Here is a 144179-nt window from a genome sequence, read left to right as displayed (position 1 = left end):
TCCGAGCGAATTTTCTGCATTTTCCGGCGATTTCCTCATTGCTCCGGCGTTCTCACGTGACCCTCCCGCTCCAGGTTTTACCGTCCATCTTTTTCTGGCCTAGGTAACTCGCGCATCCTCTTCCCTGCAATTTTGTGTTTATTCATAGCGTAGTGGTATAACTGTTGGTGCTCTGATTGAGCGTGCTAGAAACCCTAGGGTTGGCATCTCCCATCATGGCCTGCACCTCCGCCCCTCAACCCTCTCGCTCGCCCTCTCCTTCTGCCCAAGACCCTTCATCTTCCTCCCCATCACGGCAAGATCCTGAAAATCTTCCTTCCCCCTCTATTTCTGACGAATCTCAAACTGCACCCCCTCCTTCTCCACCTAGGAAAAAAGGGAAAAAGCCCCGCCAACCCCCCAAACGTATTCCTCCATCCCGCCTTAGTGTCGCGGAGGTGGAAAAATTGAAAAGCAAATGTAGGCGTCCTGCAGGTTTGCAGTTCGAGGCCTTCTCTAAGGATTCAACGCCTCCCGAGAGCCTTCACCACCACAAGTTAATAGTTGTTTGGAAAGCCCAGATAGAGGCTGGTTTAAGGCTCCCTCCCCCTACCTTGCTGGTTGATGTTTGTAATTACTTTCACATCCCCTTTTTTCAAGTCGCTCCTTCTGCTATCCGGAGGTTATATGCCTTCCATGTTTTGTGCCGGGCTAACGGTGTTGGGGACACCGCCAAGCTATTTTGTCAAACCCAGACCCTTCGCATGCAAGGCAATCCCTTGTACAGTTTTGCCTCTCACCCTAAATATCCTACTACTTTTCTTTCCTCCCTGAATTCCTTGGATAAGGGCTTCCTGGAATATTATTGTTATGTGCGCACCCCTTTCGGCAACTGGCGCGATTATGGTGCTTCGGAGCTGGAATGGCATACAAGTCGCACTACTTATAAACCAGCCTCTCCCGAAGTCCCTTCTACCCGTGACCAGAGTATTATAACTCACCTTAATGCTATGAATAAGACCCAGACTCTAGACTGTAAGTACCTGGCCGAGAACAATTCCTCTCTGGCATATAATGGTCTGTTTCCCCTGTATCCAGCGAGATCAATAGGTAAAAAAAAAAATATATACATTAGAAAACACATTAGCTTTTGTTACCCTGCTTTTAATGATGTGAACTTTTGGTTTGCAGACATGTCTTGGAGATCGAAATGTGGGGACAATTTGCCTGACACCCCTTCTCTTGCTGGCAGCGGAGCACATGGCCCAAGCGGTTCTGCTTCCAGAACAAGTCCCTCGGAGCAGCCTGCTGGTTCCGAGCTGATCCCCGTTCCCCCTGTAGTTGAAATCCCAGAGGGGAATGTGGAAGCCTCGCACTCCTTTGATGCGGAGAAAGTTGATGTGGGGGCTCTTGTTCACAGAAGTAGGCGCTCCAGTGCTGGTGACGCCACTGGCACCCGTGAAGAAGATATCCAAGTCGTGGATATTATCGATGAGGTTCCTTCACCTGATTCGGCTCCCGATGCCACCCTTGCCGATCTTACGAAGAAGAGGAAGAGAGGTTCCCTGATCTCTGTGGGTGAGAAGGAGAGACAGGAGGGCCTAAAAAAGGCTGGCAAGTCCTCAGAGCCAGCGAGGAGGTCTGCTGGTGGTGTGAAGATTCTCACTCCTGCTGGGGACAAGGGCAAAGGGCCAGCGAAGAAGTCAGCTGGTGGTTCCAAGGTTCTCCCCTCTGCCGGTGGAAAGGGTAAGGGCAAAGCTGTGGTGCCCTCGGCTACTGAGTCAGAGGATCTTGTTCCTGGGCCCATTTCGAGTTTATCGGGTAAGGCATTAATTAATGCGCTGCTAGCTCGTGTCCACTCGGAGGACCGGGAGAAAGTGGAGAATTTGTCTCGGGCGTCTCTGGCTACTCAGCTATGCCAACTGGCTCTTCAGGTACCCTGCATATTATATCTTTGCCATAAAAAATTCGAGTTACTAACCTCTCTATTGTTCTGTTGGGCCCCCCTTCTGTTTGCTTGCAGGCGGAATCACGGTTATGGGGTGCTGTTAAGTGCATCCATGACTATGATATGGCAGAGAAGGAAAGAGAAAAAGAGCAGGCAGAGGTCGCCCAGCGCGATGATGCTGTTGCTGGAGTTGTGGAGCACTTGAGCAAGGCTGAAGCGGAGATTGTTGAGTTGAAAGCTAAATTAGCTCAGGTGGAGGTGGAGAGAGCTTCCTTGGCCTCCGAATTGTCGAGGGCCACGAAAGAGAGCCATGAATGCCTGGCCAGGTTCAAAGCTGGTTATGAAAGAGACTACGAGGAAGCCAGGCGGGGCTGGAAAAGGATACTTGTGGAAGCTCAGAACCGTGCGTTTGTCCTGGGGGCTCGAGATCAACGCCTGGAGTATTTCTTGTCTCCGCGGGGTCAACATTTCCTGGGGTTGATGCTGGAAGGCACTCTGGAGGCTTTCAAAAAGACTCCGGAATACTTGGAGGATTTTGGACCCCTCTTTGCTTATGTGATAGAGCAAACAGCTTCCAAAGCATTAGAGATGGCTGGGGCCACCCCAGAGCAACTTGCCACTTTGAATTTCAGAGCCCTGATGGATAACCTCCAGGATGAGGAGATAAATAAGCGGATGGGGATCCCTGCGCATTCTCCAGCGAAGCCAGAGTGGTGGTACCCAGTACTAGAGAAAGCCATTCCCTATTTTTCTCTTGGGATTGGATCTGACTCGCTGCCGTCTACTCCCGCGTATGCTCCTGCGTTCTGTGCTTCCCTGGCGCGCTTTGTGAACCGGCTGCGGGATCCTTCTGGCGAGAGCTCCCGAACATTTTCCCAATTCGGCCTGGAGCCTCCCCTGCTCTCTGACATAGCGGCTTCTGTCTTCACCGACTCTGCCTCTTCCCCTGCTGCGGTGGAACAGCTGTTCGGCCTATACCAAAATGAGGATCTGTATGTGCAGGAGGCTGCAAAGTTGTTGGATTTGGGAGTTCGTCTTCCTCAAGTGAAGGAAACTGGCCTGTTGCCCGTGTTCACAGAGAAAGCCGTTTCTGGCCATGCTTCTGCCAGTGGTGTTCCTCCCCCAATTTCATCTGTCTCTGCTCCTGTCTCCTCTGCTGCTGCTCAAGCTGCTTCTGTTCCTCCCTCTTGATGTTCCCCCTTTTTCTCCTGACTTTATCAAAAGGAAAATTTTGTAACTCTTTAATTTGTATCAACTGAACACTTACCGCCGGTTTTTGATGTACATCTTGGCTTCCTGGGCATGCTTTTAATGAAATTTCATTCCCATGTCCGCTTCTTTTATCTCTGTTATTTGTGTTGTTTTCGCTGCCTGTTGAGGTGGGACTTATATTTCCGTCTTTCCCCTGTTGATTTGAATTGACTTGTTATGATTGTTGTTGATGTTTCTCTGATCCCCTCCCTTGGAGTTGCTTCAATTTCTGCTATGAGGATTCCATTGATTCTTCTATCGAGAATTTTGATGACCCCTCTGGTGAGGATTGTGATGACTCCTCTGTCGAGGATGGTGATGACTCCTCGGGCGAGGATTGTGATGACTCCTCTGTCGAGGATGGTGATGACTCCTCTGGCGAGGATTTGGTTGACTCTTCTGGGAAGGATTTCACCGCTTCCTCTGACGAGGATTTGATAGATTCCTCTGGAAAGGATCTCCCCGCCTCCTCTGACGAGGATTTGGTTGATTCCTCTGGAAAGGATTTCACCGCCTCCTCTGACGAGGATTTGGTTGATTTCTTTGCTGGCGATTTCGTGCTTCCCATCCGAGCTGCTTCCCATCCGCGCTGCTTCCCATCCAAGCTGCTTCCCATTCAAGCTTGAGCACTCTGCGCGGAGCATGGAGGACCCGGAGGGTGCAGCCAACTTTCGCGGCTTACGATTAAATAGTAACCCTCTGCGTGGAGCATGGAAGGCCCGGGTGGCACGACCAACTTTCACGGCTTACGATTAAATAGTAACCCTCTGCGTGGAGCATGGAAGGCCCGGGTGGCACGACCAACTTTCACGGCTTACGATTAAATGCTATCTCTGCGCGGAGCATGGAGGGCCCGGGCGGCACAACCAACTTTCGCGGCTTACGATTGACAGGGACACCCTGCACGGAGCTTGGCAGACCCGGGGGGTGCACACCACCTTCCATGGCTTACGGTTAAATGCAACCTCTGCGCGGAGCATGGAGGACCCGGGGGGTGTAACCAACTTTCGCGGCTTATGATTAAGTGCAATCTCTGCGCGGAGCATGGAGGGCCCGGATGGCGCAACCAACTTTCGCGGCTTACGATTGAATAGTAACTGTGACAGCCCGAAACCAAATAATTCATTTAAATTTTTGTTTTAAATTATTTCATATTTAAATTATTTTGAAGCATTTTATATTTAAATTGTGAGGTTATTCAAATTTTAGTCTATGTCATGAATTATCTAATCGCGCCCCTAGTTAGATGTATGATTTCGAACTATAGATTATATCTATGGAAATGGAAGATTATATTCAATTAATTTTACTTTAATTTGGGCTTAAATACTATTATTTGCAATTTAATATATGTTGGACCATGTTTAATTTTTAATCTAAGCTTATATACATTATACCGGCCCATTTACTTATCATACATTCCAAGCCCATATATATATATATATATATATATATATATAATTATTGTGTAATTAACTTTTTATTGAAATGAAAATGAGATTAACGTGTATCTTTCTTTCAGCTAACCAAATTTGATTTCTTTCCGTAATATTTGATAAACACAGCAGCACGTAAGATTTGATCAACACAGCAACAAACTTTGATTTCAAACTTTGATTTCTACCGCAGCAAAACTTTGATTTCAAATCTTGATTTTAATTCCACAGCAGGATTTCTTTTACACTTGAAATCTTTGACGAATCCTCAAATTCACAAATTCGATTTTTACTCCTCAACCACGATATTTCAATCCAGTATATATATGTATATCTAATCTTCTTCATCGCAAATACCCAGCAAATCCAACAGGAAAAAGTCTTTTATAATTCATCCTGTTTCCTTCCCACTGCCGAATCTCCATCGGTAATTCTCAAAAACTTGTATAGTTTATTTTCATATGCAAAGATTTCTGTTTTCTTTCAATTTATAGAAAACAACCAAACTCCCACAAAATTCTTGTTTTTATAAATTTAAACATGCATATACAGATATTAAATTGATCGAAATCATATTCACTGTTTTACAAAAAGAAAAGAAAATAGAAATAGAAGGGATGGGAATTGTTGGTGAGCGGATGCTGGACAGCCGGTGAAGCGCGACATCGACAACCCCTATGTTGATGGCCGCCGGACTGAGGGCGCGAAGCAGGAGACAGGGGCGGCGGCGCTGTAGTCTCGGGTCGCCGGAGAAGGCGCGGCCGCGGTTGCAGCTGGTGCGGCGAGGACAGGGGCAGGAGGAGAGTGAGGGAGAGACTAGAGGTGAGGACAAGGAGAGAGGGCGGCGGCGGCAGTACTGGAAGGGGAGGCGGCTGGGCGCGTCTCTGTCGACACTGGGACGGCGGTGGTGGCGTTGCGCTCGGCCAGGAGAGAGGAAGGAGGAGGAGTCGCCGGCCTCCGGCCGCGGCTTGGCGCGACGAGGAGAGGCAGAGGGAGACCGAGGAAGAGAGGAAGAGAAGGAGAAGAGGAAATGGAGGCTGCGTGAAGTGGTGTTTTGGAATTGTGTGGGTATGATTAAATTAGGGTGAAGGAAAATGGGCTTGGGCTTTGGGTTTTAAGTTGGATTAAATTGGTGGGCTCGATTTAATTAAGTAATTGGGCTTAATTTTAATTATTTTGAACTGCATATTTCTTTTAATTAAGTTGGACTTGTCCTTAAATTATTTTACTAATCAAAATTTTCATACGAAATTATATCTTATTTTTTAAATTATTAAATCAATAATTTTAATGGTTATATATAAAATTCTTATAGTTTAAATTATTTTAAAGTTCAAACAGGCCCTTATGTTTTATTATTTGAAATTATCTGGCTAGGTGCGGCGCGATTAGGACGTGAACTTTAAATTATCGCAGTTAACTTTCAAAGCTCAAGTTTCAGGTGTGGGATTTATTTCAGTACATGCACGTGGTTAATATTTGTCCATTTTAATATTATGTGTTTACCGTATGTGTTGTAAAAATATTTATCGCTAGGGGCCAGCATAATTGGTCCAGGACTTCACCGTCCTTGGTATGCCACAATGCGATTTCATGTTACAGGGTTGCAACCATTATATTGTCGCCAGGGATCCATATATAGGGTCCGGGACATTAAAGTCCTTGGAGTTGCCACAGTGCGTATGGAAGTTATGTTACGTTATGACAATATGTGTTACCATTTTATTAACATGGACAATTATTGCATGTTCCCACACTGAGTGTACCCTGTATGCTCATCCCATATTCAACAGTTTCAGGTGATTGATATCGGAGGCGCGTGGAGAGTCGAATGGGCGCGTCGAATCTATTTAAAGATAAATGTTTCCTAAAACATATTATGTTATTTCATGTGATATCTCTTGATTATGTAAACTCTGAAATTCTATACTATTTGAGATTTGTGTGTGATTTGTTTAAATAAATGTTATTATATTATTTTAATGTCATGACTTGTTTAATTCATATTTAAATTCATTTCAAATATTTATTTAAGAATTTATATCTTTACGAAAATATATACATGGATACATACATAATTTTTAATTATATAAAGATTTTAGTTTGTTATATTTTCCGCTGCTAAAAAGATATTATTTTATACTTAGAGTTTTTCCTTAGTAAAAGTTTTATTAATTAGTTAATTATTTTTCCGACATCTTCATGTCGTGCTTTGAAAATAAAGTTGTTAAATTTATGATTTCAAAATCAAGATTTATATTTGAATACATTATTGAAAATTTTTGATATCTTATAAATCGTTTTAAAAGTGCTTTAAAAACCAATTTTATTTAAAGATTTCTTTTTCTTAAAATTATTTTCAAAAATATTTATTTTAAAAGTGAGTTTAAATTATTTTAAAAGACTTCCGCATTAAATATTTATTTAAATTTTATATTTAACTCCTTAATTAGATTAGGGTGTTACAGCATGGTATCAGAGCAGGTCTACTTTCCTGTAGACTCTGCAAAAATATTTTATTTAAAATTTTTAAAAGTCATGTGTGAGAAATCCATTCGACCTCTACGTGCTCCGACTTCAAGGTAAATGTATTTCAAAGTATTTTTTTTTTTATGGGGATGAGTATAAATTGTTTACGTTGAAAGTATGTTGAAATTTGCTGCAATAATTGAAGTTATTATCAGAAAGTTCAAGTTCATTATGCAAGTTATTATGAGAAAGTTCAGTATACAAGTTATTATGTTGAAGATTAATTGCAGCAATGAATTCATTTCAGAAATTATTTCAGTTCATGATGTTAAAGTATGATTCACGAAAAATTTATTTATTTATTTATTTATTTTTTTTGAACATAGTCCTCGAATTACGAATAACCTAGAATTTTCTTTTAGTATCATTCTCTGAAGCGAGTGTAGAATAGAAACTGATAGTGCCTTTGAATATAGAACAATGAGGAATACACGCGCACAGTCCCAAAACGCCGAGAGTTCAAATACTAATCACGAAGCAGAAGCAGGACGAACTCATCCAACAAATGGAGGAGACTTCATGGGTCAATTCTTGAGCGCTTTACAGGGTTTTGTCCAACAGCAGGCCCAAACTCAGGCTACCCAAACCGACCTAAACCGAACCTCTAACACGATAGATCAAGCTGTAGAGCGATTTCGAAACTATAATCCACCACGATTCAATGGACGTGATGGACCGCTAGCAGCCGAAGAGTGGTTGGAAGAGCTTGAACGTATCTTCACTCACATCAACTGTAGTGATGAGCAGAAAGTTTCATGCGCTGTTTTTCAACTCAAAGAGGACGCTCGACAATGGTGGAAACATTTCTATCGTCTGTTGGGGGAGGAAGATCGCAATGTTCTAAATTGGAAAATTTTCAAGGAGGTGGTAATGAATAAATACTTTCCTCTCTCATTCAGAGAAAAGAAGGAGACCGAGTTCTTTGAGTTGAAACAAGGGAATATGACTATAGAGGAGTATGAAAGGAAATTCAATGAGTTGGCCCGTTTTGCTCCACACCTAGTTGATACAGAAGATAAGATGATCGCTAGGTTCAGAAAAGGGTTAAGAATTGACATCAAAGGAATTATGGCTGCACATGTGATTGACGATTTCAGCGACCTGGTTAAGCGAGCAGAAGAAGTGGGCACGGCTCTTGGAACAAACCATCCTACATCAAAATTGACAAATCAACCAATGAAGAGGAAATGGGAAAATCCTAACCAAAGTGGAGGAAACTTCCAAGATAAGAGGTCGAGATTTGGCGGTAACACCAGTGCAAACACACAAGTAACCAAACCACAATGTCAGAAGTGTGGAAAGTTCCACAATGGAGAGTGTCTGTGGGGAAAAGGAGTTTGCTTCTTTTGCCATGAACCGGGACATACAGTGAGTACTTGTTCTAAGAACAAGCGGAATGTGCCAGAAGGGAGAATGAACGTTGGGCTAAACAAAGGAAGTGGCAAAGAGCCAGAAAGAAAATGAAATGCTCGTTTCTTTTCCTTAAAACAACAAGAAGAAGTTGAGGATGACAACACAATGACGGGTACGTTAATTATATCAGGAACACCTGCTGTTGTTCTATTTGATTCTGGAGCTTCACACTCATTTATTTCCCTTAAGTTTTGTCAAAAGAATAAGATCATTTGGGAGGTAGAGAACTTAGACTTGAACATAAGTATTCCCTCTGGAGAATCCATTAAGACTAATAGGATTGCTAGAAAAATTTCCTTGAATTTTAGGAATAGAAAGCTTGAAGCTGACTTATACCTTATCGAAATGCACGATTTCGATGTGATTCTGGGGATGGATTGGTTAAGTCGAAACCATGCAACAATTAAGTGCCGCGAAAGAGAAGTCGTGTTCAAAATACCAGGGGAGAAAGAAGTTGCTATTCAAGGATCAAAGTTAAGGAAAATGCCCATGGTGATATCTGCTATGAAGGCGATGAAGATATTGAATAAAGGAGGCTGCAACGCTTATTTGGTGAGCATAGTAGGCAAGGAAAATGATGAACTCACCCTTGAAAATGTTCCAGTAGTATGCGAATTCCCCGATGTTTTCCCCGAAAATCTACCTGGAATACCACCTGATAGGCAAGTAGAGTTTACGATCGATTTGTTACCTGGAGTAGCACCTGTTTCGAAAGCACCGTATAGAATGGCACCAAAGGAATTGGAAGAATTGAAGACACAATTGCAAGAACTTTTGGACCTAGGGTTTATTCGACCAAGTGTATCACCCTGGGGAGCGCCAGTCTTGTTTGTCAAGAAGAAAGACGGAACAATGCGGATGTGTATCGACTATCGAGAACTCAATCAACTCACCATCAAGAACAAGTATCCTCTGCCAAGGATAGAGGATTTATTCGATCAGTTGAAAGGAGCAGGAGTGTTTTCAAAAATCGATTTGAGGTCGGGTTATCACCAACTCAAAATAAAGGAAGGTGATATACCAAAGACGGCTTTTCGAACGAGATATGGCCATTACGAATTCGTAGTCATGCCTTTTGGTTTAACAAACGCCCCTGCGGTATTTATGGATTTGATGAACCGCGTTTTCCACCCTTATTTGGATAAATTTGTCATAGTATTCATTGATGACATACTGATATATTCTAAGGACAAAGCGCAACACGAAGAACATCTCAGAATCACTTTGGAAACCTTACGAAATGAGAAACTTTACGCCAAATTTAAGAAGTGTGAATTTTGGCTAGATCAAGTTGTCTTTCTCGGTCATGTGGTGAGTGCTAAAGGAATTAAGGTGGACCCAGCGAAGGTGGAAGCTGTAAATAACTGGAAGGCACCTACCAACGCCAGTGAAGTGAGAAGTTTCTTAGGACTCGCTGGTTATTATAGAAGATTCATCGAGGGATTTTCAAAGATAGCAGGCTCAATGACACAATTAACCAGAAAAGGAGTCGTGTTCAAGTGGACTGATCAATGCGAGCAGAGTTTTCAGGAATTGAAAAGAAGGTTAACAACAGCACCAGTGTTAACCATACCCGATGAATCAGGAAATTTCGTCATCTATACCGACGCCTCGAAGCAAGGTCTGGGATGTGTTTTAATGCAGAAAGGAAAGGTTATCGCTTACGCGTCAAGGCAGTTGAAGACGCACGAACATAACTACCCTACGCATGATTTGGAGCTAGCAGCTGTAGTGCACGCGCTAAAGATTTGGAGACATTACTTGTATGGGGGAAAATGTGAGATCTTCACAGATCATAAGAGTTTGAAATATTTCTTCACGCAAAAGGAGTTGAATATGAGGCAAAGAAGGTGGCTAGAACTCGTGAAGGATTATGATTGTACCATACAGTATCACCCTGGAAAGGCTAATGTGGTGGCCGATGCACTTAGCAGAAAAGGAGAAGGACAACTAGCCTCAATGATAACTCAACAAGAAACCTTGATAAAAGAATTTGAAAGGATGAATCTCGAGGTGGTTAGTCCAAATACCCCAGAGGCTACGCTTGCAGCACTAGTTGTTAAACCTACATTGCGTGATCGTATTAGAAAAGCGCAGGAGACCAACAGCTTCCTCCAGAAAATGAAAAGTAAGGGGTTAAAAGACAATAATACAAGTTTCTCATTGGCAAGTGATGGAACACTTACATATGCAGGGAGAATTTGCGTCCCTAAGGATAAAGAATTGATAAGAGAAATTTTGGATGAGGCGCACTGCACGACTTACACAGCACACCCAGGAAGCACTAAGATGTACAAAGATCTTCGAAATATATTTTGGTGGAGAGGAATGAAGAGGTCAATAGCTGAGTATGTTGGAAGATGTATGACATGTCAACAAGTGAAAGCTGAACATCAACGACCGTCGGGATTGCTAAATCCATTGGAGATACCCGAATGGAAATGGGAACACATTACGATGGACTTCGTGGTGAGACTTCCAAGAACAATACGTGGACACGATGCAGTTTGGGTAGTTGTAGATCGACTCACTAAGTCCGCACACTTCATTCCAGTAAAAATGACATACTCAATGGACCAATTGGCGAGACTGTATGTTCAAGAGGTGGTTAGACTACATGGAGTGCCAGTATCTATTGTCTCTGATCGAGATCCAAGATTTACATCCAGATTCTGGAAAAGCTTACACGCAGCTATGGGAACTAAACTTAACTTTTCAACAGCATATCATCCTCAAACAGACGGACAATCCGAAAGGACTATACAAATTTTGGAAGATATGTTGCGGACTAGTATCATGGATATTGGAGGCACTTGGGAAACTCATCTACCATTAATCGAGTTTGCATACAACAACAGTTTTCAAACAACTCTTAGAATGGCTCCGTATGAGGCATTATATGGGAGAAAGTGTAGATCGCCATTATATTGGGACGAAGTTGGTGAACGAAAAGTGTTAGGTCCGGAAATCATTGAGAAGACGGTTGAGGTCATTGAGAAGATAAAGGAGAGGATTAAAATGGCGCAGGATCGACAGAAATCTTATGCAGATCGCAGAAGAAAGGAGTTATATTTCGAGGTTGGTGAAAAAGTATTTATCAAAGTAGCACCAATGAAAGGAGTTCTACGATTCGGAAAGAAAGGAAAATTGAGACCTCGATTTATTGGACCGTTTGAAATCCTAGAACGCATAGGTGATGTTGCCTATCGTCTAGCTTTAACACCAGAATTGTCAGCAGTGCACAATGTGTTTCACGTTTCCATGTTGCGAAAGTATCTGCACGATCCTAGTCACATCGTCCATTATGAAAATCTCCAAATCAACAAGGACCTTACATACGAAGAAGAGCCAAGTGTTATATTAGATCGAAAAGTAAAGGTCTTGCGAGGTAAAGAAATACCCTTAGTCAAAATTCAATGGACTAGGCACGGACCTGATGAAGCTACTTGGGAACGTGAAGAAGAAATTCTAGCTCGATATCCCCAGTTAGAACCAAGTAAGTTAAATTTCGAGGACGAAATTTTATTTAAGTGGGTAGGGTTGTGACAGCCCGAAACCAAATAATTCATTTAAATTTTTGTTTTAAATTATTTCATATTTAAATTATTTTGAAGCATTTTATATTTAAATTGTGAGGTTATTCAAATTTTAGTCTATGTCATGAATTATCTAATCGCGCCCCTAGTTAGATGTATGATTTCGAACTATAGATTATATCTATGGAAATGGAAGATTATATTCAATTAATTTTACTTTAATTTGGGCTTAAATACTATTATTTGCAATTTAATATATGTTGGACCTTGTTTAATTTTTAATCTAAGCTTATATACATTATACCGGCCCATTTACTTATCATACATTCCAAGCCCATATATATATATATATATATATATAATTATTGTGTAATTAACTTTTTATTGAAATGAAAATGAGATTAACGTGTATCTTTCTTTCAGCTAACCAAATTTGATTTCTTTCCGTAATATTTGATAAACACAGCAGCACGTAAGATTTGATCAACACAGCAACAAACTTTGATTTCAAACTTTGATTTCTACCGCAGCAAAACTTTGATTTCAAATCTTGATTTTAATTCCACAGCAGGATTTCTTTTACACTTGAAATCTTTGACGAATCCTCAAATTCACAAATTCGATTTTTACTCCTCAACCACGATATTTCAATCCAGTATATATATGTATATCTAATCTTCTTCATCGCAAATACCCAGCAAATCCAACAGGAAAAAGTCTTTTATAATTCATCCTGTTTCCTTCCCACTGCCGAATCTCCATCGGTAATTCTCAAAACTTGTATAGTTTATTTTCATATGCAAAGATTTCTGTTTTCTTTCAATTTATAGAAAACAACCAAACTCCCACAAAATTCTTGTTTTTATAAATTTAAACATGCATATACAGATATTAAATTGATCGAAATCATATTCACTGTTTTACAAAAAGAAAAGAAAATAGAAATAGAAGGGATGGGAATTGTTGGTGAGCGGATGCTGGACAGCCGGTGAAGCGCGACATCGACAACCCCTATGTTGATGGCCGCCGGACTGAGGGCGCGAAGCAGGAGACAGGGGCGGCGGCGCTGTAGTCTCGGGTCGCCGGAGAAGGCGCGGCCGCGGTTGCAGCTGGTGCGGCGAGGACAGGGGCAGGAGGAGAGTGAGGGAGAGACTAGAGGTGAGGACAAGGAGAGAGGGCGGCGGCGGCAGTACTGGAAGGGGAGGCGGCTGGGCGCGTCTCTGTCGACACTGGGACGGCGGTGGTGGCGTTGCGTTCGGCCAGGAGAGAGGAAGGAGGAGGAGTCGCCGGCCTCCGGCCGCGGCTTGGCGCGACGAGGAGAGGCAGAGGGAGACCGAGGAAGAGAGGAAGAGAAGGAGAAGAGGAAATGGAGGCTGCGTGAAGTGGTGTTTTGGAATTGTGTGGGTATGATTAAATTAGGGTGAAGGAAAATGGGCTTGGGCTTTGGGTTTTAAGTTGGATTAAATTGGTGGGCTCGATTTAATTAAGTAATTGGGCTTAATTTTAATTATTTTGAACTGCATATTTCTTTTAATTAAGTTGGACTTGTCCTTAAATTATTTTACTAATCAAAATTTTCATACGAAATTATATCTTATTTTTTAAATTATTAAATCAATAATTTTAATGGTTATATATAAAATTCTTATAGTTTAAATTATTTTAAAGTTCAAACAGGCCCTTATGTTTTATTATTTGAAATTATCTGGCTAGGTGCGGCGCGATTAGGACGTGAACTTTAAATTATCGCAGTTAACTTTCAAAGCTCAAGTTTCAGGTGTGGGATTTATTTCAGTACATGCACGTGGTTAATATTTGTCCATTTTAATATTATGTGTTTACCGTATGTGTTGTAAAAATATTTATCGCTAGGGGCCAGCATAATTGGTCCAGGACTTCACCGTCCTTGGTATGCCACAATGCGATTTCATGTTACAGGGTTGCAACCATTATATTGTCGCCAGGGATCCATATATAGGGTCCGGGACATTAAAGTCCTTGGAGTTGCCACAGTGCGTATGGAAGTTATGTTACGTTATGACAATATGTGTTACCATTTTATTAACATGGACAATTATTGCATGTTCCCACACTGAGTGTACCCTGTATGCTCATCCCATATTCAACAGTTTCAGGTGATTGATATCGGAGGCGCGTGGAGAGTCGAATGGGCGCGTCGAATCTATTTAAAGATAAATGTTTCCTAAAACATATTATGTTATTTCATGTGATATCTCTTGATTATGTAAACTCTGAAATTCTATACTATTTGAGATTTGTGTGTGATTTGTTTAAATAAATGTTATTATATTATTTTAATGTCATGACTTGTTTAATTCATATTTAAATTCATTTCAAATATTTATTTAAGAATTTATATCTTTACGAAAATATATACATGGATACATACATAATTTTTAATTATATAAAGATTTTAGTTTGTTATATTTTCCGCTGCTAAAAAGATATTATTTTATACTTAGAGTTTTTCCTTAGTAAAAGTTTTATTAATTAGTTAATTATTTTTCCGACATCTTCATGTCGTGCTTTGAAAATAAAGTTGTTAAATTTATGATTTCAAAATCAAGATTTATATTTGAATACATTATTGAAAATTTTTGATATCTTATAAATCGTTTTAAAAGTGCTTTAAAAACCAATTTTATTTAAAGATTTCTTTTTCTTAAAATTATTTTCAAAAATATTTATTTTAAAAGTGAGTTTAAATTATTTTAAAAGACTTCCGCATTAAATATTTATTTAAATTTTATATTTAACTCCTTAATTAGATTAGGGTGTTACAGTAACCCCCTGCACGGAGCATGGAAGACCCGGGGGGTGCGACCAACTTTCGTGGCTTATGGTTAAAGGATCACCCTGCACGGAGTTTGGCAGACCCGGGGGGTGCACGCCTCCTTCCGTGGCTTATGGTTAAGCGATCACCCTGCACGGAGCTTGGCAGACCCGGGGGGTGCACACCACCTTCCATGACTTACGGTTAAATGCAACCTCTGCGCGGAGCATGGAGGACCCGGGGGGTGTAACCAACTTTCGCGGCTTATGATTAAGTGCAATCTCTGCGCGGAGCATGGAGGGCCCGGGTGGCGCAACCAACTTTCGCGGCTTACGATTGAAAGAACACCCTGCACGGAGCATGGAAAACCCGGGGGGTGTGACCAACTTTCGTGGCTTACGGTTAAAGGATCACCCTGCACGGAGTTTGGCAAACCCGGGGGGTGCATGCCTCCTTCCGTGGCTTATGGTTAAGCGATCACCCTGCACGGAGCTTGGCAGACCCGGGGGGTGCACACCACCTTCCATGGCTTACGGTTAAATGCAACCTCTGCGCGGAGCATGGAGGACCCGGGGGGTGTAACCAACTTTCGCGGCTTATGATTAAGTGCGATCTCTGCGCGGAGCATGGAGGGCCCGGGTGGCGCAACCAACTTTCGCGGCTTACGATTGAAAGAACACCCTGCACGGAGCATGGAAAACCCGGGGGGTGTGACCAACTTTCGTGGCTTACGGTTAAAGCAACCTCTGCGCGGAGCATGGAAAACCCGGGGGGTGCAACCAACTTTCGCGGCTTATGATTAAGTGCTATCTCTGCGCGGAGCATGGAAGGCCCGAATGGCACGACCAACTTTCGCGGCTTACGATTGTCAGGAACCTCTGCGCGGAGCATGGAGGGCCCGGGTGGCACAACCAACTTTCGCGGCTTACGATTGTCAGCAACCTCTGTTCTGGTTGAGCATGACCCCTCTGCTCTGGTGGAGCGTAATTCCTCTGGTTTGCCCTAGTCTTGCTGAGAAGCAATTTTTGAATTTAAAAATTGGGACCTACGGGTATACACCCTACTCCCCCCTCTGGTTACATGTGCAATACTCTGTTATGAACATGTTGGCCCAATTATTTCTTACTCCCTTCTCCGGCCCATAAGCTCATGCGGGCCCATTACCCCTTAGCCCATTTCTTAAGCCCGGTATTGCCTCTATATATATCCTCTTCCGGTCCTTTAAACCCTGGATCTGCTGATGTTTTGCCTCCCTAGATCGGTTGTAAGGCACTCAAGTAAGGGAATTTCCCCTCTAAACACTCACATCCCTGAGGGCTCCGCCTTTTCCCCTGTGCTTCTGGTGTAGATCTCTAACTTTGTGGTTGTAACGAGTGGAGTTCCCTTGCTTGAGTGTTTTATAACCAGGCTCCTCAGATCTAGACGTTGATTTCCCAGATCTGGGCGTTGGGTTTCCGGATCTGAGCGTTGGTTCCTCAGATCTGGCCTTTGGTTTGTTCCTCCTCTGTATTCTTTCTTTTTGGCATTTTGACTTGTTGTTTTTCTTGGTATTCTGCAGACACAAAGTGGAGTTGAAGTAGATCTGAGAGGTGAGCGTGTCCCAGCCACGAAGAAGAACTTGGAGTGTTGGATCATGGAAGAAGAGACGTCCATCCCTGATGCTTGTTTTCCCTTTGACCTGCTAAGAAGCAGTTTTTGTATTTGTTTCTCCCTTGTCCTGCTAAGAAGCAGTTTGCATTTTGAATTTAAAAATTGAGGATTATGGGTATACACCCTACTCCCCCCTCTGGTGACATGTGCAGTGCTCTGCACGAACATGTTAAGTAGCATATGTAGTGTAAGAAAACAAGAATTGAAATAAACAAACACAACACCAGGGAATTCCCTAGAACCACATATCTGTTTTATTGATATTATGGCCCCGGACCTCGTTAAAACCCCTGTGGGGAAAAAGAGTATCCGGTCTACAAGTGATTACTCCTGCTAAGAAGCAGTTATACATAGAACTTTTTGAGTGTGTTTATATTCCATGGTCTGGGTAGAGCTCTGCCGTCTGAATCCGACAATATGTACGCACCACCTCCCAAAACCTCTGTGACGATGTATGGCCCTTCCCAATTGGCTTCGAACTTACCCACCGCCTTTAATGCATCAGCTCGCTTGAGAACCAAATCTCCCTTCGACAATTTCCTCACTCTGACCCGTTTGTCATATCCCGCTTTGATGATGCCTTTGTACTTGGCCGCTCTGATACGGGCTTCCTCCCTCTGTGCTTCCACCAAGTCCAGCTCTGCTCGGCGGAGCTCCTCATTGTGCTCAGTGTCATATCTGGTAATCCGGTATGATTCTAGTCGTGCCTCTGCTGGTATCACCGCATTGGATCCATACACCAGCGTGAATGGTGCCTCCCCTGTCGCCGTTTTTGGACTGGTTCGATGAGCCCAGAGGACAGTGTCCAGCTCTTCTACCCACTTCCCTCTGCTCTGAGTTAGCCTCTTCTTGATTCCCTCACATATGGACCTGTTAGCTAATTCCACTTGTCCATTTGCCTGTGGATGAGCCACCGAGACAAACCTCTGTGTAATATCCATTCGGTCGCAGAAATCCGCAATCCTTTGCCCCGTGAACTGAGTCCCGTTATCAGACACGATGATGCGTGGCACTCCGAATCTGCAACAGATATTCCTCCAGATAAAACGTTCCACTGTAACTTCATCGATCTTGCTCACGGCCTCAGCTTCGACCCATTTGGAAAAATAGTCCACTGCCACAATGAGAAAGCATTTCCCTCCAGGTGCTGTAGGCAGCTTCCCAACTATATCAATGCCCCATTTATCAAACGGACAAGCAGCGTACATTACACCCATGGGCTCCCCTGGTATGTTGATTTTCCCGGCATGCCGCTGGCAAGCTTCACACTTGCGGACAAACTCTCTGGCTTCCTGGTTGATGTGAGGCCAATAAAAACCTGCCCGAATTATCTTGCGTACAAGGTCTCGAAATCCGGTATGCCCGCCGCAGCAACCTGCATGAATCTCTTTCAGAGCAAAGTTAGCTTCCTCTGGCGATAAACATTTTAGCAGAGGTTGAGTAAAAGATCTTTTGAAGAGTTGATCATTGATTAGGCAGTAATTTTCATAGCGGGCCCTCTGGTTGGACTCTCTGCTTAGCCGCTCCCCTGTCTTTAAGAAGTGTATGATCGGAGCCCGCCAATCATCCCTGATCTCTACCGAGAACACCTGCGAAGTCTCCATCTCTCTGGTATCACAGAGTAAAATAATCTCGTCGCTCCAAGTTTGCTCTACTGCGCTAGCCATTCGCGCCAGTAGATCCGCTTTTGTATTCTCCTCCCGTGAAATCTGCTCGAGCTTGAATTCCATGAACTTTTCTTTCATTCCATTAATTTTGGTGTGGTACGCTTTCATCCTCTGATCTTTGATATTGTATCCTCCTGAGAACTGTTGAGCTACCAATTCAGAATCCGTCCTGATGATAACACACTCGGCTTTAAGCTCTGACAAGATATGTGCCCCTCTGACCACTGCCTCATATTCTGCTTCATTGTTAGATAACCGGCAGGTGAATTTAATAGCGAACTGATATGTTCCGTATCCTGGAGAAGTGATATGTACGCCAATTCCGCACCCCTCTTTTGTCACTGACCCATCCACATAAGCCACCCAGAACTCTGGTATGGGACGACGAGTTGTTTCTTGTATGAAGTCTGCCAATGCCTGCGCCTTGATCGCCGTTCGTGGCTCGTACTCTACATCATATTCCCCTAGTTCCACAGCCCATTTGACCATTCTTCCCGACAAATCCGCGCGCCCCAAAACTTGTTTAAAAGGTAAAGACGTGCGTACCACCACTCGATGTGAAAGGAAATAAGGCCTCAGCTTTCTTGCCGTGATCATGACCGCCAGAGCCGCCTTCTCGATCTCTGTGTAGTTGAGCTCAGGGCCCTGAATAATTCTGCTGACAAAATAGATAGGTCTCTGATGACTTCCCTCCTCTCTGATTAGCACAGAGCTGATTGATTCTTCCCCCATAGCTATGTATAGATACAACGTTTCTCCCGGAATTGGCTTGGTCAGAGTTGGGAGTTTTGCTAGGTATACTTTAAGATCCTCAAATGCCGCTCGGCATTCCTCTGTCCATAGAAACTTGGCTCCCTTCCTCAACACTTTGAAAAATGGCATGCTTCGCTCTGCCGATCGCGATATAAACCTGCTCAAAGCAGTGATACGCCCATTCAGAGTCTGCACCTCCTTGATTCCTCTGGGCGGTGTCATTTCTAGAATAGCTTTGACCTTGTCGGCGTTGACCTCAATCCCTGCTGGCGTGACTTTATACCCCAAGAATTTCCCTGTGGTGACCCCAAAAGTGCACTTGGCTGGGTTTAACATGAGTCTGTGATCTCTGACTACTGTGAAGATTTCTTCCAGATCCGACACGTGGTCCTCTGCCCTGTTACTCCGTACGAGCATATCATCTACGTATACTAAGATATTCTTAGCAAGCTGTTCTTTGAAAATTTTCTCCATCATCCGCTGATATGTGGCTCCTGCATTCTTCAGACCGAACGGCATACTCTTCCACCCATATACGCCACAGCAGACAGCAAAGGCCGTTTTGGCGATGTCTCCCCTGTTCATCTTTACCTGATGATACCCTTGGTACGCATCCATCATGGATAATAAGGCACATCCTGAAGTGGAGTCCACCAATTGGTCAATCCTCGGCAGAGGATAGTGGTCCTTCGGACAAGCAGCGTTTAAATCTCTGAAATCCACACACATCCTCCAGGTGTTTGTTTTCTTGGGTACCATTACTGCGTTTGAGATCCACTCTGGGTATTGCACTTCCACAATATGCCCAGCTTTTAATAGTTCATAAACCTGCTCTCTGATGGCAGCGTCTTTTTCAGCCCCAAAATTCCTTGTCCGTTGCTTTACCGGCTTGACCTTAGGGTCCACGTTGAGGCAATGCTCCGCCAACCCTCTATCGATTCCCTTCAAATCTGAGGTACTAAAAGCGAACACATCCGCATTTCGTCGAAGACAACCAATGAGCTCTTCTCTGACTTGATCACTCATGGCCGATCCAATCTTAGTCTGGAAACCCTCTTTCCCTGGAAATAACTCTATCATATTGCAAACATCGCTAGTGGATACCAGCGCGGTTTTCTCTGTGGAGTCTCTGTCTTTTAATAAATCCGCCAACTCTTGGCGCTCCTCTGCTGGGGCATGCACCTCGCCCACTTTCCCTCTCTTCCGGGCGTTCGACCCCTCTGTCCATCTTTCCCTTTTCTGCCCCGCTGATTGTGTGAGCATTTGCACGTGGCATGCTTTTGATGTCGTCTGATCGCCACAAACTTCTCCCACTCTTCCACCCTCGATTGGAAACTTCATTTTTAGGTGGAACAAAGAGATAACCGCCTTGAACGCCGTCAAGGCGGGCCGGCCGAGTATGACATTGTACGAGGGTTTAGGCATATCCACCACTAAGAAACGTACCATCCTTGTTTTGTTACCCGCCGCTGTACTGCCAAGAATCAACGGCAGCTCTACATACCCTAGGGGCATGACCATCTCTCCTCCAAACCCAAACAGAGGAGCATTTGTCGGCTCAACATGAGCGTTAATTCCCATATTTTGAAGACACTCCTTGTACAAGATGTTTACAGCACTGCCCGAATCCACGAAAATACGGTGAATAATGCAGCCGGCAATGTCCGCCGTGATGACCAGCGCATCATCATGCGGATACATTAATGTGCGTACATCCTCTGCTCCAAAAGTGATTGCCGGCTCCTCTGCCGCGCTGGTGACTTCCATGACCCTTTTAGGATAATATCCTGTTTTGACTGCTCTGACGACTTGCTTTTTAGCCCTATTTGATGTGGGCATCCCGTTTTCCCCACAAATCATGTGAACTTCCCTTCTATATGGGGGGGGAGGAAGAGCTTGTCTGTCTGCCCCCTCTCTGCGATTATCCTGGTTGTCATCAAGCCTGCGATCTCTGTTGTTGTTCCCCTGTTCTCGTCGCTGATCCCGGTTATTTCTTTGATCCCTCTGATCTCGCTGATCTCTCTGATCCCTCTGATCCCGCTGATCTCTCTGATCAGTCCTCCTCTGACCTTCATTTCCCCTGTCAATGAAGTGGTCGAGACATCCCTGGCGCACCAATAACTCCAATTGGTGCTTAAGGTGTCCACAATATTTCGTGTAATGCCCGAAGGAATTGTGATATTCACACAACTTATTGTTAGGACCTTCCTGCGGTGGCCCAGTCCGGTAGGTCCCCGGTGCCCTAAAGAACGGCTGATCCTTTATCAGATGAAAAATTTCTTCTTGTGGTTTGATCAAGGGCGTGTATTCGGTAAACCGTGTTACTTCATTCACTGTGCGCTGTTGATTAGATGGCATTCCTCCCTGGGGTGGGAGTACCCTAGGAGGCAACCCTCTGAATGGGGCCCTATCTTGCTGTCTCTGTCTTTCGGGTGCTTCCTCAGCTTTCTTGACTCTGTGTTTCTCATTTTCCACCTTCCTCGCCATTTTGGCGTCCTCCAACTGTAGATAACCCGGCAGCCTTGCCATGATGTCATCAAAATCCCTTGCTGGTCGAATTTGTAATTCGTCAAAAAAGATCCCTGGCCTGAGTCCTCTGACATAGGCACAGTTTTTAATTTGTGATTCTGCCTCTGGCACCTCCAGAGCGGCAAGGTTAAACCTTGCTGTGTATTCCCGAAGCGTTTCTCCCTGCTCCTGCTTAATATCCATCAGCGAAAGGGCTGACTTCCCTACCCTCCGCGAACTTGCGAACTGACGCAAAAAACGAGTCTGTAATTCTTCGAAGGAGTGAATGGAATTTGGGGGCAGCGTCCCAAACCACAACTGAGCTGGTCCAGTGAGCGTAGTTGAAAAGATGCGGCACTTGATGCCCTCCGTGTACATGTGCAGCGTAACCAACCCTTCAAACCGATTGAGGTGTACCTCCGGATCGGTAGTGCCATCGTAATCCAGTGAGATGGGTTTGTAGCTTCTAGGTAAGGTATCTGCCAAAATATCGTCCGAGAAAGGACTACGGTTGCTGATCGGGTGGAACCTCGATGTCTTAGCTCTCTTGTCCCCCTTATGCCTCCCTTGTTCCCTTCTGTCTCTGGGTACTTCATGAGCGTGGCGCTTGTGGACTCTATATTCATGTCTGCCAGAGGAGTACTCCGGCTCTCTTTCCTCTGACCGCTCTGTGTAGCGCGATTTTTCCGATCGATGGGACTTCTCCACCCGGTGCGATTTTTCTGACCTTTGTTCCCTGTCCTCCCTTCGGGATTTCTCCCTCAGTGACTCCTCCAGATCCTGGAGTTGATGCTTCAGCTGAGACACTTGGTTTTTTAGCCGAGCCTTCCCCCTCGGTCTCTCTTCCTCGAACACCAAAGAGACGGATTGACTATCAGACTCGTCAACCCTCTTCTTTCTCACAACACTGTTGAGTCTGACCCGGCTCCCCTCTGGTCTTCTTTCCACTTCCCTGTCAGCAGGGTCCCCTTGCACTTCCAGAGGCATCGCAGCCTGTTTGTTGATTGCTAAAGTGTTTACCTCCTGAGCAGCAGGAGGTGGGGCCGCAGTGCCCTGCAAAGTAGCCGTTCTCACCAGTGGAGCTACAGTGGGAACACTGGACAACATGGGAGTTCCTAGTGCCTGACGCACAGCGGAGTAGTGAAGCAGCGCCATCATCTGTTCCATCGACCCAAACGTGATCTGTCCCGCTCCAGACGCGGGAGTTAAGCATGGCATGTCAGATCCTGGAGTCACCAGAGCAGATCTCTGGAGATTTGCATTCAACCCTGTCAACGGAGTGGCGGGGATAGCCTGAAATCCTGGTGGGGCAGTGAAGGTAGCATTGCCCTGTAGGCCAGGGAACAGTGAAGGTGGCACCTCAGTGGTGAGAGCAGCGGAGTCGAACTCCCTTTCTAGGTTGCGGTGAGCATCTGATGATCCCATGGTACCTATACATAAACAAAGTGAGAAACCATTCTAACGACGAAAGAATAAACCCCTTATTATCGATTGGAGTCCCAATGTAAGAAATCCAATAAGAAATCCCGGCTTCCGGTGCAGAGACCGTTAAAAAATTCCCTTCCAAATAATTCTACACTCGGGGAAATAAACCCAGAGTATAGATTGAGAAAACAGAGCCCTCAATAAAACTTCAACAGACGCAAGATACCCAGAGATAAATACAAACAGAGCTATCACCAGAAGATATGTTAGCACGATTGCATTAAACATGATAAGAAAAGAAATTATGTAAGAGACCAAGCTAATAATACGAAGGTTAGTCAAGGAAAACATGGAGAATCATGAATAATCGTTTCCCATAAGTGAAGATCATTCACAAAACAACAATATGGATCTCACCATAACTAAGACAAAGTGTTAATCATCATATTATTGAGGTAAAACTCTTGCATCAACGACAATAAATACTCTTCGCCATCGACGATTAACCACAAAAACCCACAGATCCGCAACAAAAAACCCCAATACACCAGGATCAGAGCATAACTTCCCAATTCAATCATCGAAATCGAAGATTAACCACGAAAATCATGGAAAACGTCCATAAACCCCTTCCCTTAAACGAAAAACGTCTATAAACCCCCGGCACAGAACCAACATAACAAAAACAGGACATCAACGATATAGAACGAAGATTTGTCATCCAGGCAAAGGAAGTAACGGTAATTATCAACCTCAAACGAAGAAGACCCACAGATTTAACCACACGAGCCCAAGCACAACGAAGACTAACCATAGAAACCATGGAAACACTGATAAACATCCTTCTTAAATGAAAAATACCAGTAAATTAACAGTAACAGCCTCATCATAACGGAAACAAAGCACTATTCCCCGATCCACCAATAAAGCACGAGGATTAACCATAAAAACATGGAAAATACTGATAAGCACCCTCCGCGAACAAAAAACACTTACAGATCAACCACGCAAGCCCAATCATAACCAAAATGGAGTGCTAACTAACATACTATCGCTGCAAACCCACAAATCCCCAACACAGAGCCAATCATTAAGCAAAAAACAGAACCAAAATTCCACAATTCACCGATAAAACCATTAGATCTACGAATAAACTCTCCATTCTCCAAAGGAAACTCATGTTTACCCATAATTACCCCGACCCACAGTGAAGAAACGTAAATTTTCCCTAATTCATAATTTATAACCGTCACCACCTTTTCCCCATGCACAAAAACACAATTGAACGTAGATTTCCCGAACTTGTAAGTAAATTTGCACGAAAACATAAAAACTGATCTACAATAACTTGAAACCTCCGAATGATGGCGTAATTGGGACCTACGCATGCAAATCCGGCGACGATTCCGGATCTGCATACGCAGGGGGTGGAATTCTCACGCCTTAGCCCATTGTTTCCCACAGACGGCGCCAGTTGGTGTTTACGGAACCAACACCTAAATCTATAAACGGAAACATAAAATTCTACCTAGTCGAGAAGGCTGGAAAGAGTAAAAGTAGCTGATCGGAAACCTTGCACGAGAGAAAACAACTATTGTATTCGAAAATATGAGAGAGCGTAAAAAATAATACACGAGCTCGGGCCCTATTTATAGATTTACAAGCGGAGGGGTAAAATAGTAAAAACATCTTCGGTGCATGCGTCCGGCGTGGTGGAAGGGTACGCTGGTAATTTCGATAATACGCGGGAGACCTTCCCGCGCGTTTATTGGCTCCTCTGATGGAAATGTCTTCTCTGGCGAAGGCGTCTTCTCTGATGATTTTGACATCTCTGGCGTGAAGGACTCCTCTGATAAACACGTCTTCTCTGTCATGAAGAACTCCTCTGGTAAACACGTCTTCTCTGGCAAGGGCGTCTCCTCTGGTGGTAATGACTTCTCTGATGGAATTGACTTTTCTGATGACGATGACTTCCCTGACGATGATGACTTTTCCGGCGCGGATGATTCCTCTGGAGAAGAGGGCTCCTCTGTCAAGAATGACTTCTCTGGTGCGGATGACTCCTCTGACTAGAGTCATTCCTCTGATGGATGAAATCCTTCTGGTATAAATGGTTCTTCTGACCCATACGGCTCCTCTGATGAGAGTGGTTCCTCTGATTTGTACTCTCTCCCTACTCTGCATATATTGCTCCTCACCACTACATGTGTGATTCGAACTTGGGACCATGAATTCATTCAACAAGGTGCATGATGAATCAACCGTAGATCTTGATGATTTAATAGCTGAAAATGGTTCCTATTTTATATTCTAAAACGTGTTTTTATTTTAGCTCACCCCTATAATCATATATATCTATATATATATATATATATATATATATATATATATATAGGATTGAGTTCCGGTAGTATCCAAGCTTATAATAGATCCGTAGATCCAAATCTAGACCACACATTTATGACATGTGGCGCATCAAGATGGTGACACGTGGCAAGGCATTTCAAGGCAAAATCTGGAGAGGGGTAAAATTGGAATCTAATTTTCGAAATTAAAAAAAAAAATTAGATTTTCTCAAAATAGGTATATTTTAGATGCATAAAGTTTCATACGAGAATGCATGAACTTTCATATAAAAATGCATAAAGTTTCATATAAAAATGCATAAGATTTCACCTCACCCCCCACACCCCTGAACCCCACCCCACCTGTGAACCCCACCCCCACCCACCCTCCCCCCCAAATTAAAAAAAAAAAAAAAAAAAAAAAAAAAAAAAAAAAAAACTGATTTTCTGACCACTGACCCACCCCCCGCCAAATTTTTTTTTCTCAAAAACTGATTTTCTGACCACTGACCCACCACCCACCCCACCCCCCCAAAAAAAAAATTGAAAAATTGATTTTTACATGCATAAAAAATTACATGTTTTACATGCATATACTTTCACACAAAAATGTATTACATTTTTTGAAAAAAAATAATTTTTTTGGGCTAGAGGGTGGGTGGGGGGTCAGCGGTCCAAAAATCAGTTTTTGATAAAAAAAAAAATTGGGGGAGGGTGGGTGGGGGGTGCGGGGGGTGGGTAGGTCAGCGACTCAACAATCAGAAAATCAGTTTTGAAAAAAAAAATTGAGGGGGGAGGGGGGTGGGGGGTCAGTGGTCAGAAAATCAGTTTAAAAAAAAATTGGGTGGGGGGGTGGGGTGGGGTGGCGAAAATACCAGATTTATTAAAATGAAATGCATTTTTTTTTATAATTTATTGCATTTTTATGTAAAATCTTTATGCACTTTTGTTTGATTTTATATGCATGTGAAACATGACTATTTTGGGGGTGGTAATGGGGAGGGTTGGGGGTGGTGTGGGGTGGGGTGGTGAAAATACCAAAACTGTAAAAATTAAATGCATTTTTCTGTTCAAAGTTATGCATTTCATGTGAAAACTTTATGCATCTTTGTGTGAAACTATATGCACCTAAAATATATCTATTTTAAGAAAATCTAAAAAAAAAATATTTTTTTAATTATTAAATCCGAAAATTACATTCCAATTTTACCCCTCTCCAGATTTTGCCTTGAAATGCTTGGAAACTCCTTGCCACGTGTCACCATCTTGATGCGCCACATGTCATAAATGTGTGGTCTAGATTTGGATCTACGGATCTATTATAAGCATTGGATACTACATGTTCTCATTCCTATATATATATATATATATATACACACACACACACACTATTTGTACTTGTGTTATACTAAGAAGTTCAAAAATTAAATAATTTTTTTATAAAATTTGATTAATTACAAAAAAAACCTATCAGTATACGACTAAATTATACTATTAGACTATCTTTCTCAATAACCTACATCAATTTAATTTTTTAATAAAAAACATTTCTCTCTCTATGGAACATATACAACCTATAATTCAACCCAATAGTACAACTTATATATATTTTATCGATGACCTACTTCAATCTTAATATTATATACTACTCCCTCTGTCCACTAATTCAAGGCCTACTTTCCTTTTTGGTCCGTCCACCAACTCAAGGCCTATCTATTTTTAGTAAGTTTTTATTCATATTTTAATTGGTGGGTCTCAATAAACAATACACTTTTTCTCCACTCAACTAATAAATAATATACTTTGTGGGTCCCTTTCTCCACTCAATCAATAAACAATACATTTTGTGGGTCCCTTTCTCCACCCAACTAATAAAAGTATATTTTTTCTTAAAACCCGTGTTTTGCCTCCTAGGTCTTAAATTAGTGGACGGATGGAGTAATATTTAATTGTTATTTAAACAATTATATGACCAATAAAATGTTGACAAGTGTCAAAAGGCATGGATAATGGAATGGTTGTCATGGATGACAGGCATTGGCGGAGCCACGCTATGAGGTGGTGGGGCAATTGCCCCCTTCCCCCCAATTTTTTTTTTTAGTATACTTGTTATATTAATATGTGTATAATTATTATAAAAAAAAATGCCCCACCAAAATTTTGAGAAAAAAATGGCATAATGTGGAGATTGAAAAAAAGTTACTTTGATAAACTACATTCTTTTTCTTTTGTCTAACATGGAGATCGGAAAGAAGATAAAGAAGTTAAATTTGCACCAATTAGGAAGTCTTGCAATGGATATGGTGAAGACAAAAAGAGATATTGTGTATTTAGTAGTGTATAATCTTATTAAACTTACACTTGTTTTACATGTGACAACTACAACTGTGAAAAGAGCTTTTTCTGTGATGAAGATTGTCAAAAGTAAGCTTCGAAATAGAACGGGTGATCGTTGGACGAATGATTGTTTAGTTACTTATATTGTGAAAGAAATTTTTGAGACAGTTGGTATTACGTCGCTTTCAAAATATGAGTGATCGTAGAAAATTATTATAAAAATATTTTATTATATAATTTTTATAGAAATTATTTTTAAAAAAATTTATCATGTTTTGCCCCCCTTGTCTTTAGGGGCCTAGCTCCGCCCCTGATGACAGGCATATATCATAACCGGTTGAAGTAAAATATTAAATTTTTATTTTCTTTTCTCTTTAATTAGTTTGTTTTTTGGTAGGACCGATCGATTTGTACAAGTCACGAACAATCATAGTCTTAATAATAACTCATGTTTTAAGTCGTCACTAGAAAATCGGTGGACTCCGGATAGTGATTTTAGACATTCAATTCAATCACTATCTCAAGAACGGACATTCAACAACCACATGCTATATTGTGTGGACTTGAGATTAGTTTAGTACGTAGATATTTTATTGATTTGATAAAAATAAGTTATAACTAATTAATTAAGAAACGTGTCTTGTAAAAATAATGTCTCAATTACGAAACCATATTTGATCTTTTAGTCGACAATTTGTATGATCGCAATTTATGGTTGATTTTTTGTTTTTTAATACAACGAGAAAGGAATCATGCATATATACGATTACTATAATAATAAATAAAAAAAATGGATCGAGCCGAATATCAAATGCGTGAGTAAAGGAATTTCATCTCATTTTGAGAGGAGCGGGTCCCATTAATGCTTCATCATATAGTGCTTTTTTAACGTGTAAAAAAGAGTGAAGAATAGTTTTCGTATAGATAAATGATTACAACTGTCTCATATATATGCATCATCACCACATTCCATTCCATATCGCATGTTCCATAATGGCTCCGTCATGTTTCTCTCCCAAAAACCGATCCATTTTCACACATTTCTTTCTTTTAATTTTATTTTCATCGCAAACCAAACTCGCTGCTTCTCTTCCTCCTTCTTCTTCTTGTTTCAAATCCATAATTGGCTTCGGCGATTCACTAACAGATACCGGAAACCTACTCCACTTGTATCCATCGGAACCTCCCTTGTTTTTCGCGGTGCCGCCGTACGGAGAAACTTTCTTCAATCGTCCCACCGGAAGATGCTCCGACGGCCGCCTCATCATCGACTTCATTGGTACCTTTACAAGTTTTTTTTTATATTTATTATTTCTTTAATTATATTTAATTCATGGCTGGTTTGCAGCTGAATATTTGGGGCTTCCTTTGGTGCCGCCGTTTTACGGTGGAAAGAATTTGAGCGGCGGAAATAGTGTGAATTTTGCGGCGGCGTCGGCAAATGCGCTGCCGGACTCCTTTTTTATGAGTAAAGGAATCGAAGTTCGTCATGCAAATATTTCTTTGACAGATCAATTGCGATGGTTTAAGGAACTTTTTTTGCCAAAATTTTATCGCAAACCTTCAGGTCAGAAAGGATGCATTTTATTCTTTTTTCTCGTTCTTTTTTTAGTTTTTTTATTTGATCAAATTTCTTAGGTTAATATTAATTATAACTGCAAAATAGAAAATTAAATGTGAAAAATAGTTACAAAATGAGTCCTAAGTAGAATTTAAAAGAATTCAAACTAAAGCATCCGAAAAGCTTGAAACTACAAAATTGTGACAACAAATCTAATTAAAGAAAATGATAGAGGATTGTAAAGTTATCCGTAGCACTAACACTTGTCGCAATCACATTTAGGGTGGTTACTTTGGGAACGAGATTCAGTGTACTACATTTTATGTCTCACTTTGTGTTCTATTTTCAATTTTATTTTATTTTTTATATATATTTTCGTCAATTTCAACTTTATATGTTTTAGTTTAATTTTTTGATTATAAACTAGGGGTTATTCCATCAATTTAGGGTATATAATTATTTTTTATCATTTATTTTCATTTTTATTAGCTAATAATAGGTTGATAAATTCAAAGTCATGATATATACTTTCTAAAAAATTTAATCTTTTGAAATAAAAATTAAATATAATTCCTAGTATTATAATAAATTTTATTTTTATAAAAAAATATTTTTAAAATAATAGATATAAGAATGGGACATAGTGACACACATGAGATTGTGGGACACCGGATCTCTTCCCGGTTACTTTGCATGATTGATTATACGTAGGATTGAGTATTTTTATCCTTAAGAGTAAAATATCTTCAATTCCACTATTTTCATGGGATAAGAATCAAGCAAAAATGAGCTTAAATGATAAAAATAATCAAGATTCAAGGGCCTTGGGATATCTCAAAGTTACAATCCATCAAAGAAAATACGAGATTAACCTATTACTTTTATCTATCAAGCCTAATCCTTCAGAGTAAACGCTCCCTTAAGATAGTAACTTTTTTTGTATAAGAAAAATATATAAACATAAAATTTTAGTAGATTATGAAACATGCAACTTTGCTACACTAAAAAAGCTAAATAAAGTGTGTGTTCATCTAACAGTAGAGTGATTAATGCTTAACGTAAAAAAAATTTAATTCGAGTTCATCATGATATAATCTTTAAATTTATTTATTTTAATTATTAATTTATCTATATCTAAAAAAAATTATTAATTTATCCAAAAAAACCAAATGAAGAGAATCCGCTGATACCCTAACTTCTTAATATCGAAAGAAAGAAAACACGAAAGAAGCATTGATCAAAATCTTTAACTCTAAAATCTCTTTCGTTCTAAATTTTATCACCTAATTAAGGGCGTGTTTACTTTGATGGAAAAAGAGAGAAAAAATACATTTTCACTCATTTTTCACTATTTTCATATGTTTACTATGATGAAAATTTTTCTCGAAGTAGGATGAAATATTTTCTCGAGCAGATCATTTTCACTCATTTTTTCTTCAATATTGGATAATATTATCCTATGGTAATTAGAGTGTGAAAATATTTTCCAATATTTTTACATCTTTTCATTTATAGTAAACATAGGATAAAAAAAAATTAATACTTTTTTTTTATTTTCTCTTATCCATTTTTTTTCAATGAAAATTTTATCATTAAAGTACACGCACCCTAAAAGTTCAAATATGCAAAAACATTTGTTTCAAAAGAAAAATAATACCAAACTAAAATAATTGGGCGGGAGCTTCATGTGAAATTTTTGGCAACATCTCTCACGCTTAATACCTACTTTAATCATTTGTCCCACTATTTTATGTGTACCACTGTGTACCACTTTTAATTTATCTATTTTATAATTATTTTTTATAGAAATAAAAAAATATTATTATATTATGAACTCTAATTAGTATTTATAACTAAAAATTAAAATTTTAAAAAATTATATACCCGAACTTTGAATTAATGAACCCAAATAATTAATTATAATCTAAATAAATATAAAAAAATAATTATAAACCCTAATGGGATGAGTGAACCCTTGTTAATTATCTTTTTATAATATTAAAGCATAATAACTTAAAATTGAAGAAAATATAATTAAAAATTATACTAATAAATTAATAGTAGTACACGGTGGTACACACAAAATAGTGGTGGGATCCGACGTGACTTTCGCTCCCCAGGTATAAAAATAATCCCACGTGGTTTCAAAATTTGGAGAAAGATGTTGACGTGGCAAACGACTGTCCAAGAAGCAAAAGTGCTTCCCATCAATCACGCACTCTTCAATAATGCATGCAGCACGCGTGATCCCACGCTTTGATCATCCGGCCGGCCAGCCCTGGCGCGTGCAACACACGCGTGAAAGAGCGAGTGGAATTGCATCAATATTAAAAAGGTTAAAAATAAGGCAGTCGATCCGATCCGATCCGATCCTATCCGATCCGAAAACTAATACTCCCTCTGTCCCAATAAAAATGGCCACATTTCCTTTTTGGGTGTCCCATTAAAAGTGGCTACTTTCTAAAAATGACAAAAGTTTACTTTAATTAAGTAAACAATTACTCACTAATTTGGTCAACAATTGTAGGCCACTTTCTAAAAATGTCAAAATTACTCACTAATTTGGTCAACAATTGTAGGCCACTTTCTAAAAATTACTCACTAATTTTGGTGGGTCACACTCAATTAAAACATAACAATTCCCTTCTTAATCTCCGTGCCCAAAAAAAAGTGGCCACTTTTATTGGGACGGAGGGAGTAATATCAAATTCGGCTTGTTTAAATATTAAGGTGTTCAAGTTTAGCCTGACCTTGACTTAAGCTTTTGTCTTGTTGATCGCGTTTGGTTCGTCATTCACTTATCGGGCTTGAGTTCGATTCGAACTCGAGTTCGGCTCGTGTGATATTCAATGATATCGAGTTCGAGTTTGAACTCAAGCTCGACTCGTTAGATGTTCTAATAAATGATATTTGAATTCGAACTCGTTAAAAACTCATAAAAGGTTTGAAAAATATTTAAAATGTGCTCTTGATCTTTAAATATATTACTTAAGTTCGGGCTTAACTCGATAAAATTATTGAGCTTAGAATTAGGCTCAAACTCGAAATCAAGCTTTAGCTTGCCTCTTTTGCTATCGAATTGAAATTGCTCTTCGATTGCAAGAATTGCTATATGATTATTTGTTGCACAACAAGTATTATGACTATTGTATACTTAATATCTATGGATCCAGATCCATGTTTAAGGATATGGGCAATCAAAATTTTGATTCGATGGATCTGAACAGGATTTAGACCATTTCCTTAATTAGTCGTGCCCTCGCGCTATATGTGGATATGCATATTTAGCGTTATTTGTTATATAAATTTAAAAATAATTTAATTTTTGTTATAATTTATATTTATACCAATGTACATTTTTTATTTTTCTATATTTTTTTGATAAAATAAATATTAAATTAAAAAATAAATTTTGTCGTATACAAATTATAAAATAGAATCATGATTGAAAATTTGCATTATGCATTAATGTAGTGTTATTTAAAAAGGTCTACATATATTCTTTATATATACACTCAATTTCTTTTATATTTTCAAGGTATAAATTTTATATTATAGTGAAAATTTTAAATTTTATCCTTAAGTTCAGATGTCTAATAATTATATAACAAAAATATAATATAAAAGTGCTACCTGTCTAAATACACATACGCCACAGACCGAGCTAGTACATATAGTAGTGCACCAACATCAAGTGTAACAAATAATGCAACAACCGAAAGACATCAGAATTGATAATCCAGTTCAGTAATAGGATTGCATGTTAGTATGGTGCTACTTAGGCAACTTCAATTTCAACTATCAATCACTCAATTCCTTATAAAATTGATATAATAAGAACATTAAAAACCATACAAAAGTGAGTATTATCAGTTACCATGTAACATAGGGGTGAATATTTTCTTGAGGGAAATATTCTAAACGAATTAGTACTAAAAGAAGGCAAGAAGATCTGGCTAAACTGCTTCCCACGCCACATAAATGCATGATGATCTTCATCCTGGATTCTTACCATAAACATCTGCTTCGCATAAGGAAAGTATAAAACACAACAAAAGAAAACTATGAGGCACTGGTACTGTCATTCAGGCTAAAAGGGGTAATTTTGAGATGTTTCTACATAATGACAAATTATGTGTAAAAACACATGTGTTGGGTATCTTCGCCTAGCCGGTGGTTCACCACTTGTTTCCCGAGCCGTCCTGCCGCCTCCACTAGTGCTCAAGCACTTTAGATCCTCGAACTTGTCCTTCTTCTTCTTCAGGCCTATACCTGCAATACCAGAGAGAGAGCAAGTAAAAGAGAAAGAAAAAAGGAAACAAAAGGAAGAAGAAAAGAGATAAGAGGTGGGAAAAAGGTGTCCTCGGGACACAGGTGGCTCAGATTTTTCCCACGGTGGCGACGCACTCCCGGCAGCTCAAAGACCAAGGCACAAAGGGACGGGAAAGATAGATCGGAGCTCAGATCTGACAGGTTTAGCCACCAAGAGTCAGGAATCCGGTGGTCAGGATTTCGGCGGCTCAGAGATCCTCACTTTATCACCAAGCAAGAAACCTAAGGTCAGGAATCCGGTGACAAGGCTCACGACTGGAGGAAGCTCTCACCCTACGGCCACAACTCCGGAAATCAGTCACAAAGACCAGAGAAACAGAAGGAATAGCAGAGCCTTCAGCGTAGAGATCGTATATACAGAACTTCCCTCAATCGATAGCTTTATACCCAAGATAGGGAATGGACGAGAAGGTGTAAAGGACTTTGGGAAGGAGGAGGAAGCCATTAATGAGGGTGGAGCTCGAGGGAGAGGAAGACCAGAGGTCAGGAGAACTTAGAGTTTGGGAGGTGATCTGAGATGGAGCGGCGGAGTGAGGAAAGGGGATTAGGGTTTGGCTGAAGGGGTTGGGGTATTTAAGGGAAGGGGTTTTGGGCTTAAGAGGTCTAGGCCCGAAAAGAAATAAAGAGCATTGGGCTAACATTCCACAACATGTGCTTACAGATTCCAAGACCATTAAATTGCAGATAGTTTATAGGTTATGTGCAGTTATTTTATAGGTTTAATGTAAGGGGTTTGTAGTTTGTATATTAATAGAAGTTTTTAATTGATTCAATCTATATACATATATATATACACACACATATGTGATTGTTTCACTGCATGTACTTGAATTGGTATATTATATCGTTATCCAGATCGTAAGAGATTTCTTGAGGCGTCGTTGATGATAGTGGGAGAGATAGGAGGCAACGACTATAATCACGCATTGCTTAAAGGGAAAAGCATGGAATTGGTTCAAACATTCGTTCCTCAAGTTGTCAAAGCCACCACTTCAACAATCAGTGTAATTATTAAGCAATGTTAATTAAATCCTTAATTTATTTTAGTTAATTATACACGTGGACAGAAAATCAAATATAGTCACGATATATTTTGATGTGGATGTTTGATTAATACATGCAGGAACTGATTAAACTAGGAGCAGTGACACTAATGGTTCCAGGCAACTTCCCCATTGGATGTTTGGCCACTTATCTCACACAGTTCAGAAGCTCAAATCAAAATGATTACGACCCTAAAACCGGTTGTATTATTTGGCTAAATAAGTTTGCCATTTACCACAATAAGCTGCTTCAATCAGAAATCAGTCGCATTCAACACGAGAATCCTAACACCACAATAATCTACGCCGACTATTACAATGCTGCAATGCGCTTCTATCGTTCCCCACAAAAATACGGTATGTTAATGATCATGCACATATATAGAATATCGAGTCGATTTTATTTTAATGAGAAATATATATATAGAGTGATAAATTTTGTGGCAGGATTTACAAAAGGAGGGCTCGCAGTTTGTTGCGGAGGGTGTGGGCCATATATCGTGGACCAGTCGCTCCATGGGAATCATGTGTGTAAGAATTCGTCTGAATACGTCGGTTGGGATGGCCTGCATTTGACGGAAGCAGCTTACAGAGTTATAGCAAGGGCTTTAATGCAAGAATCCTATACTATTCCTAAACTCAACTCTCTTTGTGCTTTGTCTCCCAATATTGCCAGCATTTCCGACCACTAGTTATAATTTTTTTAAGGTTACTAGCAAAAATAACGCGTGTTTGCATGTTTAACTAATGTCATTTTGTGTTATGGAAGATAAATATATAATATTATTATATAGTTTGAATATTGTATAACTAATGTAATTTTGTATGATGAAAATTAAATATATGAAATTATTATATAGTTTGAAATGATTTTATTAATTAAATTTAGGAAATTGACTTACTTAATGCCTATTAAAATTTGAAACATGAATCAATAAAACTATTATTGAATAGTAACAAACTTATATTCATAATATACGTGTTCGCTATTTATTTTCATTACGCCACAAGTGCACGGATAGTTGCAATATAAGAAAGCAAGGTCGTATCCCATAAGGAATAGTAGTTAAATTTTAGTGTTGTAGTTAAATTTTAGTGATTACTCCAATTCATTGAGTTAAGGCTATTTAGACTATGTGGTAAAGTGAGTGGTTTGGTTATCTAGGTGATTACTTAACAAATTTAAAGAGAATTAAAACTCAAACAAGTAATATGGATTAATTAAAAGATAAAGGTGATTTCGGGACTAGACATCAATGGAGTAGTAATGGACTTCAACTAAATCAATATTTATTTTGATAAGGCCTGATCATGATTATCTATAGTGATCTCCTCACTAGCTCTAGCCCCCCTTCCGGACGACTAAAAACAGTAGATTAAGAGTTGATAATTGCCGTCCCCGGTCAATTTCTAACCTTATAACTCCTAAAAGCACAAAAGACCAACAAACTCTTACCCAACACTCAATCTCCCGATTTATTGAGTCGATATGTTTCAAGCTCCTAATCTATTACAGTTATCCTCTCCTAATTTAATCCATTGCAATATCCATCTAGTCTAATCCCCAAATCAAAGGGGGTTTAGCCTAACATGCTTCAAGTAAGTTACCTAAATCAAAAGAAACATAATCAAAAGAGAAAGAAATAGAGAGGACAAATCCTATTCAATGATGCTTTCTTCAATTTTTTTCCTTCTCGCTTCTTCAATGCCTTCAACTTAGGTTGTTGAATGTAGTAATGGAGACTAGGGTTTGGTTTGGAAGATTTGAGGGTGAATTGAATGTGTGTAGGTGGTGAATGATAATGAAAAAATGAAGGTAAATGGTGGGTTTTTTTGGCTAAAAATCATGTCTAGGGCCCACTTTAGGGGAAATTCCACCTTTTTCCTGCGGTCACATTAATGGCCGCGGCTAGGGAACGTGGGTGAAGAGGGGGAGCCCGCGGTCGAGCCCACGACCGTGGCTCGGATCACGGGGACGTCCTGACTCAACTACATAGTTAGCCGTGGTCTCATCCACGGGCGTGAGTGGTGACTGCAAGTCTTTGTCTTCCCACGGCCGCTGGGCCGCGGTCATGGGCCTCTATAATATATTGAAAGGCCAACTTTCAATTTGAAATCAATTTCATTGAGTGGTGAATTTATAATTACAATAAAATTAAAGGTTTATTTATAAATTATTTTTTTTTCTTTTTTATTTTTTTCTTTATCTTCCTATTTTTTGTTTTATTTTTTAAAATTGTGAAGTTCGACTAATTATAAAATATTTAATACGCATATTAAATTAAAGATCACGATAAAAGCTTTATCTTCCTCTCTCATTTTTTTGAAAAATTCTATTTTTTTAATTCCTTAATTCCTTCTTATTTTTATTCAATTTTCTTATCTTATCTTTTTGCCTTTTCATAATATCAATTTTTATTATTGTGAGTTTTTTTTCAATATTCAGCTTAAATATATTTAGTTAAAATTATATTTTTTTTATTATATTTATAAATATGATAATTGAGTTAGTATCAATTTTATATAAGTATAAATATATAAAAATATTTTCCCGTCCATTGCATAGGGTGCAAATGCTAGTTATATATTAAAACGACTACTTTTAGTTTGAAATTAATTTTAAAATTGAATGGTAATTTGTGATTATTATAAAATTGAGAGTTTATTTGCAGATTATATATTTTCTTTTATTTTATTTTTCTTTTCTTTATCTTCTTGTTTTTTCTTTTATTTATTTTCTAAAACTATAAAATTTGGCTAATTATAAAATATTTTATATGCATATCAAATTAAAGATCACGATAAGAACTGTAATTTGATATAAATTTTATATAAGTATTGGATTAAAATATAAATATATATTTATTTAAATATTACTCTCTCCGTCCCACGAATCTTGACACGTTTGGTTTTTGCACGGAAATTAAGGAGTTGTAGATTATTGTTTTAAGTGTGTAGTTAATAAAGTATAAAAGTGATAAAGTAGGAGAGAGAATGAAATAAAAGTGATAAAGTAAGAGACGGAAGATAATAAAAGTGATAAAGTAGGAGAGAGAATGTAATAATTATTACCTTATTTAAAAATGTATCAAGATTCGTGGGACGACCCAAAAAGGAATACGTGTCAATTCATGAGACGGGGGGAGTACAATTTAACAAAATTCTCACTCATATCTCATCTTTTTTTGAATAATCTATTTTTCAATGCACTTTTATTTCATTTTTTTCTTTAATTTATATATATATATATATATATATATATATATATATATATATTTGCTTTTTCATGATATCAATTTTTATTATCGTGAATTCTTATTCTTTATTTTTTAAAATTATGTTAAAAGTATATTTTTATTATATTTATGAATATGATAATTAAGTTTGTATTAAATTTATATATAAAGAAAAATAAAAACTTTTTCCATACATATTGTACTGGTGCAAATGCTAGTATATATTTACATTTTTTTTTAAGAATTCAACATTAGTTTTCGGTGAAACATGTGTATCCAATTAATTGAACAACATAAATAAGTGCATGTTATATTTGTAATATTTATAAATTTAAAATAAAAAGTGAATATGAATTCGAATGTTGAATTATTTTTTTACTAATATTCGTTTTTCTAAATACATAGGTTTCATTTGATTGCATCAGACTCATATGTTGACTACTTTTAATTGTTTTTCTGCCCCTCGGCAGTTTCTTGTTATGGTTAGGATGGATCAGCTTGGTGATCTTAACTTTAGATTCAGTTCTCATGTTAATAGCTAGTTTGTTTTGACCTATTTTCTTTCTAATTTTGTTTCCTTTGTTCTCTGGATCTAGTTATTTTTGGGTTACATCTATTGATGTCTTTTTGTTTTTCCTTGTTGTTTCTGATGGACGTTGCCAGTTTTGGGGAGCGTCATGTATGGAATACTGGTTGATGTTTTATCTATAGGTTGAGGGTCTGCTAACTCTCATTCCTAAATAAATAAATACATAAATAAATAAACATAGGTTTCATTTGTACAACCTTATTGTCGATTCAAAGTTTATATTATCCAATTAACTTCAGAGGAATCAGTTTGAACCTTTTTTTTTTTTTTTTTTCTTAAATGACTTTTACAATCTTGGTATACTACTATACCGTCTCGGGTCGATTTTAAAGTTTATATTATCCAATTAACTTAAGAGGAATCAATATTAACGTCTCGTCGATTTTAATCCGAATTGCTAACTGACCAATATTTTGTTATTTAATTTCATGATTCAAATCGTTAAACCCGGTGATCATTAGAACCTCTATAACTTAATTTGCGCATCCACTATCAATTGTAAAACACAAAGAAATAATGTAGCGTTAAATTATTGGATTTGAAATCCTTGATTTCCGACGGTAATTAATTTTGATATGTAATTAGAAAATTAATTCACATCAAGAAATTTCGGCTAGCTATATAATTTTGATATAACGTAGAAATCCAACCAACAAATTTCAACTAAGCATATAATATGGTAGTTAATTATTTGCACAGCCAAACATATATAATTGTGTCATATATAAAATTATTTTCAACTAAACATATAATTATTTGCATAGGCCCACAATTAGTATTCCTCCGATCCCGTGTATTAATGCACGAGTAACTTATTTTAAATTTTCAAAAAAAAAAAACTTATTTTAAATTTTATAATATTGAGTAATTTATATGCAAAAATATAAAATTTCAAAAGGTACAAATATAGAAATATTTCTTTGTGTGTGCATGAAGACCAAATCTTAATTAAAATAATTTATTGTATATAAATTATAAATTTTTTTTTCTTGTCAGACATGTAAATCTAATTTTTATCGAGATAAAATAAATAATAAAATTTATTAACTTAGATTATATGTAATGTTAATATTATATATATATATATATATATATATACACATCTACAATTAATTATATTTATTAAGATTAATAAATCTTTATATGGAATGTAATAGTTAATTAATTAATAAATAATGAAGAATATATATGGTAAGTTTTTGAAATTGAGCAATTCTAAGCATGGCATGTAGGTTAAGGCCTAATGGTATTATAAAGAAGATTTATTTTTTAAAATTAAATTAATTAAATTATGTATTTAATTAAATAAATTTGGTCAAACTGAATTGACAAAGCAATTCAAATTCTATTAATCTCAATCATACCACTAATTAAATGTTAATTTTAATTTGGAGAGCAAGAGCTTCTTCATGTATAGGATTTATTTTGGTGAAATCTTATTAAAAAAAATCAATGTGAAATGAGGTGGTTTATATGAATTCTTCATCCGATTGAGATTATTATAAATTTGATAGAGGATTAAAGATTTCAAATACTATATTTTAACATCATATCATTTATTGTTCTTTATCTAAATTCTTTATTTATGCATTACTAATTTCATAATTTATTTATAGTTATTATTATTATTATTATTATTATTATTATTATTATTATTATTATTATTATTATTGTTATGGACGATACAAAAACAAAATAAAGTTTTTAGATATGAAAAATATATTTTTATTCACGATACAGATAAAATGTATGGATATATTTTGTAAAAAATTAAAAATAAAATTTTAATTATTTTGATAGACGTAAAATATGATTTTATTAACTTAGATTATATGTAATGTTAATATTATATATATATATATATATATATATATATATATACACATCTACAATTAATTATATTTATTAAGATTAATGAATCTTTATATGGAATGTGATAGTTAATTAATTAATAAATAATGAAGATTATATATGGTAAGCTTTTGAAATAGAACAATTCTAAGCATGCCATGTAGGTTAAGGTCTAATGGTATTATAAAGAAGATACTACAAATTAAGGGAAACAAATCTGGACAAATTACAATGATTTTCATCCCCCACTTTTTTATAGTTTTCCTATAAAAAGCGTCATTTTGTCTCATACACGTACGGATCCATATAAGATATTGCGTTGCTGCATTAATCCAATGGCTTCATCGTCTTCCTATTCAACAATTCACCATATCACATTTTTCTTATTTCTCTTTTTAATATTATCATATCAAACCAAACGCGCTTGCGCTTCTTCTTCATGCTTCAAATCCATAATTGGCTTCGGCGATTCACTAGCAGATACCGGCAACCTACCACACCTGTATCCATCGGAGCCTCCACTCTTTTTCGAGATGCCGCCCTACGGAGAAACCTTCTTCCATCATCCCACCGGAAGATGCTCCGACGGCCGCCTCATTATCGATTTCATTGGTATATATACCTTTCACACATTCATTATTATTTAAAATTTAATAATAATTCAACTGGCCTGGCTTGCAGCTCAATACATGGGGCTTCCTTTGGTGCCGCCGTTTTACGATGGAAAGAATTCGAGCGGCGGAGGCAGCGTGAATTTTGCGGTGGCGGGAGCAACTGCGCTGCCGGACTCATTTTTTGTGAGCAGAGGGGTCGAAGTTCGTCATGCAAATATTTCTCTGGTGGATCAGTTGCGTTGGTTTAAGGATAAATTCTTGCCCAAATTTTATCATAAACCTTCAGGTCAGAAAAACATGTGGTTTTTTCTTTTCTTTTCTTTCTTTTTTCAATTTGATTTCTTCTGCTGATAAGTTTTCTTAATGTAATTCTCAAGTAACAGAATGTGAAACTTTTAGGGAGGAGAGCTGAGCCTTAATCTATACTAATAGAAAAAGAGCGAATGACAATTTAAGGGACAACTTGTGGATTGCCTATTTTACCCCTAAAATATAAATTTGTTAGTATAGATTAATAATTATCAACATCACGATTTTTCAATTAATTTTGACTCCTTTCTTTTTTGCCTTTTTAAAGAGAATGACTCACGACTTTTCAATCCATTGACTTCATAATTATCTTAATAAATTTGTTAGTATATAGATTAATAGACTCCTTTCTTTTTTGCCTTTTTAAAGAGAATGACTCACGATTTTTCAATCCATTGACTTCATAATTATCTTAATTAAGGGATATAGTATAATTATCTATGGAAGAAGTTCACTATAATTCCGTATATATTTATATATATCAAAATCTTTATCTTATGTACTAACTAAACTAAACTCTAAATATAAATAAAAATTAATTAAAGTTCTAATTCTTCTCCAACTCAATCAATTATCTCCTCGCAACTAACCTCAAAGCCGTCCTTCCGCACCATCGCATACAACCTCGCCGCCGCTGTGAGCCTCCGGTCCGCCGCGCTTCACCGTTGCTCTTAGTCTTTTTTCCGGTCGCCGCCTCCCCTCTTCGAAGGCCGGTTGAGGTTAGTTTTGATTCTCGCTTTGTATGTCGTCTATACCAGCGCCACTATGAGAAGCAAGCAACTTGTCTTTGTTGAATTGAGATCCAAGTAAATTCTTGCGTATCCTTATAAAATATCATAGGTGTTAATAAAGCTTGTTATTATGGTTCTACTGATTGTTCTTTGCGTATCCTTATAAAATATCATAGGTGTTAATAAAGCTTGTTATTATGGTTCTACTGATTGTTCTCAAAGATATCAGGCTAATTGGGATGTTAAAAAAATAAGTATTTGTGTTCAAGTTATCATAATATCTAAAAAGATATCAGCTTTTAGAATTTGTTTGAGAATTGAGCATGCATGTCCTCACTACGGAAGCAAGCGTCGTGCATTCGTAAGCCCTCAAACTACAAACTGCAACGACGTCATTTATTGTTTCGATCAAACCCTTCTCCGAGGTTGCCTCTCTCTCTACATCTTCCATTCTATTCCCGTGAGTATATTCCGAGACCCGATGCATGCTAGACTTGGATAGTTATTTTTTCTGGGTATTCTGTTTCACACTTTTGCTCAGCTTTCCCCAATCTGCTTTTTTTTCTGTAGTATTACGCCAAGTTTCTAGCTTTGTGGAATCTTTAGAATTCAAGTGTTTATTTTTAAAGATAAGTTTAGATTTTAAGTGTTAATGCGTCAGAATTTTTAGCAATATTGTTTCATATATTATGGTTTTATTTTTGGCTAAAATATCTATCATGGTACTCTGTATCTTCTGCTATTGGCTTCTGCTATGCTTCATATATCAATGGATGTGCATTTATGGAACTTGATTTACTTGGAATTAGTAAGCTATATAGTTTTAACCATCTTTCACGGATTATTTCAGCAACATTCAACATAACCTTCGTTTATTTTTTTACTGAGCGTGGAATATTTGGTTTGTTCTTCTCCCGTAGCCACTGAACCCTCTGAAGCTCTTGCTATCATATCGTTATTCTCTACTGCAGTTGCTAATGCAGTGACCATACCCACTCTGCTGCTATTTCTCTCCCGCCTCTTGGTTATGTCAAAATTTTGAGTTCGGATATTTTATTCTGTGAATAAAATATTGGTTTGAATTGTTGGGAAAGTTTTTATATATGTATTAAAGTTGTAGTTAATTTAGTTGATGTTATAGCTTTTATAAAACAAAAGGCTGAGTTAAACCAGATGAGATCCTCTGTCCCACAATATTGTGTGTACCACTCTTCATTTCTTTGTTTTATAAATTGTTTTTTATAAAAATAAAAATTTATTATTATATTATAAACTCTAATTAGTATTTATCATTGAAAAATTAAAATTTAAAAAATTATATACCCTAACTTTGAATTAATGAACCCAAATAATCTATTATTAATTCAAATAAATATAAAAAAATAATTATAAACCCTAAATGGATGAGTGAACCCTTGTTAATTATCTTTATATTATATAAAAGCATAATAAATTTTTATTTTTATAAAAAACAATTTATAAAATAAAGAAATGAAGAGTGGTACACGTGGTACACACAATATTGTGGGACAGAGGATCCCATCTGGAGTTAAACCAATAGCATCGCATTATTTCTCACTGTCATTACCAAGATAATAAGACTGACTTAAAGAGTTTTAGGCTTTCTAACCATATGCTGGCATATGGACTCCTCATAAGTTTCCAGCGAGCTTATAATGTTGCTCGCCCTTTGAATACTTTTCTGGTTATAATATGTCCAGGTCACCCGACAAGTTAAACACTTCGAAGAGAACCATTCCGTTCGATTTCTCGCTTAATTAGTCGGACAGAGAAGCTTGAAGGTGATCTATCAAGGTAAGGATATCCATGTTTTGGTCATGGAAGGATATATGCAAATAAGATTGACATTATTATGGATTAAAGAAGCAATATTTTGTTTGCCATATATATATATATATATATATATATATATATATATATATATATATGATTGAGTTTTGTAATCGCAGTTGCATTTCATTTTTATCAACACTTACATATATGACACATTCAAATGATCGAGCATTATATATTTATGAAATTTGGTGTGCCTATTATTGTATATGGTTGTGGGGTGGATTTAGGCTTTCATGAGGAATCAAAAAATGAGATTCATACCAAGAATTTCTATTAGTAGAAGAAAATTGATCTCATGTAGTATATTTCACCTCTCATAAATTTCATAATTTTAATTGTCTTTATTGTTTTTGGAAATAGCAATATGCATTTTTAATTTTTAAAATATTTGTTGATTTTAATATACATTTTTAGTATAGATTGCTAATTTGTTATTACATTTGACAAGAAGTAGAAAATATTTCATTTTCATGATAGAAAACCAAAAAAATAAACTTTATTATACCATATTTGCAGGACACATGTATCCAAATGTTATAAATGTTCAGTTATGTCCTCAAATTTTTGTTTTGGTCATTTAGGCTGATTTAAAAGTTATGCAAATTTTTGAGTTTGTAGAATGACCTTTATTTAATTGTGGAAGTTAGGCTTTGATAAAATATAATGATATAGTAATTGTTTTGCTGCCATATCAATATGTTTATATTTATTTGATTAGAGTTATACTTATAATTATTATTAACATTCCTTTTTGTTGTTATTTGTTTATTATTATTTATTATTTTTGTGTTACAGAATAAATATTTTTTTGCAGGATTTTAAAATTTATATACACTAACTATGAACATGGAAGTTACATTGCGCAAAACAAGCTCATCTTCAGGTATTTTCTATAGCATGAGCGCACAAGCTTTTAATTAATTGTCTATGTTATAATCACCACATATCACACAACATGAGCACAAATCAAATTATTTTTTTAATTAATATATTTATATTTATATATTGCAGCTAATGAGGTATATAGACAAAGAAAAAATCTACAAAGACAAAAGAAACGTAAACGAATTGCAAGTGATTTGAATTGTAAGTATTACATTCTTTTAAGATAAAAATACGTTTAATACATTATGATAAATTATTAAAGTTTTTTTAATTATACTGTTTATCTATTTAGGTTCATTGCTACATGAATTGAAAAATGTGCCTGATTGCATTCATTGTGGTGCAAGAAGATTTGAATATGAACCTCCTACTTTTTGTTGTGATAATGGAAAAGTTAAACTTGCATTTTCTGAAGTTCCTCCGGAGTTGGATGAATTGTTTACAGCTCAGTCAGAAGAAGCTATTAATTTCAGAAGGAATATTCGTGCTTATAATAGTATATTCTCATTTACTTCGTTTGGTGTAAAATTGGACAAAGAATTGGCATCTGCAAGACGGGGAGTTTATTCTTTTCGAGCACAAGGCATGGTTTATCATGATCTTCCTGGATTGATCCCACAATATACGTCTCCAACATTTTTTCAGCTATACTTTTATGACACACAAAGTGAGTTTGAGAACAGAATAAACATAATGCAAAATCAAGTTTTGTCAGAAGCAGTTGTACAGATGCTCATGAAAATTTTAGAGATCAACCCGTATGCAAAATTCTTTCGAAGATTGAAAGATTATCCTTCAATGGACAATGTTCAGCTTCATATTTCTAAAGATGTCAACTTAGATCAACGAGTATATAATTCTCCACATGCAGATCAAGTTGCAGTTATATGGGTTGAGGGAAATAATGAAAATATTCCATTGGAGCGGGATATTGTAGTTCATGCTCATTCCGGCGACAGACATAGAATAAAGCATTATTATGGATGTTATGATCCTTTGCAATATCCGCTTCTTTTTCCAAAGGGCGAAACAGGTTGGCATCAAAACATTAGAAAGATTGATCCAACATCTTTGGTTCGTAACACAAATTCTGTTTCTACTTCTACTTCATTAGCAAGAACCATAACTGCAGGCGATATTATCTCCAATGAAGAACAAGGTATCTCTATTAACTTTTTATAAATTGATTGATGTAATGTTTATAATTGATTTTACTAATTTGATAAATTGTAGTATTAAACTTTTGGATAATTTTATTCTTCTAAAGTTATATTATTCCAATTATGAGATTATAATTTAAAATACGTACATTCATTCAATAACACGTGTAAAAGTTTTCGTCTTGGAATTTCTTTATTTTTAGCCATCCAAACTACGAAGGGATTCAACCCATTACTGCCATTGATCACTAATTAACACCAATTAATGAGTTAAGCCTCATAGAGTAAATATAATATAGTAAGCGGGTTTAGAAAAAGTTGAAGTTGTCGAAAACTTTGATAAATAATCTAGAGTAGGCTATTTTATTTCGGGCGACGTGGGCGAAATGCTTTTACATTAATTATCTACAGATTCAATTTTGCTTCTTTAATTTTTCTGACTTTTCAGCATGATACTGAATCCTAATTCTCCTTGGTGTAGTTAATTTATAATTATAGTTAATCGGATAATTTCCATAATTTGTGATATCATTCCCACCCATTAACTGTAGCATACTAATCATATAAACAATAATATAAATTTATTTTCAGAATTTTACAATTACAAATTGCAAATATTTATGCTCCACCTTAGCTTAAGGCTATTTACTTTTCTCATTATGCATATGTCTTAATGAAATCCCTACTTAATCATAATTTATAAATCCTATCTATGAATGACCTGAATCGATAAAGTGTTGATTTGTATTTAGAGCGTTTAGGTGATAATGAATATATTTTAAGCAATTGTTGACATATATATTTATTTTGTATATTGTTATGTTTATTTTATTTTACTAATCACTTAATATAACTTTTTTTATTTTTATATTGTATTTTTCTATGTTTTTAGGTGTTAGAAGAGAAAGCGTTAAGAATGTATCATGCCGAGAATATATTTGCTATAAGATACAGATTAGAAATCCAAGACAATCCATACTCTTATTAGCTGGAAGATTATTACAGCAATATATAGTGGATATGTACATAAAATTGGAGACAACAAGACTGGATTATTTTCGTCAAAACCAATCAACTATGAGAGCAGAATTGTATCAAGGAATTGTGGATAGTGTCTTTAATGGAGAATTAAGAGGGAATGAAGTTGGCAAAAGAATTGTTCTACCAGCAACATTTATAGGAGGACCAAGAGATATGCGTCGTAGATATCTTGATGCATTGACATTAGTACAAAGATTTGGAAAACCAGATCTATTCATTACAATGACTTGCAATCCAGAGTGGAAAGAAATACAGCAAGCATTATATGATGGTCAAACAGCTCAAGAACGTCCAGACTTAACTACACGAGTATTTCGAGCAAAACTGCAAGACCTGAAATATCAATTATTCAAGAGGAAAATTTTTGGACATGTAGCTGCACATGTTGATGTGGTTGAATTTCAAAAAAGAGGGTTACCACATGTCCACATGCTGATAATTTTCAAGTCTGGGCATAAGTTGAATACGACAAGTGAAATAGATAACATATGATCTTCCCACAATTCCTTCTTATGATGCTAATATAGAAAATAATTGTTCCAGAGAGATACAAGATGAGATGTCGATACAAATTCCTGACGAAGATCAAGATGCAGAGTTAAAGTTGAATGATGATCAACGGAAAGCATTTTCTATGATTTTGAGTTCCATACAGAAAGCAGAAGGTGGGATTTTTTTCATAGATGGACCAGGTGGAACTGGAAAGACTTTCTTATATCGTGCACTATTAGCTCATCTTAGATTAAGAAAACACATAGCTCTTGCAACTGCTACATCTGGAGTTGCTGCAGGGATCATGCCAGGAGGAAGAACAGCACATTCACGCTTTAAAATTCCTATAAATTCTGATGAAACAAGTGAATGTTCAATTTCAAAACAAAGTGCAGCTGCCGAGTTATTGCGGAGAGCACAACTGATTATATGGGATGAAGCACCGATGGCAAAAAAATGGGCAATTGAAAATGTAGATAAGTTGTTAAAAGATGTCATGGGGAATGATAAAGATTTTGGTGGAAAAGTCATCGTTTTTGGAGGAGATTTCAGACAAGTATTGCCGGTTGTTCCTAAAGCTACAGTCTACCAGACTATATTAGCAAGTTTGGTTAATTCTTATTTATGGGGCAGAATGAAAAAGATCACTTTGTCCATAAATATGAGATCAAAGAATGATCCACAATTCAGCAAATTCTTACTAAGTGTTGGAAATGGTGAAGAACCGATGGATGATGAAGGTAATATCAAAATTCCAGATGATATGGTAATTGAGTATGACAATGAAGAAAATTCTTTGAAAAGACTTATCGCAGCCATTTTTCCGAGTTTAGCAAGGAATGCATATTCGGCGGAGTACATGACGAATCGAGCAATATTAACGCCAAAAAATGAGCATGTGGATAAGCTGAATGATAAGTTGATATCCGTGTTTCCTGGAGAAGAACAAATTTTCAACAGTTTTGATGAAGCTATTGACCAGACAAACATAAACTATGACGTCGATTTTTTGAACTCTTTGACTCCAAATGGATTACCTCCACATAAGTTGGTCTTGAAGAAAAATTGTCCAATAATTCTTTTAAGGAATTTAGATCCATCAAATGGTCTGTGTAATGGCACGAGAATGGTGTGCAGAGACTTTAAGGGCAACGTCATAAACGCAGAGATAATGCTTGGCCAACATATGGGAAAGCATGTCTTCATTCCAAGAATTCCTCTTTCGCCAACTGAAAATGAAGGATATCCTTTTCAGTTTAGACGAAAACAATTTCCAATCAGACTTTGTTTTGCAATGACAATAAACAAAGCTCAAGGACAAACTATACCAAATGTTGGTGTATATTTGCCTTCTCCGGTATTTTCTCACGGACAATTATATGTTGCTCTATCACGAGGAACTTCAATGTCTACTACTAAAGTGTTGATTAAGCCAAACACAACAGATCCAAGACAAAAAATGTTGACGAAAAATGTTGTCTACACTCAAGTTTTGATCGCAGGTAATTATTTAATTTAAAATTTAATTTATATGATGTTATTTTGCATTGATAATATTATATTTACGTGTTTAACAGGACAACAAAATCATGAAGAATCAGAAAGATGTAATTGATGATTCGCATTGTGTTCAAGACACTCGGTACGCAACTGGAATTTCATCATTTTAATTGTCTATGTTGTTTTCGAGATAGCAATATGCATTGTTAATTTTTTAAATATTTGTTGCTTTTAATATACATTTTTTTAATATGAGGAAATTATTTTGACTCATTGAAATTCTAATATGATGGTGCAATATTTAAAAAAAAACAAAAAACAAAAATAAAGGGGTCATGGTGTATAACCAGAGTTGATTAAGAATTGCAATTTTCACCCAAAAGTTAGTAGTATAACCGAGTTAGACAGTAATTCAAATATGGTTAGGATAAGGATAAAAATAATTTAATAGATCAAAGACTTGTTATAGAAATCTACAATATTAGAATTAGAATTGTAATAGGAATCAAACTTTCGAATCCACATTATATAATGGTGTATAATTTTTTTGTACACAATCAAATTATAACATATCCGCCTCTAATTTTCTTTCTCTGCTGCGTTTTTGTTTATCTTCTGCGATTGAACGAATTCTTGGTAAGTTCTATCATTCATAGTTGTAGAAAAAATAGTTTCTTCCTTCTGACTCTTACGTGTTCGACGAATTTACTGAGAGAAAATTTTTCCCTATCTTGAAGTTTTTTCTTTGATTTTATTCATGCTTAATATTTGATCGAATTTTAGAGGTCTATGAATGTGTGCATTTATTTATCCGTAATGAATTCGTGCTTACCTGCATATCTAAGCATTGATTTCTTTATCTTTATAATTTAAGATTAGCATGAATACGTGTGAATTGTAATTTAGGCTAAAACATAAGCCAAACCCTAAGTTAATTATTAGTTTTTACGTTCATATATAGAACACTAAAATAAATAAATACGTAAATACACTGATAAAATAAAATACAGATTAAAAGTGAATAAATAATTGGTGATAGATAGTTAGGCTTTGATAAAATACAATGATATAATTGTTTTGCTACCATATCAATATGTTTATATTTATTTGATTAGAGTTATACTTATAATTATTATTAACATTCCTTTTTGTTGTTGTTTGTTTATTATTATTTATTATTGTCGAGTTATATTACGTTAAATGAGATGTTATATATACATAATTTTATTATTTTTATTGTAGGATATATAATATTCAACAATGACGACAATTGAAACTCTGCAAGTAAATGAAAGATCATTTACAATTGCATTGAAGGCTTTGAGAATAGGTTGTGGACCTAATTTAAGCACAAAAATCTGGAAATTGATAATGGTTGACAAAGAGGTAAGTCACAAATTTAATTATAACTTTAATTTTTACAATTTATCTATTTATCACTATCACTCAATTTGCAGGGTGTCCAAATTGGAGTGACAATGTTCAATAATGAAATAAGCAAATTTGGAAAAAAGTTTGAATCCAACAAAACGTATTTAATCTCTAATGGAGAGGTTAGAAACGTTAATACTATGTAATCAAGCATCCATAGAGAAAAAGAGATCATACTCAATAGATACTCTGATATAAAGGAAGCATTCGACGAGATAGAGTATAAAATACCATATAATTTTGTGGAGTTCAACGATGTGGAACAAAAGCTTGACAAGGAAGAAGAGTTTGGTAAGTGAAATTAGTTTAAAATATTCCTTCAAATAAAACATACATTAAACTCTAAATATATAATTATATAAATAAAAACAAAAAAATTGTCACAGATATTTCTGGAATGTTAGTACAAGTACAAAAAAGTCAACAGATTCCTATCAAAGGAGTGAACAAGGCTGTGAGAAACATAACTCTCATGAACAAAAAGTAAGTTCTTTATTTATTATTTGCATCCATCTTTCAATTTCCAATGCATATATATATATATATATATATATATATATATATATATATAGGCATATGTTATTTTTATTTAATGTTTCATGCATTTACTATAATTTGTTCATAACCTTAGAAAAATAACTATATTTGAATTTACTCAATATTTCTCGTAGATCTGAACTTGTAGAGATATCTTTATGGGAAGATATGGCGAAAAATGAAGGACATGACCTTGAACAAATAACTGGAGGCAAGCCAACTGTTGCAATTTCCTATGTCGTGGCAAAAAGGGAATTTGGTAACAAACATATTATATATATTTTATTAAAATAATACTTCATTTTTTTAATTTGTAATCTACTTATATATATATTATTTAGGTGGTATACTCTTGCAAAATACAATGAGATCCGTCTTGCAAATTACACCAACATGCAAAGAGATCCAGCTGATCCAATCGTACGTATCCAAAAATAAATAAATTATATAGTTTTAAAATAAAATCAAACATATCATTTAATATTATATGCAGGTGTTCTGATGTTGATGATGATGCATTAGCAATTGCTAAATTAGCAATGGCACAAAAAATAAAACAAGCAAAGGAAATCACTCTTAAAGATCTCAGAGACAATCAACATTTATTATCAGAGGTACGATATTTAAATAATTAATGATGCATTTCAAAAGTACATAATCGACTATTTCTATAATATTATTATTTTTTTATCATATATTAGGGTGTTTCGTATTGTTTTACGGGAATTATCGACAAAGTTGAAAATAAAGCAACAATATGGTATGATTCTTGTAAAAATTGCAACACATCTTTCTCCAAAATTGATGAGAGTGCAATATGCAAAAAATGCAATGAAGAAGTTCTTGAGACGTCGCCCAGGTACATATCAAATTTAAAATTACTACCAATTCAAAATTAGTTAATGACACAATAACAAAAAAATACTAACTTTTATCGTTTTATATAATTGTAGATACAGAATCACAATAAATGTTATACAAGGCGACTGCAATGCACGTATTACACTATTCGGTCAAGTGGCAGAGGTATATGTAGGATGCTCTGTGGATGAATATCTTTCTTCAATCAAAGAGGTAAATTATGATTTCTTACTTAATCACTTACTATAATTTAAATTGTTAATATTACAAAATTCGATATTACATAATTATAACAATTATATATTTTCACAGGGTGAAACAGAATCCACATACTATAGACGACTAAGCACACAAGCGTACACAGAAATGCGCTTCATGACGATGCTAAAGTCTATAAAATTTGATCAACGAGGAAATCTCAATATCGTAGCAAATGCAATCGAAAAAATGGAACCAATGGAAAGCATCGATGTTGGAGATATTGAAGAAGAGTTGACTGAAGTGGAGGAAAAGAAACATTCACCCGAGAAAACAAAAAAGAAAATTCCGTCTAGAAAAAAACAAACTACGATGGAGTTGCAGCCCACAGAATCGCAAAAGAAAAAAAGAAGGATAACCAAGAAAAAGTTTGATGACTACATTGACATTACAAGTGACGACGATCTGCCGCTGAACAGCATTTTGCAAACCAAAAATAACAAGAAGAGATCCCCAATCGTCAAAATCAAACAAGAAAAGATTTAAAATTCGTCTTACTCCTTACTTAGATAATTTAGGATGTTTTTCATAGATTTTTTTTGCATTTTTATTTAGAAGTATGAATATTACTTTATTACTTTTAAATTTAATCATTAATAGTTGCATTGGTTCCTTTTTTTATTTAAATAGTAAAAATCAAACGTGTTCAACGTGCATCGCACGTTCTTCCTGCTAGTTAGGCTTAAAATTAAAGTGGAGTAGCTTTTAGTAACACATCTGTGAACCGATAATATCGGAATTAATCATGCAAAATATATTAATTTAAAAGTTTTTTATTAATTGCTAGGCTGATTTATAGGCGGATCTGGCAAATAATAATTAATGATTTAGGCAACCCAATAAATCTATATGATGACTTCCATGTAGAAATGTTTTTAGCCATTTTATATTCAAATTTAGGAAATCCTATTACAAAATTAAGATAATACGATACTTAATATATACAGTCTCTTACTGTCTACCATATTTGCATGCTAAAAATTAATAAAAGAAGTTGACATGTCGAAGCTTTATAATTCTAGTTTTTGATTAAATTATGAAAAAGGTTATTACACTAATTAAGAAATATTAAACAGGAATTCAACTGATATTCATACCGTATGTCTACGATCAGCTGGACTTATCTGTTGAGATGGAACTCAAAATATAATCTAGCATTTTGCATCAACCCTTTGTAATTAATCTTTCGTTTTTCATGATTCAGATCGTCAAAACTTTCTTAAGGCCTCTATGGTCCTAGTGGGAGAGATAGGAGGCAATGACTATAATCACGCATTACTTGGAGGGAAAAGCAAGGAATTGGTCGGAACATTTGTGCCTAAGGTTGTCGGAGTCATCAGTTCGGCTATTAGGGTAAAAATTTAGCATACTCCTTTACTACATACATTCTATGCAGGGCCGGTCCTGTATCTCACAGGGCCCTAAGCAAAAATTAAAAAATGGGCTCTTATAAAAAATATTATATTGACGAAACAACAATAATATATTAACGTAAATTTTTTCAACCAATCATTCAAAAGAGTTTTCAATCAAAAGAGAAGAAAATATAAGTTACTAAAGAATTCAACATTAACAATATGATCTAAATGAAGAAAAGAACTTTCATAAGACGAAGTTATGTAAATAAATACCTTATAATATGGTTCACCATAGCAGCAATATTGAATGCAATCTGTCCCCACAATATCTAACCAAAACACAATTTAATTTCTTGTATATCTAGCAAGGATAAAAAGGACAAAAATATTAGGATTTGAGAAAAAATAAATAATATGAAATATTAATAGAACATACAACAAAAATTAGTTCAAAATAGGGATAAGTTTCTTACTTTATCTAAATATAACACGTCTTGCATTTTTAGAGACAGATGTATTTATCAAGTTTGTGTAATCTAACTGATCAACCAATTTTCTTTCAATTGATAACATAGCCAACCCATTCAACATGTCTTGCGACATAGTTGATCGTAGATAAATTTTTTGATTCACTTTTTTTTAGAATGTCTTTTCAGTTACTGCATTTATTTTTGAAATACTATTTAACAAAAATAATTTTTATATATACTATATAAAAAAAAAATTGGGCCCCCAAAAATTTGGGGCCCTATGCGGCAGCATGTTGAGCATGCCCTCAGGTACGGGCCTGATTCTATGTAAATTCAGGACACGATAATATATAATTAAAATGTCAAAAAAATCGATAAATGCATGCAGGATCTGATAAAACTAGGAGCAGCGACACTAGTGGTTCCAGGCAACTTACCCATAGGGTGCTCAGCCACTTATCTCACACAGTTCAAAAGCTCAAATCAAAGTGATTACGACCCTAAAACAGGTTGCCTCAATTGGTTGAACAAATTTGCCCGCTACCACAATAACATGCTTCGTGCAGAAGTTGATCGCATTCAAAAGAAGCACCCTCACACCAAAATAATCTACGCGGATTACTACAACGCTGCAATGCGTTTCTATCTCTCCCCACACAAATATGGTACGTACGCAACTGATGATATATATATCATATATATATGGATCAATTAATTGATAATATATTTGTTCTAGGGTTTGCGAAAGGAGCACTCGCAGCTTGTTGCCCAAAATGTGGGCCCTACAAAGTCGATACTCGTGTGTTGGAGGGTGGAGCCAAAGCGTGCAAGGATCCATCGCAGTATGTGAGTTGGGATGGTTTGCATTTGACAGAAGCAGCTTACAGAGTTATAGCAAAGGGTTTAATCAAACAATCTTATACGATTCCTCCAATCAATTCCTCATGTGCTTAATTAATTAATTTGTCTTCCAACAATTTATGGTCATGAACGCCTATTCAACATATCTGAACTTTTGGTTTTTAGCAATAAATAATCTAAGGTCAATTGGGTTGTATTTTTTTCTAGAAAATGAAATATTGGTGGGCTTTTGAAATCATCATTTTATTTTATGTCTACTATATATCTCTATATATCTTAGTGAAAATCATAAAAGTGTTGGAGTGAGCTAGCGTCGACCTAATTAATAATATGGCTTGGACAAGTCCCCACAAAAACAAATTTACACATCCTGGCCCTTTCCGAATTGTATAGAATCACTTTATGTATATAATTCAATTACCTGAAAAATTGATCATCTCTTGCTTTTGTTAATTAATCAAATTAATTAAATGATTTGTTTTGCCATGTGTCTTCGTTTTATTAAAACTCGTGTTGTTTCGTTCTAGAATTACCTGGAATGGGGATCTCGTGTTTCTGCTGCTAATAGTCGACCTCCCAATCCGCAGTAGATCATGGGACTTCACTCTCTATCATGTGCTCGATCAAAACTATATAATTTCTATTGCTTTTCTGTAATTAATTTCTCATATGTGTCTCGTTTTTTTGCTTCTTAATTAAGTTTTCAACTAGTTTTGAAAATACTATAATTTGCATCTTGTACCAACTTTTTTCACCCTAATCTCGATGTGTTAAAGTGCCAAAGAAGCATCAGATGTTATTCAAAACACGTATGAAGGGAATGGACGTGTTAAAAGCTCAAGAATTCAACAACATACTACTCAACTTGAGCTGCTGAAGATTGAGGATAATGGGAGTATCACTGACTATCACGATGAGAAGATTCTCGAGAACAAACTCGTTTGAAAGATCATAGATCTTTGATCGAAAAATATGATGTCAAGACCACTGTCTTTGAGGAAGCCAGAAGACTCTCTGACATGTCTCTCCATGAACTAATTGGGCCCCTTCGTACCTTTGAGATGGGAATGCGTCCCAACAAATTGGAGAAGAATAAGAGTATTGCCTTCATTGCTGAGTCCTCGTCAGGAAACACAGAGAAAGGTTATGGCCCAATGACTAATTTTGAGTTGTTGTGTTAATTAATTTAGGCTGCAATATGCATATGTCGTTGGGTAATAATTTGATTTTTCGCTCTATCTTTACAAAATCCTAGTTGATCTAATTATATACATATGGTTTCTTATAAAAATCCTCAAAAACCTCAGTGAATTTGCATATAAAATTGTATTATTGCATGAGTCCAACCTAAAACAATGATAAAGAATTAGCTTCAGTTGCAGAGTTGCTATCACACTTGTTTTTGTTTGTAGAATTGCTCAATTGGTCCTCCTAATTTAACAACTCCATTGTATAATTCTGTTTTATACAAATAGCTTGCCTTGTTACTTTTGACTTTTATTATGACATGGGAACGGGTCATGCTTGACCAAATAAAAGGCATTGGTGTAGCAAAAAAAATTTACTGTAACATTTTTATATTCTGATAGTTGAACTAATCTCGAAATATTTGACTTTCCAGAGTGTTGTATTTCGCCCATGTCCATTATTCGAGCATGCGTTTGTTATTTGTGATGACTGTTGTAAATAAAATTAAAAAAAAAAAAACTCCCAGAGTGATGACTGTGGTTGTTTGAATGCTTGAATCATGATATATACTCGGTTAAAAAAGACTATTGTAGTACTTTCACCGTAAAATCAAAATAAATTAATACAGTAGTACAAATTAACCTAGGAAGTAGGAACTAAAATTCAACTCACGAGGTCTTTATTTAATTTTCTTCGCTCTTAATTACTCACACAAGATATCTACTTCTGATTGTATATATATATATAAAAAAAGAGTGATGCTAACAACACATTGTGGCCACCCACAATTTATCTAAATAGAAAATAATTTTATTTATTTAACTTATTTTTTAAAATAAAAAATAAAATTTAATTATTTTATTATATTCTCTACATTGTAGTTATTTTTGTGCAATTTTTTGATAACTTTTCTATTTTTATTAAAAAATAAATTAAAATTAAAAATGCCCAAAAAAATTAAAAAAATAGTACAATATAGAGAATATAATAAAATAACTAAATTTTATTTTTATTTAAAAAATAAATTAAATAAATCAAGATTTTTCTTAATATACTAGTTCGTGGGTGCATAGATTTATTGTAAAAAAAATTAGCCATTTTATCAGTGTCCAACTAAAATTCACGGCAGAGCAGTTGGAGTGATAGCTATATATTTAAGGCTAGCTGCTCGCAGTATTAATTGATGAGTGGCCCAAAGGCAGCACTTGTTTTGTTTCCTAGTTGAAAATTCTCTTGTATCGATTGGAAACTTGGTAGCATGAAAATCATTTTCTTCTTCGTATTAACCTTTTCAATCACAGTTTTAAGCAGCCCTCCTCCAAAGTATGACTCAATTTTCAGCTTCGGAGATTCGCTCGCCGATACCGGAAACCTCCTGCTCTCCGGAGCTATCAAGTTTCCGGTGATCGGAGAACTCCCCTACGGCCAAACATTCTTCCGCCATGCCACCGGCCGTTGCTCCGACGGCCGCCTCATTGTCGACTTTATAGGTACATTAATTCTGTTTTATTTCGCTAAGTGCAGTGATCGTGTTCACACGTGGCATGTTGTGATGTAATGAGACATATATATATGGTTTGTGACATTGCAGCGGAGGCATATGGTTTACCGTATTTACCGCCGTATTTATCTCATGGTAAAGATGAAAAGTTTGAGCATGGGGTGAATTTCGCAGTAGCAGGAGCTACTGCTCTTGACCCAAAATTCTTCTACGATCGCAAGATCGGGCAGATTCTTTGGACAAATGATTCATTAAGTGTTCAACTTGGCTGGTTCAGCAACCTCAAGTCCACTCTTTGTTCCCACAAACAAGGTAACTTTTACAACTACTATATATGTACATCTAAATCAAAGCATATCATTATGTAAGACCAAAATTTTGTTGTTACGAATATTGAAGTCGAAGATAAAACACTGATGGAAATCATACTCTTTATAATAATTTCACCTCCAATTAACACTAGAACTGACATGTGATGGTTAAGGTGGTTCCACTGCATGATACCGTTTCAAATATTATGGGCTTATAGTTCAAGTTGAAGTACGATTTAGATAGTGTATTTGTCCAATTTCAAAATATTTGAAATGATTTAAATATATAATCCCTAAAAAAATGATTTTAATAAGCTAGCTAGTCTGTCTATGTCTTATTTTAACTGTTTATTATATAAGATTGCGTTTACTTTGATCGATGGATAAATTTATCCATAGAAAAAAGATGGATAACAAAAATTTATGTCTTTAAATGTTTCATTTTTTTTTTCTCACATTTTACACAAAAGAAAAGTTCACAATTTTTCATTTTTGAATTATTTTCACTTCAAGGATGGATAATATTATCCCTCTATCCATCCTTGAAGTGAAAATAAAGAAGGAAAATTGCTTTTGTGTCAAATGTTGGAAAAGAAAGGAGACATTTAAAGGCATAAATTTTTGTTATCCATCTTTTCCTATGGATAAATGTATCCATCAAAATAAACGCAACCTAAACACTAAAGTTCCCTAAATTATTTTCACTACAACGCATGCATATGTGTAGTTGCAATAAGTGGAAGTAACATCATATCACATAGATAATTAAAGTTCAAGAGTTCTTTGATTAATTAAAATAAACTAATTAAACAAACTTAAAAGCAAATTAATAATTAAACTTAGTTAGTAAATTGGGGAATGACTTGAATGAAAATTATCATAGGAACTAGATTACAGTGTATTTTTGTTTGATTTTCGGGACACATTGTCCAGCATCAGGAAATATAGCGCGGTTCAGTCGCAGAGAGTGACTTGCGGGGCCTATGTAGCTCCTTGCAGTATACATGTTACGGTCATAGCTCCTTTGTTTAAAGTGTGATTTTCGATTTGTTTTTGCCTATAAAGACCATTATTCCTAATTTTGACTCATGTTTTCTGAAATTGCACCAAAACGTACAATCCAACGAGTATACTCATTAACAACATAAGAAAATTAAGCTTCAAGCTTGTTTTGCACATGATTTTCTTTCACAATTAACATCAAATGCGCCCTAAAATAATGTAAAAAACATGTTTGTCAACTAATATGTTGAGAGGTTGTTACAGATTGTGCAAAGTATTTCAAAAGAAGTCTGTTTCTGGTGGGGGAGATTGGTGGCAATGACTACAACTACCCATTCTTTGTCGGTGGAACCATTACTCAACTTAAGGCAACGGTACCTGCGGTTGTTGGAGCCATTTCTGCAGCTACTGCTGTAAGGCTAAGCTACTCCATTATTATATACGTAGCTGCTCATATGTTTTCAAATTTCAGTTATATCAATCAAGATCGATGGTCCAATAATGACAAAGCTATTAATTAATGTTAGATCTCCCTTTTCTTTAACAGATGCTTATAGAGGAAGGCGCAGTAGAACTGATAGTGCCTGGGAATCTGCCTATTGGCTGCAACTCGGTGTATCTAACCTTGTTCAGGACAAGTGATGCAACAGCCTACGACAAAAACGGGTGTCTGAAAGCTTATAACGCTTTCTCAAAGTACCACAATTCTCAACTCAAAATTGCTTTGGACAAGTTGAGGCATAAATATCCTCATGCAAAAATCAGCTATGCTGATTACTATGGTGCTGCTAAGAGATTCTTCCATGCTCCCAAGCATTACGGTGAGTGGAATATATATATATTTTTCATTATAAATTTAACTGTATCAGCTAATTTAATGGTGGGAACTGCAGCTTTTACGGAGACGTTAGTGACCTGCTGTGGAGGAGGTGGGCCATACAATTTCAATAATTCAGCGAGATGCGGTCATGTTGGATCGAAGGCCTGTTCGGATCCGAAAGGTTATGCGAATTGGGATGGGGCCCATTTAACGGAGGCCGCTTACCGTTACATCGCTTTGGGCTTGCTTAATGGGTCCTTCACTACTCCTCCGCCCACATTCTCCCCTATTCATGCATTTTGAATCTCTTATCATTTTAAATTGTCAATGCGAGAATTGGCTTAGTTGTGGATTGATTTCCTCAAATTTTTAAGGTGACAAATCGTAAGGTTATGTATTTCAAAAGTTATGTAATAATTCATAATTGGGTTCAAAGTTTGTGTACATTATTTTTTAGAAGAAGAGGATTCAAGGAAAATACACTCATTTAGTAAACCATAAATTGACTTAGCGAGGATTTTGCCCAAACTTTACTCGATATATTATTCAAGCCTTCTAAAAAAATCAAAAGAAAAAGAAAAAATGACGCCATTTTGATTATGTGAAATATCTAATATTTCACATCATTAAGTTTATATTGTTAGAAAGGCCACACATAGACATAGTAATTGTTAATTGGACTTTTCAAAGATGAAAATCACTAAATAACAATAACTTGTTTATTTAAATTCATTTTTAAATATTATATATCAAATTAAATTCGTATTACGATCTTGAATTCATCAAGGTGTATATTGCATAAACTTTCATGAATGAAATAATACAATTTTAAAAAATAATGAAATTACAGAAAATAAGTTAAAGAATTGATTTTTTTTTTTTTTTGCTGCATAATCTTATTTACCGTTTGCACTTTTTTAAAATTCAGATACAGTTTTTAAACATGTTGCACGAAGAAAGCAGTTTTTATGGCATATTGCATTTCTTTTCAATGTGCAATTTGTAATTTTAATTTAATCAATTTTGTGTATATATATAATAAATTATTATTTTTGAAAAAAATCATAAAATTACTACTATTAAAATCAATTTGAAACTATTATTAAAACAAACTTTAACTTTCACCTAAAAAAAACTCTAACTTTTTAATGTATAATATAGATATACCATATTATATACACCTTCTGTCTCAATTCAATAGGCCATATTTTCTTATTTGGACGTCACATTTCAATAGGTCACTTTTTAAAATAAAAAGTCAATACATAACAAATATCCATACATAACTCATTATTTACCATAAATATCATTGTACCTCACACATGATTATCTCTTCTTTATTTCTCTCTCATACAGTCACACTTTTTGAACAAACATATCCTCATAAAAAGTTCTGCTATTTTATTTTAAACTGTTCATTTTTTAACATCCATTTTCTTTCTGCTGTTTTACTGAATTGGGATGAAGGGATAGGGTGAGATTTTCTGCAGTAACCTATCTTTTTTTATTGAAAATGATAGTCGTGCTAGATTTTGAGAGGATTTATGGTTTACTGAGGGCGTCTGTCTCAAAGATAAATTCCCTTGGTTATATTAGTTATCTTCTCAAAAATATTGGTTAGTTAGAGATGTCGGATATGTTATTGGTCTTTCTCTGTCTTGGTCTTTTAGATGGAGGCATGATTTTAATGCTAACGATATGTGTGAGTATTTGAAATTTTGGAATTGTGTTTATAGGTTCAAAATTTCAACTTTTGAAGTCGACTCTTGGCATTAGAAAGGATCTACAGACAACCTATTCTCAACTCGTACAACTCTCTATTTCAGATGCCTCGACTAAAGTTCCAACCTCATTACTTCCAAAGGTGTTGTGGAAACACATCCCAACAAAGGTGTTTGCTTTTTGTTGGAAACTTCTTTAAGATAGGATTCCTACAAAAGATAACTTCATCAAAATTAACATTGTGGTTGGTTTCAATGATTCATCTTGCATCCTCTGCTATAGTCTTGAAACAACCCTCCATTTGATGCTTGAGTGTCAATTTGCCACTCAAATCTGGAAATTAATGTGTACATGGTTGAGCTGTGATCTAATCATATCTCCGAATTTGTGCAATCATTTTGACTACTTTATTATGAAAGGACATGGAGATGGAGAAAAAGGTATACAACTGAATTTGGCAATGCAAAGTTTGGATGATATGGAAGACGAGAAATGAACTTATTTTCAAGGAAGTTAATTCGAATATCAACAAGATTGTGGAAGGTGTAAAGATTAATTTTTGAAGATGACTTCGTGACCCTTTTGTTATTCAGTTACATATTGATGTTTTTATCCGAAAGCTTGTATTTTTTTTAATCTGTAATGCTTTTGTTATTTTGCTTTATGTAAGGGATGAGTACCCCTGCCCTGTGTACTCTTGAAATCTTGATTTATACTATAATTTCCTACGTTGATCTTTCAAAAAAAAGAAAAAGATATAGACTTGAGGGAACTTTATCGATGCAAAGTCTGTTAATGCCCAAAGGAGTTGCTATCAGTATACTACTATCACATTCAGAGCACCTAAATTAGTGTCTCCCATCTCAATTTCGTTCTCTCCAAATCGCTGCTTAGAAATGGCGCCAAAGAAGGATCATCAAAAGCGTAAGGCATCGTCATCGAAGGGGAAGGCCTCCTCCTCCACCGGTCCCAAGCTCCAATTATCGGCCGAGAATGAGAACCGCCTCCGCCGCCTTCTTCTCAGCTCTGGAAGACCGGGTGCTTCTCTGGCGCCATCCGAAGACATTCTTTCTCTCTCTAAAGAGCAGAGAGCAAAAAGGCTCCGCTCGGTCTATGAGAAGCTGTCTTGCGAGGGGTTCAAAGATGACCAAATTGAACTCGTTCTCTCCATTCTGAAGGTTTGCCCAACGTTTTGCTGTATTACCTAGTTGAAATTTGGTGCCGATAATTAGGTTTATCTATTTCGTGTCATATAGAAGAGCTTTATAAACTCAACCAAACCCCCTTCAGGTCACCATGCGATTTTTTGATTCAGTTGGAATAATAGATAATGATAATGGTGAATATGGAAAATTGTTTTTGAGCTGGATTGATTCTGACCTATTTTTTTGTTGTGTTGGTCGTGTTTAATAGGAGAGTGCAACATATGAGGCTGCTTTAGACTGGTTGTGCCTAAATATACCGGGGAATGAGCTTCCGCCGAAGTTTTCAAGTGGGGGTTCACTGAGTACAAGCATTGGTATGCTATATAAACTCTCTCTTTGATTGCAATATAGGAAGCTAATTTAGCTGCTACAATTTTAAGATAAGCATTTTATTAATTTTTTATGACAGAGCATAATCACAGTCTTGATGAATATTCTGGGCAGGTTCCGTGGGCGTCATATCAACTGCTCGTGAGGATTGGGTCCCATCGAAGGATTCACTTCCAGATCCAGTTGGGGAAAAGGAACAAGGTTCACTTAAGATTAAGGAGCTGAGAGATGATGCAATTCTAGATTCTGCTCAGCGTTCCCAAGCAGACTGGATTCGTCAATACATGGAACGGCAGGAAGAGGTGTGTCTCAAGTTTGTTAAGCTAGGATATGAAAAACAAAATTGCTTCAAGTTTGTTTGACCATGCGTACTGAAGTTTCTCTCTTCAACCTGGTTATGATTTTTTGTTCGAACTACAGGAAATAGGCAATAAGATGATTTGTATGCTGGTCCATTTAGGTTAACTTCTGTGCATGGAGTTAATTGGTGTTCTACCCGTGGGATTTTAGTCAACTTACTCTTTTATTTTTATATCACTCTGTGCTATGAAAGGAAGCAAGTTTCACTTTATGTTTTCATTGCTTGGTTATGAATTGCTTGTACAAAAGAGGGATGGTTCACAATGTAGGACATGCTAGGAGATAGGCTTTAGGTTAGTTTGGTGGTTTTTCTTGCAAATAATTTATTTTGTTCTTCTTTTGGATATGTTTACCTTTTCCACATTATCCGAACTATCCAGAAGTCACCTGTACCTAAGACAGTTCAGCTTTTCTTGTGGCAGTTTATATTGGGCAAGATCCCTACTTTTTACAAGTAATTGTACTCATAGTATGTTGGTCCCCATTGTTAGAATGGAATAAGAGGATTTTTGAAAATTCAGACGAATCCATCAATGAGGTATGCGTTAGAGTAAAGATTAGGGCCACTTGTGTCAGACCATAAAGACTCTAAAATTCTCCTTAGTCCTTACCTGTTTGACACTGTCAGAATCTGGAGGATCCCTACTTTTTACAAGTAATTGTACTCATAGTATGTTGGTCCCCATTGTTAGAATGGAATAAGAGGATTTTTGAAAATTCAGACAAATCCATCAATGAGGTATGCGTTAGAGTAAAGATTAGGGCCACTTGTGTCAGACCATAACGACTCTAAAATTCTCCTTAGTCCTTACCTGTTTGACACTGTCAGAATCTGGAGTAGTGCCCTTTAGTTTTAGTCTGTCTTTTACTTTTATCGGTATTCGGTATTCCTCATCCATTTTGTAACATTTGCACTTTATAATTTATAAAATTTTCTCCTTTCCTATAAAAAGCAAATGATAATTTTAAGCTGATTGCATCAGTATTTATTCACTTGCTTTGGCACAAAAAAATGGCCTTTCCTATCACATGAAATGATAGCAGACCGAAAACAAAGTGAAGATCCTTTCATTTCTGATTTCTTTTTCTCCTCCCTTTGTACTGAATAAGATATATTTTTTTTGTTGTGGTTGCGACTTTCTATGACAAGTATTTAACAGCACATAAGCTGCCATGTTTTCTCTTGAATCATTAAAAATGTAGGACTAATTATGTTGAAATCTTTTTGCAGGATGAATCTGATTCTCTGGATATGTATTCAATGGAAAATGCTTCCTCAGAGAAGGTACTCCCAGTGATGGATATTGCAGATAATTGTAGCACCATGAATATTTATTGTATTCTTACCACTTATGATACTAACCATGCGTAACTTAATGCCGATAAAAACATGACCTTCTTTTTCATCCATTTTTTTTCAATTTTGTTTTATTCAATAATCCGAGGAAGCCTTTAATTGCTTTTTGTTGTTGTTCTAGATATCTTTGCAACTATGCCAGGCTGTCAGCCTAAAAAAGTTATTGAACACGATGGTTACTGACAGTTCACACGAAGAGTCACTTTTTATCTTCTTTGTCAAAGTTACTTAAAAAATCCATTTTTCATGTTATTGCTAGAATACTTGTGCTTTATATGAAGTTCTACTACTGACTTCAATTGGATAATGTATATTTGCACCATCTTCTTGGGCCTGTTTATAGCTGGATAACCAATGCTACATGTACTATTACAGGCCTTGGAACCAAGGAGCAATTATGAGTCTATTATTGATGATTACAATGCAGCTAGGCTGCAAGCTGCAAATGCCAAAGATAGAGGCGATAAGAAAAGCCAGGAAGAGGCAGGATTTATCATTCGGAAACTAAAGAAGGAGATATCAGCCCTAGGTATTAGAAACTGTTATCTTCTATCTTCAGTTTCATGAGTTTGATCATATACGAGGCACATCCTGTTTCTTGTATTCAAATTATTTTTCAGGACTATCAGTTGATATCTTGGAATCTGGATACGTAAGTTCTTCCCATGGTGTTGCTGAGGATAAAGGACAAGAATATGTCCTTTCAGGTAACTCTGGAGGCAATGCTGCTAATAAATGTGACAATGTAGATAAAACAGAGCTTAGGGTTCAACTTGATCAAATGGGACTTGATAGCTCTAACTTGCATGAACACTCATCTGGTACTGCTTCTGTAAGCATCAACATGCAAAGTGGAGATGCTTTGGACGAGAAATCAGACGACGTAGAACTTGGTGATTTCTTTTTGGAAGACGGTTCATTGGATCAAGTCTTACCTCATGAGATATTGGAAGAACAAAAGAGAGAGAAAATGAGAGAACTTTGTAGTGAGAAAAATTTAGAGAAAATGGAAGGGATCTGGAAGAAGGTAATATCCTGCATCCATAAAGTTGATCATGGTAGCAAATGTAACCCTAAACAATTTCAGAGAGAATTTCTAGTGCTATCATTTGTTTAGTTTGTTACCTCTTACATTCCGATGTCCTTTACAACATAAAACAATTCTTTTACTTATAAGGTCTATTACTGAAAGATGGTCTGTTATTCCATTCTCATTAATTGTGCTCCCGATTAGTCCCACCATTTTGTTTCCACTCATTCGTAGCTATTTATCTCCCTTCAAATTGACTAACTGTTGCTTCAATATGTCGGTCTAATTTATGTTGTATTCCAATAGGGAGATCCAAAAAGGATTCCAAAGGCTGTCCTTCACCAACTTTGCCAAAGATCAGGGTGGGATGCACCAAAATATGACAAAGTTTCTGGTAAAGGGAGCAGTTCTGGTTACTCTATCAGTGTGCTGCAGAAAGCTAGAGGGAGGGGTAAAAGTAGAATAGCTGGAGGGTTGACAACAATTCAGCTTCCGCGTCAGGATGAAATTTTGAATACACCAGAGGTACAGTGTTGCTATCTGCTATTGTGATTACTTGAAGAGTTATAACAACTGAACAGAATGCTAAACAACTACACTTAAGAACTAATACCTTCCAGCAGTATAAGATAACATATTACGTTCGACTCTTTGGTTATAACAAGTAGGACAAAGCTGATCCTTTTCCAAAATCGCTGCAACTTTCCTTGACGATACACATAAGATTCCTATGTTCGTCAGCTGCAACTTTCCTTGACGATACACATAAGATTCCTATGTTCGTCAACATGATAGCACCTATTAGGTCGATTTGCCAATTGTACATGCCTTATTGTTTATTGTGATTTCTGAAAACCCAGCAATATGAATGAATATGTAATATTATCAAATTCATATTGAGTAGAGTATTTTCAAGATCATCTTCGTGGGGAAACAAATGCATACTTACACGAACTGTAGATAGATAATTATAGATTTTCCATGATCTCTTAATATAGAAGATCAAATTCATTTAGTTATTTATTCTCCAGTATGTGTTCTAAATAGAGGAGCAAAAACTTTGTAGTTAATTGTAAGCTTTTCTAGTCATGTATGAAATGAGAAATCCCGCTAAATTTGACTACCGAGTTTGTTTGTGAAATGAGTAATCCATAACCCATTCATGCTATCTTTAATTTAGAAGGAATAGGATTTTGAAGTTAACCTTAAGACTGTATCTTGGTGTTATACTGTTATTTTTCAATGACATGTTACAAGAGCAATATAATACAAAGTGTTGGATTAAAAGATTATTTTTATAGCAACCTAAGTTGAAGATAGATTCAGTAAGTGATAACCCTGTAAGTTGAATTTTTTGAAGTTGAAGCTGGTCAATATTAGAATCTATTGTGCAATTGAAAAGTTAGCTTGAATATATTATGGACTTTCACAACATGAAGAACTTGATTAGGTGCCTAGCTTCTCCATTACAAAGTTTGTTTCTGAGCATGAAGAGGATTAGTTTTGGGATTGAGAATGTTAGGTTTGGGAATCACTTTAAAATAGTAAATATATATGTTTGTTTATGGCACTAGAAAAAAATGATTTTATTGTGGCCAAATATACATATTTAACCAAATAATATCATTTGTTGTGAAGAATGTCAAGAATAAATCAGTAATGACAATTTGATACCTTATAAATACAAAATGTTTTCAATTTTGTCCCATGGCCAATAAAATAATGTGAACATAGATTTTAAAGGTTGCCTCCCTCAACTACATCATACTCTTTGAAGTCAAGAACCCTGTAGCAAATAGAGTTGCTGCAGGATGGATAAACTCTATGTTCGCGTGTTTTCTCATGAGTGCTGTAGAGAATAAAGATATAAAACATATTGAAGAAGAAGAAGTAGGAAGGTGTATTTATATTGGAGATAAGAGTACATATTTATATGTAAGAGAACTATCACAACTAGGAACAATAAACCAATGTGGGATACTTATTACTATTCATAACACTCCCCCTCAAGCTGGAGCATATATGTTAATCATATCCAGCTTGATACACAACTCAGAGAAACGCTTGCCTCCCAACGGTTTAGTGAAGATATCAGCAATTTGATCTGACGAAGAAGTGAACGGAGTAGAAATAGTTTGGTTCAATACACACTCACGAATGAAATGGCAGTCAACCTCAATATGTTTAGTCCGTTCATGAAAAACTGGATTGTTAGCAATGTAAATAGCTGCTTGGTTATCACAGTGCATGGGTAACGGTTCATTGAAAGTGAATCCTAATTCCCCAAGCAGATTCTTCACACCAATCATCTCAGTTGCAGTATGAGCCATAGCTCTATACTCAGCCTCGGCTGAAGATCTAGCAACTGTTTGTTGTTTCTTGCTCCTCCAAGTTATCAAATTTCCACCCAAGTAAGTACAGTATCCAGATGTCGATTTCCGATCAATTTTAGAGCCAGCATAATCAGCATCAGAGTACCCTTCAATTTTTAGATGACCATTTTTTTTAAAGAACAATCCTTTTCCCGGAGATTTCTTGATATATCGAAGAATTCGAATAGCAGCTTCCCAATGAACTTGTTTAGGCTTATCCAAGAAACGACTAACCAAACCAACCGCAAAAGAAATATCAGGCCGTGTCACTGTCAAGTAGATAAGTTTCCCAACAAGACGTCTGTACTTAGCTTTGTCCTCCAAGAAATCTTCACTCTCATCCCAGACATTCGGGTCAATATCCATAGGAGTATCAACCGGCTTCGTTCCCAACAACCCGGTTTCTTTAAGTAAATCAGTAGCATACTTCTGCTGAGACAGAGAAATTCCATACTTGCTGTGAGCAATTTCAATTCCCAAGAAGTACTTGGGACGTCCCAAATCCTTAATAACGAATTGTTCTTGCAAGTATGTCTTTGTATCAGCAATTCCTTGTACATCACTCCCAGATATAAGGATGTCATCGACATAGACAACGAGAATGACAATTCCAGAGGCTTGATGGCGCACAAAAACAGAGTGGTCAGACTTGCATTGCTTAAACCCAATTTTGCTGAGAACACTACTAAACTTGTCAAACCATGCCTTCGGACTTTGCTTAAGACCATAAATAGCCTTCTTAAGACAACACACCTTAGTAGAATCCTCCCCCTGAGCAACATACCCGGGAGGTTGCTCCATATAAACAGTTGGAGATATATCGCCATAGAGAAAAGCATTCTTCACATCAAGCTGATACATAGGCCAAGAAAGATTAACAGCCAAGGAGAACAAGATGCGAATGGAGTTCAAGCGAGCGGTGGGAGAGAATGTCTCAAAGTAATCCACACCATAAGTCTGTGTAAAACCTTTTGCTACAAGGCGGGCTTTGTACCGATCAATGGTACCATCAGCAAGAAACTTGATAGTGAACACCCAACGACAAGAAACAATAACAGCAGAAACAGGAGCAGTTGCTAGAACCCAAGTGCCACGAGATAAAAGGGCACACATCTCCTCATCCATAGCAGCCTTCCAATGCGGATGTTTGAGTGCCTCAAGGTAAGAAGTTGGAATAACTGTAGAGAAAAGGGAAAGAGCAAAAGACCGAAAAGAAAGACTCAAACAGGCAAAAGAGACATAGTTAGACATTGGATGGCGAGTGGTACAAGTACGTTTACCTTTGCGTATAGCGATAGGTAAGTCATCTGTGTTAGCAGGTTGGTCATCCTCAGAATCTGCAGAAGAAGATAACTCGGGTGGAGAACATGAGGCCGGTTCAGCAACAGTCTCTGGAACTGGTGCGGGACGAGGACGACGGGTATACACTTGTAAGGGTTGAGTGGGAGGAGAAACTATCGCCGGTACAGGCAAAGGAGCAGAGTGTAACTTATTTTGAGAAGTAGTGCTAGTATGAGGAAAAAATGGAAGAGATTCAAAGAAGGTGACATCGGCACAGACATAGTGACGTTTGGTAAGAGGGTCAAGACATCTATACCCTTTCTGTGTTCTAGAATACCCGAGAAAAACACACTTAATAGAACGAGGAGATAACTTATCTAACCCAGGACTTAGATCATGAACAAAACAAACACACCCAAAAATGCGAGGAGGGACAGGGTAAAGAGGTTTGTCAGGATGAAGATACGAAAAAGGAATATCTCCATGAAGCACACTAGAAGGCATTCTATTAATGAGAAAACATGCCGTAAGAACAGCATCACCCCATAACCACTTAGGAACCCGCATATGAGACATAAGAGTACGAGCAACATCCAAAATATGACGGTGTTTTCGTTCTGCAACTCCATTTTGTTGGGAAGTATGTGAGCAGGAAGTTTGATGAATTATGCCACGAGAATCACAAAAAGATGAAATAGATTTTTGAGTGAATTCAAGAGCATTATCAGTGCGAAGAATACGCAAATCGACAGAATATTGAGTTTTTATTTCATGATAAAAAGAGTTTAGTATAGCAGGGACTCCAGTTCTCTGTTTGAGCAAATACACCCATGTCATACGCGAATAATCATCAACCAAGACCATAAAATATCTGAAACCCCCTCTAGACTCAACTCGACTCTGACCCCAAACATCACAATGAACAAGCTCAAAAGCAAAAGAACTACGTTTATCAATTCTAGAAGGAAAAGATGTGCGATGGTGCTTGCCCAACTCACAAGACTCACATTGAAATTCAACAGACGAAGTAGGAATTAAACTGCGAAGACTAGACGACGACGGATGACCAAGGCGACAATGCCACTGATATGGAGTCACGGTGGCAGAGAGAGCACGCGAAGGTGCAGGAATACCAGAATCCAAGTAGTAAACCCCGTCACGCTCATGTCCTCCACCAATCGTCTTCTTCGTCTGCAGGTCCTGAAAGGTAACAAAGGTAGGAAAAAAAGTGACAGAGCAATTGTGAGTTTTGGTAAGTTGACTAACCGATAATAAGCTAACGGGAAATTTAGAAGCAAACATGACATTGTTAAGAGTTAATTGAGGAGTAGGACGGACAACACCACTCCCCGTCACCGAAGAATAGGTGCCATCAGCGACACGGACAGAAGGTAAGGATGAATGAGTAAAAGATGTCAAAAGAGATTTAGTACCAGTAATATGGACAGAGGCACCAGAATCTACCAACCAAGACTTACCATGAGACACTGCAAACGCACCTGCGGAAGCAACTATAGGAGAGGCTGCACTAGTAGATGGAGCAGTACCAGATGACAAATTGATGGATTGGATCAGTTTGTCGTATTGAGCCCGTGAGAGCGAGACCGTATCATCACTGGAGGAAGACTGAGGATCAGGAACAACTGTATGAGCCCGACCTGGTTTGCCAAAGGTTTTCCAACAATTTTCAGAAGTGTGATTGGTTCGGTGGCAATACTCACAATAACGATCAGAACCGCGACCTCGGCCACGACCTCGTTCACCACTACGGCCACGACCACGACCACCGTAAGAACTTTGACCGTGAGCATAATTTTGATTCTGAATAGCCTGGCTGGAGGGTGAAAAAGAGGCACTAACATGAGAATTCTGACCGCGAGCAGCCATGGCAGAAGAATTAGGTGAAGTAGCATCATCGGTACGACCAGTGGAAACCCGCAACACACGAGATAAGGCATTGGATAATGATGGAACATTATCACTTGATAACAGGCTGTCACGAACTGGTCGGAGATCAGCATCCAAACCTGATAAGAATTTGGCAACCATGAACTCTTCCCACTGTGTGGCCCGCTGAGTGACAGAACAGGATAGTGGATGATAAACAAGAATTTCATCAGCAAGTCCTTTGAGTGTAGAGAAATAGTCATTAACTGATTGGCCAGACTGAGTATGAGAGAAAAGTTTCTCATATAACTCGAAGACACGAGATACGTTCTTGTCATTGGAATACATCTGCCGTAATGTATCCCACATGTCCTTAGCAGTTTCTAAGAACATGATATTCTTACTAACAGAGTCTTCAAGACTATTCAAAAGCCAAGTCATGACAGCACAATCGTCGGCACTCCAGGCATCATATTTGAGATCCGTAGAAGCAACTGGATCACTTAGAACATGTGTTTTCTTTTTCTGAGAGCCTAAGAACAATAGAAAGGCACGAGACCAGAGAAGATAATTGGAACCATTCAATTTTATGGTGGTTCCTAGGGCAGCGGATTTTGAATCAGACATGATGTAAAAGGATTAGAAAACTGAAACCCTATATAGAGAATAGACAGCAACGGTGGCTGAAAACAAAAGCTAGAGAGGGAGGCTGTGCGACGGGGAGACCCGAGCAGCAATAGTAGTGCCAGCCGGAGAGATGAAGGAAAACAAAGAAAAAAAAAAAAAATTTCTGATGTGGAAGATCAGACAATGCTGCAACCACAGAGCATACTTATAGAAATAGAAAAAAAAAAAAAACTATTCATAAATACGTAAAGTACTATTCATAAATACGTACAGTACTATTCATAAATACATACAGTAGAAAAAATTATCAGGTATCTAACATGCTCTGATACCATGTAGAGAATAAAGATATAAAACATATTGAAGAAGAAGAAGTAGGAAGGTGTATTTATATTGGAGATAAGAGTACATATTTATATGTAAGAGAACTATCACAACTAGGAACATTAAACCAATGTGGGATACTTATTACTATTCATAACAAGTGCCAACACCAATCCATAATTGTATATAAGGTTTCTCGTTTCCTTTCTTTCATCAATGCATTCTTGTGTTGTGGTAGCTCTCCAAGCTTCTCCAGCATCAATCAATACAATGAGCAGCACATAAGTGTCCAATAAAGATGTTTTCTCTACTCCATCAAAAGTTTTCTCGCAGCCTTGTACTTGCTAGCTTTATCAGCCACAAGTTGCTCCACTAGTTCCTCTTTAGTTTCCTCCACAATCAACCATATCATAGGATTGTTCCTGCCGTTTTTCCTTATCTGCCACCTCCTTCTTCAGGTAGTCCAATATTTCTTGTTTTACATCCGCCGGAACATTTGGACAAGCGAGCAAGCAAGATGATTGTTCATTTTTCCAACTCCACCCTTTATTTCTTGTTTGCAAACATTGCATTCAAGATATTTCTATCCTTTCCTCAATGGATTTTGAATTTTTGTCCCATCTAAGACTCATAATTGATGATACTAGTCAACAATCATAAGTTAACAGCTAATGTTTAAATTAATATGAAATATAATATAATACTCCCTCCGTCTCATAAAAGCATGCATAGTTTTCCTTTTTCGTCCGTCCCATAAAAACATGCATTAGCCCATTTATAGTAATAATTCTCCCACTAAACATCACAATCAATGTGGGACCCTTTCTCCACCACACTACACTTCACAGGATTTCTTAAAACTCGTGTCGTCCCATACTATGCATGTTTTTATGGGACGGAGGGAGTATCAAAGTTGACATGATTAGAGTAAAATTGAATACTAATTTGACTCATTGAAAGCAAAAAAACATAAAGAACCAAGTTTTAACATGAAGTTAGCTGTTAACTATGTTTAAAGTAATATGAAATATTGGTGCGGTTTAGCGTTGCACGCTTCAAAGCATCTGCCTCCAGCGATTTTCACAACATTGTATTTGTATACAAGGATTGGATCAAGTAGAAATCATCCCTCTCCAATCTCCATAATACCATAGAACCATGAATTACACGTATACAACAATGCATTTGTATATATAATAATGTATCTTTTATTTATGCAATATACAATATACATAAATGCATTTTGTATATTACAATAATGCATTATGCATTTTATATATATACAAAAATGCATTTTATATATTAAAATATTACACTTTTGATGACAACCATAGATTATATAAAGATTAATGGTCCAGATTGAGTTCTACGTACTAAGGGAGGGAAAGATTTTATATGATCCTTCCTCTGTGTGTGTGTGTGTGTGTGTGTCTTTCTCTCCTCTCTCTCCCTCTATTTATATGTATGTGTGTGTAAAGGATCAGGCGAGAACCCTGCACAAATCCATAAAATCCATGAACAAGAAATGACCAGTTTGAACAACTAGATGTAATACGCGAACTACCACATTAATTGATTTTCAATCGTGTATATTTGTTCTATTTAGTTATTCACGATTTGGCCATCTCTTGTTCATATATTGTATGTGTCTGTGCATGGTTCTCAGTTCTCACGAAAAGATCATGATTCTCACTAGATCTCATCCCTAGAGCCATGCCCAAACACATATAATGCATGAACAAGAGATGGGCCAGATCATGAACAACTAAATATAACACATATACAAAATTGAAAATCAACTAATGTTGTTGTTTATGTATTACTCCCTCCGTCCCTGAAATAAGTTCCTCTTTTTCCATTTTGGGACGTCCCCCAAATAAGTTCCTCTTTCTTTCTTTCTATTTTTGGACAACTACCCCACCACTAATAATACTTTATTTATTCTTACTTTTCACTTTTTCACCACTTTCAATACTAATTATAACACTTTTTCACCTTTTCACCACTCCCAATACTAATTATAACATATTTTTTTCCACTATCAATACACTTTACCATTTTCCTTAAAACCCGTGCCGTCCCCAAAGAGGAACTTATTTTGGGGACGGAGGGAGTATATATTTATATCTACTAGTTCACTCTGGTCATTTCTTGTTCATGGATTTTATATGTTTGTGCATGGTTCCCAGATCTCACAAAAAGATAGTGATTTTCATCCGCTCCGTTACCTATATATATATATATATATATATATATATATATATATAAATCCTCATGTGTGGGAACTTTAAAATGCTCTTTCAGGATGCACAAAATAGAGTTGCAGCTTATGCACTCCATTGTCTCTTTCCAGATCTGCCGGTTCATTTTGCACTTCTAGAGCCATACAGTTCACTTGTACTGAAATGGAAGGAAGGTAACTTATCATGTACCTACCTTCTCTTTTGATCTGACTTCTGTAGAATTTTACACTTCATAACTTTTTCATTGATATAGTTACTGGCCTTCTTTTTGTTAGCTGATCTCTTCTTCTTGTTATTCTTAAAATTTATAGGAGATCTGTTTGCAACTTTAAAAGATGAACGCGAAGATAGAAGGGCTGGTTTTTTGGATTCATTGTTGACTGCAGACAATGCTGAGATTCCTATTAAGACCGAACGCCGTGTTGAGGCTGAACATCAAGAAAAGACACAAATGCCCGTTAATAATGCTGGTGGTACTGATCATAACATTCAAATTGTGTCAAAAACTTCTTTCCTTTTTGATTGGATATGTTAATATTTATTTAGTTTGTTAGGCATTGCTTGTGGTATTTTTCAAGTGGGAAGGTGAAAGAACATTGGGATGCTCTATTATGAGGCAGATACTTATGCAAACTGTTTGCTTTCGGAAAATCACTGCAGATTGTTGCAGATCCTTTTTTTCATTTCATTCATATAAAAAATCATATTACTATTCCGAATTATATGACGAAGTCAATATCTCTTTCTTCCTCTTATTTTAATTATGTTTGTTGTAAACTATAGTGGTGGTTGAAGTCATTTCAAATAAAACGGAAACAGTTAGTTGTATATTGCATCATGGGATTACACCTGTTAGTGGTAGTACTCTTTCCTTCTTTATGCGAGCTTATGATTCCTTCTTTACCCGAGCTTATGATCGGATCTATGAGCAGCCGTGTATGTATGACAATTGATATCTTAGAGCAAGTTTGGAAGTTCTATTATTAGGTGGAAGCCTGAAAATTTCCTTCTTAACTCTTAAATATTTTTTCAGGATCAATTACTTTATGGTTGTACTTGTTTTATGCAGGCATGGGCAGCAATAAGCATGCTGAAAGTGCTTACCTGAAGAAGAAACAAGAATGCAAGAAGGAAATGAGAAAGTACAAGGTTAATGTTCTCAGGGAGGCTGCAAGGGCTTTTAACCTATTTGCTTGCAGCTATGGCTTTTGGCTAGTAGCTAATTATCATTCCTGTTGTCAGGGAATATGCTGGCGGCTCTATATCAAAACTGAAAACAATTATTGGTCTAAGTCTCTTAAGAAATTTGTATGACACTTGGACAAGAGTTCGATGCATGATTTAGTTTATCTCAAGCTTCATACTACTGTTCTTGAGCAACTTAGGTGTTCTTTTTAGAGTATTTTCGTTCAGAGAATAATAAATTGGAGTTCTTTTTCTTTCTAAAGTGAAAAATTGGAGTTATAATATGGCATTATCTCATCTAAATATGTGAAATAGATAAACCAAATCATATTAAACGTGCTATATAAGTGCTCTGTATGCTAATATGCTCATAATGAGAATATTAAAAAAATCATTGGCGTAATGGTGGAGACTTTAACTTATCAACAAATGGAACATGCAGTCATTTCACTCTTAAGTTCATAGCTAACAAATTCTGCGTATGAAATATTGAAATTTCTCTGTGCGCATTTGTTTGCTGACGCATCCAAGATCCTCAATTATTTATTTAGTTTTTCCTTGAGCAGGTGATGTTGCAAACAAGATCTAGCCTCCCTATTGCTGAGTTGAAAGACGAAATTCTGCACTTACTTGAGGAAAATAATGTTGTGGTTATTTCTGGAGAGACAGGCTGTGGAAAGACAACTCAGGTGTGACAACCATTTCATTTAAACTTTTAAAACTTTTTGTGGAGGTTTATTATTTTATTGCTTTGATATATTTTCGTTGATAAGCATAGGTTTTTATTCTCTGTGATGGTTATGCAGGTCCCGCAGTATATATTAGACCACATGATTGAAGCAGGACTTGGTGGTCATTGTAATATAATTTGCACTCAGCCAAGGAGAATCGCGGTTAGTAGTTGACTCAATTTTGATTCATATTCTGTTAAAAATAGCCTTTCTCAATTCTGTCAAGGTGTTTTTCCTTTCACTACTAATATGTTCTAAATACAGTATGTTGATCTGCTTACTTGTACTTTTGTGGTGTTTTTTCTGCAATTCTGAGCAAACTGCATGCTGTTCAGAAAAAAAATGAGGCATTCTAGGAGTTTCTGCCATAATACTAGCATTTTTTTATGGTGGTTCATTTCATCTTTTTGCAAGGGTGGCCATTGATACACTAGTCACTTGTATTAGTCAAGTTTGTTACTACTAGAATTGCTCTTTTATCGTGCCAGATCCTCCAGCGTGATGAAGATGTGTAATTTTCACTTAAAAATCAAGTCCTAATGGTCAATTGAAGAGTAGAGTGGCTGCTGCATCTGTAACCTGTTCACTCTTATGATTATTCTTTACTTATTAGCTAAGTTATTTATGGTGGTGACTGGAGCTACAGTTGTAGTACGTTCTTTTCTCTAAGTGATAAATCACGTAGATGTCTTGTCACCTCGACTTCTATTAAATATAAAAAATTAATTTTCATATTGAAAAACATATTTATGGAAAATAAATGATACATGTGAGTCAATGTTTTAAAGTACGTTTTGTAAGGCGAAACGTTTTTCTTCCGCCTCACAAGGCGTTAGTTTCGAAACGGAGTGAGGCGGAATAAAAAACGGAATTCGTAACAAAACACATAAATTATACCTAATGTCATAAAAGACATAAAGACATAGCAAATATTCCAAAATACATAAAATTTTTCCGTTTTGGGTATGAACTTCACTTTAGGGTAAGCTTTTAGATCTTCTTTATTGGACCACCATTCTGTCATGTTACTTGACTTTTCCCCTTCATTGCTGATGAAATTGATTTCATACTCCCTCCGTCCACGATATCGTTTCCACTTTGTAGACGGCACGGGTTTTAAGAAAGTGGTGGATAATAGTGGGTATTGTTGTGAGTGGAGTTTGGGTCCCACTATTGTTGTGACTTGTGAGTGGAGTTTGTGGACCCTACTGCTATAAATGGAAGTGTAAATAATATCGTGGACATACCAAAATGGCAAAAGTGAAAACGATATCGGGATGGAGGGAGTATTAAAAAGAAGAAAAAAGTCAAAAACTGAAGTTAATCACATGTCGAAAGCACAAGAGCCAAGCCTCATTAAAACCTACCCTTTCGATCTAGCAAAGTTAGCAACAATATGATCTCTAATACTCTGCAGAGATATTCTATCTCTTTTCTGATTGATACATTCACCATTTCTTTCCATCTGTCCACCTTAGTAGGACCACCCACTACATCGGAAGACACTGAATGAGGATGAGTTTCCCTATCTATACCATCTCAATGAAAATCTTGCATATTCTTATGTATCAAGCTTGCAACTCCTTTAGGCACCTGAAATGTGTATATATGGTAAAGTCTTTAGGTTTTAGTTAGGAGCCAGTCTTTTAGCAAATGAAAATACCCTATAATTTACAAATCTGTTAGCTTTCATGGTGTTTACAACCTGGTTCCAGGGCAAATGTGAGTTCAGTGACACTATGCTCTAGATGGCCACAACAGGATCAAGTGCAAAGTCTCAGATGTGCTCGATGACACATCTCAGTCGGTTCCTAAAATCGCTTCTGCTGCTAATTCTGCTTGCTGTTGAAACAAAACATAAATACGTTTAAACTTTTCTGAATGTTGTAGTCCTAGTTTTGATTGAATCTGCGTTGATACATCAATGATATTTAAAGAACCGTATTAATGTAACAAAAAAAATTCTCTGTTTTTGCACCGAACAGAAAGAGCTACTGAGCATGTTTAGTGATAGTATCAGCAGCTTTTATAAATTATTAGCCAGTGTTTATTACCTAAATACTCAAGTCAGCCAATATGGGAAGTTACTTTCTTCAATCAAGTTTCAGTGTTGAAATTAGTTTAGAAGATTCCTACAAGTCAAGATAATACTATTCTATCATAGTTGGACGAGTTTTTGTTATATTATGGTTATACCAATAATGTGTATGTGATTTTAGGCCATATCTGTTGCTGAAAGAGTTGCTAATGAGCGTTGTGAATCCTATCCAGGATCAGATGATTCCTTGGTTGGTTATCAAGTTCGTCTTGATAGTGCCAGGTGATCCAGTTTAATCCTTTCTTAAAATATTAGTTTTTCTAATACCGTCATTTATAAAATGGAGGAGAAGAAAATTCTTCAGTTGGTTTGATCATCTTAAACTGCTACTGGTAAATATCTTTACATTTACATCACATCCTAGTTATTTGGGGATGCACTTAGTTCTGTATATGGTGATGGGTTTGATTGAATGGGGTAATGGTTATGGGATCAAAATGGGGAAGTGCAGTAAATTAAAATGGGGTAATAATTAACTTGTTACCCTTCCAAATTCCACAAATCTAGAACCAGCAATGAGAGTTGCTCCCCACTGATTTTAATTCCTGTGTCTGTTATCTTCAACCTAGAACCCCCTGAGTATGTATCTTGACATTTCTAATTGGTAATATTCTTGTTAATGTTTTTACCTGTACTTCCTCAATTAAGGTTGAAATCAAAGTCCTGGCTCTTAGAAGGTTTTGCTGAAAGCTCTTAGTGACTTCTGTAAGATGGCATACTTGATGAAGTTTTGTTGCTGTTAAATTATGATGGTATAGGGATTAGGGGAAGAATGTGTTTTCTTTGGCTTTCCATGGTTTAGTGCCCAATTAATTGATGCTGGGATGCACCTCTGTGCGAAGATCTAGTCTACCAGAAGCTATTGTATTTTTTTAGTCCCTATTTATTTATTCTCGAATGCATGCTCAAAGTTATTTCCGTCGTCATCATTATCATATTATCATCTTGTGGAGCATGTTTGATAAACTCTGCACTTTCTCTTATATGGTTGACTACTTTAGGAATGAAAGAACAAAGCTTCTTTTTTGTACGACTGGCATTCTCCTGCGGATGATATCGGTAGGTTTACAATTTTTATTATGTGGTACATTGTTTTCTTGCAAGTAGGATTTTGATACATTCAAAGATAAATATTTCTTTCCCAATTTCTTATTAATCGGTGCTGAGATGAACTAGTAATCATCTAGTTATACGGACACAATCAAAATAAAATTGGCATGAAGGTATCAGATCCTCCTCCTCTTTTTGTCTTCCTTATACTGTTCTTATTGCAGGGTAACAATGACTTAGCTGATATTAGCCATGTCATAGTCGATGAAGTTCATGAGCGGTCTATCCTGGTTAGTTACATATGTATTTTAGTTATTGCCTATCCTTCAGGTATTGTGCCTCCATTAATCAATGAAACATGTCCATAAATCATTGTCACTCACTCTTCATGATTAATGGCAATTAGTACATGTGAGAAAAGGCTTCTTTGTTTTACTTAATTAGAGAGCTATTTGTTTTATATCCTTTGACAAGCTTCAGTAATTCATCCCGTCGACCAAATTTATGCAATATATCTATTTTAAGGGTGTTCACATATTTATATAGAGATCTGGAAGGTACCCTTCCCTAAACTTTTTAAAGTCTTTTTGTGGTTATTGGGTTTGGGGAAGCTAAGCTTTGCATGCAATATTATGTCCCCAAGGTGGTGTTTATGCTGGAACAAGTCTGAAGATCTTAACCATGCGTATCTTCATTGCCCCTTCTCTCTCAGACTTTTTCCTAAATGTGCTTCGAAGACAGTGGATTCTTCCATGTTCACCAGTTACTTATTTTTGAACAATTTTTTTTTTAGAAAAAACATATTCTGATAGATATCTTAGCGTGCGTTCTTTAGAACTCTAAATAAAAAAAAATATCGTTGATCCACTTAATTTTCTATGGTTTATGACATTATTGAATAGACCTGCGTACTGTGGTCTCTAGTTGTGTTTGATAGAAGAGCAATGTAGACGAGGTTAGAGACCTTCTTGCTTTTGTTTTTGTTCACTTCTATTTAACTCAATAAGTTACTATATTTTTCTCTTATTGAAATGAAAATGAATGCCTTAGTTAAGAATTATACTTTTCAGATAGGAATATGACCACAGCACCTACAAAGGAAAATAAATTTGGAAGTGAAGCACATGCATAATTTTTTGCCTGAATTGCTTAATCTGATCTTTCTTAGTGAGTGTGAGAAAGGTTTATTTCAAGTGGACTCACTCTCTTGGATTTAATGTGTAACAGGGGGATTTTCTGCTCATTATTTTGAAAAATCTGATTGAGAAGCAGCAAAACACTTGGGGAAAATCAAAGTTGAAGATTATTCTTATGTATGTATGTAACTTTTTTTCGTGACAGCTTGTTCTGATGGTTGTTATTATATCCAAACACTTTATGCTGCTTAATGGTGGTTTGCCGTTGTCATGTAGGTCAGCAACAGTTGATTCACACTTATTTTCTCAGTACTTTGGTAATTGTCCTGTGGTTACTGCTCGAGGGCGAACTCATCCTGTGTCTACCCAGTTTCTTGAGGATATATATGAGATTTTGAACTACCGCCTTGCTTCAGACTCACTTGCGTCCATAGATAATGCAATATCTGGGTTTCGGAAGGTATGATTTCAATAGGTATATGGGCATACAGCCCGACATCATAGCCAGTCACATTAGGCGAGTCATATAATCTTTGACCTTAGAATCAAATAATTGCTGTAGCTAAGTCTCCTTAGTTAAGATGATTTAAATGGCTTAATTCAGGTTATTCTTTATTTTCTATGACTACTTAAGGAAACTGTCATCAACAAGAAACTGAAGACCAGATTTTCTTGACTATCTAATCAGGGATATAAAATGATGCAGAAACCTTAGGACATTGAACTTTTAAGTTTTCTATGTCCTGTCTAACAGTATTGTTAAATTCATATTTGGACTTGAAAGGAATAATAAAATTGAAAGATCACTCCACTTAAATTTGCGAACTTGCATTTGCAGAAGTTGATAGATTTTCCTCTCTTTGCTGTAAGGCACTAGGTTTCTTTTGAGTCTCCAAGTGAGCGAGAAACTCCAAAGAGGAATGCTATCTGTTTTAAGCTATCTAGCTAATTCTTGTGTTTATCTGGACTTATTGTTGGCCACTTGGTAACATAAATAGAATTTGTTAAAGCAAAGGTAGAATCATGATTTTGGGGAGCACCTACTGATCAAAGCACCTATATATACATAAGAGTCCTAACTTAACTAGGAAAGCACTAACTTGATCAACTAGATATACCATATATACAAATCTAACTTTAGCACTCCCCCTAGAGCTGGAGCATAGATATTAATCATGCCTAGCTTGTTACAAAGATAACCCTAACTCCATTGAGAGCTTTAGTGAAGATGTCTCCCAATTGGTCTTCAATTCTCATATAGTCAGTAGAAATCATTCCCCTTTGAATTTTCTGACAAACAAAGTGATAATCAATCTCAATGTGCTTTGTTCGCTCGTGAAAGATTAAATTAGATGCAATACGAAGTGCAAATTATCACCACAACTTGGTATTGAAACTGTCAAACCCACTTCATTTAGAAACTGATGTAAATACGTGATCTCATACACAAATTTAGCCATAGCTCTATACTCCGACTCCGCACTTGAGCGTGATACAACTTTTAGTTTCTTGCTTTTCCATGAAATTAGATTGCCTCCAAGGAACACACAAAATCTTGAAGTAGATCTTCTATCTTCTTTTAACCTTGCCCAGCATCCTTAAAACATTCAATTGTATCGTGGCCATGGTCATCATATAAAATTTCACGTGCGCTCTCTTCAAATAGCACAAAATCTGCTCCATCACCTTCCAGTGATTAACAGTTGGCGACGACATATACTAACTCACCACACTGACTGGATAAGCTAAATCAAGTTGTGTCACCCTCAAATATTTTAACTTTCGAACCAATCTTCTATATATCTCAGGATCAACAAATAACATACCATCTTTAGGAAGGTGTAAATTGGAAACCGTTGGAGTGCCACACAGTTTAGCTCCCAACTATCCTGTCTTTGAAAGTAAATCAAGCACATATTTTCTTTGAGACAAGAATATTCCTTTCTTACTTCTCATCACCTCAACACCTAAAAAGTATTTAACCTCCCCCAAATCATTGGTATTGAATTAAGGAGGGAGAAAAGCTTTCAAAGAAGCAATTTCTTCAGAATCGCACCAATATCATCGAAGTGCAAAACCAACAAAATAATACCACATTCAGACCGTTCGTAGAAAACAAAAACATCAGACTTAGACTTACTCTTTTTCATACCAAACTTCTTAACAACACGAGCAAGCGTGCCAAACCATGCATGGGGACTCTTTTGGGACTCTTTTTTAACCCATACAAAGATTTATAAGATAACAGACCTTCTTAGACTCACCCTGAGCAACAAAGCAGGGTGGTTGATCCATATAGACATCCTTAATCAGATCATCACGAAGAAAGACATTCTTGATATGAAGTTGGTGAAGGGGCCAGTGATTACGGGCTGCCAGCAAAATAAGAAGCCGTGAAAATGTCTCACAATAACACCATAAGTCTGAGCATAGCCTTTAGCAACAAGGCAAACTTTCAAACGATCAATGGACTCACCAGGATTGACTTTGATCGTAAACACCCATTGACAACCAAGGGTAGTTTTCGTTCAAGAAGGTCCACCAAAACCCAAGTGTCATCAGCATACAAATCATTCATCTCCTCACAATCATGGCTTTGCATCATGCAGGATGGGCCCAAGCTTCATGAACGGTTTTAGGAATAGAATCAATTGTAGAAGCAACAAGAGAATAAGATGAAGGGAAAGATCATCACTCGTGGTTGGTTGGATTTGATGACGAAGGTATTGGCTCATCAGGACCTGAGGTTGGTGCATCTGGAGCAGAAGCAACAGTAGGAACCGAAGGCTGCAACGACGAGAATACGTTTGTGTGATGGAAGGCTTAATGGAGGCTTTAGGAGGAACAACAAGAGGAGGGAGCATGGTGTATATAAGAAAATCATCCTCCTTTCCCTCACTAATAGAAGGAGAAGAGGCATGAAAAAAGGTGCATGTTCCGAAAAGGTGAGACACAAGATAATTATTAAGACTAGGATTGTAACATCGATACCCCTTTTGTTCCCGAAAATTGCCTAAAAATATGCATTTCAAAGATTTTGGATCCAGTTTTGTAACCTGAGGTCAAACATCCCGAACAAAATAAGTACAACCAAATATCCTAAGCTTATTGGGAACAAAGAACAAGATGGAAAGGGAGCATGAAAGAGAGACTGGCCACTTAGAACAGGTCTTGGATTCAAAGTGGGTGACTGCTCTCTTTTTCACCCCAAAACCCTAACTTTCAAATTCTAAGACCCTAATTTCAATTTCTTTCAATTTCAAATTTCAAACCGTAAATTTCGATGTTATATAAATTTTCTCTATATTCATCTACTGATCAAAGCACCTATATATACATAAGAGTCCTAACTGAACTAGGAACGCACTAACTTACTCAACAAGATATACCATACATACAAGTCTAACTCTAACAGAGTTCATTATTCGTATACACAGAGATATTCTAGTATGGATTTCTTTGTGGTTTTAGTATTTGTAATTTTATTGTTTGTTTGTGTGGCCATTTGCATGCGAGTATCTATAGGCGTCAGCTAGAGATACTATGCTAGCCATTGTCTTATTTTTGCAGAGTGCTCCTGTTGGTGAGAGAAGAGGAAAGAAAAATCTTGTTTTATCTGGCTGGGGCGATGAGTCCTTACTTTCTGAGGAAATTATTAATCCATATTACATTGAAGGCGATTATCTAAATTACAGCGAGCAGACCCGCCAAAATTTGGTACATATCATTCATTTCACGAGGGCTGTATTTCACGAGTCATTACTACAATTAGCGTTGAATGTCTTAATGCAGAAAAGATTAAATGAAGATACTATTGATTATGATCTACTGGAGGACCTGGTATGCCATATTGATGAAACCTATGGTGAGGGGGCCATACTAGTCTTTTTACCGGTAGGGGATTAATATGCTTCTACAAATTCTATTTTGAGACCTACTCACCTGCCTGTGTAGCAAGTTTGTTAGTTAATTTTGATTTATCAGATTTCTCTTTTGCCATCTAACAGGGAGTTGCTGAAATAAATATGCTACAAGATAGACTTGCTGCTTCTCGCCAATTTGGAGGACATTCATCTGAATGGCTTCTTCCACTGCATTCATCTGTAGCATCCGAGGATCAAAGGAAGGTGTTTTCAAATCCTCCTGATAACATACGGAAGGTAGTTTTGCACTGTGGCTTTTATTTCTTTGAGTTGGCATTGTTGGCTCAATTCTATTGAACAAGTATCTTATTTCTCTGAGTTGGCATTGGTAGCTCAATTCAAAATACTCCCTTCGTCCCATTAGTAATGTCCCAGTTACTGTATTAGGACGTCCCACTGCCACTAGTAATGTTCCATACCCTTTTTAGTAAAAAATTAACTATTTAAATTATTATTAATGGTGGGCCAACTCACTTTATACACTAACTCACTTAAAATAATCCTTCAATATCTTCCACCAACTCACTTTATACACTACACTTTTCTTAATCTTCGTGCCCGAAAGTAATGGGACAGAGGGAGTATTTTGGGTATTGCTCGACTTATTTTCTTGTCTCTCATGTCCTTGCCATACGTTATTCATTGAAGTTTATAAAGATGAACAACTTTCTATACACATTGTATGGATTCATTTTCTCAGTTACATCCCGAAATTAATATGCTATGTATTTGGAACTGGCTGTCTACAACTTAGCAAACCTTGACTTTCACATTTAAAAAGGGGTGAATTTTCTCAATGAACTACAGAGGACCTTAACCTATGATAGTACTCCTAGGAATTAGGCATCGAATTTTCATGATTTGAATAATAGATTTGCTTGGATTCATCGAATATTTAAATATGTATTTGCTTAGGGTCTTTGATATATGTTCGTATGTCTGGCCTGTGGCACCATTAAAACTCAATAAGAAAATAAGTGTTTAGGGTCTTTGGTGCTTTAGCTTTGAAGATGACCTAATTGTTGTCGCGTCCTGACTCAGCTAAAAGATTTACTAAATAACTGCATAATAGAAAGGGAAAGATTGAAAACCTCAACATGCGACAACATTCCATGTGGCCTGTCTGTTTTTATCTTCTTTATGAGAACAGGAAATCTGGTAGTGTCAAAGTTTTCAGATTTAACTCTGCTCTATTCAACTCAACTGAAGGGAAAATAGCCTCAGTGATGATGGCCTGGCCCAGCACAAACTTCCAGAGAAAGGAATATGTCCTAACTAATAACAATCAATCAACAAACCCTCTTTTATCTACCCATGAGAGTATGACTTAGCTAGCCCATAAATTGAGCAACTAATATAAGTTAAACAACCAATTGCTGCCTTCATCTTTCTACTAGAAACCATAACCTGCCGAGTTGTAAATCATCCACTTCCTCAAATAAAAACAAATCCTCAATCAAGGTGTTTCTTATGTGATTTGTCCCTTCTAGGTGGTTTACAGGCCATTTACAGAAGTCAGGTATACTCAAAGAACACTCTTGGGTAGCAGGTGAGGGTTCTTCTTGTGAAAATATAAATACAAAAACTAAAATAAAATTAGACTCCTCTTGCAAACCTTTCATAAGATTATTGATTTAGCCTGTTTAGCTACTTTGCGGTTCGCCTGATTGTGTAAACTTCTATGACAACAAGTCCAAGAAAAACCTCAACCATCTCTAGTTTGTCCAAGAATATTGGTGGAAGTATATTCTTAGTACACATCTAATCAACGAAAGATGAAGAATTTTGACCAGAGGGTGACACTTCATATCAAATGCCTAATCTGTTATGCAATGTCAATCTGATTCCCTCTAGAGCAAAATATATGTGCTTCATCCTTACCTCAAAATAGATTGCTGGATTTGATCGTATTTTTATCCATTGTTGAAATATTGTTTTTGGGAATGTATATTAATAGTGGGGTCGGGAAATGTGTAAAGAATGAAAATGTCCAGTATATTTCAATAAAATTAGATGATATATTTTTGGGAGACATTTATAAGTGTAGATGTGACTTGTTAATAATATTTTGTTGTTAGTAAAATTGTAAAAACTATAGATGGCTTCTCAATGTTTTGTTCTAGTTTGAGGGATTCTAGGATGTCGAATTATTTAATTATTTGTTAGTTGATACTTTCATAGGCGAAAATAAAATTTCTTGAAAGTAATTTGTGTTTCTGTATAAAGAAAGTGGAGATAGGAAATAAAACCACACAGAGGGATATCCTTTTTCCCTTTACATATTAAATCAGAAAAGGTTGATGCGACACCACTCACCATAATACTTCATTCTACATCATTTCAATTTATGAACAAACATTATTTCATTCCCACAGGGTTCCAATAAAGTACTTCCCTAACACACGAAACGATATTCAAATTTAACCTTAATCTCATGCTATATATAGTCACATAGTCACCCCTAATTTATTTGGTCTTTATTTTTCTGATTTATAATCGACATCAATCGATATCATCACCCATGATAAAAGTGTTGCCCCGTGATGAAGCAATGATCTTCAAAGCAGTGTTCTGTTGGTTGACTTTTATGAAGTAATGGACACTTTCTTGGCTGATGCATCTAGTTTTTCTCTTTGGATGCATTTTCATTCCTATTTAAATCCCTTTGTTGTTGTTGATAGATAGCAGATTGCTAAAATTAGAAACTGGGGATAAAGAGATGGGTTGGATTATCATCTAGTTTGACAATTAGATCTCGAAGGTTTGTAATTTGTTATAATGAATGGGATTTTATTGTTTCAGGTTATTATTGCCACAAATATTGCAGAAACAAGCTTAACTATAGATGACATTGTATATGTGGTAGACTGTGGAAAGCATAAGGAGAATCGTTATAATCCGAATAAGGTTGGTGCTCATTTGCTTGAACTTCTATCACGACTAGAGTAATGTGGATGATGATGGATTATGAGGTTGTTTGTTTATTGCTAGTGTTGTTGCTTAGACAAATAATGCTGGATAAATCAATGGAAATCTATAGCTGCTATTGCAGTGTGATCATTTCATGTAAATAGGTGAAAATTGATGAGCCTTTATCAAGCAACTTGAAAAAAATGATTTTGCAACTTTTAAATGCTCATTCAATCACTTAAGAATAGAACACTTTGTTGTGCCTGCATTGGTCATTTTGATCCCGTTGGATCTTAGTGCGAGAAAGTAAGTTAATCAAGTATATTTAAACCCTGCTGTGCAATTTTAACATTAAACCAATATGTTATAACTGATACATATAGAAACTATCGAGCATGGTGGAAGATTGGATATCTCAAGCAAATGCTAGGCAACGGCGAGGAAGAGCTGGTCGTGTGAAACCTGGAGTTTGCTTTTGTTTGTATACGAGGCACAGATATGAAAAACTAATGCGCTCATATCAGGTGCTTTATGCTTCCTCAACCAGTAATGATAGTTAAAAAATGAAGTTATGGGACTCACATGCCTCATGTTGGTTTGATTGTACTTATTTCTGACCCTGGAAATGTCTTTATCTGTCTAGATCCCTGAGATGTTGAGAATGCCACTGACAGAGTTATGTCTGCAAGTAAAATTGCTTTCTCTCGGTTCCATAAAGCAATTTTTGTCTAAGGCAAGTCCTTTTATTGGATTATTGTCTTTTTCTGATTTTCTAATCCTTGGCTACACTTCCTCATGTATCTTCTATTGAATTTTTTAAGGCTCTGGAACCTCCAAGGGAAGAATCTATTGCATCAGCAGTTTCCTTGCTCTATGAGGTATGATTTTAGTTTTTTGCTGAACTGAGCCAACTAGGATTGCTTATTATACTTGGGCAGTGCATTAGAAGTTCAAGGCATGCACTTTGTTTAAATCTCGTAAGTATTAAACAATTAGTTTTAGTTTATTTTACAATATACATACACTTCTTAGTTTTAGATTTTATTTGTATACTGCATTTTGTTTAGGTTTCTTACTCTTTCTTATAGAATGTTGCAAACATCGTTGTTGTTTTAATACCTTTGTTGGATTCAAACTACTTGAAAAAAAAGAAGTGCTTTGTTGTTTTATTTTTGTTTAATGGTGTAGTCTGAAGTAATTCATGTAATCAGCATAATCTTGTTTGTCGATATATTTTTTCAATGAATCATTATCTATAGGTTGGTGCCATTGAAGGAAATGAAGAGTTGACTCCTCTTGGTTATCATCTGGCTAGACTCCCAGTTGATGTATTGATTGGAAAGGTACGATTCACATATCAGTGACACTTTTGTAGTGCTAGCGAAATTGTTAAGATTTTTTTAATGTTTCAGATTTTTCTTATAGGCAATGGTGATAAATAGCCATTTTTCTTAGACAAAACTAAATTGTAGCTACAAGGTTAAAAACATATAAATACTATCAACTTTTCCATTGGTTTTGGTCTCCAAAACAGGTCTCACAAACTGACGTTGCACTGCAGCTTCACTTATAACATGTGTTGAAGTCATCAAAAGTAAATATGGTCTATGAGTTGTGGGTTATTACCTCCTCAGTCTACTTATTGTGTTTGTCTACTCAGTTTGAGTTACAGTCATCATTGTGATTTCACTTCAGTTTTTAAATATTCAAGTTCCTGCAACCATCATATCACCAAACACAGGGATTGGGATCAGTTTTGCTGTTTATTCTAGTCCATGTTTTGCTAATTTAATATTGGAATAAGAGTAGACATATACGACTTGTAAGGGTCTCTTATGATGACAGTGACTTTAGAAGTACTATATAATTCAAGGTTTTTGACCTGACTAGCTTCCTAGAATATTTTTTTATTACATATGGATATGGAGTCATCTTCACTGTTGTTTTGAGCTACAAATTGTACTTAAGGTGCTATTGATCACTATTGGCATCAATTGTGCTGAAGACTATTTTTTATCACATCTTTTGTCAATGCTAATCTTTTATTTAACTTGCAGATGATCTTATATGGTGGAATATTTGGATGTTTGTCTCCTATCCTGACTATTTCAGCATTCTTGAGCTATAAGTCACCATTTGTGTATCCGAAAGATGAGGTTTAGAACAAAGCAATGTCTTTTCTCTTAAATTTTTTTGAAGTGCCAATATCATATATATCGCACACTTTGCAGAGGGAAAATGTTGAAAGAGCAAAGTTGGCTTTGTTGGCTGATCAAAGTGGTGGTGGAGTTGATGCATTCATCCGGCAATCTGATCATCTTTTAATGATGGTTGCATATAAGAAATGGGACAAAATTTTGAGTGTGGTGAGTCTATCTAGTACTCAATGTTGTGTTGTTTTTATGCATCCCGTGTTTCTCCTCTTGCTGTTTTGCCATTCTTCAAGCCAAATTTTATAGCAAATACTGGAGATGTGAAGCAATAGTTACATTTTCTGACCTCCTCAAGGTTTATAAAGTACTTGACCTTTCATTTGCTCTGCTCATACTTATCGTCTAGCAATTGCAGCAAAAGTGCAAAGCAAAAAGTGTATGAGACACTATATGATGGTTTTGGTTTATGGACATGTTGGGGGTCCGCCTAACCCCTCACCCATATGGCGTGATTTTGATCAAAATTTAAAAAAAAAACTACATTATCCACGCACACAGGTTTAAGCGCTAATATATTGTCTGCTTTTGGCGTTTGTTTTTTGCTATGAAAAAATGAACTTCTATTACCCTAACATTAGGATTTCATGGTTGTCAAACATTAAGATGAAGCAGTATCTCAACTAAACTCTCAGACAACTAGAGGAGGTGGATGTTATTTATTTAAAAGGATGATAAGACATTGTAGTTAGATATTTGGCCTATTCAATGAGCAACATGGAAAGGTGAAACATGCTATAGAGCTTTGGTGCATGTGCATATTTCATATGTATATATATGCATATGCTCGTATCATATATTTTTTAAAAGAGTGTTTTGGGATATGGAGAAGGCTTCTTCATTTGCCTCTTGTTTAAATGTAGGTAACATAACATGTGATAAACAATAGAAGTGGGACTTTTATCCTATGAGGAAACTCTATGACCATTGTGCACAGTGGATATCAGTGATTGCAATCTTATTTGTGGTTAATAAACTGTTAGAGAATGGTAGCAGTGCAGTGCATTCATCAGCATCAGCAAGTAATTTGCATGACCTCATCTCTCGATGAGAAATCGAACTTTACATATTCTCATAGAACCAAATAAATGGATGATCTTCAAAGAAACACGACTTGATCTGTATTACCTCCTCAATTAATCTTAGCATTATTTGTTGTGTGTAAAACTTGACCGAATGGTTTGAAAACAAAAAGAAACAAAAGAATTTGATACAAACAATCTAGCAGTGATAAACTTCTATTGTTAGTTCAAAGTGTGTTGATTTATAAGTGGTCCCATATTTTTAATTATGAAGGACTTTGGAAGTAATCTGGTTTATATAACTTCAAACCCAGACACGGCATTGTGTTGTATACTTTTATTTCATAGTTGATTTTTAATTTAGTCGAGCATTATTTAGAATGTAAGTAGTCTAGCAAAACACAATCTAAGCGTTACTTAACTGTTCTATTCTATCCTTTTGTTTAAATAAAATTTGAACCCTTTAGCATAAATTAATCATATGAAAGAATTCCCTATTACAATGATGCCTTGATGTGGTCATACTCAATCTGATTATAAATCTACAATAGAGAATTTATGGATGTTTCTTTGATTGAAAGGTCTAGGAGATGGATTTGATATCTATCACTTTCATCCTGAACTATCTTTTTAATCAATTTGGGTTAATTTAGAATCTTTTGTAATATGGAATTATTTGAAATCCAACCACTTCTTATCCCCCAATCTAAAATATAACTAAGTTCATTCTAATGTAAGATGCTTGTTGGTGGATTAGTGATGAGAAAATAAGGTATTGCAGAATGGTTTCTTCTGTACAATTATTTTACAGGCATGATTTGCAAAATACTCAAGTGAACTTAACGGAAGATATAAATGGTTATAAAACTATAATATGTGTATCGATATCAATTTTTTGACTGCTACATAGCAATTATATGCTCTTTTACAGTAATAAGTTCTTGTGTTGATGCAGCATGGAGTTAAAGCAGCCCAAAAGTTTTGTGCTTCCCATTTCATAAGTAGCTCTGTCATGTACATGATAAGGTATAGTGTCTATGTCTTCTGTGCTTGCTGATTTCATTTGGTAAGGATGTAGTTTATCTGAAATTTCATGAAAATATTAATAGTGATCATCACATTCAAGTCTTGCTGATTTTAAGTGCCACTGAAGACTAACCTTTTTCTCTTTATAAAAGAAAGCAAATTAAAATTATACATTGTAAATGATTGTACTTGCTATCTATGCTAGGGACATGAGAATACAATTTGGTACTTTGCTCGATGACATTGGGCTTATAAATATTCCACAGGTATGCCTACTTTTTGAACACAATCTTTATGTGTTAGAGCTACCAGTTTCTAAATTTGTGGATGCATGTCCTTTCTGTATTAAATATGGGCTTTCTTCCTGATTGTTGTATTCAAGTGATCTAAATAAACCCAAGTAGCTTCCAAAAGCAAAGTATTTGAAATAAAAGTACAACCCATTTAAAAGATAATTTTCTCTGCGGTATCATTTTCATTCTGTAACCTTAATGTTAAAAAGAGTCCGACACCCAGGTAAAATTTGCTGTTGAGATATGCTGGACAAGGTACTATAAGAAGTACAAAACAAGAGTTATACTTATATTGTTTCTTTGTATTCCCTCTCATCACTTCATACATAATGAGAATAAAGTGAGAATGCAGACCACATTGATTGTGGTCGAGTTTTGGTAATTTTCTCCTACAAGCTAATCTTGTTTGTTGGTGAGCATCCTTATTTTTCTAGCTACGTTACGTATAAAAAGTTTTGTTAGGAGCTGCCCTTGATTCTTTCCAAGGAAAAATTCATTTGTTTATTAATACAGTTATTTTTCACAAGAGTTGTAAAGGTCTTCATAAGAAAAACCCTAATTCCTTGTTTAAATGGGCTGACCGATGTACGGGCAAAATTATTAGGTAGTCAAATTCCATATCTTTATTTCAACATAATATACATCTGAGTTTTGGAAAGATTTTCATTGTTTTATCATACCTAATACTATATTACATATCTGTGGTGTGTGTATAACCTGATGCATTTCATATTAACTTCACAATTCTTTATTCTGTCAAATTTAAATTTTTCTAAGGCAGAAGTTTTTGAAGCAGGTTGGCCGGAAAAAGAAAGAAAAGCTTGAGAATTGGCTTTCAGATTTGTCCCAACCCTTCAATCAGTACTCAAATCAACTCACACTAGTGAGGGTAAGACCATGTCCAGTTTTAGCTTCCCATGTGCATATATATTGTAAAGGTGCAGCTGACTCTCGTATCTTCATAGAATAATGACTGTTGTGTGCTATGCTTGTCTTATTCTTGTATTGCTTTTTCTATTTTTTTCTAGTTATGAAGTCTTGAAAAACCCATTTATTCTTTACTGGCCAAATATGCTATCATATCCCAATAATATCATTTGCTGTAAAAAATTCTCCCAATAAATTGATATTGACAGTTTCATATATGATAAGTATATCACAGTAACAATTCTCAATACTGAGAAATTTAGTTTGCAACTGGATTCACAGGAGGCATCCTTGCTGGCCTAAACGACACAAAAACGATGTCGTTTTATGTGGCTTATCGGGAAAAGGAAAATAAAAATTAATTAAAAAACTAATTTCATAAAACAGTTTCAAAATCAATTCAAGAAAAATCTAAGAAAAGAAAACCCTAATACCTGCAGCCCTTCCTCAACCCCTTGTCTCCAGTGACCCTCAATAGATTGAGTGTGACTGTGCTTTGGAATACCTTTGAAGACAGGCACTCCCAAGTAAACAAAAGAGAGAACCAACCATAAACCCAAAAGGTTTTTCCCTGAGTACGGTTCTCCCAAGAACGGCTGCATACCAAAACACCATGGGAAAGAAAATCGCAAGTGCGGAAATAATATGTCTTCATCAGACTCTAAAACATGGCCGACGCATTTGTAGGACCAAACGGCATCATTAAAATTCATGGCGGCTGTCATGTGTACAGAAAGCGGTTTTTGGAATATCCTCTTCTGTGATCATGATTTGATGATACCCGACCCTTGGATCCAATTTTACTAAACCACTGTCCCCCGTGTAATTCATCCAGAAGCTCCTGTATCACTGTAATTGGGTATTCATTAGTTTGAGTTGTTGGGAAGCATGTATCACTATCTGCGCATTCTTATGCTTGACTTAAGACTGTTTAGTAATACTTTTTCCTCTAGTCACTTATCCCCTATATACACATGCAGGCAGTACTATGTGCAGGCCTCTATCCTAATGTTGCCACCATTGAAGTGGGTAACACTGGTAATCGATCTGTATGGCATGATGGAAAAAGAGAAGTTCGTATACATCCTTCTTCTATTAACAGTAGCCAAAAAAAATTTCAGTATCCCTTTCTGGTCTTTCTTGAAAAGGTAAGAGCACTGCTTGTAAATTGTCGTACATTATTGAACCTACTATAAGGAAAAAATTCAGTATCCCTTTAATCTTTAACTCTGTATTCTCTTACTTGTGACGTCATTAGCTTGTGTTCTTGTTTGTACAATTGCAGGTTGAGACAACTAAAGTGTTCCTTCGAGACACAACTATTGTTTCACCCTACTCTATTTTGTTGTTTGGTGGATCAATAAATGTTCAGCATCAAGTATTTGTCTCACCTTAACAAATTTATAATTTTTGTGTCATCTATTTGTTGTAATGGTTCTTTCTCTTGAATTTCAGACTGGATTAATCATTGTTGATAACTGGCTGCAAATGGCAGCACCAGCACAAACTGCTGTCCTCTTTAAGGAGCTTCGATGTACACTTCATTCTATTCTAAAGGAGCTGATTAGTAAGCCACAGGTATGATATCAACCTAGCAGTTTTAAAAGGGTTAATAGCGTTTTATGTCCCAAACTTTCTTCAATTTTCTCTCTCTAACTAGGATTTTCTCTCTAATTCACAATTATGTGTCTAGCTTATAAGCCCAATTATCAAAACATTTTGACAATTCATATGCTCTTAAGACATTACATCTTTAAAGCTCTCTCAAATAAGCTCAGCCTTCAATATGTGAATGGATGAATTGACATTTACAAACCATACTTTCAGCAATCAAATGTCATTTTACTGACTAAGATTTGCCATTATCCTTTATGTCTTTGCAGAGCTCTGGTATAACCAATACAGAACTCATGATATCGATAATTCACTTGTTCCTCGAAGAAGATAAAGTGACCGAGTAATCGCCTGCTGAAAATTCAGGATTGTTACAAGATAGCATTGCAATAGGTCTTCTTCAAAGAAACAACATTGCAAAGGTCCATTCTTCTCTATTCTTTTAATGCTTTGCCCATATGTAGTTAATAGCATAGTCTGATTCATATTTGCTCGCTTTTGAAGGTAATCTCTATCTACTTAATATTGGTGCGAATCTTTCTTAGCTGCCCGTTGTTAGGCTGTTTGAAAATTTGCAGCAGATGTTGATGATTGAAGCTTTTCAGCATTCAGGATGTGGGGCCCGGGTATATGAACTACTCTTGTAATTTTTTCGTTTTTTTTGGATAACGTTGATTTTTGTTTTTAATCATGTCTAGTGCTCTCCGGATTGCCTATGGTTCAACTGTTTTTATATCATGGGGAATTCAGCCCAACTCAGATCTGGTTTTTGATGTTGAGCGTTGAATAAATTGGTAGTTTAATGCTTTGCATTATTGAACTATCGTTCCATTACTTCTTGTATGAACTGATGAAATACTTTGTTATCAATTCAAGGAATAATGATGGATGACATCCGTTTCTAAATACTTTGGTGTAGCGAGTATATTTTTGTAATACCCCATTTTTCTCGAAAATTTTTTACCTTAAAAATTTTATCTCTCTTTCGAAAGTTTGAAAAAATATATTTTTTTAAATTCCAATGAAGGAATTTTCGAAGGTAATTAGTATTTCTTACAAGAATTTGAAAATGTATTTGTTTTATAATTCCAACAAAAGAATTTACTATGGTTCAATGTAAAATCAAGATACTCGATTATTATACTTTGCATATTAGGTTAAATGCAATTACATTGCTCTCAGATTGTTAATTTGGCATGAGATTGAAATTGATGGATTATAGTTAGGCAGAATTTAAAAGATAAATGATGGAGCTGGGCTCTCATTTGTATTGGGCCGAAATTTTATTTATTAAAAAAAAACATATTATCATCGATTTTAGAGTAAAAATTATATAAAAAATATTTCTTTCGTCCCACTCCAATAGGCTCATTTTTCTTTTTGGGATGTCCTACTCTAATAGGTTCTTTTTTTTTTTTGGATAAAAAAGTTGTACTTAATTGGTGTGGACCACACCACTTTACTACCACTTTCTTACTTAAAAGTAAATTTTCTTAATCCCCGTGCCCAAAAGAAGTGAGCTTATTGGAGTGGGACAGAGAGAGTACAAACTAAAATTAATTTTGAATTAAATTATTATTTAATGAAGGATTAATGATGAAATAATAAAAAAAATATTAAATTAAATATAAAATATTTTTTTTATTATAAAAATATTAATTAACGACGGATTAATGATAAAAATAATAATAAAAATTCAATTTATTCTTATTAACGACGGGTTAAGGACGTAAATAATTTTCTCCCGTTGTGTAGTATTTATAAGTTTTAGCAAGAGGTAAGAATTATAGAGAACTTGATTGTTTCCATATATTTTGTTATGTGTTGGAATTGCTCTAATAGTTTTATTCCATATAGTATATCATTTCTAATTTTACCTCTCCTCCTTTTTGCAAAAGTTTATTGCCGCCGTCAATGGCGGCTTAGCCAAATAATTAAGAAACCCTCTCTGGGCGATGCCACCTCCAGTTGTGAATTTTCGCTCCTCCGATCGTGAAAAGCGTCACCGCCTCTGTTCCTTTCCTTTGTCGATGTCGGCACCTCTCCTCGCCCGCTGCCTCCTCTCAAATCATCATAGTAAATGGAGTTTCTTTAAACTTGAAAAATCTACAACATAAAATAAGGGTATATAATTATGTAATTTTCCACTTTTTTATCTTTGCTATCTCAAAATGTATACTTTCATAAATTAACTCTTTTTTTGCAATAATAATAATAATAATTATTATTATTTTCGGTAACGATAGATATTAATAACCTTCGGTTGGTTGTTGGGACTTATAAATACAAATAACACTTGATGCATGTGGACAAATATGAAACAATGATCATTAGATTCATTATCAAAATATCTTCTGCTTTGAATTTTCACATCAATTAAACTCTCTTCCCTTGCAATCATTCACTACCCAAAACAAAAATCTCCTTTTGCATTCTCTTTGTGATCACTAAACTGCCAAATGAAAAACACTGAAAAATATGGAAGGTTTTCAAGCTGCAGAGGCGTAGCTTTTGAAATAAAACCCCATGCCGACCTCTTCGCTATTCCTGCTCCGGTGACTAACCCGCCTCGCAACAGCGGCAGCCGCCGATCTTGGGTTCAGTGGACCACCAGCTTCAGTCGAATTGTTCCATCCTCCGACCTCTTGGAGAGGTCCCTCAGCAGGAGCAGCAGCCATTTCTGCGATCTCGACGACGACGACGATGACGAAGTCGAAACTCTTGCCGACATTGAAGAAGGCCATGATGAAGGTAAACCGGACCAATCTCCTCCACCAAATCTTCTTCTCCCACGACCCTTCTCTAGATCGGATCAGCCGCCGCCTCAATCCGCCGCCAAGAAGAAATCTGCATCTTCGCGGCTTTCAGTGATCCTTCTCGATCAAGGCTTGTTCACCGTTTACAAGCGCCTCTTTGTAGTTGTCTTGGCGTTGAATATCACAGGCTTGGTTCTCGCCGCCACCGGTGATTTCCCCTACGCCAGAAACCGCGCCGCCTTATTCTCCATCGCCAACATTTTCGCGCTGGTTTTGTGCCGCAGCGAGGCGGTTTTGAGGGTTGTTTTCTGGGTGGCGGTGAATGTTTTGGGTTACTCATGGGTTCCTCTGCGCCTCAAAACTATGACTACTGCTTTGCTTCAGTCTTTGGGTGGAATACACAGTGGGTGTGGGATTTCCTCCGTTGCATGGCTGATTTACGCTTTAGTCCTCACTCTCCAAGACAGGGACAACACTTCGCCCGAAATCATCGGCGTCGCCTCCGCCATTCTCGGCCTTCTCTGCCTCTCTTCCTTGGCGGCCTTCCCTCTGGTCCGCCACCTCCACCACAACGTCTTCGAGCGGACCCACCGCTTCGCCGGTTGGAGCGCTCTAGGCCTTCTGTGGGCTTTCATTACTCTCACCATTTCATATGATCCCTTAACCAAAACCTACAGCAGCGATTTACGTTCAAGACTGGTAAAAAGGCAAGAATTCTGGTTCACTATCGGAATCACTGTTTTAATCATCATTCCCTGGTTAACCGTGAGGCGGGTCCCGGTCCGCGTCTCGTCTCCGTCGGGCCACGCCGCCATCATCAAGTTCCACGGCGGCGTCAAAGCCGGAATCCTCGGCAGAATCAGCCCGTCTCCGTTATCCGAATGGCACGCTTTCGGAATCATTTCAGACAACAAGAAAGAACACATGATGCTCGCCGGAGCAGTCGGCGACTTCACGAGATCCCTGGTGGCGAGCCCGCCGCGGCACCTGTGGGTCCGGCAAGTGCACTTTGCGGGTCTCCCGTATTTGACCAACATGTACAGTCGGGTCCTTTTGGTGGCGACCGGATCCGGAATCTGCGTATTCCTCTCGTTTCTGCTGCAGCCGTGCAAGGCCGACGTTTGCTTGCTGTGGGTGACCAAAGGCGTGGAGCAGAACTTCGGGAAAGAGATTAAGGAGTGGATTAGCGGCCACCCCAAGGAGAAGGTGATTGTTCACGACACCGCCGTGCTGGGCCGCCCCAACGTGTCGCAGATGAGCGTCGACGCCGCCAAGAAGTTTGGGGCGGAGGTGGTGATTGTCACCAGTAATCCTGAGGGGAGTAGAGACGTGGTTGATGCATGCAAGTCTGCTGGGATTGCTGCTTTTGGCCCTATTTGGGATTCTTGATTCATTCTCTCTAGTTTTATACCATAATTTAGTATAAATATATATCTTGCTTTCTTATATGTGTATGAGGGGAATGATGATGGCGAAAGTTTTAGATTTTTATCGGTTGATGATCCTAATTAATGTACTTCCTTATTCATATTTTTACACAGAAAATATTGGGACAACATATATAGATGAATCGAAATAAACAAATATACCTCATTCTTTCTTTCCTTTTCTTATTTTTATTTACGAAAGAAAGTTAGTTCGGCTACATTTTTCCGGCAAAATAAATGTTCTTCTTGTGCAGGTAGGGATACATTTAATATTACTCAAATTAAATGCCACATAATGTGTGGTACACTGAATTTCGGGCTATTAAACTGGACCATTAACTGTTTTAGGAGATGAGATTCAATATCACTAAGAAGATTGTGTTTTAGTTTTCTTTTTAGAATAATGCTGAATGCACATAATATGTGTGCACATAATTGGATTTTTTTTGTCATTTTACACATTTTCATAAATTAAGGAAATAATCAAATTTTAATTGAATTTGTAATTTACATATTTATCCTCTAGCGATAATTAAGGAAGGGACAACTCGTTGAATCTTATATATATATCTTTCCTTAATATTAAAATATTTTATTTCCTTAAATTGAAATAACTTATTATCTACATTCTAATTTATACAAATATTAATTTTTTAGACATTAATATATCATGAATTTTTACATATTATATATATATAATATATATATAATCAAATCCTACGGGAAGAATCAAATTGCATTCCTATAAAACATAGTACAATATTTCATTTCTTTAATTAATATAAATCGGAATGCATAAATTATATATAAAGTGAGGTTAAATTATTATTTCATATTCATACTTAATAAATGTCAATAGAAATAAAAAGTTCGCAATAAACTTAAAGATGAAAGATATAGGATATTAATTGGTAATCATGCATGTTACATTCTGAAATGTTAAGAATTTAATAAAAATTATAAAATATATAAAGGAATGTTTATTTTGCTATAGATTAATTAGTGGTTATTATTGTAATATAATTTATAAAAGGCGTCAAAAATGAAGTTCATGTATGAACTTTTAGCAATTTTGAATTTTCATAAAATGTAACCCTATTTATTTTACATTATTATTATTATTATTATTATTATTATTATTATTATTATTATTATTATTATTATTATTATTATTATTATTATTATTATTATTATTGTTGTTGTTGTTGTTGTTGTTGTTGTTGTTGTTGTTGTTGTTACACTAACAATATTAAATAAAGAAATTTAAAAGTCGTGTCACAGGGAACTCGAACCCAAGACCTTTGGTATTGAGCAGTAACCATTCACCGTTTGGCCAACATACACACACATTATTATAAGTTGTCACATTACAAGAGAATATTTGCGAATGTTTTTAAGATAATAATATTTGGATCCATTTTTGTTGAATTGATTAATTGTTTATTTAAATTAATAAATACTTGAAATATTTATAAGTTAAGTTGTGTTAATTTAAATATTAGTATTTGATTTGAAATAATGTATAATTACAATATTATGAACTCAAATAGTATAATATTAAATTTAATGATGATCATATAATAATAAGAATTAATTATATTATAATATAATATATTATTTGATTATTATTACATTAGAAAATAGAAATGAATTACTATAATTGAGAAAAAAAAAATATCATAAGTTGACCATATTGCATTGATGGATTAAATAATAAAATTATATTATAATATAATATATTTTATGAATTAGTGAAATTCAAAAAAAAATATAAAGGAATGACTATAATTGTGAGAATAATGTGTCGATCGATTACGCAATGAAATCATAATATAGCCAAATAGGGTATTATAATATGATGAATTGGTGAACTTGAAATAATAAAAATATAAATTAAAAATGAATGAATGACTTTAATGGTGAAAATAATTTCATAGATAGATTTAAGAACTCGAATAATGTCATACGCTGACGCATCGATCAATTACTAAATTAAATTATACTATAATACGATATATTGCAATAAATTAGTGAACTTGAAATTAAAAAAATAGGAAGGGATAGCTAAAATATTTAGAATAATATCATACGTTAACTACTTTCTTTGATTATTTCATAAAACTATATGTTAATGAATAAATAAGAAGTAACAAATTAGTGAACATAAAATTTATTAAACATAAATGTATGACTATAGTTGTGGGAATAATGTCATACGTTGAGCGCATCAATCGATAACTCAATAAAAATATTTATAGGACAATATATTATAATAAATTAGTTAACTCAAAATAATAAATTAAAAAAATTTAAAAAATAAATATAATTATGAAATAATATCATACGTTGAGAACATCGATCAATTAATCAATAAAATTATACCATAATAAATTTAATGAACTCAAAATTAAAAATATAACATATGAAGGAATTACTATGGTTTTGAAAATATATTAATAAAAATAACAAAAAGAAAAAACAAAACACAAATATTATCCATGAATTTTTTTCTTATAAATATTATCCATGAAATAAAAATAACAAAAAGAAAAAAAAACGTACTATTATCTTATCCATGAATTTTTTTTCTTTAAAACAAATATTAGTAGATAGGATAATGATTAATGAAAATATTTGTATTTTAAATAAAAAGAATTAATAAACCGTTCCATATATCATTTCTAAAACAAAGTGGCATCTTGATTAGTGGCCATATATATCAAGAATTTGTTTCCAAAATTGTTGAAGTTAATAAAAGAAAAAATATCTTTTGAAAATTTAGTCAATATAACTTAAGGGTAATTTAGTAATAATAATAGTAATTTAAATTAGGTAATAAATTTTGGAGGGCATTATGTGCGCACATATTATGTGTGTTTAGCAGTACTCTTCTTTTTATTTTTAATTTTAATTTTTTGAGGAAAGTTATTGTGTTTGCACGTGTGTAACGCGAGCAAAGAAATCAACTGCATACTTCAATAACGCTCTACTCTGGCCATTTTATTTTTCCAACTCTTTTAAATCATCATTGTAGCACCGATATACCGCCGTGGATTTATATATTTATTTTCAGTCTACCCTATTATTAAATTTTGCATTTGCCTATGATTACTCTATCACTAATCAATACACACAAATTAAATAGATAATTCTTACGACGAAAGACTTTTTTGGACTCAACAACTAGTTAGGGATGGCAACCGGGGAGATTATTCAGATGGGATCCTCTGTCCCAGAATATTGTGTGTACCACGTGTATCACTCTTCATTTCTTTATTTTATAAATTATTTTTTATAAAAATAAAAATTATTATTATATTATAAACTCTAATTAGTATTTATCATTGAAAAATTAAAATTTTAAAAATTATATACCCTAACTTTGAATTAATGAAACCCAAATAATCTATTATTAATTTAAATAAATATAAAAAAATAATTATAAATCTTAAATGGATGAGTGAACCCCTGTTAATTATCTTTACATTATATAAAAGCATAATAAATTAAAATTGAATAAAAAATAAATTATCTATACCCCTGCGTCCTATCCAAACCCGACATGAGTTTTACTCTCTCCATCCCAGTATTAATTGAGGTCTTAATTATTTCAAATTTTAACAAATAAAACTTCATCACCATATAACTAGGTGACAGCGAGTGTGGTGGTGGCGGTCAAGGGAGGAGGCGGAGGCGCTGGTGGCAGTGCCGGTTGGGATCATGCTCAAATATATGCTTGTTTTTTGCGGTCTTTATTTTGGCACGTAATGATGACAACTGACAAGGCTTAACTTGAGTTGGACAATTAATTTACTTCTTTTTTGTTTTTGTAAACTTTTGTTGTCATTTAATTTTTAATATATATACGTATGTGAGAGTAACCACAGAATTTCAAAGGTAAATTATGTATTCGATCAACTCTCAAAACAAGCAACCATCCATTTTTTGATTGCGATATGTTCGGGAAGTACGAAGATGGTGTGCTATGATTCTCAAAAATACCAAAAAAAATTGTGACAATTTTTCATCATTATCCATCACTATATATGTCTATCTTAGAGAACCCACCTAATTAAGAGAAATATAAATGCTTTTAATAGTTTCCTCAAAAAAAAATAAAAATAAATGCTTTTAATAGGGTCAAATGTGGGCGCAGGGAGGAGTTGTGAATGACCGATTAAGCAAGCTCAACAATATGTAAGCGGCCTCGCTTAAGTGGAGCCCTTCTCTTTGATGGATAATGATGAAAAATAGTCTTTTTTTTTGTCTCATTTTAACTTTTTAACCTAAATTTGTAAAATTTATAACATAACCTGAATTTTGACATGGTATTTAGTTTATAGTCTAAATCAAAATTTTCATTAATTAAGTATTGAAATCTTCTTAAAATGGTAGCATCTTTCGGCTGACGTGAATAAAAAAATTAATATAAACTTTTTCTTTTTTTTTAGTTTGTCAAATTAACTTTTCATGAGACACACCACTCTCAGTTAGTCAATATTTTAATTTAATGGGTCAAAGTTCAAATTATTTTTATAGTTTTTATAAATTCAAACTAAAAAGTGAACACGGACTCAAAATTTAGATTATTTTTTAATAATGATCCATAAAAAAAAAAAATTAATAAAACCGAAATTAATTTCATAATGTTCAAAATTAAATAGAAGAACGTTGAGATAGAAAATAGGCGGCGGCCCGCTTGCCATGTGCAGCCATGCATGGATAAATTCTGTTGACCGAAATTCTGGAGAAAGATATATAAGTCTGAGAGAGATAGAGTGGATAAAGAGAATTTTGGGGGAAGGATTTTTATGTCAAAATCGAAGCCTGAATTGAATGATGCCAACTTTATCAATGTTGGGTATCTTTGGCTAGTCGAAGGTTCACCGTTTGGTTCCTGATCGTCCTGCTGCCTTCACACGTTGCTCAAGCAACAACAAATCTCTTGAATGTGTGCTTCTTCCTCTTCCTTCTTCTTACACCTGAACTTGCAAAAATCAAAGAAAGGGCAAGTAAAAGGGAAAAGAAAAGGAAACACAAGAAGAAGAACAGAAAAAATCGAGGTGGGAAAAACGTGTCATCGGGACACTTTGGCTCAGATTTTTCCCACACAAGGCAGTAGCTCTTCCGGCAGCTCAATGATCACGGCTCAGGGAATAGGTAGAACTGATCGGCACTCAAATCACACTTTGCGTAGCCACCAAACCCACAGTGTATCACCAAATAGGAATCCGATAGTCAGGAATCCGACGATACAAGCAATCTATCGGAGCGAAGTTCACACCCACAGTCACCAATCAGGAAACCACGAACAGGAATCCGGCGACACTTCAAGAAGGAATAGCAGAGCCTTCTGAGTCAAATAGTGTGTGAAACTTGCTCCAATGGGAAGATATGCAGCGGGGATAAATAGGGGTGGAGTAAATGGTTTGTGGGAAGACAAAAGAGGGCAGCCAATAATAGTGGGGGTGGAGAACGAGGAGATGGGCGGTGGAAGGGTGTTGGAGCGGGGAAGACGAAGGTGGAAGGGTGAGGGTGAGAGAGATGAGAGCAGCGGAGGATGAGAGAGAGGGAATTAGGGTAAGGCAGAGTGGACTCGGGGTATATGAGGGTTAGGGATTTTGGGCTTAAGGTTTGGACTTAAGGGAATTAATGAGAATTGGGCCAACACTCCACAATAAAAAATAAATAAAGTTGAATGATGCCAACTTCTGCTGAAATAAGATTTTATTAAAAAGAAAAGAAACAACAATGGAGAACCAAAAACCCTTGAAAGCACAAAGCTGCAGACTAAGGGCCGAGCCTCGTTAAAACCTCATAATAGCTGAGGAAAAAGAGTACTCGTCAAGGACCAAGGTTGACAGAGCTGAGTTAGGAGGTCTCAAGGATTCCGGCCGAACCATTACCCTTAGGCCTCCCGGCTCACAACCGATCCAGAACGAAGAGAAAAAAAAACCAAAAAATCAAGCGAAACGAGAAAAATAGGGAATAGAAACATCCTCCTTGACAAAATCATTTAAACCAGCAATGGCATGAGGCCAAAAACCCTCCTCCGAAGCTTGAGAAGCTAAAAAATCCGCCGATCTGTTGCCCTCACGAAAAATGTGAGAAATGCGCCACGTGAAAGAATGGAGTTTGGAGAGAGCAAGCTGCCACCGAGGCTTGAATCTCCAAGGAACCGTCTCAGATAGCGACTGAAGAAGCTGAACCACGTAAGAAGAATCCGACTCAAACCAAACTCTCTCCCATTTGGCGCGATGTGCAGATTCAATCGCAATAATAATAGCTAAAAGCTCTGCTTCGAACGCAACCCCATGGCTGCCTGAAAAATGATAACAACCAAGAACGTCGTTGAAGGCATTCCTAAAGACGCCCCCCGCATGAATCCTCCCTTCACGGACCGAGCCATCAGTATTAACTTTAATCCAAGACGGCGGGGGAAGGTGCCAAGCAACGTAAATAAAGGAGAAAGGCTTCCTGGGTTGTCCAGCGATGGAAAGATTCTTAAGAATGAGTAGATCAGTAACCGAGTTGGCCATAGTGCCAAGGACGAAATTGTTGGCAGCTTCACAAAGAAAAACCCGGACCTGCTTGAGAATGAGGTGGCGCGAAGGTGCTAAATTGTTGTGTATGACGTTGTTGCGGTGAGACCAGAGACTCCAGAGGAGAGAGACCACCCCAACTTTCCACAAATTGCCAACTTGTTTGCTGTTATTCTGGTGGATAGAGAAGCGAATCATGCTGCCCACGTCCAACGGTAAAGTTTGCTCAATCAAAAACCAACGAAAGACATCCGCCCAAATAGAAGCCGAGAAGGAGCAGTTCAACAGAACGTGATCCATCGTCTCTTCTGCTGCCGAGCATAAAGGGTAGCGGTTAGGCCCCTGAAAACCAAGGAGGCGATTCATATCAAAGGTAGGGAGCTTGCCAACAATAGTGCGCCAGACAAAGAGAGATCGTCGAGCAGGGATAAAAGGGGCCCAAATCCAGGAACCCCAGTCGACCTTAGGGAACTGAGGTCGTATGTGAGCAAAGGCCGAAGCAGCAGTAATGTTCTCGAAACCCGAGTGAATCCAGGATCTGTCGTCCGTCAATCCAGGAATGGGGGTAGATATGATGTCGAGAGCAATGCGCGGGAAAGACTGTATAAAACTATAAGTGAGGTGCCACTTATTATTAAAGAAGAAGTCTGAAATCTTCTGAGAGAAATAGGGTGTCATGAACTCCGGAATATGAAGTTTGTCGATCAGCCGATACCCGAGCCAATTATCTCTCCAAAAATAAATCGTATCTCCATTGCCAATCGTGCAGAAGGTATCCGAAACAATCTCCCGAATCGTCCTTCTAACACCAGTCCAAATCGACGAACTCGCCCATTGGGAAGCCCAATCCATGGTCTGAGTGAGATATTTCTGACGAAGCAGCCGATAGCCGAAGCTGTTCATGTTCAGAATATACCAACCTAGCCGAAAATCCGATCAAAGATAGGTCGAAGTTTAGCTGCAAGAATCCGATCAAAGATAGGTCGAAGTTTAGCGCAAGAAGGTCGACCCGAGAAAATAGGCACTCCCAAGTATGTGAAAGGCATGGAGCCAATGTTGAAGTCCAAAATCCGTTGGAGCGTAGAACGTCGCCCGGGCAACACCCCTTTCCCGAAGTAAAGAGTAGACTTATTCTTGTTACAATATTGACCAGAGACCGTGGCATAGAGCTGAATAATCGAGTCAATCATAATGCAATTACGCTTGGAGGCCTGACAGAACAGGAGCACATCGTCAGCGTAAAGCAGATGAGAAGGGAAACTCAAAGATCTCGAGAAACGCATGCCGGCAATTAAACCCCGATTACCAGCATCCAGAAAAATACGGCTAAGAACATCTTCCGCCAAGGCAAAAAGAATGGGAGACAAAGGATCTCCTTGTCTTACTCCCCGACCGCATTCGAAATAGCCATAGAGAGCACCATTGAACCGAATAGAGATGCGAGCCGAGCTGAGAATAGTTTTGATCCAAGAGCAGAAAATATTGGGGAAGCCAAACTGTTGAAGCACGAACAGAAGAAAATCCCATCTAAGCGTATCAAAGGCCTTATGAATGTCGACTTTAAGAGCCATGTTTTTGCCGTGTAAAGATCTCTCCATGCAGTTCGCCCCTTCTGAGGCAAGAGTGATGCACTCATGAATAGAACGTCCCAAAATAAAGCCAAATTGGTTGTTGGAGACGATGGTGGCAGCAGCAGCATTCAGTCGGATCGCCAGAATCTTGGAAATAACTTTGAAAAAGAAATTGCCAAGAACGATGGGCCGATAGTCAGAGATAACCTTGGCATTAACTTTCTTGGGAAGAAGGCTCAGAGTATTGGAATTGAGACCCGAAGGGAGATAATGATGAGTGAAGAATCTTCTGATGGCGGAAGTGAAATCATGCTCAATAATTTCCCAAGTGGAACGATAGAAAGTACCTCCAAAGCCATCCGGGCCGGGAGCGCTATCTTTGTCCATAGCAAAGACCACCGCTTTGATCTCCGTCGCAGTCGGACAAGTAACCAAAGCCGATTTATGTTCCAAAGTGAGGCTACTGGGGATATAATTAGCAATCCACGAAAGATCGGCCCCAGGATTGATATCCGCCGCAAAAAGAGATTTATAAAAGTTTTCCACATGAGACGCCAAAGTGTTATGATCTTCAACCAGGACGTCGTTAATCTCAAGATGCTTGATAGTATGGCTAGCGCGCTTCATTCTCAACATGTTATGATAAAACTTTGTATTTCGATCGCCATCCTGGAGCCATCGAATTCTACTTTTCTGGCGAAGTAGGTTCTCTTGCCGAGAGAGCATGACCGAGATAGAGGCTTCAAGCTCAACTTCTTGATCAAAGAACGTCTCAGAATAGCCAACATTATCGATATGTGCCTGAAGAGAAGAGAGCTTATTATAGAGTTCCTCAAGCGAAGTGTTGAAGTTCCCAAAAGTGGATTTATTCCACATTTTGAGCTCTTTCCTCAAACGTTTCAACTTGTGCATCATACGCACCATGGGGCAGTTCGTGTCAACAACAGGAGCCCAAGAACGCTGAACCATTGGAATAAAATCAGAGTGAGAACTCCACATGTTCAGGAAACGAAAAGGACGGGCGCCATAGGTATTAGGAGGAGTGGAACATTTAAACAAAATAGGAGCATGGTCAGAGCCAAGACGAGGCAACACCCGGCTCTCAGTAGAATGCCATTGCGTAGCAAAATCCTCTGAGAAAAGAGTGCGGTCCAGGACAGACTCAGTAGTCATAGGAAATTTACGCCTGTCCGTCCAAGTAAAAAAAGGCCCAGAGGTGGGAGCTTGAATGAGAGTATGGCGATCGATGAAAGCTTGAAAATCTCTACAGGAAGCACGGCTGGGAAACCTGCGTCCACGCCGCTCATGAGCTCCAAGCACAGCATTAAAGTCCCCAAGAATCACCATTTGAGGGACCATACAAGAAGAAATATCATCCCAAAGAATCCTGCGAGTGATATAATTACAACTTCCGTGAACAATAGCCACTCTGAAAGAATAGCTAGAAAACAAGATGTCAAAAATAACCATCTGCTCCGTGGACATAATCAACGAGCAGGTAACCCCGTTGGCGATGAGAATCCAGATGTTGGAAGCATGAGGGGCGCGATCATTTTGATGGAAAGGAGTCAAATTGATAGAGTTCCAGAATGAGGTCGGAATATGAAGAAAGTTAGTCTTAGGCTCAATAATGCCTAGAATAATAGGATGATGAACATGACAGTAATTGTGAAGCAAGTTACGTGAACATGCCAACTTCATTGAGAAGAATTGAATAAAACACAAATTAGTAATAATGAAACAATAAAGACCACCAACTTTTTCGCGGGAACGACAACACAATGAAGAAACTAGTATTTTGCCCGTGCGATGCACGTGTATTATATTTTTTTAGATATTATAATTTTTATTTTTTTCTTTAAAAAAATTATTATATTTTTTATTTTATATTAGTATTAATTAAATTATATATTATATAAAAATAATGTAATTGTGATGAGTTAATATTTTTTTTAAGTGGTATAAATTTAGGAATATATCTTTGTAAGTGACATGAAATCACCAATCATATACTATATCAATAATTTGAAGTGAAATTGTCTAAAAAATGTTTAAAGTGAAATTAACTAAACGATGAGTTGCGATCATATTTATTAAGCTTCACTATTATGTACACATCATTTATTTTATACACTTATTTTAAAATTTAATAATAATTATGCAAACAATAATTTATTATTGAAATCCATAAAATTAAACATATTTTGTTGTTGATTTTATCATAGCCATTAAAAATAATGTATTTACAATTTTTTCAATGAACACATTATCTGCTTTTATATATAAATGTAGCTTTCTGATTAGACGGTTGCACTCGCGTTCAAACTCTAACCCGCGCTCAAATACAAACCCGCTTCCTGATTCGAACTTTGTAAATGAAACTATTCAATTATACAAATGACAGTGTCTGTAATTGACTCTATTCGGTTATACAAATGACACTGCGTATAATTGACATTATAATATTGTAAATGACATTGTGTATAATTGACACTATTCATAAATATAAACGACACTTCATGTCATTGACATCATAAAATTGTAAATGACACTATAATGTTTCAAAATGTTATAGTGTAATTTGTATAAATGAATAATGTTACACTACAAGAAAAACGCCAATAGACAACGGACAAAACTCGTTGTCTATTAGAAAATCAACTGTTGTAAATGAGAGTATTGTCTATTGGAGGGTGGTCATAGACAACGGTTTTCTGACCGTTGTCTATTCTCTAATAGACAACGATCGGAAACCCGTTATCTATTCTCTGATAGACAACGTTCAAAAAACCGTTGTCTATTCTAATATAGACAATGGTTTTTAAAATATTTTTTTTATAATTTATTTTTATTTTCTGATTTTTTTAAATATATATTTACCAATACTAAAAACTCATAATAGAAAACTAAAAATGCATATATTAATAATAAAAATCCATACATTCATTCAAACATTATTAATCCAATATTACATTCAAACAAATTTCATCCAACATCACAAATTTCATCGAACATTTGAATCTTCATTCAAACATTATTAATCCAATATTACATTCAAACAAATTTAATCCAACATCACAAATTTCATCCAACATTTGAACTTATTATTCATCAAACTAGAATATGGTGAAGAACGTCCCTCTAACGCAGGAGATCAACGAGAACATATCCAAGGACACCTTCATGTATTCCGGTCTCTCCTCCGATTGCTCCACCATCCGCGACTCGATCACTTCTAGTAGCCGCTGCATTAACAAGAACAGCTTTGTAAGCTTGGTATTAAAAAAAATGCAGCAGAAAATAAGAAAAAAGGATTGAAGAAAAGAGAACACTCTATCAAGCATTCTGTCGAACATCTAGCAGGCAAACTACACAAGCGATTTCTCAAAGCTATAAAGAAGATGAATCGCCAAGAATATAACACCAAAAGCTACCAGCAGAAGAAAATCAGGAGAAGAATGATTAGGATGCAGATTTTCGTCTGAGTTTGAAAGGAAAATATGAGCTTTAACACCCTTTTATAATAGTAGTCTCCGGCGCCTTATCGCAGTACCTCGGCACCTCCACCTCTCCGCGCGGCTTCCTCCACTTCAACCACCCCAAGGCCACCAGATCTGTGCTGCTCTCTTTCCCTACGCAAACAAAAAGACCGAGAACTGAGTTAACATACTCGCAACTCGGAAGAGTGGAATCGTAGATTGAAGCTTACCTTGAGTGACAGCATCGCCGATGAGGCTGTACCAAGGCAGACGGACGGCGGCGGCCGCGACTCTGCTGCTGTCGGTTGAAGATTTGAAGGGGAGAACGAGCGGTGGCGGCGGCCGGAGGATTCTGTGGGAGCCGTGATTGGGGCTAGGGCTCAGACGGCGGAGGCTCTCACCGTCGCCGATCTAAGTCAGAGGGGTAAAGGAGATGAGGCGGTTATGCCGCCGAGAGAGAGAAGGGAGAGCCTGGCGTGTCAGCGGCTTATCGCCGTTGCTTTGCCGGGAAGGACGAGCAGCGGCACCCACGCCGCTGATTTGAGTGCGGATCTGGGTGTGTGCGTTGGGTGTGAGAAGAGCGGCGGCACCCACGCCGCGATGGAGCTGCCGGGCTCCGACGATGGCGCAAAGTGGCTGTGGCGGCGGGACCTAGGGCTGAGAGAGAGGGATGAAATTGTGAGAGAGAGATAGTGAGATGGGAGGGGGCGCAGGAGAGATAAGGGGAATAGGGTTGGAGTTGGGTTTGTGTTGGGTTTAAATGTTTAATATGGGTATAAAATGTTAATGAAGAGAAAAAAAATAAAATATTTTTAATTTTGTTTTTTCATAATTTATTTATTTTTTATGATTTTTATACCATATTAAATATTTTTTCATTAACTTAAATTTAAGATGTAGTATTAAGTATTTTTTTATGAATTAAATTTGATGATGTTCTTAAAAAAAATTAAAGAAAAAAATAGTAAAAAAAAATTAATATTTTTTGAAAAACCGTTGTCTATGACCGCCCTAAATAGACAACATTTTTTCAAAATCGTTGTCTATAGTTATAATATACAACGGTTTTCAAACCCGTTGTCTATGACCGCCCTAAATAGACAACGGTTTTTCAAAATCGTTGTCTATAGTTATAATAGACAACGGTTTCAGAACCGTTGTCTATGACCGCCCTAAATAGACAACGGTTTTTCCAAAACCGTTGTCTATAGTTATCATAGACAACGAGTTTCAGACCCGTTGTCTATGGCCGCCCTAAATAGACAACGTTTTTTCCAAAAGCGTTGTCTATAATTATCATAGACAACTGGTTTAGAAGCTTGTTGTCTATATTATGTTGTCTATGAGCTGAATTCTTGTAGTGTTAATTATAGGCAGTGACATTTGTATAACTGAATAGTGTCATTTACATGATTTGAATCAAGATGCAGGTTAAAGTCTGAGTGCGGGTATAACCCGATTCTACAGTGCACCCAATAGCACCTAAGTTTTTGTGTTCTGATTAATTGTTTACTTATTTTTATAAACGACAAATTAGTGTTGCTGATTATTTTGTTTCAAAATCTAAACAATTTAACAATTATCATCTAATTTCATGAAGAAAATGCATATTACCTAAAAAAATACTACATCTTAACTATTTTTTTCCATGTCATCGTTTTCAATTTTAGGGTGAAATTGATTTTTTTATATTTTTTAATCTTTTAACCTATATAAATAATTAAAAAATAATAATTTTATGTATGTCTCACTGAACATATTTTCATCTAACTTCCTATCCATACAATCATTTTACACAAAAACAATTTTTTTTATATATTTTGACGATAATTATTAAGTTTAGAATAAATTAATGTGGTTTAAGAACCTAATGTTATTAGTGTATTATATGAGAGATTATTTTTTACCAAAAAAATATCATTATACTTTTGTAGTATTATTTCTTATGAAATCCAATATTTTAAGATAAATATAAATGCTAATTCAATTGAGCATTTATATTGAAAATGAGAACAAATTATAGTCGTAATTTAATAGATGAGAAATAGAACTTGCTAGTATAAATAAAAATCAGCATTAATTATGTAAATAAATGTTGAAATTAATATTGAATTGTGTAAATAAAGGTTAAAATTAATGCTACACTTTGGGCGGGAAAATAGTATAGGCATATTGGTTCCACTTTTATATAGAGATATAGATAGATAAGGTTAATATAGGGATAAAAAAAGTACTCCTATAATTATTAAAAAAATATTGCTTTAAAATAAAAAGATATATTAAATAAAATTATGTCTATAAATAAAATCAGTATTTTCTGATTTGGAAGAAAAAAATCCAAACAAGTTTCTTGTACTCCTTCACACGTACGTACGGCGGCTTGGTTGTGGATTGACTGCTCAAAAGTCGTAAAGTCAGAACTAATTCTATTGATATTGTCAAAATAAATTAAAAGTTAAAATAATATTATCAAAATCAAAGTCAGAATTCTATTGATATTTTCAAAATTAATATTCTAGACGTACTTTTTTTTTTTTCAGGTAGTCTACATCACGTACTTATTATAGCGATAATATATATGCATAAACAAAAATGATGTAATATGCATATATGATTAATTTTGATCAGGTTAAAATGATATAATATGCATATAATAACTACACGTGTAGACTACCTCAAAAAGAAAAGATAATATGGATATAATGAAACAAGTCTTTAATTTATACACGTAGGTTCATATAAAATGGTGAAAATACATATATATTCACCATTTTTTCATTCTTTTACATGTTTTATAATGTGGATAATTTTTTTCGCACAATATGAAGCGATAAATTGGCAATCATTTTGTCCTCATTTTCACTTTAATTCATGATAAAATCTTTTTCATGTGTTCCACCTTAAAAAACATATTAGATTAAAGATGGTGGGTGTGTGATAAAATTTAATTACCAACATCTTTTATCTTTTTATTTTCTCATGGTAAATTTGCAATAAAATAACGCACCTATAATGTATACAATTGGCTTTCATAGTTATTTATGAATCTTTATTTTTCATACTGATTTTACTAAAAAAAATGTATAAAAGTATCCCTTATTTGGAAGAAAAATTTAGAGCTTCAAACAAGCTTCTTGTACTTGTCTACGTGAGGCGGCTTTGCGGAATGGGAATAAGATTCAGTGCACCACACTTTGTGTCCCATTTTCAATTTTGTTTAGTTTTTTATATATATTTTCTTCAATTTCAACTTTTTATGCTTTAGTTTAATTTTGTGATTATTAACTAGGGTTTATTCCATCAATCTAGGGTATATAATTATTTTTTATCCTTTAATTTTACTTTTATTAGCTAATAATAGGTTGATAAATTCAAAGTCATTGTATATGCTTTTTAAAAAAATTTAATTTTGAAATAAAAATTAAATATAATTCATAGTATTATAATAAATTTTATTTTTTTAAAATAATAGATATAAGCATGAGACACAGTGGCACACATAAGATTGTGGGACATTGTATCTCATCCCTGCGGAATGACTGCTCAAAAGTCAAAAATAGTACTCCCTCCGTCCCGCTATTATTGGCCACATTTTTTTCGGCACGGAAATTAAGAAATTGAGTGTTATGTTTTAATTGAGTGTGGCCCACCAAAATTAGTGAGTAATTTTGGCCTTTTTAAAAAGTGTCCAACAATTGTTGACTTAATTAGTGAGTAATTGTTGACTTTATTAAAGTAAACTTTGTCATTTTTAGAAAGTGACCAACAATAGTGGGACAAATCAAAAAGGAAATGTGGCCAACAATATTGGGACGGAGGGAGTAATAATTTTTGAGGCAATATAGCCAAAACTTTTTAGTTATAGGAAATTTTAGTTATACAGATAAAAATATGGAAATAATAGCATTTTTAACTAAAATAATCTTTTAGTGTGTAACAGTGTAAAATACACTACTATTACACACTTTTTAGAAGCGAAAAAGTGTGTAACAGGAAAAAATGTGTAACAGTGTAAAATACACTGTTACGCACTTTTTCGCAATCACACACTTTTACGTTATTACACACTTTTGTGAAAAAATTTGTAACATTGTAACATACACTATTACACGATTTTTGCGATTGTTACACGATTTTTGAAAAAATGTGTAACAGTGTATTTTATACTATTACACACTTTTTGGCAATTACCACTTTTATGTATTTTTGCAAAAAAGTGTGTAACAATATTAAAGGTATAATTGTACATTTACATTAAAAAATGCTAGTTTTTCCATATATAAGTGCAACTCAAAAAAGTCATAATACTAATTTTGAAATTAATAATCTATAAATTCTATACTATTATAGGTGACAGTATATATATATCGAGTAAAAAGTAAATCTCATACAGTATAAAATCGAGTTTCAATATTTTGATTGTTACTATTACTTAAGATCTCATATATTTCGCGAATCTTTATTTTTCATATTGATGAACAATCAAACCAAAAATATCTGTATATATATCAACCTCAACTCAGTGTTGTAGATATTTATATACATATATCATGTATAAGAGCATCCGCAATGTGGTTACATGATAGCTTACATGATAGCCTACTTTATGATGGGTGACCATATGGTGTAAAGATGCTGCAGTGGGGTTACATGATAGCATTAGTTTTGATTTTTTCATTTTTCATTTAAGTTTAATTTCATAAATTTAAATTACACAATTTACTTCAAATTTAAATTGCATTAATTTTGAAATCCTAAAAATTACATAAAATTTAATAAAATAAAACCAAATCCTACAAATAACTATTCCGGCCCTAGAAGTCCGAAACGTGCCCAAACATGCTCCATCAAATCATATGGGAGCGCGGCGTGCAACTGCCTATCTCGGAGAAGGGCATCTCTTTGGACATATTCCTCGAATGAAACTGGGGTGGCTCGACCACTCTCCGTCGATTCACTGCTAGACGCCCCATGTCCCGCGTCGTCATCTCTCCAGTTGGTTGCTCCTTCACCTTAGTGCTCCACAATCATGTTGTGGAGAATGATGCAACACAGCATGATGTCTCGGAGGTGCTCCAAGTACCAATTCCGCGCGGGGCTGCGAATGATTCCCCACCGTGCTTGAAGGACTCCAAAGGCACGTTCGACATCCTTTCGTGCCGATTCCAGCATCTTCTTGAACCTCGCCTCCTTCTGATTTGTCGCCATCGGTGGACTCTTGACGAAACAACGCCACTCCGGATATATGCCGTCGCACAAGTAGTAGCCCATCTGGTAGTAGCGATGGTTCGCCTGAAAGAGCACAGGCGAGGCAGTTCCATCCAACACGTCGACGAAGAGAGGCGACTGGTTGAGAACGTTGATGTCGTTGTTCGAACCAGCCACACCGAAAAAGGCATGCCAAATCCACAGATCGTGGGATGCAACGGCCTCCAATATCAAGGTGGGCTCTCCCTGATCCCCGCGTGTGTAGGCGCCGTGCCACGCCTTTGGGCAATTCTTCCACCCTCAATGCATACAATCAAGAGTCCCGAGCATCCCGGGAAATCCGTGTCGCGCCTCGTGCATCTGGGTAAGGCGTGTGATGTCCTTCGGCGTTGGACGGCGCAGATAATGGGCTCCGAAAGCCCGAATGACCGTCTTGCAGAACTTCTTGAGGCATACACGCCCGTTGGAGTCGGCGACTCTGAGATACTCGTCAAAAGTATCCGCATTGACGCCGGTGGCTAACTGGCGGATAGCTGACGTGCATTTCTGCAACGGGGAAAGAGAGTCCCGACCTATTGCATCAGTGGTCATCTGGAAGAAAGTATCTTCACCTTGAACAGCCTCCACGAAGCACAAGAACAGCTCTTTCTGCATTCGAAAACGCCGCCGGAAAAATGTAGGTCCGTACGTCAGATTGTCGTTGAAATAGTCTTGCATAAGACGTAGATGAGCTTCCTCTCTATCACGGTGGACGTAAGATCGGTGACGTTTCACACGTCCCGCCTCCGGCGCCGGCTGGGCATAGATGTGAGCAAGCAGTTGTTTCTGCAACTCTATCTCCTCCATGATCGCATGAGCTACACCGTCGGATGAATCAGACGAAGAATCGTGGTCGGATTCCGCCATTGTCGGAAAAAAGAAGATGAAAGCGCTTGAAGGAGGAAGAAGAAGGAAAGAAATTGAAAGAAGAAGGAGAATTGTGGAGTGAAAGTGAGGAAGAGGAAGAAGGAAGATGGATTTATAAAGAGAAGAAAAAAAAATTAAAACAGTTAAATTTTTGCACGGAAACCGAGGAGTCAAAGCTGCCACTTTAATTCAAAATTTGAATTTTCAATTTTTTTTTATAGAAGCGCGTGTAAAACACGCGCTTCTCATCCACCGTTTAAAGGGCTACACGATAGAACGTGTAGCCCTCGTGTAAGCTGCTCCTGCAACGCTTACACGATAGCACACTTACACGAGTAAGGGGCTATCGTGTAGGCGTTGTGGATGCTCTAATGATGATCATGTAAACCCTAAATCCTATTTTATAATAAGAGATCTTTTGGCTTGGTAATAAGATGCTCCTGCATATAATAATTGTTTCTACGGTATTCTATGGTTTTCTTCTCTTTCCACTAGTTTATAACACTCAGTTTTTGTCGAATGTTGACATAAATGTTAAAATAACAGCCGGAAAACGTGCCGCGAGTCTATTAAATAGGGAAAGTTTTTGGAAATATAAATAGACAAAAGTCATAATTCTAAGTAAACTCAATCTTCCAGACTTTGCATTATATTTCTCAATTATGAAACATCAAAGGGATACTTGCAACCTCGACTATATTTGCATTCTTGCAATACTTTACTTACCTTAAGTCTTAAGAGACTCGGACTCGAATTTATTCTTTTTTTTTCTCCAAATAAATTCTCCACGGACTAGTTAGTCTCTATTTCATATCTATCTATGTGGGTACCAGGAATCGTATGCCCTAGAGCTAATTGTTAAAATAGGGCCGTGACTTTTAATATTTTTCAAAAAGATGATCATATGTTATGAAATTTGAAAATTGGGACAATATGTTACAAAATTTGAAAATGAAGACTATTTTTACATTTACACTCCTATTTAACACATCAAAATAAGGATTACAGGTAGGAAGTTTTTTTTGTGGACGTCCCAAAAAAGAAAAGTAGGAAGTTCTTTCATGGACGAAAGTATTATAAAAAAATTATTAATAGGATATTAGGGTAATTATTGTATATTCTAATCTATACTCAATTAAGACAACTTTCAATTGGAAATCAATTTCAAAATTGATCGGAAAATTTGTGATTATGATAAAACTGAAGGTTTATATTCAAAAGCTATATAAGTTATATTTTTTCTTTTACTTTAACTTCTTGTTTTTCTATTTATTTATTTTCTAAAATTGGAAAATTCTACTAATTATGAAATATTTGATATGCATATCAAATTAAAGATCACGAGAAGTATTTTAATTTGATATTATATGTTATGTAAGTATTGAATTTAAAATGTAAAAAAATATATTTATTTAAAGATTAAAAGTTAAAAAAAAATCTCTAGTCCTCTCTCCTCTTTTTTTTTTGAATAAATCTAATTTTTAATTCTTTTTAATATGTATTTTGTTTTTATTTTTTTATTTTAACTTATATTATTTTCTTTTTTTTTCCTTTTTCACAATATCAATTTTTATTATGATGAATTCTTCTTTACTTAAAAATGTAACGGGATATAAAAATATGTCAACTTTATATATACATATATATATATATATATATATATATAGCAAAATAAAATAATAATTTTCATGCGTTGCACGAGTGCAAATGCTAGTTTATTTTAAGAAACACTAAATCAATACATAATTAATCACATTTAACAAATTTGGATTTTTTTTTAGTTGTACATATTTTTGTTTTTATTTTATTTTAACTATAATTATTGGGCTATTCAATTAAATTAAAGTACAATAAATTAAAATTGAAGAGAATTTGTGTAGAAAGTACAAGAAATACGGATAATCCGATCCTTGGACTCGACCTAGGCTATTGGATCGATCGATGTCTTGGAATTCCTTCTCTTACCGACCCTTTTTTTAAAAAAAATTGCTGTCCATACCTAAATTGAATAATCAAGATAATGCTTGTTTGAGTATCGAATTTAATATCAACTCACATCTTGAGGCGTTGTTAATGTAAGACATATAGTTATGAAAATAAGATTTAGTAATCTTTATTAATATTAATAATAGGGAAAAGTAGCTTTTATTTCTAATCTCAAACCATAAATTTACAAATAAGAAATAAAAATCAGCTTTCAGTTCTGAAAATAAATCCTAAAACTTAAAGTTCGTACATATCGAACTTTTTTTTCTTTTCTTCCCAATAGAAACATACCGCTTGTCGTTGCCCTTGAGCGGCCACAAATTTTTGGAAGACTGACAAAGAGAACTGACTCAGTCGCTAGCATTTCAAGTCTCAACTATCAAAATTCAAAAGTTATCTTCTTCTTTTGTGGACTATAAAATTTCAAAATTAAGTTATCTTCTTCTTTTGTGGACCTTGACGCTTCTAGCCAATATTGTTATACGTACGCATAGAATATATATATATATATATATATATATATATATATATATGGGTGGGCTGACGATGAAGCATAGTCTGTTGGTAAGACGTTTCTCCTCCAATCAATAAGTCGGGGGTTCGGGTCACCTAGAAGGCTAGAGTGTGTGAGTGTGTTTTTCTTTTCTTTGGGTATAACAAATTTAAATATATATATATATATATATATATATATATATATATGGGTGAGCTAAAATAAAAATACCTTTAAAATATAAAATAGGATTAATTGCAAAAAAAATTCATATACTTTCACAGATTTTAATTTTTTCTTATGACCTTTAAATTATGCATGACAATACATGAATTGAAAAATCATTCAAAAAAAATTTCCGACGATATATTTTCCGATCAATTAAGTCCTGAAAGTCAGCGTGGCTATGTCGTCTAGCAACTTGAATGAGATCGTTTTTATTTAATTAAAACGACGTTTCGTTTCTGTATTAAAATTGAACATGTCTCTGCAATTAGGTTTTATTTGGGGATTCACCGCTATTTGTTCATCCTCAAACGTTCTTTCCGCGATCTATTAATCCCAGAGCTGAAGATTAGCAAAGTTAGCAAGGGTTTTGGATAGTTCTTGGAGCTCAAGCTCGAATTGAAGAATAAAAGTGTCACAGCCCGCCCTAACTAAGGATAGTTAAGCCGAGTGATCTACGACTAGGGATGGGGTTAAAGAAGAAGGGGAAGAAAAGGGGCGTCATTTATAGCCGTAACACTTACTCATCTTAATAAAACTCGTCATTTTTATTCATGAATACTCAATTGAAAATAGTCTATGAAAGACAGCATAAAACTTAATTAATATCATTAATCAAGTTATACATCATATGAAACCATTCTCTTAAGACTCAAAGTATGACATAACATACTATAACATCAACAACATCTTGCAGCGGAAAGTAGCTAGACATATGTATGAAGACATATTCTAGACAGGTTAACTATTTATTAACAACCCTGGAGACTCCGCTCATTGCAGCACCATCATCACATCAGCTCAACCTGCACATTTAGAAAACATATGCAGGGCTGAGTACAAAAGCACTCAGTGGGCACGTATGCCTAGGTATAAAAATACATGCTTCAAAATTGTAAATTGTCATGCCATCATAAACAGTACAGCAAGGGAGTTTTTCGCTAAAAGGCCCAAGCTTACTAAGTTCATTTGTGATTCTTAAAGTTCGTCTGCAGACTAAGTTCTCTTGTAATCTATCATATCTGAAACTGTGTGCCGGAGAGGTGGCCACCTCTCACGGTCACTTGACCGGCCAACCCGCTAGATGACTCACGGTCACTGGTGTACACTAGTCCTGGCAGGATAGCTATCAACTGCTCAGGACCCGAATTCGATTGCATCATTGGCAAAGCCAAAGCAGATAGATATCATACTAAAATTTAAACATTTTATGGCAAGACAATACTTGAAATAACTTTAACTCAAAGATTTTGTCATGAAATAACTTGCTTGAATGTAACATTTAAACTCATTTGATATATATATGAAACTGAAATTAACAATTAGATCATCTCATGCATTCATTCGTATAAGAGGCCTACGACACGCAGGGGATCTCTATATACGTATAGTAAAAGTAATGCCCACCTGATTGCAGTGTTTTGCTACTTAAGACAATGATTCTCTTTCCTTAGCGCGATAGGTTACTCAGACGCTTTTGTTTATTTGAACCTTTAATAACACGAAAACATGTGTTCGAGTGAATAATAGAAAAGATAACAACAAATGCAGTGAATCACTATTCACTCATTTCTCTAACTACCCATATTTCCTTAAACGACTATATCTAACTCATATACAATCGTTCTTCCTTTATCAAAATACTTCATGTACCTTTGAGGATGTAGGAAATTCCATTTTATATTATTCATTTATTTATCTATTATAAATAAAGAATAATTCTATAAACATAAAACGTTTTCCTTTTCCCCATTTAATAATGTCAATCACCAATATATATATATATATATATGTATATATATATATACACACACATCAATAGCTCATTTATAAACTAAAAGTGATATTTTATCAACAATAAAACTTTAAAATTCTTAATAGGAATTTTTTTGAATCATTTCCATCTCAACAAAACTGTATAGATTCAACTTCAACTAATAAACTGCTTTTACTCCGAACTCGTATGGAGTCGAATTTTATATCAATAGAAACCTCCTTGAGTCTAGTTTAATTGAAAAAAAAGTGTGTTGAAAAACTCCAAGTAGTTTAAGAGATATAGCGATTTTCCCATCGCCTACCAGATTCGGCAGTTTCTGCCAACTGAAAGTCCAGATTTTTGAAAAAATAGCAAACGTTACCGGAATAACCTCAACTTTTATATGCAGATATCTAACACATATATCTTCATACAATAAAAATTTGAGAGTTAAATATCAACATATGGTTACTGAAATAATTAACCTAATCATCTGCCTCACGACAGTTTCAGCAGATACTGACAGTAGACTTCTCAAATTTTAAAAGGGTAGTAAACGAAGTTCAAATAACATGAAACTTTGTAAAAATATTCACCACACTCCCATCTATACCCCAGAAATTTCCCATAATATAATAGAAACGGGAATGCATTGAAATAAGGGCGTCAACTTACCCTTGTCCAAGTGAGCACTAATGGAAGTTGTTCGCCGGGGGTTTTTCTGGTCGTCGTTCCGCTATGGTGTTTAGCCGCGAAGGTCTACGACTTAGTCTTCCTCGTGCGAGGTAGATCAGGCTACACAACGGTGGTTTCTCGATCCTTTTTCGTCGTAAGGATAGTGAGAAACGAAAGCCGTAAGTTGGCCGGTGGCTAAGTCGGGAATTCGACGTTGGCCTCCGAAGGATATTGTGGCCTTTGGTCGGGAAAATATAGAGAAGGTTTCGGCCTTTCGATTGTTGGGTTTGGTAGCCTGAAGATGGAGGAACGAGTACACGTTCTCGGTTCAGAGCCTAGTGACCGGTCGGCGAATAAACGGTCCAGTGAAGGGAGCTCACTTGAGCTTAAAAGTATGAAGCTTGGTTCTTGAATCTAAAATATGGAATCTGAGTTTTTTTTCTTGGCGAGAGAGTGTTGTGTGGGATGAAGGAGGACTTTGGCTGATGAGATAAAGAGTGAACCTTCTACTTCTTGCGAGAATGGGGTGAGTGAAATTGTGGGAGAGGTGGTGAATAACGAAATGTTGCTGCAAGCTCAATTTATAGGCAAACTTAGCCGTAATAGTTGAAGACAATGGCAGTAATAGTTGAAAACAATGCATCAACTTTTGACAATGAGATTATTAGTTGAAAACAATGCATCAACTTTTGACAATGAGATTATTTGCCGTAAATGCATGGAAATGGCAAGAGCTGTGAATAGTAGCCTATGTGCTAGCCCATTTGACCAACAGCAAGAATAGATTTGCTGTCGTGTAGTTCAGTTTGGAGGGGAGTTGGAAGGAAAGTCAGCTGCAAATCTACACTTTTGAAAAAAAATAAGATTTGCTAGAAATCTGCAAATCTTTGAAGTCAGAAATCTTGAATTGGAGGGGAAGGTTGAGCATGCAATCTTTGAAAATTTTGTTTCTTTCGTGATCTTCTTTTCCTCATATCTTGGCTTTTTGGATTGCATGGATGTTGGGAAAGTATATGCGATTTCCCTCTAACCAGATATGCGAGAGCGAAATAAATGCGGAAAAATAAAGACACAAATTTGATAACGGAGTTCGGCCAATTATGCCTACGTCTCCGGAGCTGCTGCAGATATATTTAAAGGGAGAAAAATGCACAGTGTTTACAACACTCACAACACTCAACTCACAACCCGTTATACCCCGTGAAAATTACTATCTAATTTTCACTATTCACGAATTTCACTATTCGCGACTGTCACTATTCACTTGAACAGTACTTCACTATTCACCTTCTCTCCCAACCCTTCACCTGCTACTTTCTCTCTCTAGATTGCAGATGAATTTTTTTCTTTGGTTTGGTGTATTAGTGTAGTGATTCGACTATTTATCGTGATCTAATTTCTCATAGTTCGTACTTGTTTCTGTAATAATTCTCCAATTCTCGTTGATTAAATACTCGTCGTATTTATATAAATTAAATCCTCAATCTTGAGATTTAATACGTGAAAGTCGGAATTAATTCACGACTTAATACCTTAACACATATAACGCGAAATAATAAAATTATTATGCATATGATCTCAAATTATAATTCCAGCAATTTGATTTAAATAACACGATTTATGAAATCGGTTATAAATGTAAAATTTCTAATGCTAGTGATTCAATCAACTGGTAATGCAAAGTTTCAAATGTGTAGCTAAACCAAAATTTAATTATTGGTTTGATTCATGACTGAATATTAAATCGCAGCTCTGTATCTCTTATACAGACTTTTGCTGAAATAATATTATCTGAACAAAATAATCACAATAAATAATTAAAAAAATTTTTATAACTAATGCACATATTTAATCTAATATGTATTTAAAAGAGCGGGGCATTACATACTACCCCCCTTAAAATAAATTTCGTCCCGAAATTTGCATACCTGGTATTCTAGCTTGTGATACTAGTCATTCGTTTCATTCATCTCTTTTGTAGCCTTTTCCATCCTGTGATGGTTCCACTATATGACGAGAACAACATTATTGCCTCGTAACACTTGAACCTTGCAATCTAGTCACTAAACTGATTTCTCTTCATAACTTAAGCCCTGAGCTTGGACTATCTCATCTTTTTTAATCACATACTTTCTTAACTGCGAGACGTAATATTCAGTGTATACATCCACAATCCTCCACTAACCATTAGTGCACTATTCCTGACTTTCGTGAATCCTTTCGTTTTTCTTATTCTTGAGGCGAGACACATTTTCTCACCAATATCCATTTTCATTTCGTGCTTTCATAATCCTTTCTTGAAATTCACACTTAACTATTGATGCAACTACACAGCTTGATATTGTCTCCGGATGGTGAACAATTACTAAACCGAATAAGGCAATCACCAATCAGTACTTTATATTTAGTGGTGAAACATCTTATCTTAATTTCCAATTGATAGTACCATCATAATTCTTCACTAATTCGAATCGTCTCTGTTGTCTTACATTGAAATCTCTTTGCTAAAAAAAAAAACACTTCAAATTCTTGTCAGCTATAAGGACCTCACACTTAACTCCGTAGAGATAGTATCTCCAAATTTCCAACACGTGCACAACCACAACGAGTTCTAAGTCATAATTCGAGTAATTCAACTTTGGGGCTAATGAGACATAGTGCTCAAGTTCTCTGAAGTTTAAAACAAATACTTGCTTCCTTTGAACATTCCTATTGATGGAGCTTTTGACACTTTAGCCGAAACAATCACCCTTCTAGTGTGAGGTTGTTGGCTCTGAGGCTGGGTTGGATCTTAAGTCTTATACTAAAGTTCTTTTTCTATTCTCAAATTTTCTGTTGTTTTCTTCATTCCATTTTCTTTCCTTCACCACATCTTGAGGTGGTGTATATCCAGATTGTGTCGGAGTCTTCCCATTCTCCCTTGGTAGTAGTGATTCGATGGTGAGAGTCTTGCTCGTTGGTTGCTCCTACGTAATATTTCTTTGGCTTGGTAGGGGAATTGAATATCTCATGACGCCATTCGTTTGCGAACTCCTTCACGCGTTTCTCATAAGTGTCCACCACATTTGGAGCACGTCCTGACATTTTGTTGAAAATCCTATCATACTAGTTATCTGCCCTGGTTCTCCACTTGGGATTCCAGAAGTTGCTTTGTTTCTACCGACTATCGGTCAAAAGATAGGTTGATGCTTAGTGTATCTTTCTAACTGTGAGAATATCACCTTCTAGTACTTTGAGAATTGACAGCAAACTAAGTCATTCTAGTCATTACTGTGCTTATCGTGGTAAAATAAGATCTTATTGTGACAACTACATAGTGTGAGTCTATACATTGGGATGACGCCCTACTCAGGATCAAAATCCTAATTGACAATCACCGAGATCTTAGTTATATGGGCTGACCAGACCCAGCACGATGAATCACTCAGTCAAATGGGAGCTTCGCCCCCAATCATGTCAACTTCTTATCTCTTATAAAGCTCTAAGTCAACTTCTAACTTAAAACACTTACTAATAAGTATTTCATCATAAGTTATTGATACCATGAAAGTCCATTCTATGTTGTTCTAGCCAAGCTATCACGACTAACATCATAATCACAAGCAACATAAGTTCTTATGTAAAAATTTAATCTCACCGCTATTGAAATAGTTCAAATGAATCCTTAGTCTTAAGGCATTGCCTCTATGTTGTAACATCTCTATGTTAAACATTTCTATCTTACCAGTCTTTACTTAAATCGATCAAGCGGTGCTATCACGATTAACATTCTCAAAGCATTCTTGGGTGGTACTCAAACGGTTTGTAAGAGGACCCATCATTCTAATCGTATAGGCAGCTAGCCTAAAACGACAACATAAAGCTTTCTCATTCTTTCATACATACATACTTCTGTTTCTTTTGAAACCTTAACATATATGGACATTTAATGTCCCTTTCATGAAAACTTTGCTTATGCCGGAAAGATTCAAGGAATCTAACTGGACCATACATACATACATACATTGATTCGTTAAGGGCTCGGGTTGTCCCAAACACGAAATACATTCATTGAGTCGTTATGGGTTCGGGTAGTCCCAAACACGACAAAAGCATTCACATAGCATCGTAAACATAAGGCGCACATTTTCTTGAAAAACTTTCATAACATCTGAAATACATATATGTATATTTTTGAAACTATTATTGTACCCTTGTTGCGGCAGTGTGACTGCGAGCTGAGGGTTACTGACATTCTTAGAAGTCTAGAGATACTATTCTAGACTCGACATCAAAAACTTATGATTATTAGAGACATGAAAGGAAACTTATGCTCTATCTCATATTCTATCTCCTTACTCAACTCTATATAAACTCTCCACTCATCTCAAATCCTTAAGTTCAAGGATAGGTTTCAAGAAAATCATGGTTCCAAGTCTCGATTTGTCTCTCATATAAGGCTCGTCTAATCTCATTCAAACACATAGACAACACAAGCACCTAAGGCCCATAAGAAAAAAAAACACAATCAAACATTATCAAAACATGCTTTGTTTTTACACTGACTCAACTTCAAAATCTAACCTGTTCTGAATCCGACACCTCCTGGACTCGAGACTCATACCCAAAGAAAGGTCTTCGAGTCTAGTTTCATATAAAAAAAAAGTAGAGTCAAAAACTCCAAGTATTGTAGGAGATATGACTGGTTTACTACAGTCTACCATATTCGGCAGTTTTGAGCAATCTAAAACTTGGATTTTTGAAAAATAGTAAACGTTGTCAAACTGGGCTCAACTTTGGTAGATATATAGATAACCCAATAAGGTTAATATCATAAAAATTTTGAAATCTAGATCACACAGGAAGCCACTGAAATGAATGACTCTTTCTCCTGTTCTCTGAAATTCTCGGTAGTAATGTGCAGTTTAGGTTTTGTATTTTATAAAAATTAGTAAACGAAGTCCAAATGACTTGAAATTTTATCGGTGTGCTTAAGACTCATGTAGGAATTTGCTATAAAATTTTCAAAGCTATTAGACATCTAAAAACCATCGATCACAGTAGGTCAATAGGCCTACGAAATTCACCAAAATCTCATCTCAAACTCTTAAATGCTCAACCCAACATCCTTCAATGAAAACCAATCAAAGCTCATTTTAAACACATATAGCACTTGAAAACATTCAAGCACATTATAATACTCATCATACTCAATCTTGATTCTCTTCTTACATCATAACCTCAAATCTTAAGCAAAACATTTCAACGAACGCATCATTAAAATTCTCTTCTCATTTTCGTGCTCAAAATTACTCAAATACTCAAACATGATCTCATTCATCATATAAATCATTATACACATATAGATTCCCTTTTATCATGTAAACTAAACTCTAATGAAACTTCATGTATCATCATAAAACTCTTAATAAAACATGACAAACTTTCACATAATGGTCATAAAGCAATTAGACCTCATTTTATCAATCATCGACTTCTCAAAATATGAAAACTCAAAAACTCATACAAACTAAACTAAGTCAAAAATTTCTTAGCCAACAAAAGACTTACTCAAACATAATTATACACTAATATCATGCTCAAATACATATATCTTAAGCCAAAATCACTTAAATAACACATAGGCAAAAAGTCCTAATTTTTATTAAAGTAAACTCTTTGAAATTTAATAAACACACATGATACCTTAATCCATTCATAGATCTATCAATCTTAGCCAATTAATCTCACATATAACCCATCAATTTACAAATTAGAGCATAGATACACATATCCCTAATTTTATTAAACTAACTCATATCAAAATCATCAATTGACATCATATACTCAATTTACTCCATCAATCATCATCATATACATCTCATGGACTCATCTTCATCATCTATTAATCATCTTAACCATTGACTCAAAAGTTCCCAATTTTGGGTAAACTAAACTCCATCGAACTTTCACATCTCAAGGCATATACTTCACACATAACATCATACAATCTAGATCTATAAAAATAAGAATCACTTAAAACTATCGTAGACCAATTAACTTAAGTCCTCATACTCGAACACTATATTACGATCTTAGCTTGAACTCTGAATTTCTATCATAATGAGTGGTCGATATCATTTATAGGACAAAGACTAATCTCAACTAATTACAATGAGACACAATTATGCGAAGCCATAATTTGGGTAGTATACTACGTCAGTAGACTAACACTTCTTAGTCTTATCAATCAAGGGGATCTTATTATGACAACTCACGAGTTGCAAGGCTCAAACTCAACACAACATCAAAGCAAGGTGTTGTAGAAATTGTTCAAGAGAATCAAAAGAATGACCAGAGGGTATGAAATGATTAACTACTAGGTCGAACAAAATGACCTCGAGTATGAACCCATCTGGCTTTTCAACCGAAAGTTGAAACACATGGATTTTCAACCCAAAAGACGTCTACTGAGATTTGGATCATGTGGACTGGCCAGGTCCAACATAATCACTCCCCAGTCACACGGGATATACTATCCCGAACTTGGAAATTCTGTGTCTTCTAAACCCTCATCATACTATACATAACAAAACTTAAGTTCACACCAGCAAGCTAAAAGCTTAAACTCAGGGTCCTATGTTCTAGACTCTTGTTTCGAAAGTTCAATATTTTTCGACTCTCCTCTCATGTTGCGGTGGTGGTGGCGGAGTATTATCCCGCCTATCCTTCACATCACACTCTTGATGATATCTTTGAGGCATTTTTGAAATCACAAAAGGAAAACTCAACTCGACCAACGCTCTAAGCATCCTCGAAACTCAAGTTCAATTTACTAACTCAACTTTAAGGAAACCCTCACGGTCACCTTAACATTTATCTGTAAGGCAATAAGTACTCACGAAATGCTAACAAAAAGACCACTCTGGTCAACCTAATATATCCATCAGTAGAATGCCTCTTTTTAGAGGACTTACATAAAGGGGTTATATAAACCCTACAAAAACCATAGTATCTATCGTAATGTCCCTTCTAAACCGACTCCATTAATGGTGCTATGTCTCGGTTTGGACTTCCTACGGTAATTGTTACCGGTTAACTCATCTAGTTGCTACTTTAGCACACTAGGAACATCCATCTATTTAACATCAGTAGGGAACTATATTCGCATGCTTATCTATCAGCATGTCAAAAGCTCAAGTATCAATATCTCCTAAGTAAGTTATATACATTGCAATATAATTGAAACTAATCAAAAACAAGGGTGTACTGCTCATACTCTCAAGATCATCCTTAGCTCTAGCCTACATCGGCTTCTCTTCTCATTCTCATCAACTCTAGCCCTCCTCGGCTACTTCTCATCCTTTCAACCCTAGCCTTCCTTGGCTCTAGCAACAGAAATAAACAAAACATAACTTAGCAAAACTCCTACTAAGTAGTACTGTTATCTTAAAACTCTAGCTCAAAACATCTAAATTCTCATCTCGTCCCATCTTTACTCAGTAGGAAATCTCTCTAAACAATGATATTAGATCCCTTAATCTAAATCATCGTGACTCAGTAAGACAACTCAACAATTTTCTCTCAAAGCCATCTCCAAAGACTATGGCTCATGATACCTCCTCAAGTACCATTAAGGTTGCGTGAGCAAAACTCGCGTCACAAAACAACTCAACATATCGTACAATATCTCATTGCAGCATGCTAATAACTCATCAATAATCATGCTATTATACTCAAGCTCATAACTCAAACCAACAAGTACTTAAAGCAATTGCTAATTCTCTCAAGCTTTAGCTCTAAGTTCTCATTTCATCCTTCTACTTAGTAAAAAAAATCTCTCTTAACAATGACATTAGATTCCTTCATCTAAATCATCGTGACTTATCACAACTGCTCAAACAATTCTCATCACAAAACATCTCAAATACATCACATCATAACTCATAATTATGCATCCTCAATCATATAACATCATATGATATAAACGCTCTCATGATTCATCATGTAACGTCAACATATGCTCTTACAACATAATAACTCATTATTAATCATGTTGTCATCCTCAAACTCAAACTATGCACCTTCAAAGTGTAATATCATAACTCATCATATAACCTCAACATCATGCTCTTCAAAATTTAATGTCAAATAAACTTTGAAATTTTACATACCTCGTTGAGTCTGGTGTGATGGTGCGCTGAGCTCACGGTTGTTAATAACTATTAGTCTAGTGACTCATTCTAGACTAAACTCAAGACTTATAATTCAGAGCTTTCCTTCGCTCTGATACCACTTTGTCACAGCCCGCCCTAACTAAGGATAGTTAAGCCGAGTGATCTACGACTAGGGATGGGGTTAAAGAAGAAGGGGAAGAAAAGGGGCGTCATTTATAGCCGTAACACTTACTCATCTTAATAAAACTCGTCATTTTTATTCATGAATACTCAATTGAAAATAGTCTATGAAAGACAGCATAAAACTTAATTAATATCATTAATCAAGTTATACATCATATGAAACCATTCTCTTAAGACTCAAAGTATGACATAACATACTATAACATCAACAACATCTTGCAGCGGAAAGTAGCTAGACATATGTATGAAGACATATTCTAGACAGGTTAACTATTTATTAACAACCCTGGAGACTCCGCTCATTGCAGCACCATCATCACATCAGCTCAACCTGCACATTTAGAAAACATATGCAGGGCTGAGTACAAAAGCACTCAGTGGGCACGTATGCCTAGGTATAAAAATACATGCTTCAAAATTGTAAATTGTCATGCCATCATAAACAGTACAGCAAGGGAGTTTTTCGCTAAAAGGCCCAAGCTTACTAAGTTCATTTGTGATTCTTAAAGTTCGTCTGCAGACTAAGTTCTCTTGTAATCTATCATATCTGAAACTGTGTGCCGGAGAGGTGGCCACCTCTCACGGTCACTTGACCGGCCAACCCGCTAGATGACTCACGGTCACTGGTGTACACTAGTCCTGGCAGGATAGCTATCAACTGCTCAGGACCCGAATTCGATTGCATCATTGGCAAAGCCAAAGCAGATAGATATCATACTAAAATTTAAACATTTTATGGCAAGACAATACTTGAAATAACTTTAACTCAAAGATTTTGTCATGAAATAACTTGCTTGAATGTAACATTTAAACTCATTTGATATATATATGAAACTGAAATTAACAATTAGATCATCTCATGCATTCATTCGTATAAGAGGCCTACGACACGCAGGGGATCTCTATATACGTATAGTAAAAGTAATGCCCACCTGATTGCAGTGTTTTGCTACTTAAGACAATGATTCTCTTTCCTTAGCGCGATAGGTTACTCAGACGCTTTTGTTTATTTGAACCTTTAATAACACGAAAACATGTGTTCGAGTGAATAATAGAAAAGATAACAACAAATGCAGTGAATCACTATTCACTCATTTCTCTAACTACCCATATTTCCTTAAACGACTATATCTAACTCATATACAATCGTTCTTCCTTTATCAAAATACTTCATGTACCTTTGAGGATGTAGGAAATTCCATTTTATATTATTCATTTATTTATCTATTATAAATAAAGAATAATTCTATAAACATAAAACGTTTTCCTTTTCCCCATTTAATAATGTCAATCACCAATATATATATATATATATATATATATATGTATATATATATATACACACACATCAATAGCTCATTTATAAACTAAAAGTGATATTTTATCAACAATAAAACTTTAAAATTCTTAATAGGAATTTTTTTGAATCATTTCCATCTCAACAAAACTGTATAGATTCAACTTCAACTAATAAACCTTTTACTCCGAACTCGTATGGAGTCGAATTTTATATCAATAGAAACCTCCTTGAGTCTAGTTTAATTGAAAAAAAAGTGTGTTGAAAAACTCCAAGTAGTTTAAGAGATATAGCGATTTTCCCATCGCCTACCAGATTCGGCAGTTTCTGCCAACTGAAAGTCCAGATTTTTGAAAAAATAGCAAACGTTACCGGAATAACCTCAACTTTTATATGCAGATATCTAACACATATATCTTCATACAATAAAAATTTGAGAGTTAAATATCAACATATGGTTACTGAAATAATTAACCTAATCATCTGCCTCACGACAGTTTCAGCAGATACTGACAGTAGACTTCTCAAATTTTAAAAGGGTAGTAAACGAAGTTCAAATAACATGAAACTTTGTAAAAATATTCACCACACTCCCATCTATACCCCAGAAATTTCCCATAATATAATAGAAACGGGAATGCATTGAAATAAGGGCGTCAACTTACCCTTGTCCAAGTGAGCACTAATGGAAGTTGTTCGCCGGGGGTTTTTCTGGTCGTCGTTCCGCTATGGTGTTTAGCCGCGAAGGTCTACGACTTAGTCTTCCTCGTGCGAGGTAGATCAGGCTACACAACGGTGGTTTCTCGATCCTTTTTCGTCGTAAGGATAGTGAGAAACGAAAGCCGTAAGTTGGCCGGTGGCTAAGTCGGGAATTCGACGTTGGCCTCCGAAGGATATTGTGGCCTTTGGTCGGGAAAATATAGAGAAGGTTTCGGCCTTTCGATTGTTGGGTTTGGTAGCCTGAAGATGGAGGAACGAGTACACGTTCTCGGTTCAGAGCCTAGTGACCGGTCGGCGAATAAACGGTCCAGCGAAGGGAGCTCACTTGAGCTTAAAAGTATGAAGCTTGGTTCTTGAATCTAAAATATGGAATCTGAGTTTTTTTTCTTGGCGAGAGAGTGTTGTGTGGGATGAAGGAGGACTTTGGCTGATGAGATAAAGAGTGAACCTTCTACTTCTTGCGAGAATGGGGTGAGTGAAATTGTGGGAGAGGTGGTGAATAACGAAATGTTGCTGCAAGCTCAATTTATAGGCAAACTTAGCCGTAATAGTTGAAGACAATGGCAGTAATAGTTGAAAACAATGCATCAACTTTTGACAATGAGATTATTAGTTGAAAACAATGCATCAACTTTTGACAATGAGATTATTTGCCGTAAATGCATGGAAATGGCAAGAGCTGTGAATAGTAGCCTATGTGCTAGCCCATTTGACCAACAGCAAGAATAGATTTGCTGTCGTGTAGTTCAGTTTGGAGGGGAGTTGGAAGGAAAGTCAGCTGCAAATCTACACTTTTGAAAAAAAATAAGATTTGCTAGAAATCTGCAAATCTTTGAAGTCAGAAATCTTGAATTGGAGGGGAAGGTTGAGCATGCAATCTTTGAAAATTTTGTTTCTTTCGTGATCTTCTTTTCCTCATATCTTGGCTTTTTGGATTGCATGGATGTTGGGAAAGTATATGCGATTTCCCTCTAACCAGATATGCGAGAGCGAAATAAATGCGGAAAAATAAAGACACAAATTTGATAACGGAGTTCGGCCAATTATGCCTACGTCTCCGGAGCTGCTGCAGATATATTTAAAGGGAGAAAAATGCACAGTGTTTACAACACTCACAACACTCAACTCACAACCCGTTATACCCCGTGAAAATTACTATCTAATTTTCACTATTCACGAATTTCACTATTCGCGACTGTCACTATTCACTTGAACAGTACTTCACTATTCACCTTCTCTCCCAACCCTTCACCTGCTACTTTCTCTCTCTAGATTGCAGATGAATTTTTTTCTTTGGTTTGGTGTATTAGTGTAGTGATTCGACTATTTATCGTGATCTAATTTCTCATAGTTCGTACTTGTTTCTGTAATAATTCTCCAATTCTCGTTGATTAAATACTCGTCGTATTTATATAAATTAAATCCTCAATCTTGAGATTTAATACGTGAAAGTCGGAATTAATTCACGACTTAATACCTTAACACATATAACGCGAAATAATAAAATTATTATGCATATGATCTCAAATTATAATTCCAGCAATTTGATTTAAATAACACGATTTATGAAATCGGTTATAAATGTAAAATTTCTAATGCTAGTGATTCAATCAACTGGTAATGCAAAGTTTCAAATGTGTAGCTAAACCAAAATTTAATTATTGGTTTGATTCATGACTGAATATTAAATCGCAGCTCTGTATCTCTTATACAGACTTTTGCTGAAATAATATTATCTGAACAAAATAATCACAATAAATAATTAAAAAAAATTTTATAACTAATGCACATATTTAATCTAATATGTATTTAAAAGAGCGGGGCATTACAAAAAGACACGAACAACATTTGATCCTAGGTTTGAATCTTGAAGGAGGTGAAAATTTTATAATATTAATTTGAGTCAGCGGGTTTTTTAGGACAGTAATTTAGGTTGATTTGGAAATTAGGATAATAACTTTTGGACTTGTAAAAATAGGACACTAATTAATAAGCGTTGCATCCGCAGGACATTTATGGGCCAATTATCGAATTTTGGGACTTTTTCGCATGGACCAAGCACATGACAATCCGCACGAAAGGGTTGATTATGTGGTAAGCACGTCATTTTTACAGCTCCATATAGGATGTCATGTGCTTGGTCTATGCGGGAAAGTCCGAAAATTTGATAATTGGCCGAGAAATGTCCTGCGGGTGCAATACTTATTAATTAGTATCTTATTTTTACAAGTCCGAAAGTTAGTGTCCTAATTTTCAAATCAACCTAAGTTACTGTCCTAAAAAACCCTCTGACTCTATTAATTTAATACGGCTATTCGTACGTTATAATTGATTTGTCGTAGATTTGTACTGACTTGTTTGTTGATTTTATTAACTCTATTCATTATATATATATATATATATATATATATATATATATATATATATTTGTAGATCTTAGATCTGAAACGTAAATATAATAACCCTACTATGTATAAGACTATAAATCATCTCACGTATTTAAGTTCATAATTAACTTGCTGGTCAATTTACGAGAAGGATGATTGTACCTCCTATATGTGACACAATTATTTTATCCAACGTCAACAAAAAGTATATCAACTTTATATATAGAACATAACTTAATTCACACTCTATCTCTATGATTCAATTTAATTACAAACAACTTTATTTAATTTACCAAAAAAAGAACACTAGCAAACCTAATAATTAATTAATTCAATTCCAATTACTCATTATCTAATATAGTGAGACTTTTTCCACTAAATAAATATCCATCAAAATTAATTTAACTAAAACATGTGTCGAACTCTTGTAATTTATTAATTAAGTGGCATAAACATTATAATTATGTCTATATGATCACTGTAATTAAAGCAAACCATGGGAAATTAAAGTACAAAACCTATCTCGTAATTTATCTTTTATGGACGATTTTTGGACAGCATAGAACGTAAATTTATCTCATGTAACGTTCGGATGGTTTGTCAGTTCTACTGCAATCACTAGCTAGGTAGAATTAATTCTATAAGCAAAACAAGTGGTGGATGCAAGTATATACATATAAATACTTCTACTTTTTAATTATCTGTAGAAGAAAGAATTTTAGTAAAATAAAATTTCTTTTCATGCATGGTCGTCGAACATAAACTATTTTGTTCTTTCTCATGGCGCGCCGACCGCCATCTCACCCATCCCACCTCCATTTTTGTCTCGAGCTCTTTCACGTATATAACTCCAAGGTATACTAGTATTACATTTTTTAATATTATAATGTTTTTATTTTTTGCACTTCAAATGCAAAATGTCGGCTCTACCACCCAACTATAACACATCCAATAAATGCGAAGCTATATCCTTAATTTTAAAATTACCAAGATTAACATGTGCATGTGGAGATATGAATAGGGAATGAGAGTAGTACCTTAATCATGATTAACAAAGTCAACTATTAGTACAAATCCCAATTAAATTAGGATCTAACCGACGCATCCGTACTTTGGAAACAAACATAATGCACATGAAACATAATTATGTCATCCTCATATACATTCATACAAATAAAGGAAGATATATACTTAATTAAAACACAAAAATTCTCGTGCAAACGTCCACACGGTATGGACACATACACACAAACTCTAATAGGACACTCGCTCCTATTAAAGTCTGTATATATTTATTAGAATTTATGTGTGTCTACATCATACGAACGTCCTCAAGATTATGGTAGAATGAATCAAGAATCCCAAATAGGGCCAAATGCAGCAATCCCATTAGCCTTGCATGCATCAACCACGTCTCTACTCCCCTCAGGATTACTGGTGACAATCACCACCTCCGCCCCAAACTTCTTGGCGGCGTCGACGCTCATCTGCGACACGTTGGGACGGCCCAGCACGGCGGTGTCGTGAACAATCACCTTCTCCTTGGGGTGTCCGCTCATCCACTCCTTAATCTCTTTCCCAAAGTTCTGCTCCACGCCTTTGGTCACCCACAGCAAGCACACGTCGGCCTTGCACGGCTGCAGCAGAAACGAGAGGAATACGCAGATTCCGGATCCGGTCGCCACCAAAAGGACCCGACTGTACATGTTGGTCAGATACGGGAGACCCGCAAAGTGCACTTGCCGGACCCACAGGTGCCGCGGCGGACTCGCCACCAGAGATCTCGTGAAGTCGCCGACTGCTCCGGCGAGCATCATGTGTTCTTTCTTGTTGTCTGAAATGATTCCGAAAGCGTGCCATTCGGAGAAGGGCGACGGGCTGATTCTGCCGAGGATTCCGGCTTTCACGCCGCCTTCGAACTTGATGATGGCGGCGTGGCCGGACGGAGACGAGACGCAGACCGGGACCCGCCTCACGGTTAACCAGGGAATGATGATTAGAACAGTGATTCCGATAGTGAACCAGAATTCTTGCCTTTTTACCAGTCTCGAACCTAAATCGTTGCTGTAGGTTTTGGTTAAGGGATCATATGAAATGGTGAGAGTAATGAAAGCCCATAGAAGGCCTAGAGCGCTCCAACCGGCGAAGCGGTGGGTCCGCTCGAAGACGTTGTGGTGGAGGTGTCGGACCAGAGGGAAGGCCGCCAAGGAAGAGAGGCAGAGAAGGCTGAGAATGGCGGCGGCGACGCCGATGATTTCGGGCGAAGTGTTGTCCCTGTCTTTGAGGGTGAGGACTAAAGCGTAAATCAGCCATGCAACGGAGGAAATCCCACACCCACTGTGTATTCCACCCAAAGACTGAAGCAAAGCAGTAGTCATAGTTTTGAGGCGCAGAGGAACCCATGAGTAACCCAAAACATTCACCGCCACCCAGAAAACAACCCTCAAAACCGCCTCGCTCCGGCACAAAACCAGCGCGAAAATGTTGGCGATGGAGAATAAGGCGGCGCGGTTTCTGGCGTAGGGGAAATCACCGGTGGCGGCGAGAACCAAGCCCGTGATATTCAACGCCAAGCAAACTGCAAAAAGGCGCTTGTAGACGGTGAACAAGCCTTGATCGAGAAGGATCACGGAAAGCCGCGAAGACGCAGATTTCTTCTTGGCGGCGGAGGGAGGCGGCGGAAGAGGAAGCGGGGGAGGAGATTGGTCCAGTTTACCCTCTTCATGGCCTTCTTCGATGTCGGCAAGGGTTTCGACGTCGGCATCATCGTCGTCGAGATCGCAGAAATGGCTGCTGGTGCGGCTCATAGACCTCTCCAAGAGGTCGGAGGATGGAACAACTCGCGTGAAGCTGCCCCATTGAACCCAGGATCTGCGGCTGCTGCCGTTGCGAGGAGGGTTAATCACCGGAGCAGGAATGGCGAAGAGGTCGGAATGGGGTTTGATTTCGAAAGCTACGCCTCTGCAGCTCGAAAACCTCTCCAGTTTTTCGTTGTTTTCCATTTTTTTGGTGGGAATGAATGAATGCGGGATAAGAGAGTTGAAGTTTGAATCTCAAAGTAATGGTTGTGTGCTTCGTGTTTGTGAAGTGTTATATCTATTTATAGGTCCCAACCGCATCCATGTCCACTTGTTACCGCAGCTTATCGATGCCAACTTGTTATAAAATGTTTATTATTATTATTATTATTATTATTATTATTATTATTATTATTATTATTATTATTATTATTATTATTATTATTATTATTTTTATTGAACCGGTCAGGTACTAATAAAAACTGACGCAACATATTTTCTCAAAACTTGAAAAATAAAAGACGCAACATTTCTGCCAAAATATATATTAATTAAACTTTTTTATACTTGCGGAAAAAAGTTGATTTCGGCGCTATGAAATCAGCATACGTTAAATGGTCTTCTCGCCAGGTAATTATATACTCCCTCCATCCCATATATATATATGCTTGTTTTCCTTTTTTGGATATCCCATTTATATAGGTCTATTTCTATAAAATGTAATATTTTTTATTCATTTACGATTGTATCCCTATTTAATACTTTAATTTACTCTAACTTTAATATGTCATTGAATAATAAATATGAGCATATTAGGAAGTTTACTTATATATTTTCATTTCCAATGATTTTTCTTAATCTTTATGAAAATCTTAATCAGCCTATGTATATGGGACGGAGGGAGTACATGATACATTAAATATTTATTCAAATTAACAGGGGACATCAACTGTTTTAGGTTATCTTATTTTTATTTTGTGACAAAAAAACGGTCGAGAGTTATCGCATGCATGCTGTAATAGGTGCATGCAACCCAGTCAAATTAAAGACCATATAGTTTAAATTTTCGGGTGTCAGAGCACTCTCATCAGATCACCTAAATGCATCACTAACTCTAAATTTAGGCTAAAACAATTGAAAATGGGATTAAAAAAAAGCATCCAGCAGATCCCCTAAATTGGATGGGGCCCACAAAAAATTTTACACCCACCTAAATTCAATCTTAAATTTACACCCACCCTAAATTTATTTTAAGCTTATAATTAGTAGGGCCCACACATAATTATTATTTTTATATAGAAAATAGGAGATCTGGTGTATGCATTTATAAAATCGAGATCCTAAAATTAAATAGGGAAGCTTTAGGGAGGAATATAGGAGCATAATTTTGGGATTTCTGCTGGGAGTGCTCTTATATTTTATTGTTCATGCTCTATTAATGTAAATTTATCATGTTAAAATTAAAGAAAGAATAAATAAATTTTCTTCTTTTAAAATTTCTCCTTTATTTCTCTCATTTTTTAGGAAAGAGAGTTATCCTTTCTCATTTATTTTTTTATCTTCAATGATGGATAGTATGATTACTCCAAATTTAGAGTGATAATATTATCTCTTATTGGAGAGAAAATGATGATTGAGAAGCGGTGAAATTATATGTTATAAAAAATAAGAGAAAACAAATAAAGAATTTAAAGAACGAAATTTTGTTTATCATTTTCTTTTCACATGATAAATTTACAATAACAACAAGCACACTAGATATAAAAATTAACCTAGCTACCTAAATATAAAAGTCAATTAACCTTGGTACCATGTACTCAAACAGATCGACGAATCAATAAATTAACCGAGAAAGAATTAATAGAGAACCCACTCAACTCTTTTAATTAAACTAAATTAATTTTGTTTATGGATTAAGCCAAATTAATTAGCTATCGTGTTTAGGCATGTCCGCATGTCGCTCATGATAATTGAGTACCTTGCATGTTTAGATAGCTTATTTATGTTTCTGTTTAATTGAGATCAGCTAATTAATTTTCGTTTGTAAATACTTTGTCAGTATACATAATTTCACTTCTTTTTAAATGCATTAAGATCGATCTTTTAACTTTCGTTTGAATCATGTCCTATTTTTAGTATAAAAATTATACTCCCTCGGTTCATGAAAACTATACATGACAATTTGGTTCGACACAAGCTAGTTTTAATACAATATTTCGTGAAATCAATGTAGCATGTAGAGAAAGTCTCCAACCATTATATAAAAGGTAAAAAATTGTTTGGCCATATTATGGCTAGCCATAACATGGCAAAAAATTAATAAAACTCATGTATTTAACTTTTTGTGTTTAAAATAAAAATAATATTTAATTATTTTTTTTTACACATTTTTTTTATAAAATATATAAAAATTAAAAAAAATTGCAAAAATAAATAAATAAATAAAAATTACAATGTGTACTAAATAATAAAACTAGCAACATTGTATTTTTTATTTTAAATAGAATATTTAAATATATTGAGTTTAAAGCTATTATGGCCAAACAACATCACACTATATAAGAGTGGTTGAGGTTGAACTAAGCTCACGTTTGGTTTGGTGTTTTTAGAGGTTGGAAAGAGATTCAATTAATTGAATCTATTACTTGTTAATATTTGGTTTGGGTAATGAGTTAACCATTACCCTTACTTGAGGGTAACCCAATCGCCCAATTTGTTGCCCCTTAAAATAGAGGGGGGAAAAAAAAGAATCTCTTACCAATAATTCATTTTTCTATAAAAGTAATGGTTATTGTTATCATTTCACTCCTTTATTTGATTTCATTCTCTTTGCATACCTCTACTTAAACCAAATGAGCACTAAGTGTGAACCATGAGTGTTTTTTTTTTGTAAATATTGAGTATTTAATACTCCTTCCGTCCATGAAAGAACTTCCTAGGAGAGAGTGGCACAGGTTTTAAGAAAAAATATTGTTGAGTATATTGAGAGTGGATAAAAGGTAGTTGAGTGTATTGGGAGTGGTGAAAATGTGTTATAATTAATATTGAGAGTTCTGAAAAGTGAAAAGTAAGAGGATTATAAGTGGTGGGGTATAATCCAAAAATAGGTAGGAAGTTTTTTTGTGGACGTTCCAAAAAAGAAAGATAAGAAGTTCTTTTATGGACGGAGGGAGTATTTATAAAGGTAAAAATTAAGGATAAAATGTGGGGTCATGTCCCAAAAAGGAAAGTGTCATTGATCATTATTTTACTAGCAATAAAAACTGCAACCAATACAGTATCATTGCGGCAAGTAGAATATCATATTTACAGGAACTAAAAAATGAAAATACAATGAATAATCCTAATAAGTACTAAATCAATATTCAGGCAACAAAAAATAAATATGGTGAAGAACTAATACTAGACTCAAGTCAAGAAAATAAATAAAGTCAAATAACAAAATTCAAGAATAAAAAAAGACTAGTCCTAGAGAATGCAATTTCATTAATTAAATCTACACAATTAACTTATTACTCCAAATTAATTAGCAATTTAATCCAGTACTGGCACCTTCATGCTCCGGCCTGTCCTCACCGAGCTTCAGGTTGTCCCCAGCCCTAGACGATGCGTAGCTGCCGCCATTCACTTTTGGCAAGGTTAGTATTTGACTCTTTAAAAAAAATTATTTAACTTTTTAGTATAGCTTTTTAGGGTGATTATGTGTGTTAGTGTGCTAATTGTGTGAAAGTGTACGTTAAATATTTGCTCCAGTTTCCTAAAATTATATTTTTTGGGTTAATTGCCGCTAAATCTATATACTTTCCTAATTTTTGAATTTTTCCATGACAAAAAAAAATCTACTTTAAAATTTATGAATTGGAAAATCGATTGAAAATTTCCCCACGTCCGATTTCCGGCCATCGGCAAAATGAGTCAGATCCTATGTGGCTCAATTTAATCCAGGTGTTAAGTTTAAAGAGTGACATGGGCACCACATAAGATAAGTATTCCAACTAAGCATTTCTCCTAAAATACTAAAACCCTAGAGAATTGAAGTAAACTCAAATTATGCCCTAATTTACATCACACACACGCGATTTTACTAAGCATTTCTTCTTCTCAACATATCGATAAGAATCCGATGCCGCTGCTCATTCCTACAAATCCCACACAAATTGATCACGAATTCTCGAAAAACTGGGGAAAATGAACAAATTAAACACGAATATGATTACGTTTTTACCTCTTGCTCTCTTTTGAGCTGCTGCAGTGGCCGAACCCAGAGGAAATAAGATAGGGTTCCGGCGACCGCCCACGATGCTAAACTGCTGCCGCCTTTGAGGCCGCCCATCTAATTTCCAATAAAGGACCTCGCGTTCCCGAATGCTCTCCTCCAACCGCTCGACATTTGCGAGGACTTTTTCCGTCAAATTTTGTTTGTCTATAAAATCTCTCACTCGAAGCTTTTTTCGATTGAGATTTCTTGCTAGAGGAGGGCGGGAATCTAGTGTGACAGATTTGAGTAGGGACCATGTTGAATACTTATCTTATGTGGCGCCCATGTCACTCTTTAAACCTAACACCTGAATTAAATTGTGCCACATAGGATCTGACTCATTTCGTCGATGGTCGAAAATCAGACGCGGAGGAAACTTTCAGTCGATTTTCCAATTCATGGATTTTAAAGTAGATTTTTTTTTTGTCATTGGAAAAAACCGAAAATTAGAAAAGTATATGAATTTAGCGGCAATTAACCCTTATTTTTTTTATTGGTACGTCTCCTAAATATATGCACTTTATAATTTTGGATACTACTCAGATACGTAAGTTCAACAATTTTACCTTAATGAGTATTTACCCATAATTAATTTAATAATACGTTCAGTGTGGGACCTTTTTTCCATTATCAATATATTCAACAATCTTTTATTAAAACTTGTACCAAAAAATTCCATGCATATAATTAGGGGACGGAGGGATGTCAGTTTGTATGCTAACTATTTAATCATATCTTTTTGTCTGGTGTGCTAATTAATTAGAATGTTAAACCATCTTAATTAATTTAGGGTTTTACACATGAACATATATGATACTTGCATCTTGATTAACACTACTTACATGATATAATTACATTGTTATTCATCAGTATATATTGTCTTATTCAACACTATATACTGCCTTATTCCATTGTACTCATATCTCACGAAAAATAGCAATCTCACTTAAGTGCATCTCTCTCTCTCTCTCTCTCTCTATATATATATATATATATATATATATATATATATATATATATATAGGGGAAGACTAAAATAAGAACGCTTCTTAAAATATAAATTAGGAACCATTTTCAGCCCTTAGATCATCAAGATCTACGGTTGATTCATCACCTTGTTGGATAAATTCATGGTCCTGAGTTCGAATCCCAAAGGTAGCAAAAAATTATTTTTCGCAATTCATGCCTTTATACAGTTTATTCATGCGTGTTATACATAAAATTCATGCATTTTTGCTGGTTCATAATTCTTAAAATAAGGATGGTTTATTGAATAACCGCCCCCTATATATATATATATATATATATATATATATATATATATATATATATATATATATATATATATCGTATGAGTAGTTCGAATGAGTTCAAATGTATAACGTATAAAATAGGAATCATTTCTCTATATATATGTGTGTGTGTGTGTAAACTTGATCATTTGATTCGATTTCGGTAACTTGCACAAAATTATTGTTTGCAATTCAAGCTTTCATGCGAACGTTTGCATGACACGAATCACTCACGTATTATAATAGATAATAAAAAATTTATAAGTGTTCTATTAAAATATATTTAAAATACATGATTGATCTGTCTTTATAGAATATTTATTTAGGGGGCGGTTATTCAATAAACCATCCTTATTTTAAGAATTATGAACCAGCAAAAATGCATGAATTTTATGTATAACACGCATGAATAAACTGTATAAAGGCATGAATTGCGAAAAATAATTTTTTGTTACCTTTGGGATTCGAACTCAGGACCATGAATTTATCTAGCAAGGTGATGAATCAATCGTAGATCTTGATGATCTAAGGGTTGAAAATGGTTCCTAATTTATATTTTAAGAAGCGTTCTTATTTTAGCCTTCCCCTATTTATAAATATCTTATTAAAGTATATAAGTGATCGGAACCGTGAGAACTCACAAAAGAACTGAATTTGTGTTAGAGAAAATATGCCCAAGTTCATGGAATGTAATGAAAAGTCAGAAGCTTTGAGTCGTGACTCGGGCCACTTGCATAAGAATTCCACGTCGAGTAACCCGGACTTGGTCAGCTCGTGATCTGTACATTTGCCAAATTTATTTAATTATTCATCATTTATTTATTTTTGTTAATAGAGTGAGTAAATTTTGTGTGAATCATCCTTATAACGACAAAAATCATTTTAAAAGAGATTCTAAAGATTTTTGAAGAAGTCCTCGGTAATTGATAGTTCCAGTCAACCGAAATTATGATCATCGCACTATGTGATTAGTTATACTGAGGGGATAATTAGGAGGTTCATTAATAAGGTTACTGATATATCCATAATTAAAGTTTGTAGAATCCAATAGAGGATATTGATCCACCTTATCAAAATTTAATCAATTAATTCAATTCCCTAATTACGAGTAATGCACGTCTAATTTAATTATGAGTGTGTTTCATGGTTGTTTTGATTTATTTTGCATGCAAGCTGTCATGAATGTGAAGTATGCCTTCAGGTAATGCTGTATTATTATTCACTCTTATGTAAAAATAATTTATAATTATCGGAGTACCATTAGTGTAGTCAATCGAATAATATATATATTGCTCAATATGTACACATGGAGGGAAATATATTTATCAGCAAGTTTTACTACTGATTCGTTATTAATTCGTCACTGTGGGAAAGACGTGGTTGGACTCGTTGCTTGAACGTACCATATATAATCGGTACGACAATACTTGAAAATATTACTAGTATTTAATTTCATGTTGTCTATCACATTAGCAATTGAGTTTTTTTATTTTGTTTGGTGGCGATAGCATATCAATTATAGATTATAAATTATAGTCAAATTTGCAATAGTTAGTGATAATTCTTATATTAAATCTTCCACCCTATTGCGTAGATAATGCACTATTATAATTTATAAATATCCTCATATTTATATAGATAACTCCACTTCAAATAGTAAGCTTAACATTTCGTGGTAATCGAAGATTTCCAACTTCGAAAAAATAATTTATTGATCTCATACTAAAAAACAATTATAATTCCTTTTTTATAACCTACAAAAACGCAAAAAAATATATATACAATTCCATTTTAATAAAATTGTTTTTGAAATTTTGCATTATGAATTAGA

General features: G+C 35.9%; 9 protein-coding genes and 3 long non-coding RNA genes across 17 annotated transcripts; 10 read left to right on the top strand and 2 right to left on the bottom strand.

Annotated features, from left to right (window-relative positions):
* The first annotated feature begins 4865 nt into the window (after positions 1–4865).
* On the top strand, positions 4866–6602 carry LOC130985388 (uncharacterized). The gene is made up of 2 exons (XR_009088956.1): positions 4866–5041; positions 5992–6602. It is a non-coding gene; the product is annotated as an uncharacterized LOC130985388 (long non-coding RNA).
* Positions 6603–7563: 961 nt separating this feature from the next.
* Positions 7564–8607, top strand: LOC131025451 (uncharacterized). Its single transcript, XM_057955241.1, has one exon. It carries the CDS (start codon positions 7564–7566, stop codon positions 8605–8607), a length of 1044 nt encoding a protein of 347 aa, XP_057811224.1.
* Positions 8608–12680: 4073 nt separating this feature from the next.
* On the top strand, positions 12681–14416 carry LOC130985387 (uncharacterized). Its single transcript, XR_009088955.1, has 2 exons — positions 12681–12856; positions 13806–14416. It is a non-coding gene; the product is annotated as an uncharacterized LOC130985387 (long non-coding RNA).
* A 14112-nt stretch (positions 14417–28528) lies between these two features.
* LOC130985385 (GDSL esterase/lipase At1g28590-like) lies at positions 28529–35374 on the top strand. Its single transcript, XM_057908346.1, has 5 exons — positions 28529–28850; positions 28920–29138; positions 34320–34468; positions 34588–34864; positions 34955–35374. Exons 1-5 carry the CDS (start codon positions 28565–28567, stop codon positions 35197–35199), a joined length of 1176 nt encoding a protein of 391 aa, XP_057764329.1. The 5' UTR covers positions 28529–28564; the 3' UTR covers positions 35200–35374.
* Positions 35375–40497: 5123 nt separating this feature from the next.
* On the top strand, positions 40498–54641 carry LOC131025450 (GDSL esterase/lipase At1g28590-like). Its single transcript, XM_057955240.1, has 5 exons — positions 40498–40795; positions 40865–41083; positions 53064–53212; positions 54076–54352; positions 54424–54641. Exons 1-5 carry the CDS (start codon positions 40519–40521, stop codon positions 54639–54641), a joined length of 1140 nt encoding a protein of 379 aa, XP_057811223.1. The 5' UTR covers positions 40498–40518.
* On the top strand, positions 41221–47576 carry LOC130985383 (uncharacterized). The gene is made up of 6 exons (XM_057908343.1): positions 41221–41825; positions 43559–43652; positions 44509–44577; positions 44706–44780; positions 44872–45738; positions 46632–47576. The coding sequence occupies exons 3-6, from the start codon at positions 44535–44537 to the stop codon at positions 47270–47272; spliced, it is 1626 nt and encodes a 541-aa protein (XP_057764326.1). The 5' UTR covers positions 41221–41825; positions 43559–43652; positions 44509–44534; the 3' UTR covers positions 47273–47576.
* LOC130985384 (replication protein A 70 kDa DNA-binding subunit D-like) lies at positions 49767–52506 on the top strand. 2 transcript variants are annotated; one of them, XM_057908344.1, is made up of 7 exons: positions 49767–50494; positions 50590–50686; positions 50875–51160; positions 51234–51354; positions 51442–51599; positions 51694–51814; positions 51914–52506. In XM_057908344.1, the coding sequence occupies exons 3-7, from the start codon at positions 51105–51107 to the stop codon at positions 52343–52345; spliced, it is 888 nt and encodes a 295-aa protein (XP_057764327.1). In that variant the 5' UTR covers positions 49767–50494; positions 50590–50686; positions 50875–51104; the 3' UTR covers positions 52346–52506. The 2 variants fall into 2 exon arrangements, with proteins under 2 accessions (XP_057764327.1, XP_057764328.1); XM_057908345.1 differs by having other exon boundaries at positions 49767–50686.
* Positions 54642–56910: 2269 nt separating the features above from the next.
* LOC130985382 (GDSL esterase/lipase At5g45910-like) lies at positions 56911–59805 on the top strand. 2 transcript variants are annotated; one of them, XM_057908342.1, is made up of 5 exons: positions 56914–57226; positions 57328–57549; positions 58815–58963; positions 59098–59371; positions 59444–59805. In XM_057908342.1, exons 1-5 carry the CDS (start codon positions 56995–56997, stop codon positions 59671–59673), a joined length of 1107 nt encoding a protein of 368 aa, XP_057764325.1. In that variant the 5' UTR covers positions 56914–56994; the 3' UTR covers positions 59674–59805. The 2 variants fall into 2 exon arrangements, with proteins under 2 accessions (XP_057764324.1, XP_057764325.1); XM_057908341.1 differs by having other exon boundaries at positions 56911–57226; positions 59098–59805.
* A 1369-nt stretch (positions 59806–61174) lies between these two features.
* LOC130985380 (DExH-box ATP-dependent RNA helicase DExH7, chloroplastic-like) lies at positions 61175–95139 on the top strand. Of its 3 annotated transcripts, none has more exons than XM_057908338.1 (35): positions 61175–62270; positions 62506–62611; positions 62742–62929; positions 64219–64272; positions 64720–64873; positions 64965–65371; positions 65681–65899; positions 74170–74281; positions 74420–74581; positions 75178–75257; positions 75860–75982; positions 76100–76186; positions 78244–78344; positions 79124–79181; positions 79397–79462; positions 80400–80485; positions 80585–80768; positions 83879–84025; positions 84101–84202; positions 84316–84468; positions 87034–87138; positions 87525–87665; positions 87785–87874; positions 87963–88019; positions 88401–88484; positions 89199–89297; positions 89373–89507; positions 91329–91399; positions 91605–91665; positions 92486–92581; positions 93600–93767; positions 93905–93997; positions 94075–94197; positions 94503–94655; positions 94738–95139. In XM_057908338.1, the coding sequence occupies exons 1-34, from the start codon at positions 61989–61991 to the stop codon at positions 94578–94580; spliced, it is 4272 nt and encodes a 1423-aa protein (XP_057764321.1). In that variant the 5' UTR covers positions 61175–61988; the 3' UTR covers positions 94581–94655; positions 94738–95139. The 3 variants fall into 3 exon arrangements, with proteins under 3 accessions (XP_057764321.1, XP_057764322.1, XP_057764323.1); XM_057908339.1 differs by having other exon boundaries at positions 61178–62270; positions 92489–92581; XM_057908340.1 differs by lacking the exons at positions 91605–91665; positions 93905–93997; positions 94075–94197; positions 94503–94655; positions 94738–95139 and having other exon boundaries at positions 61182–62270; positions 92489–92581; positions 93600–93741.
* A 1391-nt stretch (positions 95140–96530) lies between these two features.
* Positions 96531–98593, top strand: LOC130985379 (adenylate-forming reductase 03009-like). Its single transcript, XM_057908337.1, has one exon. The coding sequence runs from the start codon at positions 96693–96695 to the stop codon at positions 98376–98378; it is 1686 nt and encodes a 561-aa protein (XP_057764320.1). The 5' UTR covers positions 96531–96692; the 3' UTR covers positions 98379–98593.
* A 10837-nt stretch (positions 98594–109430) lies between these two features.
* Positions 109431–110915, bottom strand: LOC130985378 (uncharacterized). 2 transcript variants are annotated; one of them, XR_009088953.1, is made up of 3 exons: positions 110239–110763; positions 109964–110161; positions 109431–109774 (listed from the first exon to the last, which is right to left on the bottom strand). It is a non-coding gene; the product is annotated as an uncharacterized LOC130985378 (long non-coding RNA). The 2 variants fall into 2 exon arrangements; XR_009088952.1 differs by having other exon boundaries at positions 109431–110161; positions 110239–110915.
* A 24100-nt stretch (positions 110916–135015) lies between these two features.
* Positions 135016–137101, bottom strand: LOC130985377 (adenylate-forming reductase 03009-like). The gene has a single exon (XM_057908335.1). The coding sequence runs from the start codon at positions 137000–137002 to the stop codon at positions 135353–135355; it is 1650 nt and encodes a 549-aa protein (XP_057764318.1). The 5' UTR covers positions 137003–137101; the 3' UTR covers positions 135016–135352.
* Between the last annotated feature and the right edge of the window lie 7078 nt (positions 137102–144179).

The sequence above is a fragment of the Salvia miltiorrhiza genome, chromosome 5 (assembly GCF_028751815.1).
Source record: "Salvia miltiorrhiza cultivar Shanhuang (shh) chromosome 5, IMPLAD_Smil_shh, whole genome shotgun sequence".
NCBI classification, from domain to species: domain Eukaryota; kingdom Viridiplantae; phylum Streptophyta; class Magnoliopsida; order Lamiales; family Lamiaceae; genus Salvia; species Salvia miltiorrhiza.
Note: the sequence above shows the minus strand (reverse complement) of the source record. Positions and strands in the feature narration are given on the sequence as shown.

Bases quoted from the DNA above. Each gene is read 5' to 3' on its own strand.
- LOC131025450 (XM_057955240.1), top strand. From the start codon at position 40,519: ATGGCTTCATCGTCTTCCTATTCAACAATTCACCATATCACATTTTTC. The intron at 41,084-53,063 runs GTCAGAAAAACA...TTCATGATTCAG, and splicing joins ATTTTATCATAAACCTTCAG to ATCGTCAAAACTTTCTTAAG. The intron at 53,213-54,075 runs GTAAAAATTTAG...AAATGCATGCAG, and splicing joins TCATCAGTTCGGCTATTAGG to GATCTGATAAAACTAGGAGC.
- LOC131025451 (XM_057955241.1), top strand. From the start codon at position 7,564: ATGAGGAATACACGCGCACAGTCCCAAAACGCCGAGAGTTCAAATACT.
- LOC130985379 (XM_057908337.1), top strand. From the start codon at position 96,693: ATGAAAAACACTGAAAAATATGGAAGGTTTTCAAGCTGCAGAGGCGTA.
- LOC130985380 (XM_057908338.1), top strand. From the start codon at position 61,989: ATGGCGCCAAAGAAGGATCATCAAAAGCGTAAGGCATCGTCATCGAAG. The intron at 88,485-89,198 runs GTACGATTCACA...TTTAACTTGCAG, and splicing joins TTGATGTATTGATTGGAAAG to ATGATCTTATATGGTGGAAT. The intron at 91,666-92,485 runs GTATGCCTACTT...AAGTTTTTGAAG, and splicing joins GGCTTATAAATATTCCACAG to CAGGTTGGCCGGAAAAAGAA.
- LOC130985383 (XM_057908343.1), top strand. From the start codon at position 44,535: ATGAACATGGAAGTTACATTGCGCAAAACAAGCTCATCTTCAG. The intron at 44,578-44,705 runs GTATTTTCTATA...TATATATTGCAG, and splicing joins CAAAACAAGCTCATCTTCAG to CTAATGAGGTATATAGACAA. The intron at 44,781-44,871 runs GTAAGTATTACA...TTATCTATTTAG, and splicing joins AATTGCAAGTGATTTGAATT to GTTCATTGCTACATGAATTG.
- LOC130985377 (XM_057908335.1), bottom strand. From the start codon at position 137,002: ATGGAAAACAACGAAAAACTGGAGAGGTTTTCGAGCTGCAGAGGCGTA.
- LOC130985384 (XM_057908344.1), top strand. From the start codon at position 51,105: ATGAGATCCGTCTTGCAAATTACACCAACATGCAAAGAGATCCAGCTG. The intron at 51,161-51,233 runs GTACGTATCCAA...TATTATATGCAG, and splicing joins GAGATCCAGCTGATCCAATC to GTGTTCTGATGTTGATGATG. The intron at 51,815-51,913 runs GTAAATTATGAT...ATATTTTCACAG, and splicing joins ATCTTTCTTCAATCAAAGAG to GGTGAAACAGAATCCACATA.
- LOC130985382 (XM_057908341.1), top strand. From the start codon at position 56,995: ATGAAAATCATTTTCTTCTTCGTATTAACCTTTTCAATCACAGTTTTA. The intron at 57,227-57,327 runs GTACATTAATTC...GTGACATTGCAG, and splicing joins CCTCATTGTCGACTTTATAG to CGGAGGCATATGGTTTACCG. The intron at 57,550-58,814 runs GTAACTTTTACA...AGGTTGTTACAG, and splicing joins TCTTTGTTCCCACAAACAAG to ATTGTGCAAAGTATTTCAAA.
- LOC130985385 (XM_057908346.1), top strand. From the start codon at position 28,565: ATGGCTCCGTCATGTTTCTCTCCCAAAAACCGATCCATTTTCACACAT. The intron at 34,469-34,587 runs GTAATTATTAAG...TAATACATGCAG, and splicing joins CCACCACTTCAACAATCAGT to GAACTGATTAAACTAGGAGC. The intron at 34,865-34,954 runs GTATGTTAATGA...ATTTTGTGGCAG, and splicing joins TCGTTCCCCACAAAAATACG to GATTTACAAAAGGAGGGCTC.